The sequence below is a fragment of the Passer montanus genome, unplaced genomic scaffold (genome assembly GCF_014805655.1).
Source record: "Passer montanus isolate IOZ18808 unplaced genomic scaffold, ASM1480565v1 scaffold228, whole genome shotgun sequence".
In the NCBI taxonomy this organism is placed as follows: Eukaryota; Metazoa; Chordata; class Aves; order Passeriformes; family Passeridae; genus Passer; species Passer montanus.
Window position 1 is genome coordinate 7,386 of NW_024366904.1, and position 113,741 is coordinate 121,126.

The 113,741-nt window shown below is 42.5% G+C and overlaps 1 protein-coding gene across 2 annotated transcripts; it reads right to left on the reverse strand.

Annotated features, from left to right (window-relative positions):
• Positions 1-22,680: 22,680 nt before the first annotated feature.
• On the reverse strand, positions 22,681-109,051 carry MEGF10 (multiple EGF like domains 10). Of its 2 annotated transcripts, XM_039710253.1 has the most exons (26): positions 108,961-109,051; positions 90,573-90,704; positions 87,745-87,846; positions 86,951-87,051; positions 81,921-82,013; positions 69,030-69,131; positions 68,703-68,847; positions 68,068-68,188; positions 66,085-66,221; positions 63,533-63,745; positions 58,071-58,245; positions 56,898-57,018; positions 54,334-54,497; positions 51,279-51,381; positions 41,986-42,132; positions 39,794-39,928; positions 39,330-39,458; positions 36,723-36,851; positions 35,449-35,577; positions 33,488-33,616; positions 32,712-32,948; positions 31,715-31,842; positions 31,434-31,557; positions 29,538-29,582; positions 27,342-27,548; positions 22,681-26,442 (listed from the first exon to the last, which is right to left on the reverse strand). In XM_039710253.1, exons 2-26 carry the CDS (start codon positions 90,686-90,688, stop codon positions 26,279-26,281), a joined length of 3,396 nt encoding a protein of 1,131 aa, XP_039566187.1. In that variant the 5' UTR covers positions 90,689-90,704; positions 108,961-109,051; the 3' UTR covers positions 22,681-26,278. The 2 variants fall into 2 exon arrangements, with proteins under 2 accessions (XP_039566187.1, XP_039566186.1); XM_039710252.1 differs by lacking the exon at positions 68,703-68,847 and having other exon boundaries at positions 68,885-69,131.
• Positions 109,052-113,741: the final 4,690 nt, after the last annotated feature.

Sequence of the window (113,741 nt, forward strand, 5' to 3'; positions counted from 1 at the left end):
GAAATTTGGATCTTCTGATAGGCTGAGAGATATTTTAATCACTGGAGATTCTCTCAATGGACTGCACAATTGACACGTACTCCCAGAAGTCCAGACTATAGGAACAAGGGATGAAATTACATTTAAGGTCTTGTGGTTGGAGCTACCTTAGCATGCCACCCTCCCACTCACATGGAAGACCAATGAACCAGTCTGGGTGGTCAGTGGCCCCTTCCAGAAGTGAAGTTAAGGGTGCTTGAGTCCCTTGCACAGGAGTAGTTGTCCAAGGGCCACATTTTACCATCTAATAGCCCATTTTGTGTTTCCAGGGGAAGTCTGTGGTGCAAGGGGGGACTCCTCTCTCCCTGATGGATTTGAGGGTTAATTATTTGAGGGGTGATGATGGAAAAAAGTTGATTATCTGAGAGATGGTGACGTGGTGGAAATCTATGGTGTTATTTCATTCTGTGGAGAAAATGGAGGGGAGGAGGAGGAATGTGTTTGGAGGGTTTTCATTCTTCAGTCTGTGTCCGTTTTTTTCTTTTTAGAGGTTGTTGGCCCTGTGCTGAGAGTCGGCCTAGCTCGGCTGCCCTCAGTACCCTCGGGGCACCAGAGAGTGTCCCCCCTGCTGTCTGCTGACCCGGGGCTGGCCGGCGTTCTCTGGGAGGCACCCAGAGAGACGGAGACAGGGGTTGAATAAAGATACCAGGGTAGAACAAAAGGGAGTGGGAAAATCCGCCTTGTAGTTAGTGAGGAAAGTAGTCCGCTCCCAGCATCCCCTGCACATGTGTGGTAATTACCTCCAGAAAGTTCCTTGTTCTTTCTTAGATTATTGTTTAAAAAATGTTGGAAAGTTTATCCTAATTCCTCTTCTGTACTGGACCCTCACTCTGCTACTTCTCTGCTACCCTATCTTATATAAATTCTACTCACCCTGGTTGCCTTGTAGTTAGAGTGAGGAAAGTAGTCTGCTCCCAGCATCCCCTGCACGTGTGTGGTAATTACCTCCAGAAAGTTCCTTGTTCTTTCTTAGATTATTGTTTAAAAAATGTTGGAAAGTTTATCCTAATTCCTCTTCTGTACTGGACCCTCACTCTGCTACTTCTCTGCTACCCTATCTTATATAAATTCTACTCACCCTGGTTCTTGGCCCTTTTGGTGCACCCCTTTGTGCCGTGTTCACGTTTGATCAGTTTGTTATTTTCATCTACCCACACAGGCATGTCTGATTTCCAAATTAGTTTTAGGGTGTTGTGCTGCTCAATGGCCCCAGTTAAAAATTTGGCTCTAGGTGTACTCCCCACTGAGATTAAACATGTCTTCTCCACAAACCTATCGGGGCTCTTACCACAGAGGGTCTGGTGGTGGCGACACAATGTTTGGATCCTTCAAATTCTATTAGCTCCATGCTCCTGAGACAGGTGCTGCCACCTCCAATCCTTGATAGAGTTCCCAGAGCAAGAGCCCAGTCAAGGGGCTACTCAGACCACGAGATGATTGTCATGCCTACAAGTCTTGAAAGAACAATTATTTTTGTGTTAAAAGCTTTAGTATGAATGTCAGCTGAGGTTGACTGTTGCTGATTATGTGCATCCATTTGACTAAGGAGTCTGGCGTGCTGTCACTGGTTGAATCAGGGAATAAAACCACTTGTGTGATTATAAATCTTTGAGGAATAAAACAAGGTGGATTAGGACACATTGTTAACACTGTAATTTCCTGTTGTGATATTAATGACAGCGCCAGTAGTAAAACCAAAAATCCCTCAGTTTTGAACCTACAATTCTGAAGAATTAACATCTCACGGGGCTGGTCTTTGGGCCCAAGCTGTCCTGTTGATACAGTTATGAGTGAGAAGTCACTCAGTATTACCAGCTTGGCACCTACCAAGTCTAGCCTGGCACCTTGGAGGCAAGGTTGTTGGTAGCTCTGTCGTGAGATGCTGAAGTTCTGGGCCACATGGCCTCGGGTGGGTGCAGTCATGGATGGCTGGGACGTTTGTGTCATTGCATGGGGCTGTCCTGTGCTCCACAGGAAGCTTCCCAACAGCAGCCTGCTACAACCTTCCCATTTTGGGCAAATGTGGTTAGTGTGTTGGTAATCCCTTATGGACCCACAAGTCCTAGGAGCGTGTTTCGCTCCTTGCTGGGGGCAGTTCTGTGTTGCCATTTGTTTTGGTGGGGGGAGACACCCTGGGGAGTCTCCGGAGGGTCCCAAAGGCTGTGAGTTTGCTGGCAGCAGCAGGCAGGCAAGGAGACTCCACATGGCTTTTGGGGGTGCTTGTTGCCATTTGTTTTGGTGGGGGGGGACACCCTGGGGAGTCTCTGGAGGGTCCCCTAGGCTGTGAGTTTGCTGGCAGCAGCAGGCAGGCAAGGAGACTCCACATGGCTTTTGGGGGTGCTGATTAGATGAGGGTTTATTTGGGACCCCACCCCCAGGAACAACATGGTTACTGAGGGAAAAGGGGAAAGGGGGAGGGGGAGAGGGCCTAGGGGAGGAAAGGGCCAAGGGGGGAGGAAGGCTAAGAGAGGGGAAAAGGCTAAGAGAGGACTGGTCTCATTCGCACGGTTTAAGAGGGGGATTGAAGGTGGGTGCAGAATCAGACTTGTGCCAATGGGATTACAGGTACATGATGGTGCAGGGCAGGACCACAGGCTTGGGATGTACCATACATTTTGGAGGGGTGAGACAGAGCATACTATTTAAGTAAAATGCAGTACTGCAGTCGTTTACAAAATGTCTTATATGCCACATTCCTACCATGGTCTCGGACGCTGCTGTTGCCCTCAAGGGATGACTCGCATTGCAGCTAAAGCCTCTGCAATCCCTTGTCCTACTGCCTGTGCTTGTAAAGTAGCTGAGTGTTCCGGTGTTCCAAGGTGATTACAAGCCTCAATCATTTGCATCAATCCTGGCTCAGGCTCTGGTGGAAGAGCACAGAATACCTTTTTGCATTCAGGGTTGGTGTTTGAAATTACGAATGTTCTCAATAAGTTGTCTTCTACCCTTTCATCTTAACTTGATTTTCAAGGGCTTGATTAAGGCAGTCAGTGAATTGCATGTAAGGTTCATTGGGCCCTTGTCTTACACCCACAAAATCAAGTGCCAGTCTGTTGCCATCAAACACCTGCATGAGTGCTTTTCTGGCTGCATTTTTGGTATCATCTAATACAGGTGTTGGGAGGTGTGCAGCCTGATCAACAGGTTGGCTTTGCACCCTCAGGGTGGCTGATTCACCCTCAGGGTGGCAGATTTTTAGTGCTGTATTGCCATCAAACACCTGCATGAGCGCTTTTCTGGCTGCATTTTTGGTATCTAATACAGGTCTTGGGAGGTGTGCAGCCTGATCAACAGGTTGGCTTTGCACCCTCAGGGTGGCTGATTCACCCTCAGGGTGGCAGATTTTTAGTGCTGTCAGTTCTTGATTGCACAGTGTGCACTCAGGGTCCAGCCTGGATGGACAGACCCTTAGGCCACCCAGGAAATTGGTGAGAGATCCCCAAACTCTGCACTGACAAATGAGGAACAGGCACAAATTGGTGACCCAAAAATTGTTTATTAATGAAAAAATAACAAACTGATCAAACGTGAACACGGTACAAAGGGGTGCTCCAAAAGGGCCAAGAGCCAGGGTGAATAGAATTTATATAAGGTAGGGGCAAAAATAACAAACTGATCAAATGTGAACACGGTACAAAGGGGTGCTCCAAAAGGGCCAAGAGCCAGGGTGAATAGAATTTATATAAGGTAGGGTAGCGGGGGAGTAGGAGAGTGAGGGTGCAGTACAGAAGAGGGATTAGGAATATGTAAAATTTACCAGCATTTTTAAACAATAATCTAAGAAAGAACAAGGAACTTTCTGGAGGTAAGGCACCTCAGTGGGAGCCTTGCTCAGAGTAAAACAAAAGGAATCTCAAGGTCACATTTAAAGGGGGGGGGAAGGAAACTGAAGGTAGATACATTTGTTGACCAATAAAGACCCTTCAGGGATGCAACCTTAGGGATGGACATTTGGGGTAGTATATAAAATAATACCTGGGTGGGGGCTGACCCCTAGCCTTGGACTAATGACTCGACGACTTGGACCGAAATTTCTAGATAGAGGGGATGGGATGCTGAGTGACTGACAGAAAGCCAGGGCGGGGATTTGGGGATGATCTCAACCCAGGAGAATGATTACACGGGTAGAGGAAGGGGGTACAATCAGGGGTACACCATTTGGGAAAATAAGGGCATACAAAACCAAAACTATTACAAAGGATTACAGAGTATAAGAGCACACTACAACAATGGAGGATGTAGGCACATTATAACCTGGCCTCCTGTCGCTTGTTAGGATTCCTAGGAAATGGAAATTAATAGTTACTGATTTAAAGGATTGTTTCTTTGACATACCCCTTCATCCTCACTATGCGCCTCAATTTGCTTTCTCAGTCCAGAGCATTAACAGACAAGCACCACTCCAAAGGTATCACTGGGAAGTACTACCCCTATAGTAGGAACAAAACTTTATACATATTGGAATAAAAGAAAAAGAATAGCAATCTCAGTATTGGCACCTTGGGTTGCTGCAGCAAAAGCATTAAAAGAGTTGGATAGTTTTAGAATGTTGGCTGAGTTGGCCTTGGATGATAGGTTCAAACAGCAGAGCCCCTCAAACTCCTCGCACTGATGGTCGTGCAATAAGAGAAGAAATCGATGGCCGCTCTATTTTGGAGTGTCGCCCGCCTTGTTATTTCTTCGTCTGATAGGAGGTTGCTAAGAACAGCTGATGTCAAATTGGCTTGTTTAGCAACCCAACACTCTGGGTGGGCCAATTCACCTAGAGATTTCTCTATGGACACCCAGGGCAAAAATACTGTCCAAGCGACGCCTTCTGGAATAGACCAGTGGGTAATTTTGGGGTCACACTGTGAATCTAATTCTTTTAGGTCTCTTTTCGAGCGGGTCGAATTGTGTGTGATAATCATTGTTTTTCCAGTTAGCAATTTGGGTGTCGTTGGGTGTAAACAGCGTCAGCTTACTGAAAGAACATGGACCTCCTATAAGGCGAGACGGGATGCCTGCCCATGCTCGGTCTCCGCAAATGAAAATGGTCCCTCGGGGGAGGGATCTGGGCTTCTCATCGTAGGTTGGGGTAGTGGTAATATGGGCAACGGAGGAGCATCAATTTCTAGTTGTATATTCTTGATTAGGTTGGATAACAGGGAGGTAGGGTTATTGTCTACGGTCAGGGGAGGATACAAACTCAACACAAATGGGAGCTGAAGCGGAGCCAAGCAACTTAAATTCAACCGGATCGGATTCGGAGATGTTTAGCTTAGAAATAAAGCGTCTCCAAATAATGTTGGGGTTGATTCCTGGGGAGTATAGGATATTTCAACAGGGAAAAGGTCTTAGGGAGGAGTCAAGTGGGGGAAGGAACTCACCTGGGCTGGAAGGGATCCCCACAAGGCAGGTTGACAAGGGGTCTGCTGCTGATGCGGTGGTCAAACAGAGTTGGTCCTGGCCAAGGGCACTGGCGAGCACTTTCCACACTTTATGTTTCAGCTGGGGGATGATCCACCGGCTCGCTGGTGGAAGTGTGGACCACAGGACGACGATAAAGGTGGTGGCAGTGATTGGGATGGTAGTCATCGGGTGCATATCTCTATAACGTAAACAAAGGAAGAACATCAGGACAGATCAAAGGTCTAGGCTCTGCCCCGGAAGGAGGTCCAGATCTCCCGAAAATGGTTTGCGCCTCCTCCTCCAACAGGCTTCTTCCACCTGTGCCACAGCTCCAGCCGTTACGGACTTTCTGGGTGAAAAAGGCCTAACCCATTTGGAGGGGACCCACTTCAGGCCTGAAGGAGTGGACACGCAAGGGTATCCCCTCCCCCAGGTAACTAAATCAAAGGGCCCCTCCGTCTTCCAGGTCTCCAGATCCTTTATAAGGACCGGAGGCCTGTGCAGCGGCAGCTGACCTCAAGCCAAATCCCGGCAGGCTGTGGCCAGCACTGTCTGCAGCACTGGGGCACTCACCTGACCCCAAGTCAGGTTTAGAGAGCGCCTAAGGCCAGCTGAAGACAAGACTAAGGGTCTTACAAGGGTTTTTTAAGGAGGGGTGGGTACATACAAAGACAGTGGTCAACAGCCAATAGAAATACAGGTAGGCATGAGGTGATGGTGAGTGACACAGTAGGTAAACCAATAACGGAGGATCTGGGGAGGAGCCCTGGCCCCTGAACCAATCACTCGGTGCCTTAGGTGGAAGAGTCTAGATGGAAAGGTTGGGCCACCGAGTGACGGACAGGGCACCAGGGAGGGAACAAGGGAAGGATACATGGGTTGTTAGGGGAGATGGGGAGGAGAGATACTAGATAGACGAGGCGATCAAAGGGAGAGAGGGGATCAGGGCAGAACCATAATAACTGTAGGGGTATGTGTAACAAACCAAATATACAGCTCAATAAAACAATGATTAATAAACACAATACAACAGGTCTGCCCTTCAGATGCAGCTTTTCATTGTGCCCGAAGTGTCGTATGATAGGTGGATTTAAGTTGTCAAATGAGCAGTTTAGGAAATTGATGGTGTAAAGTGCTTTTGCGAGTTGGACCTGAGGAGGCTCCATCTTCATTGCCGAACCTTGTTGTTGTAAGACTCTTTTCAGGCTCTGATGGGTCCTCTCCACCACAGCTTGGCCTGTCGGGGAATAGGGGATGCCGGTCTTATGTTCTATTCCCCATTGTTGCAGGAAGCTCCTGAATTCCCTGGACTTGTACGCTGGGCCATTATCTGTTTTGATGACTTTTGGGATGCCCAACACGGAGAAAGCTAAAATAAGATGGTTTTTTGCGTCAACTGCTTTCTCCCCTGTGTGGGCAGAGGCATAAACTGCACCAGAGAAAGTGTCCATGGATACGTGGATATAACTGAGTCTGCCAAATTCAGAATGGTGAGTGACATCCATCTGCCACACGTCACAGTTGCTGAGTCCTCTGGGGTTAGTGCCTGAATTTAGTGATGGCAGTTGATAAGACTGGCACTGGGGACATATGGCCACGATCACCCTGGCCTGTTCACGACTAAGTTGGAATTGGCGAACCAGGCCAGGCGCGTTCTGATGGAAAAGCTGCTGGCTGATCTTAGCTTGTTGGAACACATCTGGGAGCGGGGCCACCTGGATGGGGGCGGCCAGAGCATCAGCTCTCCGGTTCCCCTCCGCGATGAACCCCGACAGGTCAGTGTGAGACCTGACGTGCATCACATAAAAAGGTTGCTCTCGGCGGGAGACTAGAGTAACGAGTTTAGAGAGCAAATTAAACAGCGACATGTTGGACACCTCTTGCAAGATTGCGTTTTCTGCTCTGGATACTACACCGGCAACGTATGATGAATCAGTGACCAGATTAAATGGTTCAGGGAACTTCTCAAAGGCTCTGACAACTGCGTCCGACTCAGCTACTTGAGGTGATCCTTCAACCTCAGTAACTTCAGCCTCCCACCGCTGAGTTTGAGGATCTTTCCAAGTCATCACTGACTTGTGGGATGCTCCAGACGCGTCAGTAAACATGGTCAAAGCCTTCAAAGGAGTCCTGCTCTGAACACTTTTTAGAGGTAAAGAGAATTGAACATCCTGATTAAAAATTTTGTGGGCCGGCCGGTGGATCAAAATTTGGCCGGTGTAACTATCCAATGCAAACTGCAAGGCTTCGTTTTCCTGAAGCAGGTGTTCCAACATCACTTTAGTAATTTGGCCCGAATTCAACTGGATAGGGATGTGAATGCAGTCAAAGTCTTGGCCTGCCAGCTCCCTGATCCGCAGCCTAGACTTTCGGATCAGTTCGGCCACCAGCTCTTGTGGCCGTGTCATTCTTTTGGACCTATGGTGACTAAGGAACACCCACTCTATGATCAAGAGGGGGTCCTTAGTTCCTTGGTCCGTTTTAGCAGAGTTGTCCCACTGAAAGATCACCCCATGGAGGTGTGGCAGTTTCCCTAAGATAATGAATTTGAATGGCAGGCCCGGGTGGTAGCAATGGGCCTGCCTGGCAGAGATGGATTTCTGAATTTTCTCCAGCGCAGCTTGTGCCTCTTGGGTGAGGAACCTAGGAGAACTGAGCTCCTCTCCCCCTTTCAATAAATTGAAAAGGGGGGCTGGGTCGTCGGTGGGAATCCCTAGCCAAGGTCTCACCCAATTTAAAGACCCACACAGTTGTTGGACATCAGATAGGGTCTGAATATTGTTTCTAATAGAAATTTTTTGAGGCACAATAGTGCGTTTTCCAATTTCAAGTCCCAGGTACTTCCAGGGTGGCATCTGCTGAATTTTATCCTCTTGGAGCTCGAACCCTGCAGCAATCAATGAACTGATTGTCAGGTCAAGCGTGTGTGTAAGCACATCATCAGTCGGAGCACAAACCAAGATGTCATCCATGTAGTGATAAATAATAGATTGTCTCGCTCTTGCTCGCACTGGGGACAGCAAGGAAGAGACGTACCATTGGCAGATGATCGAGCTGTTCTTCATCCCTTGCGGGAGAACACGCCAATGGTATCTCTTCCTTGGGGCTTCCCGGTTGATGGTAGGAACCGAGAAGGCAAAACGTGGGGCATTGTCAGGGTGAAGGGGAATTTGAAAGAAACAGTCTTTGATGTCAATGACTGCCAATTGCAAATTTTTTGGAAGCATCGTTGGGGACGGCATCCCCGGTTGGAGAGGACCCGTGTCTTCGATGACATTATTTATTTATCAGAGGTTGTGGAGGAGCCGCCACTTATCTTTACTAGGTTTCTTGATGACAAACACTGGGGAGTTCCACGGAGATGTGGTCTCCACCAGGTTGCCCTTGAGTAGCTGCTCATCCGTGAGCTCCTGGAGCACCTTCAGTTTTTGTTTAGAGAGCGGCCACTGTTCTACCCACACTGGTGTATCAGTCTTCCAATTCAGTTTTGGGGTAGGGCGCTCTTCAGTGACCGCTGCCCGAAAAACGTGGGAGCCGATGGAAGGTCAATTCTGGCTCCCCATTGGGCAAGGAGGTCTCTCCCCCACAGGGGTTCTGTATAGTCTAAAACAAACAGGTGTACTGAAGCCAATTGCCCGTCTGGTCCCTTAATTTGTACGAAGTTCTATGACTCTTTTCCCAATTGGATGCCCCCGACACCCTGGACTCGTCCAGCCACATCTTGCAATTCCCAATATGACGGTCATTCCCTGGAGGGAATGATCGTCACATCTGCCCCAGTATCTAGAAGCCCTTGTAGCAGTTTTTGGTCCTCACCTCTCTGCAAGCTGCAGGTGATACGTGGTTTTTCTCTACTCAGGACCTGGGCCCAGGCTACCGTAGGTAAAGCTGTCTGTTGGCGAGGTTTGGGTAGCTCTGGGTCCCAGGTCAACTCAGGGACCGGAATGGCTTGCGCCACTATTTGTCCCTGAGGCAAAAAGGTGGGAGGGCGGATGCAATACAAGGCAAGAGTGAATTGCCCTGGGTCTGATGTCAAGAGAAGAATGGCTTGCGCCACTATTTGTCACTATTTGGCAAAAAGATGGGAGGGCGGATGCAATACAAGGCGAGAGTGAATTGCCCTGGGTCTGATGTCAAGAGGATGCAATACAAGGCAAGAGTGAATTGCCCTGGGTCTGATGTCAAGAGACGCGGGACAATATTAATGTCAGCAGGTGTGTGTTTGGTGTCTCTGACAACAATGTACTTACGCCTGATCTGACTCGAAGTACTTTCCACTTCAGGGCATACAGAAATGAGGTGAAAATCTGAGTCCTTGATGTAGATCGACTTGGTCAGCTGCAATCTGTAAGGTATCATTTTACAATAAGTAGTTAAAATAGGTCTGGGTACAGCCTGTGTAGGATAAATTGAAAGAACATTAGTCAAGTCCGGTGAGTCTATGGATACAGGCAAGCTCTGTTGCAAATCTCCCCCCCTTTTCGCCCCCCACCACGGGATGTGATTGAGCCTGCCCTACTTGTATCTTGGCACAGGGAGGAATCGTGCTCATCTCCTAGTTTTTTTGCTGTGTGTTCCCCTGAGGCCTTTGTTTCTTTTTAAAATCTATGAATTCTTGCCTCAGGGGACACTCTGGCATCCAGTGGCCAGTTCTCCCACAAAGATGACAAGGAGCAGTGGTCCTGTGCGGCGCCCTCGCAGTGGTTGGTGGATGACTAGGGGTTGAGGGAGTGGAAGCGGCAGCGATTTCTTCGGTGTCCACGATTGCGATCCTCCGAGCTGATGTTCAGTGTTTTGAGTCTAGCTCCTCCGCCAGGATAGAAACTTTCCTAGCGCAGACCTCCAGCATTTGGTGTAAGGTGGGAGGCGGGTCCAGAGGCAAACTGAGGATGGCGGCTTTACAGGCAGATTTGGCGTTTGCCGCCGCCACCTCAGTAAGGATTTCCATCCGGATTGTTTCACTCTGGACTTGTAATTCAATTCCCTGGTGGAGGCGGTCAACGAAAACAACAAATGGCTCGTTAGTGGACTGGGTGATTTTAGAATAAGTTACGAGAGGGATGGAAGGGGACCGCAATCCGAAAAAGGCTCTTTTGGCTGCCTTGGCGCTTTCTTTCAATGCCTCAGTGGGGATATACCATGCCTGGGTATGCCCATCCCCCCAACTCCCCGTTCCACACAGATGGTCATTCAATATTATTTCCCCCTGCGGATCTGCGGCGGTGCGCGGATTTTCTCATAATGTTGGTAAAAGTTTAACAACCTCTTTTTTCCATGCATTCTCCCACATGACATACTCAGTGGGCTTGAGAAGACAAGAAAAAAGTCGCCGCAGATCCGCAGGGGTGACCACCAATGCGGAGAGAGTGGCCCTCAGGATCCCCCAGAAGTACTCTCTCTCCTGGAAGTAATCCTTTTCGGCCTTACACAGCTCCTTGATTTTCTGGTGTGGGAACAGGGTCCATTGGACTTGGGCCCCTCCCTCCCTCTCCGGATGATAAGTGACCGGAGCCGCCGATATAATAGGGATCGGCTCCGGGCTCCGGCCCCCAGCCCCCCTCCCAGCACCCGCCTGAGCATGGGAACCGGAACTGGGAGAGGCAGAGGAGGGGCCTGGGATGGGGGCGGAGACTGCTGGTATTTTCGTCTCCGCCTCCAGGGCGTGGTAGGAGGGTGGGACTGGCACTGGAGGAGGAGGAGTCGCGGGGAGAGGAGAAACAGGAGGAGGCGGGGGTGGAGCAGTAGGAGGGGAAATGGAAGAGAGAGAGGAGGGGTAAGGGGAGGGGTCTGGAAGATTGAAGGGATTGTTTGAAGAGCGAAAGGGATTGTGGGGAGAAGAAAGGGTTTCGGCGGGAAACGCCATGCGGTCCCCGCCATTTTGGGCTCCTCGGGAGCCATCTTGTATAAAGTCAGAGGGTGGGAGATTAAATTTAACTGAACGTTTGGAAACTGGGGACTTACGAACAGAAGGGGTAGGATGGGAAGAACAGGGCAAACTTGGGTTCAAACAGGTCTCGGATGGCTGCCTCCTTAGTTCAATACGACATTTTAAAATTTTTTGAATTTGTATACTCCAAAATGCGACTTTTGAAAGTGAAGAATCCCCTGTTCGGCCTAATTCATCTAATTTGGTGCAAACTTGGGTCCAAAACTGGTAATCGTTAATTTGGTCAGGGGTTACTTCGGGGAACTGGGAAAACAGCCATACCGTAAATTTTTTAATTTCACTTTTCTTAAACTTCTCTACCCCCCCACTAACAAGGATACCCGCAACTTGGAGGAAAAGTCTCTTTTGAGTTGCCGAGAAACGTGCACCCATATTTAAAGTTTTGGAAAGACTGCAACTCAATCCACCCACTGCCCAGAGAAAATGGAAAAGTAAAAGTGAAAAGGGGGACCTCCCACTGAGTCCTGCCGCTGGACTATGCCGGCAAAGGCCTGTGCAGTAAAAAGAGAGGGGACTGAACGAAGCGGTCAGAAGATTTAAAAAGGCAGGGCAAAGAGAAAAGGGAATGGGAAAAAGGACTCACATCCGGCAGAGATCCAACAGAAATCTGGGGTGAGTGGCTCCTGCGGTGGGACCGACTCCGTGGGTACTAGGAGCTGCCGATCCCGGTCCTCTGGGAGCGCCACCCACCAAAAAGGGGTCTGCTCTACCAGAGGTAGCTTGACGGCCAGAGAGGAATGTACCAGAGTCCAGTGGGTAGAGCCCAATGGTTCCGGGATCCTCGTCCGTGGGGTCCAGTGGTGGTCGCGGCTCGCCGCATGTTGGGCGCCAAACTGCAGAGGCGGCTGACCTTAAGGGACGTCCCAGCTAGCTGCGGCCAGCACTGCCAGCAGCATGGGGGCACTCTCCTGATTCCAGGCTCGATCAGTAGAGCGCCTAAGGCTTTAGCCGTGCGAGACGAGGATCCGCGGTAAAGAGAAAGCTGCTACTCCACAGGAGATAAAAGAGATGGACTCCAGCAGTAGTGCAATCTGGGTTTAACGACTCCAGGGGAACTACCATCTGAAGACCATCAACTGGGCTCTGACCTGGGTTTATAAAGATGGGCGGATACAGAGAATGAATGTGGTCTTCAGCAAATGAAAATTAAAGTGGGAGTGGTGGGAGGATAATCCAGAGAGGAATGTACCAGAGTCCAGTGGGTAGAGCCCAATGGTTCCGGGATCCTCGTCCGTGGGGTCCAGTGGTGGTCGCGGCTCGCCGCATGTTGGGCGCCAAACTGCAGAGGCGGCTGACCTTAAGGGACGTCCCAGCTAGCTGCGGCCAGCACTGCCAGCAGCACAGGGGCACTCTCCCGATTCCGGGCTCGATCAGGAGATCACCTAAGGCTTTCGCTGTGTGAGACGAGGATCCGCGGTAAAGAGAAAGCTGCTACTCCACAGGAGATAAAAGAGACGGACTCCAGCAGTAGTGCAATCTGGGTTTAACGACTCCAGGGGAACTACCAGCTGAAGACCATCAACTGGGCTCTGACCTGGGTTTATAAAGATGGGCGGATACAGAGAATGAATGTGGTCTTCAGCAAATGAAAATTAAAGTGGGAGTGGTGGGAGGATAATGGACATACAGGGAAACCAATGAGGGAAGATCAGGGACGGGGTCCTGGCCCCTGATCCAATCACTCAATGCCTAAGATGGAAGATTCTAGACAGAAGGGTTGGGGCACCGAGTGACGGACAGGGAACCAAGGAGGGACTGAGGGATGGATACATTCGTTGCTAGGGGTAACATGGAGGAGAGATTAGATGGACGGGGTGATCAAGGAGAGGGAGAACCAGGGCAGAACCATTACAACTGAAAGGGGTATAAGGAACAAACCAAATCGGCATATGGCATAACAAACACAATACAACACACATGCATAACATAATATGGTTGCTCTCGGTGGGAGACTAGTTTTACTCATTTTGAGAGCAAATTAAACAGAACCATGTTCAGAACTTCCTGTAAAATGGCGCTCTCTGCTCTAGACACAACACCAGCAACATAAGTTGAATCTGCAATTAAATTAAAAGGCTCAGAGAACTGCTCAAAGGCTCTGATGACAGCAGCCAACTCGGCAATCTGGGGTGATCCCTCAACCTTAAATACATCAGCCTCCCACTGCCGAGTTCGAGGATCCCTCCAAGTTACAACTGACTTGTGGGATGCTCTGGATGCGTCTGTAAAAATTGTCATGGCCTTTAAGGGCTGGGAACTCTTTTTAATGAAATTTTGAATTGCACATCTTGATTGAACAGTTTGTGGGCTGGTCTTTGAATTGAAATTTGGCCTGTGAACAAGTCTAATGCAAATTGGAGAGCTTCATTTTCAATGAGTAAAGGTCCCAACATGGCCTTAGTTAGATGGCCCAAGCCTAATTGAAGAGGTAGATGGATGCATGTGAAATCCACCCCAGCCAACTCCTGTTGCCTCCACTGAGGCTGGGCGACCTGGTTCGAGAACGGCACAGCAGCCACCTCAGACTGCTCGGGCCAATCACTCACAGACACTAACGTGGTGGATGGTAAAATGGCGTTTCCAGGTTTTACAGCCTTATATAACTTAGGGTTACATCACTTCCATCTGCTTACGCAATGAACCAGGAGAAAGGGGAGGTCCTATCTTTCAGTACAGCATGTGGTCTTCCGATCACCTGTCCCTATCTTCCCACAAACTCCCTGATCTGAAGGCGAGCCTTTTGGATGAACTCAACTACCAACTCTTGTGGCTGTGTCATCCTTTTGGGCCGGTGGTTACTGAGGAACACCCACTCCGTAATCAAGAGGGGCTTGCTCGAGTCTTGGTCCTTGGCCTTTCTTGCTGCCTGGTCCCACTGGAAGATCAACTCATGGGGATGTGGCAGTTTCCCCAGCACAATGAAACTGGCAATTCCGGATGACATCTGTGTACCTGTCTCTTAGAAATGGTATTCTGTACCTTTTTCAATGCTGTGACAGGCTCTTAGGTAAGGGTCCTGGGAGAACTTGGCTCTTCTCCCCCTTTCAAAAGGATTGAGAAGGGGGGCTAGGTTTTCTATTGGAATACCCAGCGAAGGTCTTACCCAGTTTAAAGACCCACATAGTTGATCGACGTCTGCCAAAGTCTTAATTTTGGTGTTAATTGCCAATTTTTGCAGCACGGTGGTCCTCTTGGTGATTTCCAGGGTGAGGTACTTCCAGGGTGGCATACGTTGAATATTGTCTTCCTGGAGCTCAAACGCTGCAGAAGTCAATACTTCAGTTGTCAGGTCAAGCACATATGTAAGTGTATTGTTGTCTGGAGCACACACTAGAATGTCATCTATGTAATGCAATATGATAGTATCTTTTGCTTGTTCTTGGACAGGAGACAGCAAAGAAGAGACATACCGAGAAGGCGAAACGCGGGTTGTCATCCGGGTGTAGAGGAAATTGGAAGTAACAGTCTTTTATATCTATCACTGCCACATTCCAGTTTTGAGGGAGCATTGTTGGGGATGGTATCCCTGGCTTGAGAGCGCCCATATTTTCAATTATATTGTTAATTTGGCAGAGGTCGTGAAGGAGCCGCCACTTGTCTTTGGTTTCTTGACGACAAAAACAGGAATTCCACAGAGACATGAATTCCACTATATTGCCTTTCATCAAGCTTCTCCTTGATGAGTTCCATGAGCGCCTTTAATTTTTGTGTATTCAGCGGCCACTGCTCTACCCAAATAGGTGAATTTGATTTCCAAGTCAGTTTGCGCTCTTCAGTGGCCGCCATGTGAAAAACCTGAGGAGCTTTCAGTAGGTCAGTTGTGGCTCCCTACTGGGCTAAAACGTCTCTTCCCCACAGAGATTCCATGTAGTCTAAAACGAACAGACATATCAAAGCTAATTATCCATCCGGCCTCGTAATTTGCACAATGCTCGTAGACTGTTTGGCCAATTGGACCCCTCCAATACCTTGGACATGTCCGGCTGCATTTTGCAGCTCCCATTGTGACGGCCATTCCGGAATGGGAGTAATTGCCACATCTGCCCCCGTGTCTAAAAGTCTGTTTACTTTTGTGGTTTAGCCATCCCTGCTCATTTGGCACGTGAGGCTGGTTTTTCTCACCCCAAGATCTGAGACAAATTGACTTGAAGTGCAGGTAAGTGATTGTGTAATGGCAGTGGTCTCTCACACTGCCAAAACTCAGGGCGACGGGGATGGCTTGAGGAATTACTTGGCCCCTTGGAAGAAAAACCAGGGGATGTATGCAGAAAAATCAAATTGCAAAGATGTCTGTTTGAGAAGGCAGTATGCGCAGAATGATTGTGATTTCCAGGGGTGTGAATTTGGTGTCTCCAACGACAACGCACTTACTTGCGATCCGATACCAGGTACCTGGTGCCTGAGGAGCCACCATTGCAAGGCGGCTCTAGGAATCATGAATGTTGAGAGGCTCAACCAGCTGCAACCTGAAAGGCAAATATGATGAAGAGGTGGTTAATAACGGTAAGGTCTCCACATGTGATACAGCAAAGTCAGTGTAGGGTGTAAAGGGTAGGATCCCCTCCCCATTTCCACCTCTTTTGTTATTAAGATGCCTGCCAGACTTCTATCATCAATTGTATCGTTGGTGGTGGGTTCAATGGGAGGCTAAAAATGGCTGCTTTGCATGCAGCACTGGTGTTCGTGGCAGCCATTTCTAGCAGGATTTCTGTGCGGGCACTCTCTGTCTGCACTTGCACTTCAGGCGCCCTGCAGAGTCGCTCTACAAAAACTATAAATGGTTCATCAAGGCCGTGATGGATTTTTGAAAACGGGGCTTGAGCAATTGGGTGCAGGGACAGGAAGGCTCACTCTGCTGCTTTGGCATTTTCCCTGAGCGCTTGGCAGGGTATAACCCTGGCTTGGGTTGCCCTGTCGACGCAATTCCCCTGACCACATAGATGGTCAGTACTGACTACTTCACCACTTGGAGTTGTGCCTGTCCGGGTATTTTCCCACAATTGTGGGAGAATTTCCTAGATCCCCTTTTTCCATGCCGCCTCCCAAACCATAAATTCGGTGGGGTTGAGAAGACATGAAAAAATTGACCGCAAGTTGGCGGGAACGATATTGGTTTCTAACAATGTGGCTTGAAGGAGTCTCTGGAAGTACTCACTCTCCCAGGAAAACTCCTTCTGAGCTTTACACAACTCCTTAATAGTGGAGTGGGGGAATGGGGTCCATTGCACTCATGTGGGTCCCTCCCCCTCTTGATGGTAGGTTACCGGGGCTGCTGTGATGATAGGTGGAGGCCTGGTGTTTTCGTTCTCCATTTGCCCCCTGCTGGACCCAAGAGCATGGGAACTGGAAGGCGGAACGTGGGAACGGGAAGTTGGGGGGGAAGGATTGTGCTTGGGAATCTGGGCGGAGATAAAAGATGAAACAGGCTCCATCTGGGCAGTGTGGTTGGGGGGAGGACCTTGGGAAAGGGGCGGAAGAAGGGGTGGAGCAATGGGAGGGGGATTGGTGTCATGAAGGGAGGGACTTGAGGGAGGGAGAGATGCAGAGAAAGGGTTGACGGGATGCAAGAAGGGGTTATGGGAAGAAAACAAGGCTGTGGCGGGAAAAGCCACGCGGCCACCGCCGTCTTGAGCTCCGTAGGAGCCATTTTTAGTGCTGTTGCAATCTGGAGCACAAAGTTGAACTTTTAGTTGCACAACTTTGGGGTTTTTGGGGAATTGGAAACAGAGGGTCAGGAAGATTCCTCAGAAGTCTTGCCAGGACTCCTGAGGCGGGGGGACAGGGGGTTGTGAGAAGAGCCCGGGAGATGAAGCAATCCCAGTGTTGTGTAGGAACGAGATGCTTCCTTCATGCTCCCTTTTCTCTGAAGGAAAGACGGGGTGGACTGAGGGTCGGGGCCATAGGGACAAGTTTAACAAGAAACCCGGGTGGTTGTTCTGTCACTTTCTTCTTTTGTCTCAAAACTGTCACAATTTGAAAACTCCAATAAGTTAATTTTGTGTTCTGAGATCTCTCTTTTGATCCTAATTGAAATAACTTTGCTCCAACCCGATTCCAAAAATTAATATTGTGAACAGAAACTGGGGTGATCTCAGGAAACTGAGTGAACAACCATAAAACCAAACTTTTTACTTGTTTTTTTAACAACTTTAACTTCCCCAAGGATTCCCACAACTTGGACGTATACTCCTTTTTGCTGAGCAGATAATTTTGCACTCATGTCTGCTCAACTTTCACCTCCTGGATGAAAATTAACGAAAGGCAAACCAAAACCTCCCTGACACTGGCCCTAATCCCACTGGACCCTGGGCGAAACCACAGATCCGACCGGACAGAACTGGGGGATTAGGCGAGAGGGACCACATGAAGATGTGGAGTGGGGGTACTCACCCTCTTTCCGAGCCTTTTGGGAGAAACCTCCAGCAGGTGGTTCTTGCTGGGGATCGACTCCGGGGTGCTGGAGCTGCCAATCCCCTCCCTGTCCAGAGCGTCACCCCTAGAACGGGGTCTGCTCACAGAGAAGGGTAGTTTGATGTCCACGGAGCAACCGATGAAGGGCGAAGAAACACTAAGCTTCTCCACTCCAATGCTGAACTCCAGCCACAGGGTCCAGTGGTCTTCTCAGGCCCCACGTTGGGTGCCAAACTGCCGTGCTGCATCCGAATCTCTAGCAGCAATGGGGTACTTCCCAGATGCACCTGGGGCATCCAGTTAGCGCCTCAGCTGGAGTGATGAGGCGAGGACTGGAGAAGGCAAAGAGGATGCAAAAAAGGGATTCTGTTCCAGGGCAAAGTCCAGAGTTTATTGTTTTCAGGGCGGCCAGTCGGACAAAGACCCAGCACATGGGAAAACAGCAGTATGTAAAGGGGGTGGCTACAAGAGATGGATGCAAGCAAATAGTAAGAGAATACCTGGGAGGAGTAAGAACATTGATTGAGACTCCAGCTAGCAAATCACATGAACTATAAGGAGGGGCCTGGCTCTCTGATCCAATCACTGAACAGAGAAAGGAGAACTTTCTAGAACAAAAGGAAGGTTCTTAGGGTGACGGACAAAGACCTAAGGAGGACTGATGATAATGATACAATAAAAGTTATAGGTACCAGGGAGGAGACAAACAGATTGACAGCACTTTCATATGGAGGGACAAACCAGTCTAGGGGTGAGGGGAAACTAGGACTGAACCATTCTGTAATCAACTTAAGAAATACTGAAAATTCTAACAAGAACATTAAATCTTACTCAACACTAAATCCTACATTACAGCATAGTTGTATTGATGTTATTGCTGTGTTTAACAGGTTGGTTGTTTAGGATTTTAAGGAAAACTTTTAAGTCTGTATTTGTTTAAAACAGAAAGGATGAGGTGTGGGATTTCAACTAGTTGGGATGGGTGGTGAGCTAGCCTTCATTACCAGAGGCTTCAACTTACGACTGTGGGAAACGGGATGTTAAGAGGAAAATTGTGTATCCTAAGTTATGGTGAGAAGAATGGGATCATAGGAGTGGTTATGTTAATATTGTTCCATATAAGGTTATGTTTCTAGTTCCTGTTTTTGATTGGTTCGTAGCATGTTATATCTAAGGCAATGTTCTTAGTCCTCATCAATGATTGGTTCCCTGCCCTCAGATCAGAGTGTTTATATTGCTGTATTTCCCCCATTTTGGGGTCTTTGGAAGAAACCCTATATTGTGCGCGGCTTACTTCCTTTTGTTTGCTCATTATTAAAGTTTACTTTTCTGGGTGACTCCATCGTTCCTGTCCCTGTTTCATTTTGCCACTCTTGGCTGGTCTGGTCTCGGGTCGCACTCACTGATTGTGACACAAGGATTTGTGTGAGGAACTGCCTTGTTCCCAAAGTCGTCTCTTGTGGTGGTGTGTTTTTTCTTTAGAACTTTTTAATGGTTTGTTCCAGTGCCCCTATGCAGGTGGTTTACCCCTGAGTTGTATCCTCCCACCTCCCTTGTCCCATCTTCCCAAAGGTCTGCTCTCTGTTCCAGCTCTTTCCATGTCCATCATTGTCACCCTGCCCTTCTGCATTGTCTGTCAGGATGGCCCCGCCTTGATTTCCAGCACCTTCCCTGTCATTTGTGCCTCCCCTGAGACCTCATTGGTTTGTTTAAACTGTTCTCTCCCCTGTAATTCCTGATTGGTCTGGATATCACCAGGAGACTCCCTGGGCTGGTTCACCTCTGTGTTTTAGTCACTGCTGGTTGTCCCAGCTTGCAGCGATGAAGTTGAAAAGGAGACCACCAGGGTAGTTAAAAAGGTCCTCAAGGCTCTGGGTCACTTGGTTGATGGGGCAGTGTGGGAAATAGATTTGTAGAAAATGTAAAAAAAAAATTTACATAAGGTTCATATAGTATATATCTGTATGTAAATTCTGAGATAAGAAATGCTGATTTAAAAATGCTGTGGAATCAGACAGGCATTGTTGAAAGATAAATAGAAATAGAAACAAGTTTCAAAAGATGGCCTTGTAAAAAAGGCTAGATAATTTAGAGAGACAAACTATGAAAGATGCATTATATAAACACCCACGAGGAGTAATTTTAGATAATTAGCTTGAATCATCTAAGCTAGACTGCTTTTGCAGTCTAGTGTAGCAAAAGCTGATAGGCCAAGAAACAGTATTAGTGTACTGTAAGTAAGAAATAGTTGACTTAAAATTGTAATAGTGTGAATTATAACATCTGTATTGCCTCTCCCTTCACATGAGACTGAAAATAGAATAAAAGTTTTTAAAACGCCTGTCGGTTGCCCCATCTCTAAGTCAGAAAAGAACTTAATCTGACAGGGGAGGAGCTCTGGAAATGTTCTGCTCGGTTCCTTCAGTTTGAGGGAAGAGTGATGAACAGGAGAATCCACATTATTAATAAATGATTTAAGGGCTGGTGCCATCGCTGGAATTTGGGGCAATTTCTACAGCACCAGGCCTGCTAGAGGCAGATGGGCTCCATCTGTGTTACTAGGAGCTTTTGAAGGAACTAAGGGAAAATAAGAGTGTGGATCACCTTTGGAAAGAGAGGTAAGTAACTTAGGAAATGTTTAAGGTGTAAAAAAAAACAAAACAAAAACTGAGAGAGGTAAAAGCCCAATTGGAACGTACTGGTTTCTGTTGTGAAGGATAAGAAGAAATACTTTTATAAACACATTACTGGGAAAAGCATGGGTAAGCACAACATCCATTCTTTATTGGATGTGGCAGGGAATTTGGTAACCGAAGACGGGGAAAAGATGGAGGTACTTCAACACCTTTTTTGCCTTGGTTTTCAACAGGAAGACAGGTTGTGCTCAGTACAAGTGTCCTCCTGGGCTGGCGGGTGGGGACAGGGAGCAGAACAGCCCCCCTGCAATCCAGGAGGAGGCAGTCAGAGACCTGCTGAGTCACTTAGATACTCACAGGTGATGGGATCCATCCTAGGAGGATGAGGGAGCTGGTGGTTGAGCTCCCCAAGCTGCTCTCCATCATTTACCATCAGTCCTGGCTCAGCAGGGAGGTCCCAGAGGACTGGAGGTGACCCCAAGATGGATGGAAGGAGGATCTGGGGAACTCCGGGCCTGTCAGCCTGACCTTGGTGCCTGGAACAGGTTATGGAACAGATCACCTTGAGTGCAACCACAGGGCACCCACAGGATGGCCGAGGGATCAGAGCCAGCCAGCGTGGATTCACATCCTAAATCAGGTCTGACCAGCCTGGTCTCCTTTTTTAATGACCAGGTGACCCTGCTGGTGGGTGCAGGAGAGGCTGTGGGTGTTGTGTGCCTGCACTCCAGCAAGGCTTTGGCCCTGTCTCCCCCAGCTCATTGAGCCTTTCATTAGGAAATCTGCAGGTGACACCGAGCTGTGTCCATCTGCTGGAAGGCAGGAGGGCTCTGCAGGCAGACCTGGAATGGTCTGGAATGGACAGAGTCCAGTAAGGTGAAGTTTAATAAAGTCCAAGTGTCCAGTGCTGCATTTTGGCCACAATAACCCCTGCAATGCCCTGGGCTGGGGACGGTGTGGCTGCACAGGGCCCAGGCACAAAGGGACCTGGGGGGAATGGCTGAACGTGAGCCAGCAGTGTGCCCTGGTGGCCAGGAAGGCCAATGGCTCCTGGCCTGGATCAGGAACGGGTGGCCAGCAGGAGCAGGGAGATCATCCTTCCCCTGTGCTCAGTACTGTCACCATCATATTTTCTGAAAAATCTCTTTGCCCAGGATTCTTCACCTGGGAAGCTGAGAGGCCTCAGAGAAAAATGTAAATAATAATTAGCTGATTTGCTTCTTCTGTTTTGGTGCTTTGGAATGTGGTAAGTGATTGTTTCATTGGTTTGTTGTGAATTGTTTTAACTCAATCACCAATCACTGTCCAGCTGTGTCGGGACTCTGGAAAGAGTCACGGGTTTTCATTATCATTCTTGTTAAGCCTTCTGTCTGTATTCTTTCTGTATAGTTTAGTATACCATTCTTTTAACATTATATAATACCATAATATAATAAATCAGTTTTCTGAGAACATGGAGTCAGATTCATCAATTCCTGCTCTGTCCTGGGGACCCCAGAAACCACCACACAGCCCTGGTGAGGCTGCACCTCAAGTGCTGTGTCCAGTTCCAGGCCCCTCAATTCAGGATAAGGATAATTTAGTTAGTAAGGTGGTGTTAGGTCACAGCTTGGGGCTTGGGGATCTCCACTTTCTTTCCCCACCCTGACTGATCCTGTGATTCTGTGAAATGTCCCAACCCTTTTTTTTCCTTATGCGGAATCATGACTCTATGGAGAATACTAATTTATAACCAATTATCATTTACCCAACATAGTTAATCTGGATCAGTCTTTGTCACTGTGTTATTAATAAGATGGCTATTTGAATGTAAAAACAAGTCAGTTACTTAGGATTAAGCCCCGTATTTCAACAGCACTGAAGGAATAATGAGTTTCTCAGATTTGCACAGAAAAGCCTGGGAAGTAGAACTATACTTTTACATAACTGGATTGTAGCTTTTTAAATCTCAAACATTAGACATCTATGATGAATGTTTCTGTTTTAGTATTAAAATCAGTACTAGTAAATTGACTTTATTTATTTTTAAATGTATTTTATTTCCTTCCAGTTATTAAACTTTTTATTTCAATCCACAGAGTTCAGTTTCCTCTACTTCTCTCTGCAGCAGTGAGTAACTACCCACATGGTACCCAGCTGCCAGCTGGGATTACACCATGAGAGCAGAAATGACATTAAATACATTTCCTGTGCTGTATCAAGATCCCCTGCAGGCAAATGAAAAACATAGTAAAAAAAAAAATAAAATCAAAGCACTTCTCATCTTTCATTAGAAACTTTTATTGTATTAACCTACAGGGATGTGAAGTGAAATATATGATAGTGAAAGGGAAAATGATGAACATCAGTCATCTTTGGAAAATATATATATGTTTTCACAACAAAACACCTTTTGTGTTACAACTAAGGAAAAAAAGAAAAGTCAGGCATACTTGATAGGTTTTCTTTAAAAATATAATACAGTTCAATCATATCAAAGTGAAGTCTTGTGGGCTAAAAAACTGAAAAGCTATGTTCAGTGGTCTAGCACTAGGAAGAGTGTATCAAATGACAAGGTTTTCTCTACAGTAATTGATAAACATACACTCATTTTTTCAGTAATTTCAGATACTGTATATACAATCTTTAATATAAAGCATTTTTTGTCAAAACTAGCTCTGTGATCTTCAGTCTGGACTTTGGAGCTTCGGTGTAAGAATTACTATTTGGACACATATTGGATAAGAAGTTGTTAGTGTATTTGAAAATCCAACATATTTAGAGTAACACATTCCTTGCTTTTGATTTTATCCTAACTTCACTTCAGTATGAACTTGCAGATTGTCTCAGCAGAAATTGTGAGCACAATGAAATCTTCCTTCCTGTAATCTGCATGTGCATCTCCAATTAAAAGTTAATGGAAGTTCTCTGGGTAGATCAAGACAAGGACAGATTTTTTTTGTGTAACAGTGTGTTGTTATTAAAATCTTGGACATAGCAGAAAGCTGTGGGGTTTGTTATGCTTCTAAGTGGCCTGAATTAATAATGCCTACAGTATTTAAAGCCTAAAGTTTATATTCACTGCTTTGAAGTCAGCTATTAACTCGGTGCAGCCTTTTATTAAAATGGTGACACGTTGCTAGGGGAGAGCTACCTCCCTTTACAAAAAAAGTGCTATTTTTTGTCACTATTGTAATGTGAATATAGAGAGGCAAGGCATCCCTTCCCAGTCCTGTCTGTGGTGAAGGGAGGCCAGTTCTCTGAGTGTTTGCTGAAATTTCTCCATCACCTGGCCCGTTCAGCCTCCTCCACCCTACAGGAAGCACCTTCAGAAGTTTCTGAATTGTGTGAAGCCCACGGGGGGATCTGCAGGCAGAGCTGCCTGCAGTCACCAGGACTGAGCTGGGGGTCTCTGAGCCTGACAGCAGAGAGCACTCCAGGAAAATCAGTGTTCTGAGCACCTCACCAGGAATCATTCTCTGAAGTAAACTCACAAGCCACTTGCTTGCCCTGCCTGTGCTGCAGATGCAGCTCAGATGTTGCTGCTGCTGACTGCACAGCTGGGGTTTCAGACACACACAGGCAGGCAGACCTCAGTCATGTGTACATTTAAAACACACACAATAAGCAAAATTACAATATTTCATGAATATTTGACTGAATGTTTCACTTGAGGATATGTGACATACTGGGAATTTTAAAACCCTCCCAACATTTATTCAGCTCTTCCCTTTTCCATGTTTAAAGAATGGTTTATATGATGAAGATAATTTACCTAGTGGTCTTCAAAAAGAGAGAAGCTTTAACGAGCTCCCAGTTGTTAAATGCAGCATTTTCTATTCATGGCTTTAGAGAAGAAAGGTTTTATTTTAAAGTCTGCTTCACACAATACAAAAAAATTGTATATACCAGTAGCTCTACATTTTATCTAGATGCATACAAACCCAGTCAATACTTCATCTTAGACAGGGATTAAATGGCAAGGAGGCTTAGAAATCTCCCAGCTAATATCTGTACTTTCCAAATCCAGAGGTAAGGGAATTCTTTATTCCAAGGATGTACCAGAAATGCCCAGGGAACTGCCAAACAGCCAGGATCCTTCTCCCCATCCATCAGTGACACACCAGCCCTCAGGACCAGGTGCTACAGAGGCACTGCCAGGTCACATCAAACGCTGGCACCTCACTCTTAGCTTCCTAAAATTATCTTTCCAGTGAAAGAGGATATCTAGTCCATAACAACCATGTTATCTTCAGCTTGATGTGTTTGGGGGAAATCTCCTGGTGAATTTAATTTCCACTGCATCGTGCAGCTCATAATAGACTATTTTGGAAGGACTGAAAGCCTCTTTTGGGAAAAAGGGGCTGTTTTGGGAAGATGGTCTGCATCCACATGATCAACAGAATAAGCTAAAGTTTAAGGAGGAACTGTTTTTTACTTTACTTCTGCGTTCTTCTTGTCATTCTCAACAAAAAACCCTTGATTTTCTTCCCCTGAATTAATGAATTAATCTGAACTGTTAGGTATTTTTTAAATCACCCCTGATAGACATCACTGTGAATTCTTACTTTCATCCTCTTGCTCTGCCCAGAGGTCCCTTGAACCTGACAAACAAAAGGCCAGTTGGCAAAAATGCAAAAGAAATGGACACACACACACACACACACACTAGAATATTTTTTTCAGTTACAAGCTAGTTCACTAAAAACACAGACACACAGCGTAAAAATGGAGAGAGAAGTTAATGAAGGTGAGGGGGGGTACATGTGTCACATTATTAGCAATGCAAAAGACCAGCTTAAGCATGTGTTTCCCTACATCAACTATAAAAAAAGAAAAGGTGCCTTTTTAGCAAGTATGCACAGAGTTTGCTTAGTTATTTCAAAGAAAAAAAAGTCAGAACACTTGACTATCTTTATCCTATATTACAGTCATTATTACTACCTTTATATAAAATGTAAACCCTTCCTTGCAGTTAAGATTTACAGAAGTCATCACCTTTGTCCACTCCTTACGTAATCAGTCCGTGGTGACAAAAATAAACTGATTCAATTTACATCTTTTTTGAAGTAATAACTGATATGTTGTGGATTATTAGTTCGTGTGTGGCAGAAATAGTGGTCAGAACTGCAACGTATGAAGCTGAACTGTAGCAAAATACTTGCTGAATTCTGGTGCTGGGTCTACAGTACTAAGAGGTCTTGAAGCATCATGTAAATACTGATGTATGCAATTATTTTATCTCCAGACCTGTTCAAGCCAACTACATCCACCACCTGCAATGGACAGCAAAGCCTGATGGTGGATTTCCCAAACAACTGCAACACTGTGCTTCCTTATCCCCATCAGATCTTGTTTCTTGTAATATGTCTTGACTAAAGATAAGAATGGAAGGTAAAATTTGGCAAGGCAGTTTTCCTTCTACTAGTGAGTAACTGGTGAATCAGATCACCTGTACAAAGTGGTATTTGGTAAATTGCACTGTCCTGGGAGTATTACTACTCTGGAACATGACAGACATGAAGCCTACATTTTGAAGTTGCTAAAATGTGATGTTACCAAGACTAATCTGCAAACTATTACTTTTTAAGCCAGTATATTACAGTATAAATGCGTTGCATACCTGTTTCTATAAAATTTACTGCCATGAAAAAAAAAAAGAAGAAGAATCAGGATCCCCAGAGTGTGGCATTTGTCCATCTGTCACTTGTGTATGCAATACAGACCTCGTGCTGAGATTCTGCTTAAGGTACAGCAAATATCTGCAGGACAGATCAGGAGCCAAGAGAGATGGTAAACGAGAGAGGAGGGAGCACGACTGTGCCACTCTGCCCCTTCAGAGTCCCAGGGCTGCAGGCATCAGCTCCCTGCGGGGTCATTTGCTGCTGACCCCCTCTGTGGAGGGCGTGGGGCTCTCCCTGACGGGAAGCAGGTCGTAGTGGCAGGGAATGTGGCTGTTTTTTGGGAGGTCGTAGGGATCCTGGCCGAGGCGCCCGCCGCCGCTGCCGAACGCGCCCTGGACAACGCTCACCGTGGGCTCTGTGAGGAGAGAGAGCAAGCACTCAGCTCCAGGGAAAACGGGAAAACACTGGTACTTTATTTCAGTTTCTGCTCCAGTAGGAAGATTCCTCATCGTGCTGAGTCCTGAAATGCAGCTGTAGAAACACGGGTTGGTGTTTTTGCTTCACACTTGCAGCAGGGCCCTGCCATGAGTGTCTTCACTGACAAAAACAAGACAGCATCTCTTCTTTATGTGTCTTTAATTTCAGCAAATTAAATCAAACAAAACAACAACCTGAACTGGAGCAGAATGGGTCAGTTGATGGACTTCAGTGACCTCTAATTGCATGCAGAAAAGGGAAAATATATCCTGGGACACTGGACACAATTTATTACAGCCCAGAGATGATCAGGATAGCTACCACTCCACAGGACCCCAAGGTTTTCTGTAACTAAAGAAATATGGTAACTAGGTAGGGCCCATATTAGTGGAATAGTAGGTCTGTGGTTGAAGATGCCATTTTATTCTCCTCAAGAGAAGGAAACAGAACTTCAACCCTCCCATTCATAACTCCAGCTGCATTCAGTCTGACCTAGGGCTGAACATTGCAGTCAATGCTAAACTTATGCTGTTGGTTAAAGGAAGGCTTTCACACCGGGGCAGTTCAGAGGTAGCTGTAGGTGACAGAACAGAGCTGAAGGTACTTCAAACCCTGTTTGTGTGAATTACACCGAATTAGTAAAAACTCTGTTGTTACAGCTTTTGAGCAGAACGCAGAATCCGAACGCGTTTTTTGTTTTGAGTGAAATTTTGTCTGAACGAAATTTTGTTTCCCCAGCGGTTTTCAAGTGTTTTGATGAAACTGAATCAAAGGATAAAAAAGCCCTGTGCCCTTTGTCCCTAACCCCCAGCACCCAGAGGTGGATTTTGCACCTACCAACTTCGTACACGTTCTTGCTGGCTGTGGCAGAGCCGGCGATCTCGGCGTAGGGGGAGTCGCGACGTGCCGGGGACTTCATTTCCACGTAGCCACATTCTGAGCTCTTTGGCACCAGGGCTGGTGGGTCTTTGATAGTAGCATAGGGGTTCTCAGAGCTGCTCAGTGAGCAATTGCTTAAATTGTACTCCGAGTTCTTCACCAGATCTGCAAAAAGAAAAACGTTACTCAAGCATGGTGCCTGCTATGGAGACTGCTACCAAAAAAAAAAAAAAAAAAAAAAAAAAAGGGGTTTTGTTTCATGCTGAGTTCTAAAAAGTCACTCAGAAGTGAATATTTAAAATGGGAACTAGTTGTAGCACTTCAAAATTATTTACAACAATCACTAAAAGCATCTCAGCTGCTATGCTCTTTAATGGAGTTCATCTTGCCACCTGTTTTTTTTTTACTGTTGAAAAATCTAAGCATCATCAATTCTGGTTAAAATGGTGCCTAGCATTATAGAGAGATAAACTGCAGAATCAGTTTTTAACAAGCACTTCAGAACCCTTTCTTCCCCTTCAGGTGTAGAACTCAGGACACTTAAAATAACTGATCTGAGACTGTTCCCAAGAGCAGTGTCTGGGCAAATGGCAGCGTGGTTTATTTCTAGGGATGGCTTGGGTGGTGCAAAGTTCGAGTATCTGAGTACACAAAAAAGAATAATCAGCTTCTTCTAAGTTTCTGTAAGGCACATGCAGGAGAACTGGCAAGGAAACATCAGGTGGCTTGTGATGTCAGGATTTAACTGAAGGATGAATAACTGCTTTCAGAGATGTGTTTGCTTGTGCTGGGAAGTGATTTTGTGGTGTTTGTGTTACTTTGTTCTCTGTGTTGCTTTGTGATATAATGTGTTATTTAACATGAGACTTCTTTAGCTCATTCCTGACTCCATATCCAACATGAGACTGACCTTGGTCAGTGGATGGGTGCTCATGATTTTGTAATTCATTTGAACTGGGCTTTCTGTAACCATAGAAGTGGAGAATTGTTTAGCTTATAAAAGACCTTTCAGGTCATTGAGTGCAACCATTTATGTAACACTGCCAAATCCATCCCTTAACCACATTCCCAAGTGCCAAATCTTCACATCTTTTAAATCTCCCTGGGGATGGTGACTCCACCACTTCCCTGGGAAGCCTGTGCCAATGCCTGACAACCCTTTTAGGAAGGGATTTTTCCTGATATGCAATGTCTCAATGTTTTGTCTTCTTGTGAGAGGCCCAGAGCTGCCCCCAGGATTTGAGGTGTGGCCTCAGCACAGGGACAGGATCTGCCCTGCTTCTTCTGCCACCCCATGGCTGGGACTGGCCACCGGCCTCTTGCCCACCTGGGCACCCCTGGGCTCTGTCCAGCTGCTCTCACAGCACCCCCAGGGCCTTTTCCAGCTTCCCAGCCCCTCTGCCCCAGCCTGGAGCTGCAGGTGTGACCCCAGGGCAGGAAAATCCGGGTGTGATAAATCACTGTGTCAGTTTCCTGTTACAGACAAGGGGACAGACCAGCTGCTGTCTGTCAGTGTGTTCAACTCATCATTCTTACAGACTTTGCTACACCTTTTCCACTGCTTGGATGTCCAGGCACCCTTGGCATGCCCTGATCAGGGACCACAAACACTGACACACAGCAGGGTGGCACAATTGTAGTCTTGTGAGAAAACTGGATAACTCAGAAGATCAAAATGCCCTGATCACTACCTTGAATTTCAGAAGCTTTTCATTCCTGTCTTTGTCTCTGTATTTTGATATCCTTTCCAAGTGCCTGCAGTGGATGTGGTGAAGGTTTGTGGTCATGCAGACCACGCCAGCTGCAGTTGGAATTGCCTTTTAAAGCCTTTCAGCAGAGGCAGCATGTGTTCTGCAGTCTAGAATTGAGCTGTGCTGTGACTCAAGAATGGCAAAAGCCATTTGATTCATGTGACACATACGGGTTTGTGGTTTTGTTGTTTTTTTTAAAAAAAAATCCAACAATCTCCCTTAAAAAAAGATAGAAACCCCACACCAGCAAACAAACCAATCATGCATTGATTCAGTGTCTAGGAAAAATGTAGTTCCAGAATTGTTTTTTTATATTCTCTTCACTTAGAAACTAAAGGTAATTAGGAAGAATAAAAGACATTTTTATGTAGTTTCATCTAAATACATCAGAAAACAACCTCACCTTTCAGGGACTTGCCCACATATCCCCTATCAAGTCCAAAAGCACCTGAGGAGAAAATGACAACATAACAAAAAAAAATAGAGTAGATTTAAAATCAAAGAAAACAAGTGTGATTAGACAACAGCTTGTAAATGTTTAAGAATTGCCTTGGGACTCATTTCTGCACCAGCTGAATAATTCTCTCACAAGGACTGTGGAATTGCCCAGGATGGAGGTACAGAAACACTTGTACTATTTGCTTGCACATTTTCCAACAGGAACAGGGGAGGTGGGTCGTAAGGGACTATGAAATTATCAAGTTTCACCTCACATAATGCCAGTTACTCACTCTTGAATAATCCTAGACTAAAGCTTTGGGTGTTTTTTGGTGGTTTTTTTTGTTTGTTTTGTTTGTTTTGTTTTTTGTTTTTGGGGTTTTTTTGGTCTGGATAAGACAGAAAAGCACCTACCAGAAAGGCATCCCATCCAATTTCAGGGTGTGCAGAGCTTGCTCCAATTCTCATTTCTCTGCTTCCAAATTTAATCACTCCCAAATCAGGGTCACCCTGTTCCAGCCCCAGTGGCCTGAACACCTTGCACCTGAATCTGCAGCTCTGCAATTACCTGTTACTCGCTGATTTCTCTCAATAAAAGCAAACAGCAGAGCACAACAGCTGCCTTCAGAGACCTGGCACGCTCCTGGTTACTGATCTATTCAAATAGCTTTTATTGATATTGTGGAGAGCTCATTTTTAATTAGGCTGTATTGTGCTACTGTGCCAGAAGCATTATAAAAGCCTAAAATGATTTTATCTGTGCATTATCTAAACAAAATGAGTAGTTTTCAAGAGGGAAGTGGTATTATTTTAAGGAGACCTAAACATAATTAATTTTATTCCTACCCCACCTTTATTTATTAGATCTCATGTCAGCTGTGCTGTTGTTTTCATGTTCAATTCTCAGGTCACCAGCCTCGAGTTACCAAAGCAATCCTCTTTTATTTTCTAGCAAACAGACACAATATCAGCATTCATCCAGTCCTCTGGAGCCTCCCTGCTGCTCAAGATCTCCTGCCTGGGGTTAACCACAGCAAGTGTCTCTCAGGAGCATTTAGTGCAAGTTCAAAGAAAATATAAAGCTGAATATTGAGCACTTTGACTGAAATATTTTCCTGAAAAAAAAAAAGACCACCAAAAAAAAAAACAAATCCCAAACCAAACTCAACAGATCTGAGCCTGAATTGTGGTTTGACCAAGGTTGGGGAAGAGCAGGGGAAAAAACAAAACAGTGCTGCATACTGTTGTTCTGAATCCCAGGGTGTGATACATGTAAGTACCAGAAATGAAGGTAATTAAATTTTCTGAATTGCACTGCCACTGAAAGTCCTTTTAAAGACTTTCACTGGGCAGTGCAATCCAGCCTTTTTGGAATGCATGAGAGTGGAAAAGGGAGAAAAGGCAGCATAAAGCAGGACACAGCAACTCTCACCATTTCTTGGGAATTTCTCTTCTTAGAGACAATGCTGTTTTAGCAAACAGGAGGCATAGCTGGGAAGGTCTGCTATTTACATCTGAAGTGGCTCAGGTAATGAAAAAATACTGTTTAAGGCACTGATTGCATTCTGTGGTGATTAAAAAAAAATAATATATGCAACCTTTCATTTACTTGATAAGAATTTGTAATTTTGTCCAAGCAGACCCTTGCTGTAAAAACCCCATTGTTCTATGAAACTGATCAATAAGCAAGTCTTTTAATAAAAATGAGGTATTTTACACATCATGTCTGCACTGGGCATCAGAAACTGTTCCACCATTCCTCACACGGGGTCACTTCTTTATCTCTTCCTGCCTCAAGGGATGCATCCCACATACAGTGAATAACATTCCCATTCTCCTCCTTTCTTTCTTTTTTCCCTACCAAGCTCATTGAGGTAGCCACCGTGTTTCCAGTCTGCTGGCAGTGTTCCTGTGTAGTCCATGACAGCACTTCGTTTCCCAGGCTCCATATTTTTCAGGTTCACAAACAGCTGGCTGGTTTTTGCCTGTTTCAGAAGAAAGGGAGGTAATAAAACTGAAATTGCAGGGAAGGTGCTGAATTTCCAGGTGGTTATCAGGAAAAGCAAAAATAAGCCAAATAGGAGAGATTAGGGAAAAATGTAAAATAAACTAAAGACTGTCAGAGAAGTTTTTCTGTTTTACCTTTGCCAAGGTCAGTCTCTCCATGTTGGTGACATGAGGTGGGCTGGAGCACTGAGTCAGAGTATGGTAACTGGGGTTAGAGAAATAGTGGCTGTTGACATTTCCACCATTGGTATGAGGGATGGTTTCTGGAGAGAAAAAGAAAGGAAAATGAACAATGGAAAGTGACACGGAATTTCTTTCTTAAGATACATTTTTCAGAGTGCTACACTGATTTCCAAACCTTACCCAGAGTTTCCTAAAAAAAAACAACCCAACCAACAAAAAAACTAAGTATCTTTTAATCATTTCAAGAAATGAGAGATACAGGGCAGTAAGTGACAAAGTCATGTGCTTTTTAGAAAAAAGCATTCACAAATGTAACCTGCTACCTTAACTCCCCTCACTGCTGTGGTCACTTGCTCTCTTTTTTAACTTTCTAGTCATCATTGCAGTCACTTACACCATTAAATCTGCACCAACATTTTCTGGTGCTTCAAGAACACCAGAATCTTTGCTGATTTGCTTTTTCTTAACTCTGAGAAGTCTTCCTGGCGCCTTCTTCAGCTGCTGCTTTCCTTGACAAAAACTCTTGTTTGTTTCATTGCTCCTTCCCTTAGTCACTTTCAAACCTTTTGCTGTCTGTTTCTCTGCAGAATCTTGCTACAGATAGCATGAAATCCTCATTTCCTACACTCTTCCTCTATCCAAGATGCTGGTATTGAATTTAAAGCCCCTTGTGGAAACCAGCTTTTGCCACATTCCAACTGGATATAAAAGCAGTCACAGAGGATAGAAATGTCCATTTAATGCAGAAAAAAAGTCGGAGGGTGCAAAATGTTGCACAGGAAAGTGAAGTATGGTCACTTTTCTTTGTATTTAAGACATTTTGCCAGGGCGTGCCACCTTCATGGTATCAAAAAGCAGAAATATGTGAATTCAAGCCCCGTTAGGGGCAGATCTGAGCAAAAAGCAGAGAGATGGAGGGAGAAAAAAAAGTATTCTAATCCTCACATACCTGAAATGGTGTAATCTGCATTGATGACCCTCATAGCAGGGGTGTAGGTCACGGTGGGCATGTGTGTCTCCTTCCCTTTCTGCTTCTGCCTGTAAATGATGAACAGCACCAGCAGGAAGAGCACAACCAGGACAAGAATGATGATGCCAGCTATGGCTCCTATCTGGTAGGAGTCAGCAGGGAGGGCAGTGCTGGTACGGCTCAGGCTGTTCAGGTTTCCCACTATAATTACACCAGCTGGGATAGAAGAAGAAATCAAAATAAGTGGCATAAACCCAGAGGGGTCACGTGTCAGGAGCAGGAGACAAAATTTTACCTCTAAATCTAATTGTATTTAGTAAGGGCAGAATAGAACTCTGCCAGAAACCAGTCCTAAATTTAAGGAAGAACACTTAGAATCTTCACAGAAAGGAAAAACACTCAGAAATTTCACAGAGAAGAGATGTTTTCATGAATTTGAAAAAGTAAGAAGATTATTTGAGTAAAATAATGGAGGCAGGTAAAGCCCATGCTCCATCAGCACCTTTGAGCAGCACTGCCCTGTAATTTAATGCAAATCTACACTCCACTAACTTCGCTCCAGTTAATTATCACTAATCTAATTTAAAGCCTCCAAAACTTACTTGAATTAACATAATGGGCTACTTAAAAAAAAAACCAAAAAACCAAACACCTGTCAGATTCATTTAATGAATGACACAGAGATGGTGTTCAATAGGTGAAGCCAGTTTCCCTGTGAAAAGATGACTTTAAATTTGATTGTGTCTGGGCTTTACCTTGATCACACCTGGCCCCCTTCCAGCCTGGGCTGCAGTAGCAGGTCCCTGTGATGTGGTCACAGGTGGAGTTGTTGAGGCAGTCGCAGATCTGGCGGCATCCATACCCGTAAGTGCCCTGGGGACACTCTGAGGAGGACAAAAAGCAAGAAAAATCTCATTAAAGGTCTGCAGCACCACGGGAGGGCAGCCCCACACGTTCCTGTCCGTGGGCAGCAGGTGGCAATGTCTCATCAGCATCGGATCTCTCCTGGAAATGCTCCTAAGAGGAGCATCCTCCTCGGAGTGCAGGAGAGAGGGAGAAACTGTGCTCAGATGTGTATTCTTCCTTCACCTGCAATGCCACCAAGGCAGTGCAGCAAGGAATCAAACAAAGGTAATTTTTTAGACATTAGAAGGCAGTGAAGAAATGGGAGAGGTGTGAATAAAGAGCCAGAAGACTCAGATCCCAGTGCCTGAAAAATCTCATTACCATACAGGTCTCCACCTGTATGGTGGTGTCCTGTGGTGTGGCAGGTGTGCTGGTGTAAAACAGCAAAAGGAAAGGGTCCTAACAGTGAGTCTAAAATGCACAACACATTTACAGAGAAATAAAACTGCTGCCCATAGCGTGCTCTGATACTGTACTGTGTACACTGAGAAACTACCAGGAGAAAAATGCTAAATTATGGAGAATAAAGTAACTGGGGAAGTTGTACTTTATTATTTGTATTACTTGAATGTAATACTTAATTACTGATCAAAGTGTCTCCTACCTCAGGAATGTATCCTGGTAGGGAATTACCCTATACTGATAAAAATAATTTCTTTTATACTGCCCCCTCTTGTGTGGCCTGACACATTACAGTAGCCCTGATGGTTTTAACAAGTGTAGTGTTTCTTCACTTTTTCTGAAATTTCTTGAGAGTTCTGCAACTGTATTTACTTCCTTTTGTCTTTTTACAATTATCTAACTCATCTTTCCTGCATTCCTAATTTGGAATAATTTAAAAAATAAAGTAACACAATGGGTGCCAGAGAATGGTCTTGACAAAACTCAACTCAAGTGAAAAACTTCATGTTTATGTACCTCCTCCTTCTCTTGATTACACTCAATAAAACAAGATAATAAATACTGAGGTAAATGGGTAGGCAGAACCCATCATGTCATAATATATTTTTGCCTTTCAAGATCTGAATTAGAATGAATACCAAAACATGTAGATTAACGCTGCCAAATCATTATTATCAACTCGTAGGATAAAATACAAAATCCGTAACAGAGTTAGATTTGCCAAATTATTCAAAGTGATGTGTTGACCTAAAGAGATTATCTTAATAAGTTATCTTTTCCTGAACATTAGTGATGTTTTGAGGAAAAACATAGATGTCATTTGAATGCACAAATTTGGGAGCAGAGCCCCGTGAAGTCAGCAAAGGTTGGACAAACAGTCCTGCGCTCACAAGCCTGATTATTCTTTTAATGCTGTACAACATTACACCACCAATGATGTCAGTGGTGTTATCCCTGATCTTCCTGAGGAGAAAACCACACAAGTGTGTGAGAACAGGAACACAAAACGCCACCTATGACGCTTTTACAAACCATCTGTAAAACCGCACTGCGAAGGTTAATTTCATCCACCAGCACTGATGTGTTAGCTCTTATCTCCAGTTTTCCAACTATTAGCTGTCACTGTGCTTTACACTAATGGACACATCTCGTTGCTTTCACAGGATGCCAATGACAATTCCTTGGATTCATTTTGTTGCTTTTACATGATGGAGTAATTGTGTGTTCCTCCAGCGTTACGCCCAAAGCGACTTAAACGCAGTGCAAAGAAACGGAAACCACAATTGTGACAGCTTAATTCTGGTGGGTTCTAAACTGCTGGAAAAGCCTGTGGCCAGCTCTGTGCCCGTCAGAAGGGGCCCTGGAGGCCAGAGGCCGTGTCCCAGGGCAGAGGGAGGGGTGTGCTCACTGTGCTCGCAGTGCCGCCCCATGAAGCCCGTCCGGCACGTGCACTGCCCGCTGATGTGGTCGCAGTCGGCTCCGTTCTGGCACTGGCAGATCAAGGCACAGTCCTTCCCAAAAAACCCCAGGGGACACCCTGCAACACAAGCAGAGGGAGGGGGGAGAGGGGTGAAACAGCTACTCTGGGATTGAAGGGAAACATTCTGGTTTGGTGTGTTACTGAGGGTTGCTCCTGCAGCTCCTGAATAAGCAGAGAGAGGGGGTGAAACAGCTGTTCTGGGAGTGGAAGGGAAACATTCTGGTTCGGTGTGTTACTGAGGGTTGCTCCTGCAGCTCCTGAAATGGAGAGTTCTGTCAGCTCAAGGGACTGAGACTTGCCTCGAGTGGAGTGGGTTTAAAACACAAATCAGGCAAACATGAGTTTGGGAAATGGTGCTGGCAGCAGAGGTTCTGAAAAGACAGCTCCTTGAAGAAATGGGCTTCCAAAGAGATTTGAGGGTTTTTTGGGAGTCTGCCCATCAGTCAGTGACTCTCTGGACGTATTTGCTTCGTGGTTTGTACTGAAGCATTAAAAAAGCCAAAACAACAACATATTGTACCTGAGCTACTCACAAAGAAACCATTTCAGTATGAAGAAGACACACCACTGCAAAGAGATCATTATTCACCAGCAGGAAGCAGAAAACCCCTGATAGCTGACAGCTGAACCAGCATAGTGAATGTCTCCCAGAACTGCATCCATATGGTCCTGTAATGTATCTGTTATTTCCTGCCACTATGACATTACTCATTTGAAACAGCAAAGTTCTGATTTCATGAAAAACATGTATTTGAACACTGAATGCAAAACACAGTCAGAAGTCTTGTTTTTTGTGAGGTCGAATACAGGGGCTGTGGCCAGGATCACAGTCAGTGAGGCAACCTGAAGGTAAACCAAAATGAAATTGTAATACAAAAAAGGTAAGAGGTCAGCTTTACCCATATTTATTTCTAACAAATGCTTATTTCTCAAACTTTGTATGAACTCCTAGCCTGCATGTAATGAATGACACATATCTATACCCAGTCACTGCAGAGCGATTTTACTTTAACAAAAGCTCTTAGGCAAAAAAAAAAAAATCAGTATTCATGCATTATTAGATGAAGAAAATTCGAGAAGGAATTATGATGTTGCAGTCCAAGGTTCTAAATAAACAGAGCTTCTTTATCAGGTTCAGGCTGTTCTGGAGGACAGCTGTGTCACTGGTACTCAGACTAAGGATGAACACAAAATCCACTTACTCTGTGTGCAGTAAAGGCCAGTCCAGCCCGGGGTGCACTTGCACTCCCCATCGTAGGCACTGCAGAAAGCTCCATTGTGGCAGTTGCACGTGTGGATGCAGTTTGGTCCCCAGTGGGAAGGTGGGCAAGCTGCAACAACCCAGAGCAATTAATTAACCTCAGATGACAAAGGTTCCTTGATGCACATGAATAGAGCTGCTCCCATTCACACATGAGCACTGCTTTGTTTGCTGTGCGCTGTTTTCCTCCCGAGTTCATGTTCTGGGCTGCTCTGTTCTGAGCAAACAGCCATAGATTTATTCATTTATTTCAGATAAAGCATCATTTTAGTTCAGGTAAAAATATTAAATGGGTGAAAAATGCGTATTTGATACTCAGTAAATAGGACATTCACAGCAGCTTTCTCACAGAGAAAGCCATTAGGTTTCTTTTATTCACTTATTTTTTACTTTGCAAACAGTCAGGGGGATAGAGCTCTTAAACCTCAAAAAGTGAAGGAAAGCAGAGAAGGTGGAAACTCCTATATAGCCTAGAGCTTTAGATCCAATACTGACCCTGCTTCTTGTGCTTCCACTGCTAAATTTCATGTATTTGCCTAAACGTGGTGAAGATAATCAGGTCTGTACCTTAATCTGGTTAACTTAGTTGCTTCCGTGGGTCCAATAATCAATATAATATTTCTAAACACCAAGTAATTATCCACAGAATGGAGATTATTTTGTGCACAATCACGTCGACTCATTATGAGACAGAATTTACTGCCTGCTTTGGAAATGTCATGATGGATGAATGTGATGCTATGTGCTGCCACTAGAACTGCAAAGTGGTTCCAAAATGCTAATTACTATTCAGAGACAGCAAAAGATGATTTTCTTCATGGTAGAATATCAGTAAATGAAGAGGGTACTCTAAGAATAGACCCTTTCTGTTGAGTAGGATTCTCATCTTGAGGAGTTTTTTCCTTTAGTAAAGAAAGCAGTGCTTTAAGTAGTAGTTAGTATTTTAAAAAATAAATAATTCTTTAGTACTTTAAAAATAGTTTTATGGAAGTGTCCGTGTCTCATAGGAGAGAAACAAGAGGTCAGACACTGAAGCTTTGGTTTTATTCCTGTGTAAATTTAAAAGGGTAACTCTTTATTGTTTTGTACTGATCTGCTTGCCTGAGACCAAAAAACTCTTGAATCCTTTAAACATTTGCATAATGATTCATGCATAAAAGTGGGCTGTACTTTTCCAAAGTATCACCTTTTTCCCCAAATTTCAGTTCATTAAAAATTATATTATGATGAATTAAAAAAAACCCAAAACAGTAAGTTTGGTTTTTTATTACTTTCACTTCAGTTGTGCCTTGTAATTATTTTTTTGTTATTGTTTTGTGTTTGAAATTAGTGGTCAGCTAGGAAGGAATGTAAATCACATACAGGCAAAAGGTTAGAAGTTTAAAATGTCGCTGGTTCTGAAAGAAATTAATGGAATCATTATTTTCCATGTGAACGAAAGGCCTTTATACAAAGCAAATAAACTTCCTCTGTTATGGTCTGTGAGCACAGCCTCAATAAACACTTCCATTCATATTGCTGGCACCATTTTCTTGATATTGATGCAATAAGTCCCTCCTCCTCCTAAATACCCCTATTCTGCTACTCTCCCAACTACCTACTTATTTTACCATAAAAACAGGGACCTTTGTAGCCACTGGCTTGCACAGGAATGGGCCCAAGATTTATTTTGGTATCACAGTGGGCTGTGCATGCTAATCACTTCACAGAATTTAGCCAGGAAAGTTGTTTTTTGGGTTCTCTTCCCAAACTGACCAGATGTTACCCTGCACTTGTGCAGAGCCTGTTCACCTGGGCCAGTGAAACCGTAAATGATGTAAAGCAATGAGCCATGTTATTAAAAAATGCACTTCCCTGGAACCCCAGCACAATGTCTGACATTTCAGGGTATGGTGCAGCTTCTTTTAGTCCCAAAAGTGAAATTTTGGAGTGTGTGTGTTTCAGACTGTGTGGATTTTAGCACTTTATGGGACTGGATATACTTCTTGTGAGAGTTTTCCTTAAAACAATTCTTTCCTCTAATTAGTAAATCACATAGACCCATCCAGGCATATGGACTATTTAATAAAGTAACTTGACAAAAAATAGTAAAATTAGGACCTTCCCTTCTCCTTTTTTAAGGCAGTAATGAAGAGTCCAGTGAGTTCAGCACAGGAAGACAATACTCATTGAGTGAGACAGAATGACACTAAAAATGTCTATCTGTGAAAACACTTACAAAAGGAAGAAAGAGGAAAACCCCCCAGAGAGTTACAAGCACCTAAAAAAAAAGGCATAGTGAAAAATTTCTTAACAAAGTGTTCAAATGTTTAGTGAGAACAAGGATGGTTGTGCAGCCAGAGCACTAACCTATGTCTGAGAATATTTCAGCTTTGTTCTTGGCCTGGCCAGAGAAGTTTAGGATTATTTATCTCTCCATTATTTACCAACAAGTCCTAATTTCTGACTTTAGACAGTGTTTCTTTACCAAAAATAAAAAGGTTTTTTAAGTAGCTGCACCCTGCTTATTTCTTCTAAAATTAAAGGTGAAAAAAACCCTGGTACTTACGCTGAGAGCAGTCACTACCAATCCATCCAGGGTAGCACTGACAGGATCTGTCAATGGGATTACAAGTCCCATTATTGGTGCAGGTGCAAATTCCAGCACAGTTCTTCCCAAATCTGCCACTGGGACATACTGAGAAGACATTGTCAGAGTTAGAACTCCTTAGTGATCAGAACAAGATTTCATTTTCTTCATTTCAGGAGAAAACAACCAACTTAGATTGAGAGATGTACTGCTTAGTATAAGGGTAAAGTGAGGTATTGTAAATCACAGTGAGCACAATATCCATATTCACTACACAAATAATGCAGAGTTGAGAATACAGAAGGTTTCACACTGAAGGATGAAACAACCAAAGACTTCTGATTTATGAACTGAACATTCCGCGACAGAAAGCATCTTTGGTTTTGCAGCCCCCAGGTGCTGGAATGGGAATCATCCCACGGGGACACTGTGGCCAGCTGTACCTTCGTTGCAGAGGGCTCCTGTGAATCCAGGCAGGCAGTCACACAGGCCAGTGATGTGGTGGCAGGGGCCACTGCTGTGCACGCACTGGGGGCAGGTCTGGCTGCAGCGGTGGCCGTAGAACCCCGGCGAGCAGACTGGAACCAGAGGGGACAAAGTGTCACTGCTGCTGTCCTGCCACCAGCCACCCCTGCTCCTGGCTGGGAACTTTCCCTGCTTTCCAGCCCCAGAGGTGGATGCTGGTTTTTTTTTTGTGCAGCTCAGTGATTTGCATGCCCAAAAGGAGATCTGCTCCCTCTCCTCGAGGATTTGGTGTGTTCTGGTTCACCACGACCTTGCTGACATTCCACTACATGTCAAGCCACCCTGAACTTGGATGATGTTTGGAATGCATACGTACTTTTATTTGGCTAAACAAGGACATCTTTTGAAGCACATCTGAAGTAACAGCGAGAATAGTTTTATCTCTAGATGAGTAAGGTCATCTTAGACCTTGATTCCTGATGTGTTTTCTAACTTGGAATTCCAACAGCCACAACTTCACTGGATAAAAAGCACAGATGTTTTCCTATCAACCTTTCTTTTACATGGTACACAGTTACTCTAACTTTCAGAGAACCTGAGACCAGAAATACAGAGTTGTGCAGTTAATTGTGATGCTAAAAGCACAAGTTTCTCAAGAAGAAAAAGAAAAAGAGGGGAGGAAAAAAGGCTGCTTCTCCTTCTTTGTTGATCTAATCCCTTTTGGCATTTATTTCCTGATAAATTAGAATATTAAGTAAGAGATCAAGAGAAATACCTGAACAGCTGCAATTAGCAGTGACTAAACTACCTTGGAATCTTTTCAATATTTCAATTTCATTCAAGATTCAGTCTTTTAATTACACACTTGATACAAGTTATATGGCCAGGATCTCTCCAGAGAGATTAACTTCTCCAAGTGAAACAGTGCCAAAAGGTCTTCCTGTTTACTGAAAAGGCAGTTTCTGACCAGGATCCAAATTATTCCTATGACCTTTGTCTTCCCAGCCTGCAGACCGTGCCTCAGAGGGGCACTGGACTGGGAGCCCCTTGTCCAGGTTATAGGCACAGTTCCAAAACACCAGGGAACATTTTTACATGGCAGTGTTACACTTTGGATGCACTGATTGACTGCAGGGCCCTTAGAGATCAGATAGTGAGAATAATTAGTGCTCACAGTCAGAAATGCTCAAGGAATACTAATGCCACACTGATGTGGGATTTACCACTGCCATCTCACAGCCTTCAGCTGGAAATGTTTCCATTCCTGGACTGACAGAACTTCACCTTCCTCTGGTTCTCCTCCTCCCTGACAGTGACCATTTCAGGTCATCCCGTGCCTTTTAAGCCTCTTTTGGAAGAGCCAGGAGCATCTTTGCTTGTCCCTAACCCACCTGCTCCTGGATCCTGTTTCTGGGAGACCTACTCTGGAAACTGGGCTCCCCTGCAGTTCCAGACAAGTCACATTTCTCTCCCCTGAACACCTTTCCCTCACAGCTTCAGTGATTCGAAGTGAAGACAGCTGGACTGCTGGCAAAATGTGACAAATCTTGGGAGGGCAGACTTATTATTTACCTCCCTGATTCTGGCATGATTTTTCTTAGTTCATCTGTATCTCTCTTCATTCAATTTGTATTTTCCCTTCAGAGAAGTTCTTCAAAAGGAGCCATGGGTACATTTGACATTCTCTGCTTACTGTGGGGCCTGATCCCACTGACTTTTCTTACAAAATAAGTGTTAAAGCCCCAGATATTAACTAAGGTAATGGTCCTTAGCAGACAATGGGAAGGCTTTTAGTTTCTGCAACTCAAGTATGTTTTATTTACCTGTATAAAAAACTTAACACTCATCAATCACGTTTGGAAATGCTTTAGAATGGAATCCCCTGTGACATGTCTTGGAAAGTCATCCTCACAGCAGTGCCACAGGACAGACAGTGAATAAAAGGAAAGCTGTGCCATAACAAGAAGAGCACTACTAGGTGAAAACTTTTGTTCCTTTCAGGTGACACTTTTTTTCCTGAATATTCATGTATTTTGACAAAATGTCCAATCAAGGAGTGTTTCCTAGCCTTTCAGATTACAATTAGCAAAGCATTAGGATGTTGTATGATATGTTTTCCAAGCAACTGAGGAAGGAACAGAGGTTTTTAAAACATTTATGTTATCCTTACTTCTCTGGCAAGTGGTGCCTCTGTATCCTGGTGCACACTCACAGATCCCATCATCTGGAGAGCAGGATGCTCCATTTTTGCAGTAACAAGGCAGGGAGCAATTTGGGCCCCACTGTCCCTCAGCACACACACTGTCACAGTGAATACCTGCAACCACAAAGAAACAAAACATCTGTGAAGAGCTCTTGTGCACAGTTAGGTCAAGCCTTGCTGAACTTTGAAACACAGCTCACACAACCTGTTTATCAAAGCATCACTAACATCAGGAAAGTACAGCAAGATAAACCTGCATCTCTGTTCCTGCCTTCCCCAGAGGAGTGAATGAATTTCCCTCGTATTCCAGTTTTGGTGAGAGGCACATAAATGGCTTTTGCCTCCTCCATAATGGCTGTTTCAAAACACCAGAAGGTTTTTGGTTTCAGATTTTATGTTTGGGAAATGCACGACAGAAGGTATTGCAGGAACCTTTCCCCCTCTGAGCATTCTTTGTGTCTGATATAACTTGTGTATAATAATGGGGTGCAGGACACGGAATGATTTCTAATTAGTGGTGAGCTGATTACTGCTCAGCCTCGTAGTGAACGGAAAAATGTAGTGCACACAAAGGGTTTCCAAACACAGCCATGTGAGCATTCCAAAATGCTTAGCTGCCACAGCGTTAAGGATGCTGGTCAGTCAGTGCTTTGTTTAACCTGTTTCAGTAAAAAATTCATTGTAAAGTGGCCCACAACATGAATCTCTGCATACAGATCCTAATACACACCACCCATTACAATCATCCAGTCACAGTTTGTTTGCTGGGTTCTTTTGTTTGTTTGATTGTCATTTTTCTTCACAACGCAGCAGCATTAAATATAATTTCCCTGCTTTTTTAAGAAGCACTGTGCATGTTAAATGCCAGCAGGCACCACCGTGGAACTCAGACCGTATTGTGTCTGCAGCACTTTGCATTAACAATCAAGTTTTATTGTAATGACTCTACTGAATGAACCCTCCACTAAGGGAAAAGTGGACTGGATCCAACCACAAGCATGTCTTGCTTTGTAAGTATTTCCAGCAAAATATGCCACAGGTTCAATGGCTGCCAGAATCCTAAAAAAAGCAAAACAGTTTTACATGTGACAAGGAAAAAAATAAAATCTTTTAACTTTGAACGCCAGAACCTACTGCTTGTAAAAATCCTGAGAAATAATTACATGGTTTGCTGACAGATCAGACTAAGAGGTGACTCCTCAACACCCCCAGCATGTGCCTTGCAAAGCTGCCCATATCTAAAAACCAACTCTCTAATTAGAGGAAAGGTAGAACTCCAGACTCTTGAACTGTTTTTCTCTGCAGGACAATCAACAGACTGAAGAATCAAATGTTTGTTTCCAACAGATTGCACCAACCTGTGCCAGCACGACAGAAGAACACCTGACTTTAAAAATGCAGATACTGACAGACAGTACACAGGCCACCTCAAAGCCCTAACTGCACAGTGATCATCAGTACTGACCTAAAACAAATGTATTCTCAGAAAGGTTGCTTACATCACTCCTTTTTCACTTTCTGCCTGCCTAGACAGTGTTGTTCTCCTGCCTCCATCCACATGTGAGAGGCAGTGCTGACTTGTTTCTCAGCAGTCTGGTTCAAACTTTTCATTAACCCATTTAAGCAAATTAAAGAGAGAGGTTTGATTTTGAGGGATGCTGGTGCACAAGAGCAGTATGACATCACTGCATTTCAATTATTTTTTCTTTTCCCAGAAACAAGACCACTTCTTCCAGCTGCTGCTTTTCCTGGGTGTTCCCAAACTTGAGAGTTTGGGTCTCTGAGTCTGTGAGAACACAGGCAGAGCACCTCAGAGGGTTATCTGCCACACCACACATAGCTGCACTCGGTGCACCCTGCTGCAGGAAAGACATTTTTCACAGCCTCAGTGGGTGTCAGCGGTGCTCAGTGTATAATGGTCACTATTAACAAGCCAGTGGTTGCCAAGAGCTACCAAAGTGCATTATCTGAGATTATGTAGACCAGTGGCATACAATAACACCAGGCTCAATTATACTGCCTTGATCTGTGCACAGAGGATGCTTTATGACAGCAGAGTGTCCGAGGGTGATGCGGGCACGGCGGGATGGGGAAGACAATGGGTCCCATGCTGCACAGAGCCACGGGGCTCAAAACAGCCAGAAACTACCACTAAAAATGAAAAAAAGGGGGAAAAAAGGCTCCTTTTTTTACCCTCATGTCGGTACACATCAGGGAAAATCATCCCTTAGGGAAACGGGAAAAACCTGCCTTTTATTTCCCACTCTCATCCCTTATGAGGAAGTGAAGAATGGCATAATTCTACTTAGCAAATAAACAGTGTGCACTAAATGTCACTGGGTAACAATGATGACAACATAACACACTGGAAGACTGCTGAACACGACTCTGTTTCACTGTAATTTTATTACAGTCACTCTTGATCATTAGGAAAATCGATTTTACTCCTCTGAGTGTAAAGAACAAATGCAGCAAGGCCAAAATTATTTAGTTATTTACTGCATCTCTACTTAGTAAAATAGTTTTCAGTCTCACTCACTATTTATTTACTTTGGTAAGTTCACAAGGCACTTAAAAATTGAGTTTCCTATCTTATAGTTGTAAAAACAAAATGTGTATTTTTGAGAAAGAACAGCTTAGAAATACTAAAGGGATCAAAGAAATTAAAAAATTTAATTTCCAGAGTGATGCTTTTTATGAAATCTTGGCAAAGAAAGCCATGCTTTGATAGAAAAGCCAGAAATTATTCAGGAAAAAGAAGCATTTTTACTAGAACTTGCAAAGCAAGATTAGACTCAGCTTTTTACAACAGTGTTACCAACTGGTTGATGGTTGCCACAGTTTCGTGCAAGTATTAATCTCTTACACAATAAAATTGTTTTTATTAAGTTTTCATGTTGGTTCTGATACTGATAAGGGTATCTGCAAGAAAATGTTTTTGCCAGAGCTATGGACAAAGAGCTCTTTGATGGCCTTCACAAGTTGCTAGGCAATAGCTGAATGGTCATGATAAACTTCAGCTAAGCTGCTCTGAAGAAATGCTCGTGCATTTAATGCCCAGTGCTTTATGCTGGGGGCCTCACATCCAAATCAGCATTCCCCCAGCATTCGTAATTGCATGAATGAAGTGAAGAATTCTTCAGGGGTACCACTCCTCCTGCCCATGCTAGCAGAGTATTTGCACTCTCCCCATGCTGTATTTTTAAGTTGAGACTCAGTGATCCACCCAAGTCAGATCAACACAAAGCTGAATTGTTTTAGCATTTGAAAAAAATTTACCAATTATTTCTTACTATCTTCCCAGGCAAATTGGAGTAAGTGCTGTTTTACATTTTATTACGTTTCCATTAGTCTGATAAAAGGTTAGGCAAACTTTAAGAAGAATATTTTTTTTTTGTAAAGAACATGTATTTGCTGTGCAATTTATGTTAACACACATGGAACTTTCCAGTATAACCTCTCAGCATTAAAAACTATTTCTATACTGGTACACTTCCCATGTGTCAGTGCAAAACTGGATATGCAGCAGCCCAAACTAAAGAAGGAACAAGACCTTCAAAGGCTGGAGGAATCTTGGTGTCATTAAAACTAATTATGCTTTCTTATTATGGTCCAAGACCTTGCCCTTCATATTTTAGAAAAACCAACATTTCTATTAAAGACAGCTGCAACTTCTGATAGTGAAAATTACATTCCTAATTTCTGTGTCAAACAATGAGCAGCCCGAAGAAAGGGAGGTGGTGAAAAATGTCACAGGCACTATTTTTAAGTACCCTCACTGTCTTTGAGGGAGGGTGGTACCTTACTCCACTGCTGAAGGTAGCCAGAGGAATTAATTTAAATTTCCCAAATTGAGGAGCTAATGAGAGGATCAGAGATTTTTCTGTAGCAGTTCAGATTTCAGCTGCTTCCCTGCAGCAACAGGAGAGACATGGGTGGAAATTTTAGTAGGAAGCTAGCTAGAAAGACTGTCAGCAAAGACATCTGAGTTTGAAGGCAGACATCCTTATCTGCCGATTTTAGTGCTAGAATCCCTTTTGATATACCTGCAGTATCCTTCTGAAGGACTCCTGCTACATACTGCTGTCCACTCCTGAAGTGCCTTTCTTTTTATCTATCAATCCCTAGGTAGCAACCAGCAAATAAGACTTCTCCCTTTTATAACTTCTTCTTTAGGCAGAAAACAGGTACACCTAATCACTGGTTTAAAGCTATTTTTTTTTCTAAAAGAGTGGTATTTCTTCCACATGAAGATCCACCACAGTGCAGAGGGAACAGAGGTATAGACACAGTGAAATCCAGATGTAGGGTGGAGCCAAAACCTCTTATTGGAGAACTCCTCTCCCCAAGTTTGAAAACCAGATTTGTCATTTATCATAAGAGAGTGCTCAGATATAATTTCATTTTGCAGCTTAGTGAGTATTCCTCACAATGGGGCCTCATCCTTCAGCAGGCCAGGCAGAACTGGTGGGAGTAGAGGGTAAACTATGTTTTTACAAGAGAATCTTGGCTTGGGTGCACTGGTGCTACAGCAGCAGCTCATTTTTGCTCCAGAGGTGAGCAAGACCCATGACAGAACCCTTCCAATTGTGGTTTTTTTGCTTTGTAGGATAGGGAAAATTGCATACTCATGGAAAGCTGAGGGTGAAGGCAGAGCTGCAGCCTCCCAGCAGACCTGGGCGTTTCCACCAGCAGGGTGGGTGTCAGATGGCAGACCTCCCCTTTATAATCCAGCAACAAATGTGCCTCTCAGAAATACTGTCAGAGGCACATGGAAGGACACAGAAGCAACACATCTGGTGATGGGTGAGCTGAGTAATGCCAGCAGGTGTCCAGCACAGAAAAAGTCACCGACACCCCTCCTGCTGCAGCCTGTGGGTGAACGCCTCTGCCCGCTGGTGAAATGTGGGCTGGTATTACTGCATCTGTCTTTTCCACAAACCACTGCCATTGTTTTGGTATAGATAGCAGACTGGTGGTATTTCATAATCCCTGGCATCACATAGCCTTCAAATCGATTTTGAGAGTAACAAATGTCGCGCCACCCTGACGCGACATCTCCTCGCAAACGCAAAGGTACAGCAGAGCTGCACCAGGGGAAGCAGAGCAGTGATGTGTGATCAGCAACACCCACATCACTGCAATTACACTGATAAACTGTCTGGAGGGAAAAAGCTTTTGCCATTCTAATTAATTAATTAATCATATTGCTTTACTTAATTTTAATTGATTAATGCTTTAATGCGAAACCTCTGTTTGCAAGAATAGGAGTTCCCTAATCTTTCAGGAAATCTGGGGGAAAATTATTTTGACAGCTGCTTGCAGAACAGATAAGATTAAGGGATGAAACTATCATGGTGCTTGCTTGGTTGCTTGTTGAGAGAACTGCTAGATGTACCTTTATACTATACCAAAGTTTTGGTATAATTTAATAGGAGAATTACCATCAGGAGAGTATCTTTTCTGTGTGTTTCTTCTGTTTTCTATTTTTACAGTTCTTGCTCTTTTCCATTCTCTGGCTACTAAGAAATGAAGAAGAATTTTTCCCTCCAAATGAAAAAGAAGTTATTTATAAGACACAGTGAAAATGTCAAGGGATGAGGGAGTTTGGGGCAGACATCATCCTCTGTGTGGGCGGATGTTTCTCATTTGTGCCATCCTGTCATGTGGCTCCTGGAACGTGACGGAATGGTCAGACTGCCAGGAAAAAAACATCACTCTTAACTCCTCCTTCCCTAAACAGAATTAAGCTGCTGCAGAGGGAAAACATTTTGCAAACTATAAAAGAGCACAGGATTTCTAACAGAGGTCCTGTAAACCTAAGTTGCTTTTGTTTAGCTTGAAACACAACCCAAACTGAAACCAGCAACACCAAATAAAAACAGATCTGATGAAAGTTAATTTTAACTATTTCTTCACTCTTTTAACACAGTAATGAAAACTGAACTTTTACTACTAAGCAGAACCTACTAAGGAAAAAGAGAACACCCTGGGCATGCTCAAAAACAAACTAAAAACTAATTAATAAAACTAAACCTCAGAGCATCTCACTATTGACCCGGTGGGGAGCTGCAGCTCTGTCTGGAGGCTGAGGCCAAGCCCTCGTGCCCACGTCAGCAGCCCAGAGCTCCCTCACACCCCGAGGTCACTGACCCACCCTCCCCACGCAGAGTTTCCTGCTCCCCAGCCTTGTGGGACAACTGTGTCACTCCTTCTCTTGCTTCTGAAAAGTTACATAAACTGTTCCCTCTGATGAAACTCCCTGTTTCAGAGTGCAGATAACTGTTCTGTTCACAGGGCTGAGGGAAATGCTGTGTTTGAAGTACCTTCTTGGAAAGTCTGTGTTATTCTGATGGCATCAAAACATTTGGGAAGTTCACCTTGGCATCATGGATTTGTTTGTGCTTAAAACCAAAAAATACTCACAAGTTCACATTTTTAAGCTTCCTCAAAATGTATATATTTTTAAAACTGGTTTAACACCAATAGTTTTAAACAACTAATTCTTCATTTGGGTTAGATAAGCATTAAACTGATCCAAAATCTGGTTTTCCCTCTCTTTGTTTTTCAACTAGGTAGGGAGCATTACCCACCCAAAACTAGTACGTGTGATGGTTAGTTTCACAAATCCAACACCAAAAAAAAAAAAAGCCAAGCCACATAATTTCTTTCATTTTAGAAGCTCCTGCATTTTCCACACATCCTCCACCTGCTTCTCCACACAACTCTGTGCACAACCTCCCTCCTTAATCCTACAATCTCCTGCTATTCCTGCAATGCACTGTTACAGCACAGCTATTTGAGAGCCCTTTCCTGAAGTACTCCCTGTTTTTTTTTTAATCATTCCAAATATAAGCATCTGCACAAAGCCTGGATTCCTCTCTGGGTATTGCTCTGACATGCGAAGTGTGGGAGGAGGATTTTTCCAGACACTGAGTTATAAAGTGAGCTATGCTGTGGATGTTGTAAAGTGTGTCTAGACTTCACCAACATGTCAAAACTAGTCTGTCACACACATGCTGTGCTGGTGACATCATCCAGGGATGGAGGGTTCCATTTTATCAATAATTAGGCCTCAAGTCTCTTTCTTGTGAAGTATTTTTCCTTTTAAGAACAAAGGCGAAGACTTCACAAAATTACTATATTATGTCTTTATCTTATTATATATTATATAATCTATATTACTGATATATTATCCTTTCCCATACCTGAATCCAAGCACAGTCAAGGCGTGTGCTGCACTTGAAGCTTCTGTCACACCCTGGGTTAGTTATATCACACTGGCTATGTAATTTTTGTAACCTGTTATAAAACATGCTGCTAGATTTTTAATCTGGCCTTTCAAAACTGCCTGTTTTAACCTGGATCCTTCATTAACACATTCTGACCCTGATTGGTCTGTCTCAATTTTGGAAGACTCACAGGATGTATTTCAGGCTGTGCCTTTAGGACTTGTGAACAGCTCTACCTACCTGCACCATTAACATCAGCAACTCTTCACATGCTTTTAGGGGGGTATTCTTTGATTAATACATTTAGTAATTCATAGATCACATTTTGAGAAGATTCAAATGTAAATGTGGAAATGTTTCCAAACACACACACACAATTACCTGAAAACTACCTGAAAGTTGAGGACATTAGCATCATACCAAAATAAACATGAAGTAGTGTCAGGAAAAACAGCAGTAGCTGGTATAAGGCTAATAGTATTTTTTCATAATTCACTCAGGTACCTTCTACTATTTTTTGCACTCTTGAGGCATCTGAGTGGCTGATGGCAAAGTCACACTGCAGTTTGTGGGAAGAGAATTGAACTGAAAAAGTGCTGCCTCAGGTTTAGGTGAGTGCAGGCTCTTAAAGCTCCTCTCACTCACACTGAGAGGAAATGGTGAGACAGGCCTTATCAAAGAGATAATAAACAGAAAAAATGAGTAAACAACAGAGAGGTTTGGTATTCCAGAATAAAGCAGGAACTCTTTGTGCCTCTGTATCTGTGTCCCCTACAGATTTCTTCTTCCTACACCCTATAATCATAAAAGTCATGTTCATCTGAACAGAAAAAAATTAGAAAAAACTGTAAGCTGTAATCAGCTACAGTTAATCAACCTGGATTGTAGACACCAAGTATTATGTACTTCAAACAAGATGCTGGCAATCCATCCACAGAGCTAGGAAGAGAGAGCATACAAAAATAAAGATTTGGGAAAAAAACCAATAGTAAGACTGTACCTATCTGAGGAGATTACAAGCTCACCTCCACCTACTTTCTCTAGAAGCACCATACAAAAAAAAGAAAACAATTCTATCATGAACCTACAAGTCACTCAGGCTAAACATTAGTTTATAGAAGAGTGGAATATGTCTAAAATCACAAAACACAAATCACTGATTTTCAGAGAACAAACATGCTTTGCTCATTTAAGGTATGTTTTTCATGCTGGTTCCTCATTATTAAATGGAAGGAGCCCACACAGACAGGTGATGTGAAACCTGTGTGATCCTTGCAACATTGCAGCATCACAGAGAGGCAGCTGGAATGCTGCAAGAGGAGGCAAACCTACAGTGTTAATTAAACTTTACAGAAGATCAAAGAGCTCTTCCAAATTTAAAGCTTACAAATCCTTGTGAGACCTAAAACTCCCTCCTAGAGATAAAGGGAACATTTCATGATAGCTGTCTTTCTGCACAGTTCCACCAGGTTTTCAAAAAATCTTGCTCTCTACTAGCAAGAGGGTGCAACAACAGTGCCCAACACAAATTGTGGTGAATGACTGAAATGACATAGTCCTTAAAAAAAAACAAACAAAAAGTAGTGAGAGAATTTTTGTACAGGACGAAATATCTGCAGAGAAAGTTAAAAAAGATTGAGACACTGAAATGGCAACAGAGTTGTCTTGGTTTGAGACAAGTTAGGAGGCTGACAAGTTAGGACAATGGTTCATCCTCTTGGCTGCCTGAATGAAGCTTCCTGAGTTCCTGTACATGATGCTTTACCCAAAAACTGCCAGAACAACCTTGGATATTTGCAGCTGATCACCACTTTTGTAAGGAATTGTGCAGTGGAGGTGCCCAAGCTTTAAAATTTCCATTCCCATACTGGGAAGCCTCCCCACCCGTGAGCCGCAGGAGGGACACAGCGGCCACAGAACAGGGGCTCTTTGTCCTTCCAACCCCACCAACTCTTCCTTTGCCCACAACACCAAGTCCCACTGGGGTGGAAGCTCTGTTTTTGTGCTCCCCAAGGGTGTCTCCTGTACCTGACCATCCCGGGAGGCAGCGGCAGTAGCCCGTGGTGGGGTGGCAGCCGTCCGCGTGGCTGCAGTCGCAGCGCTCGGCGCAGTCCAGGCCGTAGGTACCATCCTGTGGCAACAAAAAAACACAACAGCCTGGAGGTGATGGCAGCTGGGACTAAGGGGAGAGACAAGTTAGGGTCAGCCCAGCCTCAGAGAGCAGCCACAGATCTCTCCTGAATCTCCAGGCTATTATTAATGTAAAATGCTTGTGGCGTATGGAACGTGTCAGCATCCCACACTTTCGTTCTTTCGTTAGGAAGGGGAAGATAAAGAATGAATTATGCCCTCTTGAAAAATTCCAGACTAAAGCAATTAAGTCTCCCTTCTGCATCAAACTCTGAGATCTCTGCTTATGGGTCAAAGTGGGTATCACACAGAGGCATAATTTTAAAGAAAATGAGTGAAAACCATTAAATTACAAGATACCTTCAGTGTGAGGTTCACTGCATAAATAAAGCAAACTGTCACTTTCTTTTGATTAGAAACATTTCTCTTGATTAAAAATATTTCTCTCTGCAGTACAAGATATGCTCCATCAACAAGAGATAATCTTTGGCTGTGGAACAGTGCACAAAACAAAACTTTTATTTTTACCTATGCAATATTTTTTGAACCAGCATGAGATTAAAGTCACAAGTCGAATCACCCTGTTGGTGAATTTATTATTTATCTAAACATGTGAATTTGCTTTTCCTGCTGCTTCCATAGAAGCTGGCACACACATTTGTGGATGATTTCACACAAAATCAACCCAAGAAACTGAGAAGAGCAGATTTTTTACAATCTCTAAACAAGGAAAAGTATAACAGTCAAGTGATATTGAATAAAAAGTGGCAGAACCAAATTTAAAAAAAAAAGAGCATGGAAAAAAGGCCAGTATAATTTACAGTAATACTTCAGGGTTACCCAAAGCAGAGGCAAAAAAGGAAAAAAACTATGTCCGGTTTAAACCCCAATAATTTACATTCAAGGCTAAAAATTGGTGTCAGTCACATTAAAAATGTGAATAAAACCTATATGAAAATTAATCTGCTGTTCCTTGATGTTCATGCATACATTCCAACTGAGTGCCACAGGATTTAGCTATTCAAATGCCAGTCTTTCAAGCCTAAAGTAGAACAAAATCTTGCATTACTTCGGTGTAAGGAGCCTTTCACTCATCTCAACAATACATTTTTATATACCGAGAAATAAAAGATTAAGCATTTCCTTTGCATATAATCAGATTTGGAATGAAAGGAAATCCTCAAATATACTGTTGAAAAGCAGTATTTTTAGCCTGCTATGTACTTGGACTGAAGTCCAAACTGCAGTTCAAATCTTGAACAACAATCTGAGCAGTGATAATAATGTTCTGAAGTTACTGAAACAAATTGAAATACACTGATCTAAATAAAGTCTCTGCCCAGACATGAAAAACATTTCAGACAACTGGAAGTATTTGAACTATTTTTAAATAAATTATTATATTTATTATTATTTGAATAAACAATTTCTGTTTATTCCCCTGCTCTGGAATTTTGAAGTAGAATTTGCATTTCAAATAGGTAAATGCTTATGGACATTGTTTTATTCAGATGGAGAGAGGAAGAGGAAGAGCTTGGGCATGCTGAACTACCTGATACAGAAATACTTTTAAGATTATTTTACTAAGTTTGGGATAGTGATGCAATTGCTCTGAAATTATACATATCTTTTTTAAATGCCAGTTTTGGAAGAGCTAATGCAGCTTGGGAGGTCTCATCACCCTTCAGAATCAGGCACTAAGTGATAAACAAAGCTGCCTGAGGAAACAGAAAAATCAGTCTTCTGATGGAGATGCATTGCTGGAAACACTGCACAGGTGGCACTGCCATCAGCTTTCCAGAATATATTCCATTTTCTTTGCTACTTTACTCACTACAGGAGTGCTTCATCTTAAAACCAAAAGCAAAGACCCAAGAAATCACTCCTGAGTGCTCCTAGTGCAGTTCAGCAGAAAGAAATTTCATTGAAATTGAGGTGATTTCCAGTTTTCTGCTGTAGCTCAGCTACTCCCATCATGTCATTGCTCAGTAGAGCTTGTCCAAATTGAAAGAAGCTTAAATGTGATATTTACAGGGTGTGTGTTTACTTTAGGTGATTCCTTTGCAGTTATATCAAACCAACAACCTGCTCTGCAGATATATTGCAAAAGTTAACAACTGACAGGGGAAGGGAAAAGAAGGGCAGAGAGCAGTTTATTGTAATTATTAGTTTTGTTGAACGTTTTCCAGAAAGTTGATGTCCATCACTGAAAACAGTGGACCCTGCAAAAACCCACTTTTCATAAAATATTTATCTTTTTCTTTTCAATGTATAAAATACAACTGAAAGCAAACAGTTACAAAATAAAACAAATCCACCTGGAATTTAAAAACCTCTGAAATTATGTATTTGAATTTACGTATTTTATTTCCCCAAAGCTGCAGCTTACAAGATTGAACAGAACTGATAAGGAGCATGCCACTGTCCTCACAATGATTTCTGATTTTCCAAAGTCTGGGAGAGAGTTGGAGCCAAAGCCCCAGCAGAAAAGCAAAGACCTGTCATGGAACTGGGTGGCAAGAGTAGCTTCTCACTTTTGGTTGAGAAGGAATAAAAATTCTTTATTCATATTGTAACACTGACATAAGGGAAAAAAATGAAAATGTGATTATTTGATTTGGGGTGTATTTTTTGTATTTTTCTCTCATTATTTACACTTAAAAGTAGCTGAACACTAGCAGTTTGATAGCATTTGATGAAGAAATGTTAGAATAATTTTTAGTGCCTGCACCCCACCCTGTGTGCTCCAGAGGGACTCATCCCCATGGAGACAAAAAATGAAAGATGCCCCTCCCTGTTGTTAGAATAATTTTTAGTGCCTGCCCCTAACCCTGCACCCCATCCTGTGTGCTCCACAGGGACTCATCCCCATGGAGACAAAAAATGAAAGATGCCCCTCCCTGACCAATATTCTCCTGCAAAACCACAAAGTTCAGTGGAATTATTGAAGTACCTGGCAAGGGAGCTCACATTTCTCTCCCCTCCATCCTGGGGCACAGGTACAGGTTCCATCCAGAGCATTGCAAGCCCCTCCATTGAGACACTGGCAGGTCAGGTTACAGCCCAGTCCCCACGTGCCACTGGGGCAATTTATGGAGCAATCCACACCGTGCCAACCTGCCGAAAATAAAAGGGATTAAAGTCAGAAATCAACCAGCTTTTCCCCCCATTCCTCTCAGAGGATGTTTAGTGTCTCTGAGATGGGCAATGCCGGGGTAAAATTCACTGCAGGATTTATCAGCTGCTTCAGCTGAGGGCCTGTCCAGGTTGGAACAAAGGTGTTGAAGGGCACCTTGTAACATCTGTGCACAGCACACATCTGCAGATGGGTGCCAAGGAGCAAAAGAGACTGATGGAATATCTGAAATGGAAATAGAGACACCTTGACATTTCACTGAGAAGCTCTAAACTACAGTGAGAGTGTTAAGGTGTATCCTGAAAATAATTAGGAATATTTTCCCTAGGCTCAGGCTGCTGCTTTCTTAATTGTTCCACCAGCATTCAACTCAGACAGTCCTGTAATACGGTTTTAACATGTATCTAACCAAACAAAAAAAGAGAAAAAATAAAAGTATTGCATAAACTGGATCCTCTGAGGAAACACAGAAGACCTTTTAGATGGTTTCTGTACTTCTCTCCAAATACAAAAAGGAATGTAATGGAAAATAGCTCTAAAATTCAGCATTCACCACTGACCATGCCTGACAGCAATGGTTTGCAGGCTGGATAGACTGGGATGTGAATAGATTTTTTAAAATGTGATCATCCATTGGATTCAAGAGGAACAGTGTGAGGCAGTCAGTCACATATTGCCATCACCAGTGACACAGGCCAAGTTTCTAATTTTGTACCTTGTTTACAGTAAGTGGAGGGAAAAATAATTCTGCACTGAGACTGATCAATGGGCTGTGCAAAACACATGCACAGAAATCAGGCTGCCTCGTGCTTCATTGATAACTTCAAATTTAGGGGTCATTTCAGGAAAAAAAAGATTTTCTGTAATTTGACTAGGAAATTGAGACACTGTCCCTCAACTGATTTCCCAGGATTTATCATCTTCCTTTGTTTACGTGACAAGCACCTAGGTTCAGTTTGATTTTACTTTCTGCTGCCCTCTTTCACTGTATTATGATTAAAACTGCATGGGGTACAGGAAGTTAGGATTCTGCAGTGCCCAAGGAATATTTTCATCCTCACAACACAGGTGCTTTGCAGTACCAAGCTGAACAGGGTTAAATTAACCATACTGTCTCTGGAAAAGAGTAGAAGTTCCACATTTGCTGCATAACTGATTTAACAGTGCCAGTCCCTGAAAAATTTAGTGACTATCTGTCTAGCAAACTCTGTTTAGATGGGATCTTGGGAATGGGAATTGTTCCCTGGCAGGGTGGGCAGGGCTGGCACAGGGTGCCCAGAGCAGCTGGGGCTGCCCCTGGATCCCTGGCAGTGCCCAAGGCCAGGCTGGACACTGGGGCTGGAGCAGCTGGCACAGGGGAAAGTGTCCGAAATTATTATGGGGTGGAACAAAATGATCTTTAAGGTTCCTTTCAACCCAAACTGTTACCAAATCCTCCAAAATCCTTGGTATAAATAAAGCCCCCTAACAGTGTCTCTTCTGTGTCAGCAAGTCAGGCATTAGTTTGTTCCTGGTCAGGGTCTCTGTCTGTGTGTGTGGCTGACAAAATTCTGGCCTCCACACAGATGCAGACACAAAACTTTTTCACTTATTTATCCATTTTTAGCAGACAAAGAAATTATTATTCATTCGTTCTAAATGATATAATTATCTTTCATTACGTAGCACTCTATCCTCTATTGGTAATTGATTCCTCACTTCTCAGGCTAATTAGTCTGTATTTTTTACTCTTTTTATTATCTTTTCCATGGGTAGGGAGTTTCCAACATCCATACATGGAGTCTTTGTTATCTTGTTGTATTCCTCATCTTCAGGTTTCTGCAAAATGTCTTTGTAGCCCATAAATTCTGCACTTCTTGTATTCATTTTAAACAACACCTCTCTTTCTATCCCTCCCCCATGCTTTGTTCATTGAAGCATATCAAAATTAGCTAAGGAAAACTTGAAGTTTCAGTAACTTTTCCCAAGTTTTCCCACAACAGCTGCTTATGACAAACTTTGCTAAATTGTGGCTGAAAGTGATTCAAAACTAACACACTGCTTACAGTCAACATATTGGCTATGATTAATTAAAACCAAATTATTAAAAGTTAATGAAAACAATTCATTAAAATAATAATAGAAAAGTTATGTAATTCCAGCAAAACCCTTCTGGGATTCTGCATGATTTTGATGAGGAATGCTGACTGAATCAGATAAAGGGTACACCCCACAGACCTCCTCACAGAGCAGAGAACAAGTTTTCTCTCCTTGTTTTCACCTCCCAGAGCAGCAGAAACATCAAGTGTCTGATTCTCATTAAGTTTCCTCTTCTCTGCTGCAAAAACCCAATTTCACTCTGTGGTTACAGGGAAATGAAATCCATCTGAGGAGCCACTTACCTGCTTTGCAGGCACAAGAGCCATCCACAGGGGAACAGGTGGCCCCGTTTTTGCAGCTGCACACAGAGGAGCAGTTGACTCCATATGTCCCAGGGAGACAAGGGGTACCACAAGATGCACCCTGAATTATAAAAAAATAGAGTCCAAAAACCAGCTGAGGAGGCTCAGACAATACAACTGACTCAAGTGATACAAAAACTAGGAAAACTACAGCCCATGCATATCCTAGGCTGTCACTAAATTAATTTAGGAGAGAGGGACACCTTCATGCTTTTGAACTATTTTTAAATCTTTTTAAGTAAGTATTAGTTTTCTGTGATTTGCTCTGAGAGCTCAGGTCCCATAGCACCTGGTTAGATCAGGTGGATCAGTCAAAAAAATAGAGTGTAAAAACCAACTGAGGAGGCTCAGACAACACAACTGGCTCAAGTGATACAAAAGCCAGAAAAAATACAGCCCACGCATGTCCTAGTCTGTCACTAAATTATTTTTTAATTTAGGAGAGAGGAACACCTTCATGCTTTTGAAATATTTTGAAGTCTTTTTAAGTATTAGTTTTCTTTGATTTGCTCTGAGAGCTCAGGTCCCATAGCACCTGGTTAGATCAGGTGGATCAGTAGACAGTAATAAAGAAGCTCTTTGTGAAGTCAAAGCACAGTAAGAAAGCAGTCTAATGGTAAATTGTGTGGGTATGTAAAATATTTTTAAGAGCTAATTTGGCTGACGTTTTCAGTTATTACTTTCACAAGAACAGTCATACTGTAAAATGTTAGATTAGCATCCAAAGCACATGTAACAGCAAATGTGTGTAAAAGTTGCAGAATAATCTGTCCTGAAGTATAAAAAGAAGTGCTTTTGGCTGGAGTTTCTGTGGATGGAGCACGAGGAGTTGATGACTGAAACCTATCACTCCTGCCTTTACTTACACCTCAACAGCACGCCCTCATCCTTACCAACATCTCATAAAAGCAAGTAACTTCTCCTTCTAAAAATACCTTCATTTTAGCAGTGAGAACCCACCAGAAATGCTGATTTTTCAGGCTCCTGCAGCACAAGCAGTGCTACCCAAACACCCCGCCTCCCCTTCCATCGCGGACGAGGCGGCACCCTGGAGAATCTGTTGCACAACTGGGGCCGAAAACCGTGGAAGTGTGAAAGTGAGACCTCTTCTACCTTAAATCCAGGGGCACAGGTGCACTTCCCAGTGACGCTGTCGCAGTCAGCCCCGTTCTGGCAGCTGCAGATCTGCTGACACGACTCGCCGAAGAAGCCCGGGGAACACGTCTCGTTGCAGTACAGCCCAGACCAGCCTGGCTTGCAGGAGCATTCCCCAGACATGGGGTGACAGCTGCCACGGGTGGGGGAGGAAATGTTGACTCAGTAATTCAGGAATAAATGTGGCATAAAGTGTTATTTTCTTTCCACGGGACCAAAAAAAACCCCCCAAACCCCAAAAAAGCCCCCCACAAAACCCAACCAAAACCCCCCAAACAACCAAAAAAAATGAAGAAAAACCCCCAAAACCCCAAACAAACAAACAAAACAAAAAAAACCCCACCCAAACAACCCCCCTGTTGCAGAGGAGTTGCGTGAAGAGACTTGTATGAGACAACTTTACTTCCCACAATTTGGTGTCTTTATATAAAAATATGTTCCAATTAAGATAGGAGATATAACATTATACAACATACAGACATTTTGGGAGAATATGGAAAGAAATGAAGGGGTGTAATTTTTCTCTATCTGAACAGAAACCTTGCTGAAACACAGTTTTTACCATCAAGACAGACATCCACAGATACAAATACTAGGAGGATGAAACCATTAAATTCCCCAACTTTTCTTGCTGCATTCCCACTCTACCAGGACCATCTTCCTAACCCTGCAGAAGCTCAGCAGCATATTGTCTGAGAAACATGATCAAGACAAAATAGCATGGCAGGAAATAAAATCACAGCACCCCATCAGCAAAGCAAGAACGTTCTCTTCATTAAATTAGTCTGGAAGAGGACAACTGAGAATGGTAAAAAATCACCAGCACTGGGCAGAAGCCAGCTATAGCATGAGAGCAGTGACCTTTTGGGGAGTATCTCCCCTCTGTGCTGGCCATACCTGGTGGCAGAGCAGCTGCCTCTATACCTGGAACAGCAGTTTCATTGAAGGGCCACGCAGGCAGCTGCTGCCTGGTAACAAATGGACATCATCAGCTGTGCAAGGATATATAGGCTGGGAGAGGGGACACAATGGGCTGCTCTGTAGCACTCTGGCAGACAAAGCATTTGCTTAATTCTCACCAAAGGGAAGCCTTAGTATCCAAATCCAGTATATTTACAATGGGAAGACTGTTTGGAGATATTTGCCTCCCTCTGACTGAAGTGAAGCTCCTTTAAGAGTGCTGGAAGGACAGAAAAAGAAAAAAAAAGCCTTCCTCCAGACAAATTAAATGACCCATGACAAGAGCCTGGTTCTGCAAGACTTGCTGACTTTGTGTGGGGGGGTGTATTGGAAACTGAGTATTTTTCTGACCATCTGAAAGTCTGAAAAAGTACCTGCTGCACTTTTAGGCGCTGTAAGATTACAACAGCAATCTTTGAAAGAGCTGCAGTGTAGCACAGGAACACAAAATTAGTTACAACTGCTCTTGGACTTGAGGGCTGCCCTTGTCCAAGTAAAGAGTTTAAAATTGCTGAAAACAAGCACTGCTAATCAGGGAAGGCATGGATTGTAAAAACTGGAACAGCACTATGTATTCTGCTTTCTGCATGTTTAATCTGCATGCTGTGGCACCATAAAAATTTGTGGGTCTTCAGGACTTTGACAGTGTTGATAAAAAGTGAGAGGAAAGGCCTTTTCATGCAGAAATGGTTCAAAACTCATGGTGCTCATACTGAACAGCCCTGGTTATTTGTTAGTTATGTGCATACCAGCCATGAAACAAGATAAAATTGAGCTATTCTCATATAAAACACAGGCAAAATTATGAAGACACACTATGCAGCAAGATAATCAGGTTTGTCTCCTGTCCTAAATTCCTGCAGGACCCCAAGCTCTCATCAACGGAAGAATACAGAGCAGGGAAAATTAAAAAAAAAAAAAAAAAATTAAAAATCAATCCACAACTAGATAGTTGTTAGGATAAGAACCAGAATCTATTCATAACATAAATTCAGTAGCACTGGCACTTTACAACAAAAATCCCAGCGTTCACAGAATCCTGTACATTCCCGACTGGAAGTGTGGTTTGTTGTTGTTGGGCTTTTTTTTTTTTTTTCCCCCTTTTTCCAGGAGAGGAGGAGCCCACAGGCATGAGGAAGCACTGGGTGTGAGGCAGAGGCATTGACATTCTGTGCCCCCCAGTGAGTGTCCTTGCCCACGTATCGATTGATGCTGAAATTAGTATTCCATGATTTGTAATTAGATGTAGGAAGCCAAAGCACTTCTGGAGGTTTCTGATGGGTTCTCACGCAGTTATCTTAATTGGCAATAATGTTTAAATATTAAGGTAGGGATAAAAAGAGATGCTGAGAGATATACTGGCAGTATATCCTCTTTTATTCCTGGTTGTCTGTTCACACCTGCTGGAAATACAACCCTACACTGTATAGAGACACAAAAAATTACTCTGGGTAGTTCATATTATATATTTGAAGGACTTAGGTGAAAATATTGATTTTTATATACTTCATTTACGTGTTTTGCACAAATTGTGTAGCACCCTAAAAATTAAATATAAACATAAATATGAATAAATACAAAATTTCCATTAAAAGCTCTTGCAGCTGTATATACAGGCCTATTAGAAAAAAAATTAAAAAGCCCTAATCTTTACTTTAAAAACAGAGCCAAACTACATGAACCAAACCTAAATTCCACTAATAAAACTGCAATCAATCCTACACAGTTATCTCACAAAGGGCACGAGACAAATAAAAAAAACAAACTCACTAGTGCTCATGTCATGAATAAATCTGAATTGCAGGCAAAAGGTGTTGGTACAAAAAGGTTTTTACCTGTTGCTGTCCTCTGGGCCCCTCAAACAGATTAAAATCTCTCAAGTATAGCTATTTTTATGCTCTACAGAGCATTTAATAAAGGCTGCTGGCAAGAGCAAGGAAGGGCTTTGCCTTTCATCTCCAGGAGCTGCCATCAACCAAGAGCGGCAGCAAAATCCCTACAGCTCAGCCTACCCAAAATGCAAGTAAGGAATTATTGTCAGAGCTGTTGTGATGCAATTTTTGTCAATCATAAAACAGAAATAAAAACCAAAGAATGTGCATTTTTCAACTGTGTACGTGGAGAAGTATGTGAAAAGAACACAGTTGTATTCTGGAACTTGCATACACTTTCTTTAGAGCAGTATTTTTTGGAGTTAAGCATTTTTTCAAATTAACCTTTCTGTTCATTTCTGTATTGATTATTACAAATAACCTAGAGCTCTAAGCCTACCAATAGCTCCTCTTTGAGGATATCTAAACAAGTGATCACACCCAGATGAAAAAAGCTGTCATGGTATCAAGGGCCCCCAAAACAGAACCCCAGACCTACAGACACAAAAAGTTTATTTGCAGAAGGAATTCCAGCCCTTTTTTTTTCTTTTTTTTTGCATGCCCTGAGATTACTTTGCTGCTAAATGAATTAGTGCAGTGCTTGTGGCAGGCAAGAGAGGGTTGAGGGTATTCCCTGACATGATTAAAGAGTTGCCTCGTGGCTGACTGACATCAAGAATTGAGGACAACCAGACACAACTGTCTTCTAAAAAGATTTTCAAAGGATACTCAACAGCCTCAAGTGCCCACAGGGAGTTTTGTCTTCTACACCATTACCTTGATTCCTGTTATTTATGGTCTTGGGCACATCCTGACCCAAGTGGAACCAGCTTACACATATGTAAAACATACTTGGGAAGCAATTAAAATATTTGTTTTTCTCACACATCATGATGCTCTGGCAAATATGCTCTTAAGTGCCTTTGGATTTGTCATTCAGGGGGGGAAATGTCCAAAAAAAAAGACCAGCCAGATGCTGTTGTTTACTTGTGAACATTTGTGATCTGATTTGACCACGAGCTGTCTCTTCCCGTGGTATAAATGAAGGAACAGCTGTGTGGAACATGAATCAGAAGTAATCCCTGTAATATTAGAAATGGTATACAGTGCAATGCATTCCTGTCAAACCAGGCTGCTGCAACAGTCTGCAGACAGATTTTCTGTAGGGAAGGAGCTAACTATAATTCATAACACAGTAGTGTTTGGTGTCCTAGCCTAATCTGAGGACCATGCATTAAAATGCCATTTATTCCTGCACACACTGCCCAAATAATAAATTGCTTGATTTTACATCAAAACAACTCTGTGTGTTTTTCAAGGTATTTCAGGCAAATGGGATGAGCAGAAGCACAAGTACAAACTTTAAAAGTATATGACTGGAAGGGGAAAATTATTCAGTTTGTTGTCACACAGTTTGTCAACAAAAGGTGTGCTGGACAACTCCAACAAAACACTAAATAATTTTTCACAAAGAATTAACAGAGCAGCTATTTCCATGGATGGATTTAACATCACTGCTAAATTCTGACTACAGGTTTTTATTTTGTCTATGAGAAAAAGTGCCTCGTATTAATATAGAGCAGCATTCTGTGTGACACTCAGTAATTCCTGTGAATTCCCCTCATAGCTACTTTCAAGAGCAAAAATTTAGATTGTTGTCACAAACCTTCTCCAAGCTACTGTTATTAGTAATGCAATTAAGTGTAAGTGAATGCATAGTGACCACAGTATCTAATCAGAAGAACTGTTTTGTAACAAGAGAAAGCTGTCCACAATTGTTCTATAAATATGCTGGCTCGCCTCAACTGACATCTGACATCCCTCCCTGACAGGTGAAACTCTGTCTGCAAATAACCAGTTTTTATATTTTCATAACAATACACTCAAATGCTGACAAAATCCACAAAAAATCATAAAACAGGGCTCATCACTTCCTGAATGAGGGGAGATGTGTAAAAGTTAAGCCAATGGGAAAGCTATTGTCATTTGATTTCCAGGGATTGGGTTTTACCTGCTCACTCAAAAAAGCTCTTAAATGACAAAAAATGTACTTTTCCCAGATTTACAATAGGTAAGGCTTTTGAAATTTTGTACTAAAATAAGTCACCCACAGAAATTCTTATATAAAGAGACTGAGAGAAACGTCCAAGCTTCTCATGCCCTGATCAGAAGATTTTAAACATCCATTGATTTCAATTCAGTTACTTCTCATCTACAGCAAACCAGAGTATGTGAGAGGCAGCCCATGTGCACTGACTTTATCCATTCACAAGGAACAATATAATGATTTATTCAGGTGGCAAACACAGATAAAGGTCATGCTTTGTCTTAATATTTATTTCATGGGTCAGAGACCAAACACAGCAGTGAGTATTACGAACAAATGTGCTTGGAAGTGAAAATTCAAAGCATCTTTTGGGTTGGTATATTTTTTCTTGCTGTAGTCAGAGAATACCAAATTCTTACAAGCTGCTTCAGTTTGCATGAAAGTATTAGAAAAATCAGCAAATACCCCTTTTCAGGTTATATTTGGATTTTTGTGTTCTGCTTAGGAAAAAAACAGAGCAGGGTAGAGGGTGCAAAGCCTACCTCCAGGTGTTGGGCATGTGGCAGGGACACTTTTTATCACACTTGAGGCCATAAATCCCCTCGGGGCAGAGCCTGGTTTCACAGTGCTGCCCGGTGTAGCCTGGCTCACAGAGGCAGGCACCACTGATGTGGTAGCACTTCCCACCATTCACACACTTGCAGGTCTCTGCACAAAGCAGCCCGTAGCTCCCCACTGGGCACTCATCCTGGCACCTGTGAGGCAAAAGAAAACCCAAACATACAATAAACAAACAAAAAATTTTTGTTGTATTTACCATAAATGGCAGCTTCTGGAGGTTTAAAGGAAATTGTGTTTATGAGGAATGTCTTCTATTGGTCAAAGCCACCATTTAAATAAGAGCAAAAATCTGTGTAACTTGGAAAAACCTTCAGGAGATAAAAACCCCTTCTTTTCATCTCATTTTTCTAACAGATGAAAATGAAAATCAGTAAAAATGTGAGTTTAAACCACATGGAGAAGTAGCAACGATTTTTGTTGCTGCTTAAGGAAAATATATCTTAAGAAAGAATTATTCACCAAACTTTTCCTCTCTCATTCACAGAGTTTTGAGAAGACAGGCACTTTAGCCAACAGATTAATTTTCTTAATTTTCACAGATGGAACACATTGTTTAACCTAAAGATCAGTCTGTATTTTTAACCTGACTACTAGAAAATAAAATTTCAGTATCCTGCTTCTCAAATTTGCAGCTCATACACTGACGACTTTCTGGATAGCAATTTCATTTGTCTATGTCTTATGAGTTTGATGTTTTCAGCTTTGAATTTCCTCTGTTCTAAAAAAAGGAACTGTTAAATTCTGAATGCCAGTCAAGTTACGGGTTAAAATAGTACTACTTGATAATATAACACATTATTAATGGTTCTATTTCTTTTTATTTCTTCCTCATTTTTTTTTCTTCTTCTGTTTTCCTTATAGATTTGACTTTTTTGTTTTGGTTTGTTTTCAGGTATCATGAGTGGTTTATTACATGAGAATTTCAAAGACGCATGATACAAGGCACTGCAAAATGTAACAGAAATTAGCAAAGCACTCTGACTGAAGTAAAATGGGTAGACATGTTTGTTTCATGCTTCTACAGTATTTTTCTCAATCTGATGTGGATACCCAGAAGTTTCAAGGCATTTGTAACTCTGTCCTAACTTTTTATCAATAACATCGTCTTTCCTGCTGAGGTGTAGCACAATAGTAGAGCTAATAGCATAATAATAGAGCTAATTACCCTGTATCAATGTGTCCTGATGAAGTTATAAAAATAAAGCTGTGCAAGAATTTCTTCAAATGGCAACCAGGAACCTCAGCCAAAGTAGACAAAATTTAACCCAGTTTCTTTTTTTTTTATATATTTAACTTGCAAAAACCAACTATTTGGAGGTGGTGTTTATGGGTTACCTCAGACAGTGCCCACACAGTTCTCTGGCATTAAATAAGGACCAGGTCTACAACCTTGCCACTGACTCCTTCCTGCCCTTGGAACCATCTCAAAAAATGAAAGAATTGAAAATACAGCCTCTTTTGCAGGAAAAGAGGGAGGCTATGATCTGCAAAAGTGATCAAGATGCTTGCTGCAAACTGTAAGGCATTTCAGATGAAAGTCAGATTTAAATTATTACAATACCAAAAATTTAATTACTTTTAGAAACACCAGCGCAGAGCAGTGCGTAGACACTTGTGTGGTTACTCTGATTTTCCCTGGAGACCCTATCTATGTCTGCCTAAATGCATCTACCACCTTCTGCACTGTTTCTTCACAGACACAAATATAACTTTGGCATGCAAATGGCTCTGGGCTAATTGCTTCTCTTCTTCTTGAGGTCTTTTTCCACATTATGTCTGGCAGAGCTCTTCCCACGTCCTGTGAAGGCTGGTGTGGGGAGTGCACATGGTTACAAAACCCACAGCTGCTGGCAGGGATCCCCTGGACTGACCCCAGTGATCAGGCTGCTGCTGAATCCTGAAAATGAGTTGTGTGCTGCTTAAAATACATGCAGGGAAACGTTCTTTCATCGCTTTCCACTGCCTTCAAAAGTGATGTCTCACTCTACTATCTTTCCAATCTGCCAAAGCTGACTTACAGCCATCACAAAACGAAATGTTTCATTTCATCTGAGCATTTTGAGGAGACAACTCTCCAGCCTGCAGCCTTTGAAGAGGGATTGAACGAGCCTCCCTCGCTGCTGCCAGTGCCAGACATCTGCACAAACCCACGAGCCTCCCTCCTCAGCCCTCCACCCCAGCCCAGGCTGCACCATTCTGCAGGACACTCCAAGGAGAGGAAGGCTCACAAGAAGTGCCAGAGCACAGCAGGGAAACAGTGAAACCCAGCAGTTCCTTCACAGCAAGTGCTCTTTCACATGGATTTTCAACACAGCATCAGCTGAGTGACACGGCAAACACTTCATCACCAAAATCAGCACTTTCAATCACATCTCAAGATGCTTCCACTGCTCTTTCTACCAGCTCCTGAAGCTCCCCTGTTGCAGCAGAGCCCTCCAGGCTCAGCAGCCTGGCAGGAATGGGTTTTCCTTACCGTTCCCCCGTGTAGCCTGGGCTGCAGTGGCAGTGGCCCGTCGCCGAGTCGCAGGTGCCTCCGTTGTGGCACTGGCACTCCTGGGAGCAGTTCTTCCCATAGCGACCCTCAGGACAAGGCTGACCACAGACCATGCCCTGGGAGTGCAGAAGAGAAGTCTTAGAGTGGGGACTGCAGCTTGAAAGGACAAGGAAGAAATGAAGGAAGATCAAGGACATGCTGTATTACTCTCCCAGTGCTGATCTGGGAAATGCCAGACCCTTCTCCAGCTTTAAATGTGGGGCATGTTCCAGCACTGGAGGAATAACCTCCCAGGATTTGCAAGCTGGAAGTAAAACACTCATGAAAAACACTCTCTCTAAGCACCTGTGAAAACACACATAAAAGACTAACTGATGTCAATCACTTCCTAATTTATTTACCAGGAATACTATATATCAATATACCCAGGAATCCCCTCCAGTGAATAGAGGTGTAAGAATCAGCAGCTGCTCTAATACCCCAATTATTCTACTATATGGTAAGTTGGGGTTTTCTTTTGATGAATGAAAAAGCTGTTTGCAATTTCACTTAAAGCAGCACATCCTAAAAGCTTAAGTAGCATTATTGCTCCTTTCAATGGGTTTTGAATTTCTGCACTGCCCTTTACATCCTGGGAATTAATTGCACCTGGGTGGTGAGGGAAACATCAGAACCTAAGACTTTTTAAGAAGCCATTTCAAGAAAAAGGTATTTGCAGGTATTTCATCAGACAAAAGACATCCAGGTACTTCATTTAATATATGGCACTGCAGAATTTGCACCTGGCTACCTTAAACCTCCCTTACAAAAAAAAAAAAAATTAAAAAAAGGGTTACACTGACAAAATAGTGGTTCATGAAACGGAAAGTTCTAAAATTAAATCTTATACTTAAATAATTACTTGGAATGGAAAATTATTTGAAGGTCTAAATAGTCATGTATTAACACATATACTAGTAAAAAGTTTTTCTCACTACTTCCTGTGCTGTATCTCGTTTTTAGTAGCTGTGTTTAGGCAGATAAAGGCAGTCAAGAATTTATGCAAACATCTTTATTCCACGACCAATAATTTTGCTCTTCCAGCATGAAATGCAATAGAAAGTAAAAATGGCCATACTCCAAGCTAGGTAGTCAGGTGTGCTGAACAATCTCACAACCAGAGATTATATTTTATAGCATGCTGTCTAGCTGGTGAAAAACTGCCCTTTGCCACAGGTTATTCTTAGTCTAATATAATCACAAGGTAACAAAATGATCCGCTAATGTGAATTTTCACACAAAATGAACATTTAAATGGAAAATATTATCAAATGCTCATGATCCATATGATCAGCAAATGTACTTAAAAAGTTTATTTGGGCCTTGATCACCTTCCAATTGCATTGTTTGCCAACTCAGAGCAGGCAGCCTGATAGCAAGGGAAGGTAATTTGCAGCTCCAAGGTCAAGTCTTAATTCCCTACCCTCTGATACAAGGGAAGGAAGCCTAAAGATAATGTCAAAGATCTGATGTCCCATCTCCTCCCTAACAGTGAACACACCAGGCAAAGGTTTTGGGCTTTTTTCCACACATACTGGACATACAAAAGCGGGCACAAACCCCACTATAAATAAACACAGTGGTGTCATCTCCTATAATATCAACCAACACACAGAAACCAATGACTCCCAGGCAAGACCTAAAGGATATTGCCTTGTCACAGCACAACTCACAGTCTTTTGCTTCCCAGAATCTGATACAGTTAAAAAGGCAGTGCAGAACTGGAGCATGTTCAGTAACAGATGGTTTCGCAAGCATTTTATTTCAGTCCCTTATGCTAAAATATGTTTCTCATTACTCCTGGCTACAAGCAGACCACATTTGCTATCCTCGTTTGCTACCCGGATTTTTTTTCCCCCTGTTGAGATGTACAAATACGGCAGTTTTGGGGGGGTTTTGGGGGTTTCAGAGAGCATTTTTTACCATCCATCCCGGCGGGCAGGAGCACTCCCCGGTGATGTGGTGGCAGACTCCTCCGTTCTGGCACGGGCACCTCTCCTCGCACTGTGGGCCGTGCTTCCCGGGGGGACACAGGTCCTCACAGCTGTGCACAGGGTGGGGACAGCACAGACACCCGTTACCACAGGCCACAGCTCTGTTTCCACTGCTATCACCATCAGCTCTTCCAGCCAAAAGCGTGGAGCACAGAGCAGCGCGGCGCAGAGAGATGCGCCCCGAGCGTTGCGCGGCACCCACACAACGGATCTAAGGAAACAGACCTGGCATTCTAGGAATCACTCCTCCCCAAGGCATCTCTTTACATGCAGTTTGGCACTCATTCCCTGCTGCTCACACAGCTCTGGAATGACCAAGGCCAAACAACTCCATGTTCCAATGCCATTTCCCAAACCTGCGGACAAACGGCCACGGCCGCGAAGAAACTTCTGCTTCTCCTTTTTTTTACCCATCTGGGTCAAGGCTTTTTTCCTCTTGGCCACACATCTCAATGCACCCCACCACCATGGCTTTGCCCAAACCTGCAAGCTCAGAACAGAAGTCCCTCTGAACTCCTCAAAACCCCGCCACACAAAAAACAAAACTAAGACAGCAGTGCTTACAAGGCGCCAGTGTATCCGGGGGGACAGCGGCACTCTCCGGTGACGTGGTCGCAGGTGGCTTTGTTCTGGCACTGGCATTTCTGGTGGCAGTCGTTGCCGTAGGAGCCGGGGTCGCAGCGCTCCTCGCAGCGCCAGCCCTTGAAGCCTGCAGAGCAGTAAAACCTGAGACAGCCAGTGCTTACAAGGCGCCGGTGTATCCGGGGGGACAGCGGCACTCTCCGGTGACGTGGTCGCAGGTGGCTTTGTTCTGGCACTGGCATTTCTGGTGGCAGTCGTTGCCGTAGGAGCCGGGGTCGCAGCGCTCCTCGCAGCGCCAGCCCTTGAAGCCTGCAGAGCAGTGGCAGGCCCCCGTAATGGGGTTGCACAGGGCCCCGTTCTTGCACTGGCAGCGGCTGCTGCAGTGGGGTCCCCAGTGGTCGCTGTCGCAGGCTGGGCGGGCAGAGGGAGAAAAGTTTTAGAGGGATTTTTGTGGCCACAGCACTGGAGGTGATGCGAGTCGGCCGTGCAGCAGCAAGAAAGAAGTTATGGAAGGGGAATATTATTATTTCCTTCTTGGTCCTTAAGGATTGTGGCAGGAAGATCAGACTTCTCTTATGTGATTTATGCAATTGATTCTTCTTGAGAAAAGCCAACATTATAAACATGAGGCTGAAAACTAAACACGACTTCAAACTCTTCTGTGGCATTCATATTTTCTGAAAAATCCCTTTGTGTTGGGGTGCATGAGACATGAGGCTGAAAACTAAACATGACTTCTGTGGCATTCATATTTTCTGAAAAATCCCTTTGTGTTGGGGTGCATGAGACAAAGAGTACTTTGGACCCTATTCACATAAGAGATTTGATAGACAAAATGCCTTGGCAAAAGCAAACAGAACTTTGAAAATTAGATCTAGATAGCAAGAAGATTTAATCAAACAGGTTTACCAGAAAAAGAAAATCCCATTAAACTCTGCAAGCAAGATAATATGCATAAGTTTGTGTATGTGATTTTAACCTAATCATTGTAGTACTCATTACTAGTCTCCCTAAAATAGTATATAAGCATTTTTATCCCACAATAAAATTGGATTCTGATCATCGAGTCAGTCTCGCTGTCTCTCTCCATCGCCGACACCTTTGCCCAGGATTTTTCCCCTGGAAGCCGAGAAGCCTCAGAGAAAAAGGAAAACAATCATTATCTCATTTGCTTCTCCTGTGTTTTGCTCCTTTGGAATGTGTTTGGACATTTTTTACCAACAAGTGGTTGTTTCATTGGGTTTCTGCTGTGAGTTATTTTGACTTATTGGCCAATCAGTGCCAAGCTGTGTCGGACTCTGGAGAGACTCACGAGTTTCATTATTATCTTTTTAGCATTCTGTAAGTATCTTTTTTGTATTCTTTAGTATAATATAGTTCCGTATTCTTTAATATAATATAGTATAATACAATAATAAATTAGCCTTCTGAGAACATGGAGTCAGATTCATCATTCCTTCCTTCATCTGGGCACCCCACAAATACTCTTCATTATAACTCTCCATCATCAAGCCATAAGCTTCCCTTTACAGAGAGAAGTCTTGCTAACTAAAAAAAATGTAGTCTAAATCCATCAACAACTCTCTTAATCCCACCAGGAAGTTGCAAATCTTGCTCAGTGTACACTTACGATTTTGGGCAAATCAAAGAATTCCTACTTGTTCACATAATTGCAAGTATTTCCTTTGCAACCTTGCAATATACTGATAGGGCAAAAGAAAACACAAGAAGCACTTCACCAAGCAATAGGAAATTAACAACTACATGGATAAACTTAATCTGGATGTTACAAATTTGATTATCCAATGCATCTTTACAATCATTCAAATCCATCTTTTCTTGTCTGCCCCAATGCATCCCATTAAAGCCCTATAAGCAAACCATTCAGAGGGTATTTCAGCATCAAAAGAAGAACTCAGTGCTAAGGAAGAAATTTTATCCTAAGAAACACAGGAGTTTTGTAAAGAGCCAGAAGATTAGGGTCACCTGGAGTTCAACAGGAATGTGTTAATCATATGGTCAAATGATCTGATTTTATTTTTATGTTCTGTTGATAACAGCAGCACAATGGCAAAGCTTCAATTGCAGCGACTGTAAGCCCAGGCTCTCCTCTTGGAGACTGACAACCATTGTTCTCCCAGTCTTCTCCTGGGGCAAAAAAGCCAGGCAGAGAACAGGCACACTTTCCTAGACTAATGCAAAGTAATTCAAGAATGCTCCTCCGGGTAGGAATTATTCAGCTGTAAGAGCTGTTCACCCAGGCTACACTAATAAAAAGGAATTAGGGTCTTTTCAAGAATCTACTCCTTAAGGTTGCTGGTTGTTTTGTTTTTTTTTCCCCAGTATAGGTCACTAGAACATGCATCCATAAATGGAGATACTGTGAGCACTTACACACAACAGCACAGAGAGCAACATAAAGTAGTGTTGTGTATTATAAACACCCAGCAGTGCTGCTGGGCTGCTAAGAACAACAGCCCATCTTATTATTGGCCTCTCTCTTTAAAGATGTGTGGGTATTTTTATGGACAAACAACAGGTCTACAAGAGTTTTGTAACGCACTGCTGCCTACAGCACACTGCATCTCTCAAATTGCCTTTTGCCATGATAACTTTCACCGTTTTCAACATGTCTGCACAGAGTAGAATGTGTAATCCTCCTGCTCAACCAGGCAGGAAAGTAGCTATTTTGGGATACAAAAAATACACCTATGGCTGTCAAGATGCCTGAGACAGTCACATGTTCTATCATGACAGAGCAGAAACCCCTAAATTTTTTTTGACACGTTAGATGAAAGTCTTCCCGTTTCAGACAATATTTCAATTTTTGCAGTTCCTCATGGAAATATTAATTAATAAATCAAACAAGTAATAATAATTATAATTAAAAAAAAACCCAAACCAAAACTCAAAAAGCCCTGTCCAGACACGTCTGATAAACAGGAGAATTCAAACTGATTGCCACACCACAACTGTTCCAGTGCAGAGCTCAGGCAAGGATGGAAGCAGCCAGAATGTGCCCTTGCTACAAAGATGGGACTGGCAAGAAATTTATTCTTGTTTGGTAAGTGAGAGGTGGTGTTCTTTTACCAGCTGCTGAGAATGGGGCATTTGGTGCAGGCTGCAATATTCCTGCAGCTTCCTGAAGACCCAGTGCAACGAGTCTGAGAGCCACAGGGCCCAGAAACTGCTCCTACCAAGCATCAGCCACTGCATCCAGCACCCAGCCTCATCTGGGCAGGATCCACTGGCCAGTGCATAACCATTAATTAGATTCCTGGCATGACCTTCTCATTATGTTTGCAGGAAATCGTTAAAATAAAAGCACATCCTATGGCTGGCAAACACCCAGCCTCAGGGCCATTCTCCCAGCAATGATCAGGTGAGTAACAAATACTGACTTTGCAACCTTTCACTACATTCCAGTGGTGGCCCCAGCACGGTGCAGTTTTGCCACAACCCTTCACACAAGGTGTGTCACCAGCCTTCCATCCACTTGTGACTTATGGGCAGAACCGTGGAGAAACGTGCAGGATTAAGGGGAATAAATAATAATACCAACCAAGATGGATAAATCGTGTATTTTACCTCTGTGTCCCCTGACTGATCATCAAGAAAATTCTCCATAGGAAATCAGAGTGATTTGTCAGCAACTGATGCCCAGTTTACTACTAGAAGAGAAGGCAAAGGGTAGAAACATTTCCTGTGGTGAGTTCGGATTACTTTTATACAATTATTACATCAGGCTATTTCTAGGATTCAAACACTGGGCTGGAAGTCACACGCATCTGCTAATTTGGTGGAACGGGATATTCTTGGAGTTAATGACTGCTGCCACGTTACAGAGTGTCAGCAGGAGTTCAATGAGCAGAGCTGTGCTGGCTGCACCCAGGTCACAGGCACACATGCACAGGGCACACACCACAAGCAGGCACCTGCAAAATCCTCACACACCGATTTTCTGCACAGATCCTGAGCTGTGATACCATCTCTCAGAACAGGGGAAAAGGGAGCAATGCACAGGGACAAGAGAATGTTCAGAATGGTTTCAGCACAAGGATGGTGCATCAGCCCCAAAGTCTGAACCACTCAGAGGTGCCAAACCCAGCCAGGGAGCAGTATTAATTTTCTGTGTTGATCCTAGAGAACTGGTTTATTGTTGCTCTGTCTTACACAGAACACCTGCTTTACAAAAGGCCCTCTTTGCCTTTCACACATTATATTCACCCTCAGGTTTTCTTGTGTTTTAAACAAAAGAATTAGTTAGTCTCCCTGTCAGCTGTACTATCAGATTACAGGGTCCTTTCTGCCTTCACCTTATGCTGTAGGGGAAAAAACAAAATACACATAAACAACGCTTTTAACACTGTGCTATTAATGTCACATCTTCTTATAATATTTTCCTTTCATTATTCATCTGGGAATATATTTTTTTGTCACCACAGTGTGCACTGTGCACATCACACGATGCCACAGACACAGGAAGGAGAACTTTGCTCTCTGCTTTGTTGAGCAAAAGCAGGAATTGGAATAAGAGCACTGCATTGCATAAATTCTATTTAACATGAGCACTATGGTAAGAATCTCCAAGACTATGCAGGTATACCATGATAAAAATTCTTGCTGACACTGGGGCCAAGTGATTCAAGAAACAGGGAGAAGCTTAAGGACTCAATGGTAAAAGAACCACCTTTAAGAAGAAACTGAAAACTATGATGGAAACTGCTACCAATTTGGGGCCTTTTGTAGCATCTTTGAAGACGTAAAGTTCTCCAGTACAGCATATGATTTCCTTGTAAAATAACTGTAATGCACATCATTATTGTGCTGGGCTAAATGTGGTTTTGTGCAAATGGTTTTTGTGATCTACAAACTGGGGTGGTGGGAGCCCTGATATTTTAACTTATTTTTAAAAATTATTTTTTCTAACAATCTGAAACACATTTGGCAACTACTTTATTGCTATTTATAAACAAAAACACTTTTAACTAAATATGGTCAAATGCTTGTAATGTTTTTTCCTGGTTTTTAAAAATGTTGATTTTATTAAAGGGCAAAAACAATTCCTAGGCCATTCCTTATAAACCCACCTTGATCACCTAAAACTCTGCATTTCTCTAAAAGCTGACCTATAACAAACAAATAAGGCTACCAGATCAAGCCAAAGAACAGTTCAGAAGAAAGACCCCCTTAGAAACTCTAACTTGCAACTACCTTTTAACTATGCCACAATTTCCCTTATAACTTCATACTGAAGCCAGACAATGTTTATTGCAATGCTATTTTTAAAGATCACTTCTTTTTGTGCCATTGGGGAGGGAGAAGAACTACAGCAAAACCAAGATTTACAGTCCTTGCTGTCAGTTTCTTGCAGGTGTCTCATATGTAGCACCGAGACAACTAAATGAGATTTTAGTCTATCTTACCCATCTTCCTGCAAGACACACTGCAGTGTGTTCCTGGAAATACATACCACTGTTTGAAAACAGAGGAGATTCTTATCACTTCATTAGCCTTATGTATTTTTTATGGTCTTTTGAAAAAACTGAAAACAAAATTCCCTACCACAGACAGCAGGGAGTAAATACTCCCTCCCTTGGAATGCAATATTGTGAAGTATAAATTTAAAACAACCTAACACTGGCAGAATACACATATTGCTATCTCTCTGTCCTCAAAACTCCTAACACAGTTCCTTCAGAAAGTTTCAAGCAATTACAGCCTTTAGTAAGTGAAAGGTGATTTTCCTTGCTTTGGCATGTAAAGAAAATGAAGCTGGCCATAGCTTCAACATCATTCCCTGTTCTTCTCTTCCCTGTTCCTCCCTGTTCTTCCCTTCCCTTCAGCCATAGACAGTGTGAGTAAAAAAAGGACAGTATTGAGAAAACTTTGATTTATCCAAAGGAGTACTCCACTGACAGTCTTGTTGCTACAAACAAGATTGCTAATCCCTGGACATGCCCCAAGGTGTGACTTCCAAGAGTCAACAGAAGGGAAATCCATTGATTTTCTAAGCAAAAAAAAAGACAAAATATGGATTTGTTATCACTAGCCTATATTCACATCTTTCACACCTACTGGAAAGTTTAGAGAGTGTTCTTGAAACTACTCTTTCTGGTACTTCCATCTGCAGATCTAAATGGATTGCACTTGTTTCCCTTAGGATATTTCTGCAGGGTAGGAAACAGATAATAATTCTCCTAACTGGAATTTAGGCCAAGTAATTCCTGCTGATTGTGAAAGTTATAAATACTCAAAGTGTATTTTAAATTTGACAAGATGCATTAAGCCTCCAGTGATATCAGCCTGTCAGCCTGGACAGCAAATGTGGAACATGGCAAACAGAAACTTCAGAGATGAGTCAAAAAGCCAGGAAACAAAGCCAGCTACCCTAAAAACTAGAACAAAAACATCCTGTAGAAAACCTTCAAAGTATTATTACATAAACCATGGATTATTCTCCATATAATTTTTTATTTTGCTCAGTTGTAGTCATCTCAAAATGCTATGTAAATGGCACATGCATATTAATAAAAACCCTTCTTCCTTCAGAGAATCACTCATAATAATTATAAAATACCAACGTTTTTTAGTAAAAGACCTACTTTACCTACATCCCAGACGCAAAAATGCATGGAATTTTCTTTTTTTTCTTCCCAGAATACCGTTTCTATTGGATCTGGAATTTTCTTTCAGTCCTTTGTTTCTCTCTGATTGCATTTGTTATACTGTAGGCCTTTTACCCTGTGGCGTATTTTTCATTGTTACTTTTTGTTTTGTGTGTAAGAAAGGATTTTTTATTCAAAACGCTAAGCTTAAACGTAATTCAGGGTTTTTTCTTGTTTACTTTATAAAAGCCTTTTGATCCGTGAAGTGGAAGAACAATGAAAATGTGTTTTTCAGATCCTATGAAAGACTGGAACTATATGCCTTTCACATGCCATAAATTTCCAAGACTCTTTAAAGTGCTTTGGACAGCAGAACACAAGGATGGATAATTGATAAGGAAAACACACACAGATGGTTGTTGGTGTTCATTTTATCATGTTACTGTGAGATAAAAACCTGTTTAAAATAATTATTATTATAGGAAAAATTTTAAGAACCTGCTTGTACTACATCCTTCCCATGACCCTCATTTTGTACAGCTATCCTTGTAGAACCATAAGTTAGCTTTTTAACTTTTTTTTTTTTCAATGACTGGAAGGTCATCTTAATTGTTTTTAATTAGCCACAAATGGTATCCCTCATATCCTTGAAAACCTACTAAGTCAGCCACTGAAAATATATCAGCCTGCCAATATATAAGGCAGATTGAAATGAAATCAGCACTAAAAATACTTAGGAACTGTTAGTAGGGGGGAAAAAAACTCCAACACAGACCTTAAGTCAAAAAATCAGCTTCAGCAAACAGGACAAATTACAGGGTTTCCAAAACAGTGAAAAGCAGAAATGAAAAGTTTCTCTGGTCCAGAAAAAATTTACAAAGCAATAAAACTATCACAATTTACTGAAATGCCTTCCCTTAAGTAAATCTCAATATAAGTAAATTTAATAACTCTGTTTTGTAGAAAGCAATTTTTTTTTGTTTCTACTTTTGCTTAAAGAGTGATACTGTAATTAAGCAAAATTCTGACACATGGCCATAAAATCTATTAATTTCCCTAGGACTTCCAAACCAAAATGGTGCATAGCACCAAAGATATACCAAACATAAGAATATTGTTATTTCAAATGCATAGTTGTACTGAACCTCCAGACAAGCAAAGGTGCCATGTAGCCCTGGAAATTTTGATGCCACCTACCACAGTGACACTGCAGTCAAAAATGAAGGTGATGGCAACTTCCATTTAATATCTGTTTTTCCTATTTGCACCTCATCTGACTTGCTGGTGGATTAGTTTCTCAACTCAAAGATATTCAGCCTTGTTAGAGGGGAAAATGAAATGTTCAGCTGGAAAAACTGAGGAGAAGTCAGTCAGGGAAGTTACAGCAGCAATAATTACAGAAGAATTATGGGCAGTGAACATAGGGAAGACACATTAAATATGAACAGGTTAAATTTAAGATTGTTTATGACCTGCTGTCACTTTTGTTTGGGAGCTGGGCTGGGGGAAGCTCTGCATTACTTGAATCTCTACATTTTCCATAAAAGTAAAACAGCTGTCTGCCAGGACACTCTGCAGTTTTGCCCGTGTGTTTACCAGCTCCCCAGTTCTGGGAACCAAGCCTTCCTAATGCAAGGATGTGGTTAAAACCAGAACTTATTTCTGCAGCCTGCTGGACAGCCTGGAAAACTCAGGGATGAGCTAACTCCCTAAGCGTATCTTGCGAGCTGCATTAGTCAAAAAAAAAAGAAGAAAAAAAAAAGAAAAAAAAAGAAAAATAAAAATGCTTGCAAGCTGCATTAGTCAAAAAAAAAAGAAGGAAAAAAAAAAAAGAAAAAAAAAAAGAAAAAGAAAAAGAAAAAGAAAAAAGGAAAGTAATGCCCTGGCCCAGAAAAAGCTCAGTTTAGGAGGACTCTGTGCCATCAAAGTGTGCAAGGTGGTTCCAAGCAGGTTCCATGGGGGCTGTCTCACTGGAAAAGTCACACATCCACCCCTGCAGGGTTAAAGGAAATCCAGGGCTGCACTGGGAAGCTGGCACTGCCCCTGGCTCACGTGAGTGTCTCACACACAGCAGTGCCAAGGGATCCAGTTTCTGCCACGGCCTGCATCTGCCAAGTCCCATGAAGAAAACAGCGAGATTTTCACGGAATTTGCGAACTTTAGAAAACACCCACGGCTGCGAAGGAAATCTGATAGGAGCAGAGCTGCTGCAGTTTAAAAGCTACCTTAATAAGCCCATTTAAAGGTAAAGTTTCTCTGAGGTGCAAGCCTTAGACCTGCAGCTTAATGTATTAAGGAAAAATCCAATTTTCTTCTCATGCTTTACAAAACCCTGGAGACAAATTATATCTGCATGCCACTTTTTCTACTCCCATGACTTCAGACTGTAGTCCCAATAAAGCTCTACTAATCACCAAGAGAATCAAATTACAAATTAAAACCCAGTGATTCAAACAAATCTCAAGATTACTTCAGCACAATAAAAATGGAAGATTCCCACTCCCATTTTCACAAACATGCTTTGGTCATAAACCAAAGATATGTCATTCCCTTTTTTACTTTGCCACTCATGCCTTGGAAATCACAAGGCTATAACCATTTCAGAAGAGTCACTGTAATATTGATTTTTGCCTCTGCTCCAGCTTATCCAGAAAGTGTCCTATTGATTTTGAAGGAATTATCTGTGGACTGCTAGGCACGAGGAGAAAAACAAAGTGGATGTCCTGGTTATGAACAGGACACCCACTGAACTGCACACCCACTCAGAATTGACAATCAGGTTTATGTATTATCCATTATAATACAGATAATAATATGAATTATATATATATATATAAAAATATAAGTAAATAAAATTTATAAATAGATATAAAGGAAACCCATCTGAACTGCACAACCACTCACAACCAGGTTCATGTATTATCCATTAAATTACAGATAATAATATAAATATAAATAATATCATATAAATATATAAAAATAATATAAATAAATAACAGTTATAAATAGATGTAAAGCAGTATTGCAGGAGTGTGAGCAAAAAACAGGTAAAAAACATAAATTAGAAATATACAACAGGGTTTGATCATCTCCAAATCTACACAGGCACCTATTAGCACAACTTCTACAGAAGACTATTCTATTCTCAACCTGTACTCAAAAGCATTCTTAAAAACAACCCAATCTGACACATGCCAGTTAAAATTTTGATAAAACAGTAATTTAGTCCAGGAGGGTAAAGTTGCGTCAGTTTGTCTGTTCTTCAATAAAATCTGTTTGTTTAATCTATATTTAGCACTCTTTGTTAATATTTGTTAATATCGCATTTGTCCCTAGCCCTGAACTGTCCAACTTATATTCCTGGAATTCACAAGTATTTCTTCAAGGAAAAAAGAAATATTCTTCAAGTATTTCTTCAGCTTATGGACTGTGCTGATTCACTTGCTTCTTCACTCAACACATCTTCTGTCCACTCCCTTGTCCTGACTATTGTGTTCAGGCAATAAATCTGTATCAGAACAAATTGTTTTGCATGACTATCGTCTCTCCCACCAGAATGCAATGTTCTACAAAGGAATGATCTCTTGATCCAAGTGGTGTTTCCTCTCAGATACATCCACATTATTATTACCTTCTTGATCCACCTCACAGTGACTTTCACTGCAAGCAAACACTGCCTAACACACTCTATTTCCTTTAAATAAAAATAAAATACCTGAAGAAAAATTACACCTTGTGCAGGAAATGTTCCCCAAGGAAACTTTATTAATTAACAAAACTGCTAGGCCACAACTCAGGTTTTCCTTGCTGAAGAACAGATCCAATCCTGTTTCCCACTCAGCTGGGACGTATTTTTCTCAGAAAGGCAGAGGATGTGGTGAGGAGCAGAGTTATAGTCTGGGTTAAAATTGAGCACTGAAAAAAGACAGGCTCAGCACTCTGGTCAAACCTGAGGCCTCCTCTCCCTAAACTGAGAGCAGCCACTAACCTAAACCATTCAGGAATTGGCAAGGAGTCATAGCAATAAGGAGGTAATATTTGCTACAAAAGGAAATAGGAGTCACCCAAAAAATTTATTCCCTCCTGAGAAACAACAGATAAAAATCAGTCTGGGGGGTTGGCAGATGGACAGATGCTGTAACAGGACTAAATCTGTTCTCAGATACTTGCAGATAAAATTCCTTTGTAAGGAGAATAAACAATTCCAATAGAGATAGGGACAGCGATTTGGAAGAAAATGTTTAGTTCTGCAGTTTTACAAAATGTTTTGTCCCTAGGTAGAACAGTTCCTTCCCATATGTGTGAATCCATGAAAATGAACAGACAACTACATCTGGAAGTTGGCCTAATACCTCACCCTTTGAGGATAGTGTCTCCTTTTGAGACAGGGCATTTTATCGGTCATCAGCAGCCATAAAATCCCTGAACCTCTGCCTTACAAAGACAATGGCATGTCTTTCAAATATTCAGGTAAGTAAGGAAAAATGATTATTTGATGGACATTATTACAGTAGGGCAATATGCATATATTCCTACTGAATTAATAACTTGCTATATAAAAAATGCAATTAAAAAAACCACAGATCTTTATTTTGTATCATTTTGCCTTTCTGTGACTAAAGCTAAAACCAAGTTGGGGATCATGCAGAAAACACAACTAAAGGCAGAGCATCAAAATCTTTTATGTAGGGCAAGCAACAAGAAAGCTCAGAAAGCCAAGCCCCTCTCCCTTTCTGTTATTTCCAACACTATCCACTGTTCCTCAATTCAGTTTGACCTGTGCTGTAGCTCTTCAGATAAGCAAATCATGGACAGATAGCAACAAACATCAGCTCTCAAGCTCAGAAAGACAAATGAGTGAAGTCAGCAACTTTCTTAGGTTTCTCCAAGCAGAAGGGGATAAATCCCAGAACAAATGTTCCTGCAGCACAGGCACAGAAATATCCCCTCCCTCAGCCTACCCCCTTTTCTCCTATGGCCACTCCAGTAATCCCAAACAAATTCTGGCAGTTCCAGGTAGCCCTAAGATCACCAGGAGCATTTAGGGGATCACCAGCCTCTCCAGAGGTCACTGTTCAAAGGTACACAAAAGGCAACCAGCTGAGGAAGAAGCAGAGGGAAAGAGCTGCACGTGTACTCAGAGGGAATTATACCAGACAGAAATCCTGTGAGAGGAAGGGTTATTTCCAAAGGCAGATTTAGAGGTTCCTCTCTCATCTAAAGCACACTTTCAGGCTTGAAAATCTCAGTAAATAACAGTATTTTTTGCAATCTGTGCTGTCTAATGATTCACATTTCTTCAGCATGTTTGATTGGTTACAGAAGAGCTAAATGCATAAGGTTTTCAGAAAGAAAGATAGCATGTTTTGACAATTTATTTTGACAATTCAGTACATTAGATTAAGACCAGTCTTACAGCCAGTCTTACAGTGTTCTTTCACTCTCTTGTGAAAGAACAATGGCTCTTTCAGTTTTATGCCTTATGCAAAACCTGGGTGTTTCTTTGGAGCTACATATGACTCCCATGTAAGCATACACGAAAACCACACAACAAATGTAGTAGTTAATTTGAAAATAGTTAAATTCTTCCTCTTGCCAACAAATATGCTGCTGGAACAACAGATCAGTTCCAGATGAACTGAGTTATGACAGCAACATGTTTGAAAATTGAAGAAAATAACATTTTCCTATTTTTAAAGGAAAGATAAAGAGAGTTGTTAATTTTATAGGACTCATGTACTAAGTAAATTAGCAATGTAATTGCAATTTGTTTTTTAGAGATTTACAAGGTCTATGAACTTTAATTTGTAAATACAATTGTTTTTATTGTTGGCTAAAATATATTTCTTTCAACTGGACAATCACTAGCAGAGACCCACCTTGAACCTGATTGTAACAAAATATGTGGTTTTATGTTAGCCTCAAAAATACATTTTTAAATACCTTAAAAAGATACTCACAAGGCTGGAATAAAATAAGAATTATAATTAATTGGAAAATTACTTTGAGAAACTGTATTTCAGCCAAAGGGAAGAAAATATAATGATTTGTGTTCTGCACAATTATGCCCTCCTCATCCTCTGCACATGCTCTTATGGCAAAGGGAAAGGAGAAGGAAATGGGAGAAATTTGACCACAGTGCAATGGAAAGACATTGAGAGTTCAGGGAGTGAAGGGAAAAATGGCTGAGTCAGTGGCAGAGTGAAAAAGGAGGGCAGAGTTGCTAGGAAGGCTTTCCTCATAACTTTCAAATGTGACCTGGCACCATCAAACATTGCACATTAATAAAATAAAAACTGATACTTTCTTACATTTAAAATGAAATTATGTCTTTACTCAGATGCTGTGCTATCTGCATGTTTCTGAGCACAAGAAAACCAAAAAAAAAGGCTCATTAGTGCTACTATGTGTGAACAGTGTTTGCAAGTAAATGAAGAAAAATCAGGTTACACAGAGTAACCTGATAACTCAGAAAAAAAAAGCCCTGATCAGAGAGCAGAAGCTCAAGCACAGAACTGATGATTATCTGCCTAAAAGAGAGGACAACACCATGGAAAGATTACAAGACAGGCAGAAGCAGGTGACAACTCACCACTGGAGCAGTTGGGTCCTCCCCAGCCAGGCTCACACTGACAGGTGTTGGGAGCAATGCAACGGCCATGGACACATTTATCAGCACAGTGAGCTGTCAGAGAAGGGAATTAAAAAAAAACAATTACAGAACTCCTACCACTAGGAAAAATAGTCTTTAAAATACCCTAAAATAGTCCTAACCTAGTTCTTTTATGTCTTGAATACCTCTTAAAAGCAAAATAAATACCAGTGTATTTGGTGGCATCTATCAAAAACACATTTCACTTCAGTCTCTGCGATTTCTCTTAAGTTTGACGACTCCAGCTAAAAATGTGTTAGTATTACTATAATACTTCTGAGGAAATGGTCCAAATCTAATGAAAAAAAGAGTCAAAGTATGATCCAGGTTGGGAGCCCATCTGACCATGGTCCTGGGCAAGAGGCTCTGGTTGGCCCTGCCTGAAATTTGGATGGGATGACTTCCACAGGTCCCTTCCAACCTCAACCATCCTGTGACTCTCTGCAGCAAACCCCCATGCCAAGAAAAAGAGGGGAACTTCAGCAGGCATCCAAAGAAACGCTCTTTTGCAACAGCATGGATAAAATATGATTTGCTACACACCAATATTTTAGTACCAACTTTTCCAAATGATTGCACAGTTCAGTTGAAGAATAAACAAACAGTGACAGTGATTGAAGTAAAGCATGACATATAAACCTTATGAATCACTGCAACATTTATTCTAAGTGCTAAACAGGGCTGACTTAAATTTATTTTTTTTTTATGATTCGCAAACACGTTTCTAAGCTAAGTCTTACTTTGAAACAGACCTTTTGTTGGAAACACCTAACAAAAAATTGAAAATGGCTTGGATATCCAGCATTATGAATGACAGAATATAATACACCCAAGAGGAAAGATCTCTGACCAGAGACTTAATGTGACTCTGACCATCATATATTAATCACAAAATACCCCTAACTTTCCAAAATACATACCATGTAATAATTTCCTTCTACTCTAAACAACAATAAAACTTAGAAATGTGCACAGGATGAAATTTTTCTTTGTACCAACATTTCCAGAGAAACTAAATCTGACTGCTATACAAATGAATATAAAGTTATCAAGGGGAAAAAGAAAAAGTGAATGTTAAAAACAAGTTTAATGGGGCTACATATGAATCACTGCGGTTCTAAATTATTGAAAATGTTCTAGAGTAATTAGGTATTTAGGTAAAATACTTACAACTGTTTTGATTTTTTTTCAATTAAAGATGATGAAGCATATTGGACTCCTTTACATTTAGTGTGTCCAAGAAAAAGAAAAAACACACAAAGAGCAATGAAATAAAAAATTTTGATTATATGGGATCCCAGCCATTAAATGCTTATTTTTACAGCCTTTAGTTTTCATTCTCAACTATTTCTAACAAGCTAGTTTCCAGATGTGCATTAAAATGATCCTCATTAGAAATCAACAGGGAGAATAATAATTTTTAAACACTTGATGAAGCAAGGCATTAACACAGAGCTCTGTTGCCTATTTATGTGTTATGGAAAGCCTGAGTTTAAATAATACATCACAGTTTTCCATTAGTCTTGTTACTTGACGTGAATCACTCGTATCTTTGAAGATTCCTTCCTAGTTAGGGCTGCCTTGGGCACTGAGGCTCTCCACAAACCAAATGTGTGAAAAACCTTGCCAGCAAGGCGTGAGGCAACAGCAGGTCACTGTAAACGTGCAGTGTGAGCACTTGTAGGAATAACCCAGGGAATGCAAACATGCTCAGCCCAAATTTCTGAGCACTGAGCCTTGAATACAACAAGGCAACGCTCCACCACCTCCTCTGTGAGACAAACTGGAGCAGAACAGAAAAATCAAGAAGTTGCAAGGAGCCAGACCTATCTCCTTGCACTGCCCCTCATGCCACGCTCAAACCACGGATCCACATTCTGGATATACACAAAGATCTACTCTCTAACCAAAAGAAATTATGCTCCAGACACCTTCTGGGCTAACTGATTCTTGGCAAGTGAATCCTACATCTGTAAAAGACAGCACATGTTAAAAAAAATAAAATTGCAGTGGACACAGGGATGAGAGAACCAAAATTTACTATACAGAGCTACAAAGAGGTGAGGACAAAACAAAAATCACCTGGAAGAGGCTGAAAAGACATGAATGACACCAGGAGCAGATGAACTACTTTCTCTTGGCTTTCTATGGGATTGTTGGGCATTGTATTTTAAAAAAATACTTATATGCAGGTGAAAAACTTAACATGAATGGTCTTTTTTTTATGAAGAAGCACCAAAAACTCCCTGGCAGGAATTGCCATGTCTTCTTTTTTTTTTGCAAGGGAAACCTCAATTATTGAAAAGTAATTGAAAAAGTAATCTGTGTTTACTCTTGCATATTTGCTTTTACATCTTATTTGCCCTTCTCTTTTGTGCCTTATTGTTTCTTCACGATCTTTTCTACACTCTTGCCTTCATTATCTGATGTTAAAAGAAAACTTGAAAAATGTATTTTTATCTTTGATATAAGCTTATGCATGCACTTTAGGATCTGTTGCTTTTTCACTTCGAAAAGCCAGCCATAAACCAGTTAACATAAAATTGAAATAGTTAGGATGTAATTATGCACATAAATTAAATTACTGCAAGGTTTAACTCCAACTTCCTCCAAATTAATTGAAACAAGCATTTGTCATGGGAAAAAATAAATTATCTATTAAACTACATTATAAACACGTTTTTTTTCAAATAAATCCTTCACTTTTACATTGTATGCTAGAACACAGCCCCTGTTTGATCCTTTTTTCCTGTGCTTGGTGGATATTTGCTAGGTAAGCGAGTGATATCCAGTTATGCCTGGAAATGTAAGGTGCATTTTCTATTTCATGTTTTGAGGAAATTCAACAGGCATGGTTCTCCATTAAGGTTCTTAGAAACATACTACAATGTTAGAAACTAAATGAGGTAAATGTTCAAGCTGCCAGGAAGAATCAACCTTTGCTTGTGTGTCCATCTACAAGAAAGCCACTAGAAAATGTCTTAAAACCTTTGAAATCTTTCTTTTCAGAAACATGCTAAAAAAAAAAACGCAGTTTTAGAAAAAGTTTCCAGTCTGTAGCTAAGCCTAGTATTCACATGCCATATCTCCTAGGGACTGCCACTGATAGTAGCAGACAAGTGGCAGGAAATTCTTTGGAATAAATATGAAATTTATTCAATCACTCAGCCTGGGGTGGAGCTGCTAGGAGTAAGCTCCTTAATAGAACTTCACAGAATTACTGTTCTGCCTTTGTATCTGCATACAAACTGCATTTAGATTATCTCAGAAAGTGCATCAGGTGTAAAATAACTTGAGGTCCAGTTAACCTGCTGTTCTACAGAGGTGCTGGCAATAGGGAAGACAGAGGTGAGAAATTTGTACATTATTTACATCCTCTATAAACAGGAGTTCCATGAGGACAGCACAAACCATGTTTTTTCAGTGAAAGTGAATTAGTACTTACTAACAAGATATCTACACTCACATAAACAGTCCAAGTACTGACCCCATATAATGTTGGATTTAAAATTAAAATACACTGTCTTGTCAACCCACCTAAAGACAAAATGACACAGATTCCTATTATTTCTGAGAAGCAGCAATGAAATTTTAATTCATGCAATGGTGAGTCATACCAAAACCATCTAACATTAGACTTTTCTAATTTACTTTTCTGAACTGAGAAGTCACATAAAGGAAGAAACAACAAAATATCAACAACAACACAAGGATTTTAGCTTTTTAGAGGCATCTTACATCCTTCCATTAGGTAAACAAAATAATCCACACAGCATGGAAATAAAACTGCAGTAATGGAAATGGTCCAGCTGGAGATCATGAAGACTGAAGGTCTCTCTCTTTCATCCAAGGTCAAATCAATGCAAACTCAGCTACACTGAAGGATCTGTATTTTCACATAATTTAAAGTCTAAGGCATTCCACAATCACTTCAGAAGTCAGAGCAGATATGTCCTGAGTATCATTATCAGGCACATTTTTATGTAATAATAGGAAAAATTAGTATATCCAATGGCATTTGAATTTTTCAGGTTCTGAATATGATTGTGTTAACACAATGAATTTACTACATTTGCAACAGCTATGTAAAAGATGTTGCCACATAAGAGAATCACCATCACACCTGTCATCACATCATGAGTCAAACTGTAACACACTTCAAAAAGTATTTTACCTAATAAAAAAATTAAGTATCATTATTCAGACATGCTATAAAACAACCAAATGTAGTCAGAAATTGGTTCTTGTAAGTCTAATATATATATATATTACAAAAATAACTAAAATTATTGCCAATCTGATATCAGATTTATTAGCTTTCTAAAAAATATTTTGACCTTGCTTTTGAACAAGCAGAAAATGTTTTGAATCAAACCTTTTTTTTTGTCGTCAAATTCCAGGATCTAAAACATGTTCTTATCAAATACCATTTTAAGACCTCCCTAGATCTGTACAAGGCCAGATGAGAGAGAAAGAACGGAGCCAAGGTTGCCTCCAGACTTTCCAGACACAAATTTTCCCAATTTTGAGTTAGGTCAGGAGATAGGGGTGTGTGCCACCCAGAAAAGGTGCTGAGACCTCCAAAGAGTTGTTACAGACCTCTGCATTCCAAGAGAGGTCCAGCATGATCTGCTGGGGTCTAGTGCAAGGAGAAAAGACTTCCATCTCCCTCGTGGTTTTAAACCTTGTGTTTATTTCTGTGTTAGAGAACTCACTGATGCTGTGAAAACACACAGTGCTTTTTCCACATGAGCTAGAACCACATGAAGGCACTTAAGGCATCTGAAATCTAGCTATTCTCTCACCTGCATCTGCTCAGCCCCAGCTGGCTCCAGCAAGAGCTGCCCAAGCATCGCTGGTGAGCAACTGAGCTCCTGCAACCTGGCCTCCACAAGCCACCCACCAGCACAGTGAGGGGTGTATGGAGCTTCAAAGCCGAAGAAATAATAAATAAAAAAGGCTGAACTTACGGACACACATTTCCCTGCTTTCATAGAACCCAGGGCAGCACTGGGATTTGCGCCTGTACATCGTTTTCTCACCGTGTCTGTAGGCAGTGCGGTAGCTGATCCTGAGGAGAGGAATGAGTGTTTGTCACATACCTCGGTTCACAAGCAAGACAGGATGCACTCATACACGTTTTAAAAAACATTCAGGTGTCATAAGAAAAGAAAAAAATGCTCTAAGCTGACTTGATTTGTCTGTTGCCAATTTTAAGAGTCCAAGGGGTTTCCTGACATGCCTTAGGTTCATGGGTGGTCAGAAGGCAAGGAAAGAATGGGGACTTTTTAACTTGTGATGTTTCATACTTATGGGCATATCCCTCTGAGGAAAATGCTCTTTACAGATGCCATCAGTTTTTAATCATTCAACCCTTGCCTGCCTTCTGCTTGCACAGGAAGTTTCCTTTAACAAATCCTTTTACTTTTCTTTCAAGAAGCATACACTTGCTTCCCTCAGAACACAACACTGCAAGCAACAAGGGTTCCCTGTGATATTTCTGAACAAGTACACCTTGTGGGGTCTGGAGAATTTAGTTTTTCCCAAGGTCCTTGCTTTCTCTTTTCATCATGGGATGGTACACCCCAACCTGCTAATAAAATTTATGTGAAATTGCTTGGACTGGCATTTTCCAGCTGACACAGATCACAGCAATAAGACAGTCTGGGCACTACAGCTAAAAAATCCTACATATCATGCTTGATTTTGAGTCAATATTCTTAACAATATCAGCAAATTGACAATATTAGGATTTATACATCACCTGTGTCGTGTGCACTTGAACCAGTTTAGGATGTCAGTACAGCTGGTGTAGTAAATCTGATCAAAAGGATGTGGATATGACTCTTGCACTGTAACTGAGTAACTGGGGAGAGACAGAGAAAAAAAGGGATATCATCAAGCAAGTCCTTTTAGTACAGTCACATTTAATTAGGTCTTTTACAGAATCCAGTTACAGAATGGAATAAATATAACAAAATACTCATGTCTAAAAAAAATGAGACAGAAAGCTTGCATAGAAAAATAAGAATGCAGAGAGTCATCATGTTTATACTGTGTAACACATATGATGAAATTCCATTTGACATTTAAAGAAATGTAATGTCAGCCTAACTTTTTTTAAAACCAGAACACCTGTATCTCAGATAGGCAGCAAACGGAAGTAGTGCAGGTGTTCTCCTGTGGAAACTTTTATTAATGCAACTGGATAACTGAACAGCTAGCTAAGGAGACAGAAAATTAGGTTTCTTCTATTATCACTCCAAATAGAAAAAATAGGACTTTCTGAGAATTTGTAAAAATTTGATCTGAGCGTATAGGAAGACATGAAGTGCATTTAGATACAAAGTGAATGTTAACACAGAAATACACCTGAGTAGTAATTACTGAAAAATTACACCACAGGCATACCACCAAACAGTCTATTCAGCAATCAGAAATTAATGAACACCAAACACCATACTTTCTTTTGCTTACAGGGTAATTTTTAACAGAGAACCACCCATACCACACCACACCCCCAGAAATACTATACAAAATCCCACTATTATTTTTTGCCAAATTACACAGTTATACAGTGTCCTAGAAACAAACCCACGCTGAGAGACTCCAAAGCTGTCAGTAGGACAAGAGGAGCAGAGCCCCGCCGCAAAAGGGGAAAATATTGAATCATCCTAGAAAACTCTCTGAGAGGCTGTTTGTGCTGGCAGCCAGTCCTGGATTGCACAAGGGAGCTTGAAAATACAGGAATGCGTGGCAAGCTCCTGCAGCAGGATGATTCCCAGGGCCAGCCAAAACACCAAACAGCCTGACCAGCTCTCCCTCCCCTTCCACTCACACCCTCTCTGAGCCCTGAGCCCCCACTGCAGGGTGACAGCCACAGTCTCCTCATCCTGCTGTCACCATCTGTGCCAAGGGGGAAACACATCCAGAGCCACTCACCCCTAAATGCACACACCCTACTCCGTGTTTTCCTGCATGAGGGCAAGCAGCCCTAATCCACCCAGCTGTCCCGAATTTCAGCGGGATGCTGGCGCTTGCCTGAGGCTCTGTGCTCTTACCCTGAGGCAGGGCACTCTCTGCTCCTTCTCACAGCTCGTTTGTAAAAACCATTTTAGTACTGACTGAGGTATATTTTTTATTTAAAGCATAAAACAGTGACAGTGGCAGTCAAGAGCTTCTATCTGGGGCTTTGCCCTTTCATGTTTCTGTCCCTTTGTCACCTGCTTTGGGCAGCAGTGTGAACACTAAGTTTATTTATTTGGAGTTCTGCCCTATTTCTGAGACAGCTAAAGGAGTTAAAAAAAGTCCATGCAACAAAGTGGGCATGCTTGATAAATGCATTTTTCAGTATGTTTTTCCTTCTGCAGACTCTGATTAGCTTGTTTTAAATTATATCATGCAGTGTAAATAGTTATATTCAGGCTTTCTTTCCCATTTTGCTTTAATTATGTTGTAGCTTTCCCCAAAACCACTTCTACCTACAAAAACTGTAAACAAAGCACACAATATATAGGACAGTGCCCAGTAACACTGTAGGCAAATGCCTGACTACTATGAACAGGTATTTAATATGGTGACTACTTCATATACACATTGCTGCATGAACTGTACACAGCAGCAGAGGTGACAAATCCTTTACATGAAGCTGAGATAAATTCCCAAGGAATGTTCTTAGGTTTTGGGTTTGTTGTTTTTTGTTTGTTTTTTTTTGGTTTGGTGTTTGTTTTTCTTTTTTTTTTTTTTAATAGAGAGTAAACTTAAAAAAGTAAATACAAGTTTCATTTTTCTTTGTAAAGATTCACCCATAACAATCACAAATAAATGTACAGTGGCTCAGCAGCACTCCCCATGACTAAGCACACAACACAGTTTACATTAAGTGCAGGAAATACTGATGTCCTCAAGTGAACTGTGAAAATTCAGACTTTCTCATGGACCAGCTGATCAATTACAGGCACAACAGTTATAATGAGACCAGAAGTCTTGTTTTCACTATCATAACCTTTACACAAGGAAAGAAGTTCAGCAGATGCTGGAGGCTCAACCTCTCCAACTCATTGTGGCTTTTTGCAATTCACATGAAACTGGATGAACAAACAGACCAACTGCATTGATGATGAATTTCGTTTTGCATGTTATAAATTTTTGAACCTCATCAAAATAATTAAACAACAAATCTTAATTCAGATCCTGTGAGCACTGAATAGGAAGGAATCAGCATAATCAAATTTGGCCAAATTCCAATATGGTTAATTATATTTTGCATATGTAAAACTCCTTTTCACCTAAATTGGAAAGAGCTATTTTTACACACTTCTAGTACCCAGATGGTTGTGTAACATTGCTAGAACCACTGTAGTGGTTTTTTGCATCCTAACCCCTAATGCAAAAATGCATTTCAGCCCACTGTTAAACAGCCTTTACTTATCAATGAACTCACCTGCCCATGCAGTAAAGTGAATTTTTTTCCCTTTTTTTTTTTTAAACTCAGCTAAAAGTCTTCAATATTTTGAAGCATGCCAAGCAAAGCAAAGCAAAACTATTACATCACAATTTACGTCACTTATTTTTCCAAAAGGAAAGTATTACCTTTCCCAGTGGCTACACACGTTGGGATCTTCCAGATTCAAAGACACAGCTGAACCCATCCAGTGGTACAGAAGTATGATGGGGAAGCCAAAAAGGGAGCTGAAATGGAGAACCATCTTTCCAAAGAGATGACTACGAGGAAAAAAAAAAAAAGATGCAGTACATTAGTGATGCCACACAGAATATGAAGCAGCTAATAATGTAGTAGTAACATGAAGGTCTGAAAAGATTATCCTAACACTTTTACTAAGCAAATTATTTTAATCCAACTGGTCATTAATCCACAAATGCCAGAATGAATGCTATTAACATGCAATTTATTTGTAATGACTTAAGCTGCATTCCTGTTTCAGTGAACATTTGACCTTATTAACCTCACTTACACACTGATTCTAACATTATGGGCTACAGAGATAAAAAATGAGATTCTTGAGTCTAATCTGTAGTATAATGAGAAAATAACTTCTAATAAATATGTTTGATTTAGTAAAAATATTTTTAACACAGTAAATTAATCCAGAAATAGCAATTTCTTACTTTAAATATTATGGAACAGAACAAAGCAAGTTATATCAATCACTTTGTTATATCAGAAAGAAGACCACAGGACCATGGGAAAAAAAAAGAGAAAAAACTGTCTTAACTCATACTTCAGAAGCCAACATAAAAAAGGTCACAACACGAAACTATTATATTTAAGATATCTTAGGATACAGAAATGATCCTATTTTGCTGAATTGTTCTTGAAAAATCAGGCTGCTGAAATATTTTTCATGGTCTGTAAGTATTTCTCTGCATGCAGCAAAGCAGTCAATGTGCAGTTATTCCAATAGTAGCTGTATTTTCACCTAATAATTGCACTGAAGTTGTGATTTCATTGAAAATATTCACTCTGATTAAGCAGACTGTAAATGGTATTTCCCTTTTTTCTTTTATTCTCAACTTCAGCAACATTCCTTTTGCAGGATACATTTAAAAAATTTTAAAATTAAAAAAAAAAAAAATTTGCATGAACCCCCTAGAGTAAAACTTGATTGCATTCCAGATCTTTTGCTTAATTATTAAGGAAAATCAAAACAGAAAATCAGTACAGCTGATTAGCATTGCTGAAGTGTTGATATCAGCAATAAAAGATGTAGATGACTCATTTAACTCTTGCTGCCTATGGTTTGCACCAAGAACAACTGTTCAGAGATTCGCTTTTTGTACCATATATTGCTCAAATTATCCCACCCAATAACACATGAGTATTTCAATTATCTACATGTACACAGAACCTGTAGTTTAAGTACTGAAAATGCTCATTTTGAGGAATGTCTTCCCTGTGCAAATTAGTACACACATGAGGCAGAAAAAAACCCCAACAAATTTAAGATAATCCTTGGTGTTTCACCACCAGGACTTCCTTCCACAACGGAACACTAAAATCTTGTTGCCTGTTAGTTTTTTTCTGAAGTATTTGAGGCAAAATCTCTCATTGACAAAGCTGTATCTTCATTCCTATTTCAGGCAGGAACTTCAAGGCAGTTACCAGTGTCTGTTCAGGTCAGACTTCTCTGTTTTCCTCAAATTTAATCCATGCCCATGATTTAAAAATTTTAACAGGAAAGCAATGCAGCTGCATGAAACAACTGTAGAGTACTATCTTAATCTCTGTAAGCTAATTAAGGAAATTAAAGTAATTACATATTTATTTTATAAAAATCAGATAATCAATAACAGTAATTTTAAAAAATACACCCAATCACCCCAAGGTCTATTGTAATTAACAACCTTATTTTGAAATGGTGTAAAAAGTGTACAAAATATACTCCCATAAATTACAGGTACTCCCCTAAAATACATTTAAACTTGACCAACTACACAAACTGCATTTATCTCACTAGTAAGCTGATGAAAAATCCTGTATATGCACTATGTAAACACAGACAGCTAACCATTAACACTCAATATCTGAGATTTTTAGGCACTTTCTCTGCCACTAGTAACTGTGTTGACAGTTTTTATTTGGTTTGGGTTTCTTTTTTGATCATGGAGAGCTCAGGATCAAAACCAGAGAAAGCACAGATAACTAAAGAAAAGAGGCAAAAAAAAGCTTTTCCTTTATGAGGTGAAAATTACAACATGCTTACAAATTAATCTCTCCACCCAGCCAGAGCAGAGCCACAGGCAAAGATGAGGGTGCACAGCTCTCCCTCAGATTTATTGTAATAAAAGGCAAATAAATACAGGTGGAGCTGGGTGCAGGGCAGGGGAAGGTATGACGGACACTGTAAAAGAAGTGAAGGTTGCTCAAGGCTGCAAACAAACATTTTTTGGTCAGCAAAATCAAGTGCTGCCAGAGAATTAACCAGGATTAGAAGTGCATGAGCAACAGAGAATAGAACGACACAGTTGCTAACATGACATAATGGACCCAAGACCAAGGGAAATGCTGATGCAGCTTTCCCATTACTGTTGCAAAAGCATTTTTACCATTGAAACATGAAAAATGCAGCAGGAACAGGCCATTTAGTTAGAAGACAAACTCCAGAGCAGTGAGAACCTTTTGTACTCTGTAGTGGCATCTCAAAGGTTTTACAGCACCCCGTCCTGCCTTTCTGCAGTGATAGGGCACAGGGACATCAAAATGTTTTCTGAGCTGCAAACCCATAACTGCACTGACATGGCATCAATCTGCATGTACAGAAAGTGCTAATTCAAAAATAATCTTCTCTATGTCCGTCAGAGTTTTCTTCAAATTTCAGACTGAATTGTAAACCACAGAGTCATCTGTGCAGAGCCCCTTGCAGGTGTCCTTGCCCTCACCCTCTCCAGAGCACCCCACACAGACTTGGTGACTGCAACTGGAAACTACAGCTCCACATGAGATAAAAGAGCTTTTCTAACCCTTTTTGGGTGAAGAATTGTTTGGTCTTTCACTTCCTACAGAGTATTTCTCATAACACTCTTCACTCCTGAGGCTCAGTTCCTCTACCAGGGACACAATTTGTTATAAAAACATCTCTCTCACAACTGATGTCAGGCAGAGCAAAATTTGAATCTGACCTAATCTTGTCAATGATGATTAATCCCATGTTAGCTTCCGTGAAAAAAAATAAATCCACAACTGATTGCTTTTATCGATTACATTAGAGAATTAATGGATGAAGAGCAGAAGGCATTTTCCCTTTGGAAATCAGTAAATCAGCTTGACACCTTGTCACATGAAATCTCACTCATAAAGCAAATACAAAATTACCTGAATTAGGAGCATTATCACACAGACCCCGGGCTGGCTGAAGATGTACAGTCACAGCAAATGGAAACTGACTGGTGTTTTCCCAAATTCTCAAAACGTATCACTCCAAAGGCAGCACTGATTGTCAGCCAGCACAAGAGCTTGCTAAAGGATAACCCAATAGTGCCCTAAACTGAAGGGCCCTAAACTTTCACACCCTTCATGGTCAGAGATGACAAGAGCCCTTCCTGATGCAGCTTAATCAGATCTGACCCTTTTCACCTGGGCTGCTGTACTTTCAAACCTCACTGTGAAACAGACTGATGCATTTGGAGAGTCCAAACGTGTTGAAGATGGGCTAAGCATGGATGTGGGAAAAACAACTCATTTAGACTGGTGTCTGAAGAATAACCAAATCAAAGGCTGAGTGAGCTGGAACAAATCTCCTTGATGGAGACAGATATGCTGTTACTTTTTTCAAGTTACATTGCTAAGAAAAATAAATCAGTAATCAATGACCATTTTTCTTTGGTTAGTAGATGAGATCATTTTTATTTTTCAGTCTCTCTTTAATTATCAGAGGCTTCTAAGAAAATGAGGTTTTTGTAATACCAGCGTTTGTCTGTGTGTTCTGGCCTCATGCCCAATAACTTGTAAATTTATTGGTCACTTAAACTGGAAGCAAGAGAGGGAAAGAAGTCCTGAATTGCAGAGTTCCAGAGAATCCAGTGATAAAGTCTGGCAGAGACCAGGCTTTATTTGTCCCTAAGTGATGGAATTACCAGTTTTGAAAGCTACAGCATCACTGTCCTTTATTTCATGATAATGCTATAATTTCACAGAATGTATCTCTCTACCATTCCTACTAAATATATATGCAATAATACATGAGCTGATCTTAAATGACAGAGAGCAGTCTTCAAACTATATTAAAACAGTAAACTGGAGCAGATTTTGGAGTTAAACTTATTTTTTTTTTTCCTACTTAAATCTTTTCTGGTGGAAACCTGGAGAGGTTGGGAGCTGTCACACTGCACATTGTTTTGTAAGCATCAAACAACCTCTTGTATCGTAATTACAAACACGGAATGAAATAAGGTAACTGCAAACATGGGAGGAAACAGGAAACTTCACCACCCAGCAAATATGTGGATTTGCACTAGTAATGCCACACGTTTCCAGATGCAGCGGGTGGCTGGATAGCATGGATCATGCTGCAGCACCGACCCAAAAGCACGGGAATACTGCAACCAGGTCCTCAAGGACTCTGTCCTTCCCTGCAGAACACTCAGCTGTATCTTTCACAAGACCCGTTCTTACTGCAAAAGATCGTGAGAGTTTCCTCTAGGAACTGTCCTCTTGAAAAGCAAGATTGTCTTTGGCCCGCTGACTTCACTCACTGCCATTCACTGAGAGTTTCTGAAGCTGCTAAGCTGGCAGGGACCATATATCCACTTATCAGTCCTCTTCTCCCTCAAATTAGCATTAAAAGGGCAGGAAAAGACAGTTCAGTGCAAGTCAAGTCTGCACAAGGCAAGGAGGCATGGTAAAGACAAATGCCAGCGTGCCAGATACTCTGCAGATGGACTCATTATTATTCCTCAGAGGAAGGCTGCCAAACATCACAACCATGGGGTCACTTCACTGTAGCTGTCATTGTCTGATAAATTAGGGGCCTTTCACTTGAAAGTATTTCCTTTTTTTTCAGGCAGATAACAAGTATAGGTGTTGAACCGTTAATGTTACCTATAGCCCACGGTATTGAATGTTTAAAGATTATTTCCATGGGGACCCAGCAGGATGAGCTGTTAACAAAAATCTTTTGACTAAATATGCTGCCTTTTTTTTGCCCACCCAAAAGAAAATTTTCCAAATAAAGACAGTTAAAACTGTGTAGAATCCAAACCAAAGTTTCTGAAAAACACACTTTGAGAAGATGAAACAGCACCTTGAACATAAATCCTGGTTTGCTTGTTTGCCACAAGACATTTCAGGTGAAATAAAAAACTATGTCAGGTCCATACACAGAGGGCACCTCTCTAGGCATCTTTCCTAGGGTGGATGGTGGAAGACAACAGTTAGTTCTTAGCAGAAAAGGCAGATAACATAATTTAAATAGAGTCTATACAGTATAGGCTTGAGACAAAAATCACATCCCCCTCCGTCCCCCCCCTTTCTTTTTTTTTAATTAATATATTTAAAAATATTTTTTCAAATAATGTATTCCATACTGAAACATCTCTTTATTTTAACCCCAAGTCTATTTTAATAGTACAGGGCTAGAAGACTATAGGATTAAGTAAAAATGTCTAAATGCATGTGTTTAAGGAGGATTATTTCTGAAATTAGCATGTATAAAAGCCTTATTACAAGAGTTACATGACAAAGACATCTGTATCAAACTTTTGTCATAGTCCCTGAGCCATACAGATAGATTTCTGACTTTTTTTTTTTTTTCCCTAATGCAAATCATAAAAAAAGGACATTGGACTCGTGGATGTAACTGTGAAAACTTTGTGGTTGCTGACAAGTTGCCTGGGACAATCCTGTGGTTGCCTAAATAGACCAATGCCCTGGTTCCACCGCTGTGGAAATTATCATTCATGGTTTTACCCTCTCTTGAACAAAGTTTCTGTGACCCCTCTTTTCCTATTACCACCCTCCCAGACACCGTGTCACTTCCAGTTTACTGCCAGGATATAAAAGAGCACAGTCAAAGGACTCAGATAATTACTTTAGCTTCCTATACAATTTAGGATCAATTTCAAATGGGCTCACCTTCTTTAAAAGTCTTCTGCTTTTCAGCCCTCTTCAAAGACAGCCTCTGTTTCCTTCCCTCCCCCACCACATGCATGTTCTCTTTTTCCACACACATTTTCACCATGCATTAGATTCTTCCCTTTCCTAGACACAGCCTCTGTTATCACTGGCGAAATTCTTCAGTCTGCAGCCCCCTGCACTTGTCACAGCCTTTCACTGGACCCTTTCATTATGGAAATCAGACATATGAACTCCTGCGTTTGTTTACAACTTCTAGCTGCTAACAAGATGGTATAGTTCGTGAAAAAAATTTGCTGGCAACTCTGCTTCAGTACCTTTGTCCTTGTAAATCATCTAGTGAAATGCCATTTCGCATGTAACACCCAGCAGAAAATAAAGTTGTCTTTCCAGCTAGCTCCTGTTTTCATGATTTACACCAAGCATTACACTTCTGTAAATCTTTATCACAGCTTAAAAACTTCACGTTTCAAATGATCTGTTTAAAAACCCAAAACTAATTAATCCTGATGCCACTTTCCCTTAACAGCTTCTAAAACATTTCAATGCATTACAGATCAGTTTTTCCACCTCCAGCAATCAAAGCATCTGTGATTCACTGCACAAAACCTCACACACCACCACCACTCTACAAAGAAAATTCAAAACATTTTAGCTGAAGATGGGGGAATGCAAAAGTATTTCCTCTGACAGTTCACTCACTCAGTTACATCTTTTATTTTGGTGATTTGCAGAGGTTGGAGTGGATGTAGTACTCCTGCACTTGAAGGGGAAAATGGAAGAACGTAATTCAAAACCAAAAGTGACTGGTTAATTCTAGTTTTTTAACAAATCCACAATTAAAGGGATAAATCCTATCTTAAGTCTTGAAGAACTTCTGCCTTGAAGAACTTCCACAGGGATTACAACACAACCTCAAGAGGCCTATAGAGTGAGCAGCATGCAAAATATGTGGTTTTCATGGTAAACTGTCTTAAACACATTACATCCTCCTGTAAACATTAATACAAATTTAAAACCAGGTTTGCAGTTGTGTAATTCTAATACTCAGTACTAGTACTAAGTACCCTAATACTCCCTATCTGCCAGCAGAAGAAAAAATAATTCCTGGGGAGAAATTCAGCTTTGCCAGGTGCCAGTGGTGTCTACAAGTTTTCCGCACACTGAGGATGTACAAACATGCAGGTGAATGTGCACAGGCACAAACTGCTTCAATACACCCCTAGAGTACCAGTGTAGGACAAGATGCTGTGCTTCAGTGAATAAATAAAACCTCCAAGAAATAAAACTGCTAACAACACCTGTGGCAGGCAGTAAAAAAAGCAGATTCTTTCTAAGAACGATCACGTAAAGAACTTTGTAATTTTATGCCTTTTATACTAGAAGAGTAATTTCATATCAAAGCTTCCTGTTCTGATTTATATCCATATCAGTCTTCTCTAAACATATATTTTAGAGCACCTCAATTCATTAAATTCTTTAATTAACTTTGTCTAGTGATGAATCAGAGGCCTTTTTAAAAAAAGTGCCCAATACATCAGCAGAAGAAACTAATGATGGCAAATGCCTTAGAAGCTCCAACAATCAGAAGACAACTTTTTTAGGTTGCAATTAATACTGTTCATCAAGAAAATTTCTCTTACTTTAATATGTTAATTTACCTGTTGTACAGATTATCTGAAATCCTTTTAAGTGCCTGCTGCTGATTTCAGTTGAGGGCAGTGTAATTTGAACCCAGAAAAATCAAGACCTATTTTTTACAAACTTGAACACAAGGCCCTAAATCCCACAAAATATTATCCTTCAGGACACATGTTGACTTCTTAAGGCTGTACCTCTGCAGTGTGCAAAAGGACAGCAGTAGCACAACCACATAATTGTCATACAAAAATGTTCATATCATTGTCTGACAAAGCACCTTTCATAAAAAGGCACCCTATTCAGAGATCTAATTTTTGCAGACATTTGTATGCCAAATTAAAAAAAACCCCAACTCTATGATGCTGGGTTTAATGAGGTACTCTGTTATTCTCTGTAATAAAAATTAAACGAGAGAGACAGAATTCTTCAGCTTAATTGCCACATCTGTTATTAGGCACTTTACTTTGATTGACTGGAGTGTATGTGTCAGAGACTGTGCCAGAAAACAGGCAAACTTTGTAAAGTAGACTTACAACTTATAGCCCAACTGGCACTAGCAGCATCTCTGTTACAGCTTCTGCTGCCTCTCAGTTAAAACTACAGGAACGTTGGATTTGGTTCAGTCATTCATTAAAAGTTAAAGTAAGGATTGCAAATTGTGCCTCCTTTTTTCTTTTTTTTTCCCTTTCTTAAAGATAAATTAAAAGCAATCCCTATATTCAGAAGGAAGAGCAGTGATTACCTGAATGTGTGAATGTGTTATCTCTCATTAATGGATGGGAACAACCCAAAATTTGGAAATTGCACCACATGAAATTTCACATTCAGTGGTGCATCTTCTGCCTTATTTTGCCAGCAGATGAGTACAGGGCTGAGAGGACAGTGACAAACAGCACAGCATTTGCAGAGGGACTGGACAATCAGTGAGGGAGCTCCAAGGAAGAGCAAACACAGAATGGACACTCTCCTCTGATCTGCATGGAAACAGGATGAAACCTGAGCTCAGGAACTGCCTTTCTCTGAAATCCAAAGATCATGACACCTGGTGAAAATCCCAGCTATCCTGAGCTGGCCAATAACTGATTTGATGACCAGCTGATTTTCTTTTGGCTCTAGAACCCAAACTCTTATCATCTATTGTCCTGACATAGCAAAATGGCACTTTCTTCCTCAGCTAACTTCTTTTTTCCAATTTCACACAGGCTTTCTACCAAGAGCACAGAAATGCATGTTGCTATTGTAAGCATGAAGACAGACAGGCCAGCTGCAGTATTGCTGAAAACAACTCTTCACCCACTTCATCCAGTAAGGAGCAAGGGATTATTTGACCTTCCTTACCAATTTTCTCTGCCGCTCCAGAGAGTGCAAAGAAAGGTAAAAGTAGGTGTGGAAGAGCAACAAAAACTACACCAATACCCATTGCACCCACTGCTGAAAGGCAGAAGGATGCAGCTGCAGCAAAGCTGCCCACCATGGGCTGGGCAAGCGATGGGCACTCGGCCTGACCCAATCTGTCAGCTGCCCACTGAACTAATCCATGTATAAATCTCTTTTCTCTCTGGAGGGCAGATTGGGACACTCTGATTTTCCCCCTCCAGGAGAGCAGGTGACTGTTTTTTGGAAGGAGTCTGCCCCAATGGGTGAGACAAGCCAGGGCAGATGCTCTTTGTCACTGCTTGAAGGTTTTTGTTGCGCTGTCAGGAGTTCAAGGCTGCTCCAGGCTACATGAGGGTCCAGAAAGTCTCCACATACCACTTCACTTTGAGATCTCTTTTCTTTAGCAAATATCTATTTTCCCTCAACCTAGTGAATACAGCAAAAGATATCACTCACTTAAGCACATTTATTTTAGATACACATTATTATATAATCTCGCATACAGTATTTTAATTGACATAATTCCCTACAAGATCCACAACGCTTCTTCTAACACTGCAAGGCCTTTCATTCTTGAGGCTACTCTTAATAACCACACTGTACATGGAAAGTATTTGGCTCCAGTCTGTCTAAGTGTTTAATCCTGTTTCACAAAACAAGTCAACAGCAGAATTCTGAAAACAGAATTTAGGTCTGCTAGTCTCCATTTCCAACCCACGCCCGGGATCCATGCCTCCAGTTTGATATCCTGCCATGATGGCAATGACATGAGCATCGTGCTTATGGTACTAACTGGGTGTAGCAAATCATAAAATACAGACTTCTGGGTCCCGAACATTTACAAAGGAACCACCACACTTAATGTCATGACTGAGAGAGTTTTTTTTTTTTTTTTTTACAGGTTTGGGTCACCTCTGAAGAGGCCAATAATGCCCTCTTGTCAGTATGGTTATTTGCTTGTTTTTCCCACTGGTGTTCTTGTTGGAAACAGCCATGAAGAAAAAAACACACACATATGCCTAAGAGAAAACATCAGTGTACTAAAGCTTTGCTATTTCCCTGAAGATAGGCAGGGTACAAGAGAAAGCAGGGTAACTTTCAAAAGTCTATTGAGAGACTCCCACAAGAGAAGAAGATAAAAGTTTAAAGTGTGTATCTAGAAGGCAGGCTCCATAAGCATTACTCACTGGCACAAGACATCTTTGGAGTGACTGCAATGGATTTCTACTTAATTAAAAAAATAAAACCCTTGTGCAGACCAAGAGGCAGCAGCAGCTACCTCAGGCTTTCTTCACAACTTGTCTCACTGCTAGATGAGAAAGGGCATTTCCTCTCTGCATCCCTACTGCACTACTTCAGCAAATGAGCCACACAAAAATATTTTTTCTGAAGTTGATACACTGTCAAAATATACACAGAAAGTCTGGCAATCTGCAAAAGCACAAAAAAAATCTCCTGCATATTAGTGGTGCAGACCAGAACCCCAAACCACTGCATCCTTTGAGGTTCACTTACCATGAATGCATATCCTGGCTGTCATTATTCATACATAATGCAAATTGGCATGAACTAGTGTTCAGCAAGAAAGAATGGAGCATTTCTAAAAAGTGCATTAAAGTTGCAGAAGAACAATATTGTTCCAGAGATGAGATTAAGTCTCACAGGTCTCTGAAATGGGTTATGGAGATGGAAAAATCTACTGACAAGCAGTGGAGATACTTAGAACAAGGAAGCTTCTCTCTTGTTGTGTTTTTGTTTTACTCTTTCAACAACTACTTACCCCATCTTTTTATTCAGTAATTAAAAACTCAGTCTTTTGTGGGCTCAGAATTTAAACAAGTTCCCTGGAAGTATTGATTTTTTTTTTTTCCCCAGGACCATCTTCTCTTTTAAAGTGATGGAGGCCTGTGACATACTTGCATAGCAGAATCTGAAAAGTGTAGTGCCTTTAATCCAAACCAACCCCAAAGCACAAAGAGCACCGTATACACTCTCAGCAGAGTCCATCGCAGTGCTGGCAGTTCCGCTTTTTTCTAAAAGAAAATTTAATTATCTATTAAAAGAGGCCAGTTGTTCCGGCTTTGGTGGAGGCAGCTTCTGTATATTTGGATGACACAGATGTGTGTGTCTCCCCAGATCCTAAAATCCATAAACAGGGGGTCTGGCTTCATGAACTTCACCTCAGTAACTCTGATCTCACTTGAGCCACTCCTGGTTTACTCAATGCAAGTAAGAAAACTGAACTCTCAGCCTCTGTACAGCTACGCCTTTTATTTTAAAAGAAATTAAACTAGCTAAAATTAATTTATTTAAAAAAACCCAAACAAACAGAAATTACATTCTTTGCAGACTGATAAAATCTTCATGAACCCTACCCCTCAATTTAAAACACACATTTCAATCTCACTGGCAGGTACCCTTCAGAAACAGTTGTTATCTGCAGTATCAGTCTGGGGAGAGGGGGGGAAAAAAAGAAGACGAAGGAAAAAAAAAGAAAAGATTAAAAGATCAAGTTACTCTTCACTTCCAAACAAGCCCAGCCACAGCTGTACATCAGCTTCTGAGCAACTGCTCTACAAACACACAACAGGGCTTCTGTCTTCCCACAGGGTTTGCTGGGGTCAGCCGCATGTGGCGCGGATTAAAAAGGCAGGAAAGCTCCATCACGGAGTGAGCAGAGCCACGAGTGAAACGGGGGAGCTGCTGGTAAATATCCTGTCCAGTGCCCCGTCCCGAGGGGGCTCCCCCAGATCCGGAAGAGCCCACACACAGCTCTGGAAAAAGGGGCCCAAATCGTCATTCTGCTTTCATACTTTCACTGCCTAAGCAGGAGGAAGTTGGGAGGGAAGGAGACCAGAGAGTTAAGCGGGGTTTTCACAGGCAAGAAGAGGATATGAAAGAGACAGCCTCTGATTTTTGGTGGTGACAGTGATGGATTCAGGCAGCCTGTGCAGATTGTGAAATTTTTCGTTTGGTAGGAAAACACTAAAAAGTGACATACAGCAGTAGTCAGGGAATAAGGCCAAATCTCTTTGCAGGGTGTGATCACCAGTAACTCTGGCCATCATCAGATGCCACCTCCCATGTGCTGGAGAAATCAATCCAGCCCTCAAGGTTACAAAGGCAAACCAGTTGTTTTTAAACAAATACCCTTCTAATTGAAGAGCCCGCCACTCCAGCTGCTGTATCCTATTTACTCAGTAGATTTCCAGCCCTGCTGCCTTTGGGACCAAGACTGCCACAGCTCACAACTCATCAGGGTCATTTCTTTATGTATCAAGTGCTCTTGAACCCTTTGAAGAGGGTTTATAAGACACCAAACAGATGCTTCCCACAAACACACATAGCCATTATTTGTGCTTAAGTTCCAGTGGTCGTGAGATGTGTGCATTGACAGACCAAAGTGGTCCAACATTTTGTAAACACTTCAGAGGAAACGAAAACTCAACCACACATGCTCAAAAGCACACAGAAGGAAGCAATGGAGGAAAGAACCAAAGGAAGTGGAAGATCCACTTGGCCTGTTGGCATACTCCATCTTCTTCCCACTATGTCTGCTCTCAATGCCATGCTACATGTTTTTTGCTGATTACTGACAGCAGCTTCCAAAAAAAAACAAATAAACCAATTATGCCATTTTGTACTTAAAACTCAACCAGGCCTTGGCGTGCACACACACAAACACACATGTCTTTTTATTTTATTTTTTTTTAACACGCAAGTGTTTCCCGTGTGTTCACATTCTCAGGGTGATCAAGCTTGGTCTGACTATTGGCTTTTGGAGGATCTGATGCCATCCAGCCGTGCATAATGGCCTCTTTGTCTCACTGTCACATGAGCAGCATTGTGTTACAATCATTGTCACTCTGGGCTCAAACTGCAAGGCATGCTTTCACACAAAACACTCACTTTGGGGGCTCCTTTTGGCAGAGCCCTGCGATCGAAACTCTTTTGCTGCTCTTTAGTTCATCAGCCCAGCAACGCTGAAACTTTAAAAGTCAGGATTCAAAAGCTCTCATCCAAATCAACCGATTATGAAGTTTCTCTATGGGCCACATGAAGAGTGGGGGCAAGTAATGAAACATAGCCATCATTTATTTACATCACTTTGAATCACTTTTCCTAAGCCCTATGACAGCAGAGAATTGTGCTCCAAATAAAAGTGGGGTATGGGGAAAAAAACCCCACAAGTCTAAGCTATCTCCACCTTGAATATTTGTCTGCAAGATAAAATCAAAACATTTCCACAGGACAAAGACACATAACTTGCCAGGTGACAGTGTTATTTTACTACTTGTGCTGTAAATCTTTTAAATTCACCAAGAACACCCAACCCTTCCCCCTGCCAAAAAAAATCTGAAAAATAGATAGAGAAGACTTCTGTATAGGAGAGACTTCAAAAGTTGCTTTAAACATGCTGAACTCATTGAAACCCTGTACGGATGTCTGTTTTCACTAATGAAAAGTAGTCTCACAGGGCTGAGACCAAACCATATTAAGAAAAACATCCTCCTGCCCATACTGTCTCTTGAATAATTTTGTACTGGAAACTTTTGTCTTGTACTACTCTTGAAATACAGCACTACTCACTCTGAAGAGGACTTACAGGACCTACTCCTGAAAAAACAGGCACTGCCTGGGAAGAATTCATGACATAATGCCTGTGATGTGCAGAAAACTTTGGGGAGCAGTGGCTTCTTTCCAAAAATAAATGGAGTTGTGCATGGAACAGCAAACTACCAGCTCATGTACTATCTTCCATCCAGTTCATTCTTCTTTCCTTTGCAGCCCATCAAAGCAATGTAACTTCTGAGCCCTGGTTTGGTGTTCCACCCTGGTACTGCTTAAAAACGTGCCAGGTGTCCTGAACACGTATTACCCTCCTCTGGATCATTTTTCTTTATTGAGCAGCCTGAGCCAGCCTTTCTCCTTCTCTATACCCTCCACTGCTGCTTTTAGCAGACCCTTGCAGATGAGCACTGCCCCAGAGGATCAGGGCCACCCTCACTCTTGCCTGGACAATTCTACCCAGACCACAAACGACTTTGGGAAGTAGTGGCTTCTTTCCAAAAACAAATGGAGTTGTGCATGGAACAGCAAACTACCAGCTCATGTACTATCTTCCATCCAGTTCATTCTTCTTTCCTTTGCAGCCCATCAAAGCAATGTAACTTCTGAGCCCTGGTTTGGTGTTCCACCCTGGTACTGCTTAAAAACGTGCCAGGTGTCCTGAACACGTATTACCCTCCTCTGGATCATTTTTCTTTATTAAGCAGCCTGAGCCAGCCTTCCTCCTTCTCTACACCCTCCACTGCTGCTTTGAGCAGACCCTTGCAGATGAGCACTGTCCCAGAGGATCAGGGCCACCCTCACTCTTGCCTGGACAATTCTACCCAGACCACAAACTCCTGATGGTCTCCTCTTGTCCAGAGACAAATTCACCCTCTGCATCATCCTAAGGTCATGACTTCTCTGAGATGCCCCTTGCCTTTCATGCTCTCTTCCCACACCCAGCATTCCCAGTACTTTAGAAGATGTTGGCCCTTTGTTTGGTGAGGTCTTGGTTCCAGCCATCATTGGCAATATACTGGCATTACAGAGAAATAGTTCTTCACTGTCTCCTATTTGAAGACTCTTATCTAAAAAGGGCTATGTTTAATTTCTTTAAATGCATGAATTTCCACTGACTTTTGGTGAAAAACAACATGACTTTAGCTTGACACCTGTCTTCATTATTTCATTGTCTCTCCTTACCTCCTCTTGCCTGTCTTGGGGTGTATATTATAAAAGGCAAGACAATTTTTTGCTATTGTTCTTGTGCTGTTGTACATCTCCTGTGGCTGCAATGGTGGACACTGGAGCCATACAAGCTGCAGCTCTTTGTGCCAGTGATCCTAAGTCTAAAATGACACACTAATATGAAGTCTTTGCATTTCTTTGAAAAAAAATATTTTGCACACACTTGCACCTCTATGTGCTGAACAGAAAAAGATCTGGTAGGTTGAGAAGGGTGTTCTTTTACAGCAACAGAAAAATAATGGAATTTCTTTCCTGAAGTCACACAGCAAGTCAAAGTTAAAATTATGTTTTCTGCTATATGTTTTCATTGTCTTGCACATCAAAAGAGCTCAGAATCAGTATCTCACTGCTGACTATAGGCTAATTTGTCTGACAATCAGATACAAAACACTGATAAAACTGGAAGAGATGGCTGTCCACATTTTAATATAAACTTAATGTGTACATCCAAAGGCATGAACCACAAATCCTTACACAGGCAAAACATCAATTATAGACCAGACAGTTTGAATGGGTTAATTAACATGAATGCTGACACAATCAATAAAGCTATTCCAGTAAAGCAAATCCCACCCCAGAATATTTCTCCTAGTTTTCTGACAGATGGCTTTAGATGATACATACTCTTTTCACAAGTAAAAAAAAACAACTAACATTTGGAATATAAAGACACAGATTTTTCTCACAGATGAAAAAATACTGCACTTGTATCTACGTTTATGCTATGCTGACTGGAGCATATGAAGTCAGTACTAATTACTGACAAACTAATCTGTTAGTATTAAAAATCAAGGATCAAATTCCTGGCAGTGAGTCAGTAACATAACTGCTACATACTGAAATCTGATTCTACTGGCATCATTCATCAAGGAAGACACCACTTAACAAGAGTAAGGATGTAAGAACTTTGTCACTTTTTCACTACACCATTTCTGTCCATACCTAAAGAAATACTACTCATCTACACTGTGTTCCATTAAAATAAATTTTAAAAAATAGAATCACATCCATCTTTCAGTACTATCTACATAACTTCAGGTTTTTTAAACTAACACACCTTTGGTTAGACTAAAACTGTGGCACGTATACAAAGAATCTGGTTTTTACCTTCCTCAAAAGCCACTTACTTTCCCTAACAAGAAATGAAAATGCCTAGATAAGAAAAAGCAACACACGGAAACCATGCAAAACTCCTGCCAAGTAATCTGAATATAAATTCAAGGGATCCTTACCAGCTGCAGTCAAAAGCCCACTCCAAACTCTGCTAGATGTTAATCAAACTTAAGTATGGTAATGCACAGTTCCTGTGCTCTTTGCATAGATGAATTAATTGCTTTTGTTAACTGCACTTGCTTCCTTAGGGGGGGGTGGGTGTACCCGTACAGCTGAACAGCTGATTGTGGAAAACATGGTTATGCAAGTCACCAAAAGAGTGTTCACTTGGTCAAATCCTTCTGCTCACCTCAGAACAGTTCATTTAACACTGTAACCCCTGGACAGGGCCTCCAGGCGCCCCCTCCCACCCTACCAGTCATATTCAAAATTATGGCATTATTTAAGTAGACATCTATATGGTGAAATTAATATACAAAGGGCTAAGTCATCTTTGCCTAATGCAAGGGTAGCAGAGTTTCCATCTGTGGGGACTGAAACCTGTCATGCCCAGCTGTGAGGCATGGAGAGCTGTGCCACCTCTGGACTGCTTTACCACCTGATACACCAGAAAAGGGGAACTCTATTTCCAGGGAAATTAAGTAGACACAGCCAGCTGACTTCACACAGGTCATTGAGCTGCCTGCAATTTAGATTTTTTTTTTTTTCCCGTTATGGACTATAATCAGTGAGCAAGAACACAAATTTAATAGCCTGTCCTGTGAACTGCTCTGTCAGAGACTTGTAACGCTCCAGACTTTAAACCACACACCAAGGAACCATGCACAAAGCCATGGCACCTCCACAGCATACTGTCAATACCAATACGATGCCACTGATTCACCCACTGTGGGAGCAACACACGTTTAAATTCCATTGTATGACAAGGCCACGTGGTTGGCTGTGTAAAAAAATTTAAATAAAGTTTATTACATAAGGTGCCATATATTGATGCTGCACATGTGCATGAGTTACACAGGCAAACAAGTAAAAACTTGGTCCTAAATTACAGTTTGTCCAGCTTATTAAAAACCTGGAGCATACCTGCCCAGAGGAGCTGGATTTTCCGATTTGAGATGGGAAATAAAACCAGATATGCCAATACTATTTCATTTGCAGGATCAGTAACTAACAAGCAATAATTATTTGGCCTAAATAGTTATTTGGCTAAATTCTGTCTCCGGCTCAGATACTTGCACCCCCACTCCTTCCACTTCAAGAAGAACAGACATAGCTAATTACATATGCTTTCCTCCAAGTATTGTACTGTTGGGCACAAATACCATTTAGGGATGTTGACAAGGCAACTGAAGCCAGCTTTCAGTTTCAGTCTCACATCAGACATGCTGCTCAATCAAAGAATCTAAGACTTTTCAGCAAAGGTCTGCAGCTTATCTGCTGGAAAACAAATGCTGCTCTCCAGACTTGTCTTTTTAGGTTTTTTTTCCTTTGTTCTTCCAAGATGCTGGATAAAAACATTTTTCCTATACAGAGTCATTATGTTAATCAGCTTTCTAAAACACTGCTGCCAAAGCTCAGCTACCAACTTGATAAAATAAGCTATGAAGCATCTTCTATACCAATGACACGTTCCAAGTGAGGTTTTAAACTCACTCTACAGTGAGAAGCTGGTACTTTGGAAAAACTTCAGAGCTGTTCGCGATTCTAGGAAATGCATGTTCACTTTGACTACATTTCAGTTCTCAATGACTGGCAGCAACGTTTAAGTAATTAATAAGATTACTAAAAGCTGTCCATTCACAGCTTATTCGAGGAAAAGCAGCTGCGTATTTTTCCTAATTGATTTGTGCCTACATTTCCAGATTGAACCTACTCCTTGGCTGAAAGACAAAATAGGAAATGTTTACGCTACTGCTACTGTCGCCAAAAGAAAATCTGTGCAGGATACCACACAACTGAGAATTTCTCTAGGCAGTTTCTGCCGAGGGACATATGCTGGAACGAAATCAAGGTATTAAACAGATGTGCATTTTCACGTGCGGGTCACGCTAATTTACATCTATACACAAGCATCCCTCTATTCCAGCGCGTACACTTGATTTAGGAGTGCCAAAAGCATTCCATGAAAACGAAGGATAACCTTTAAAAACAGACACTTCGCGGGAGAAAAATTAAATAAATAAAAGCCTCTGAGGAGACCCTGAACGGACTCGTCCAGGCTCGGGACCGCAGGAGCGCTCCCGCATCCCGCCCCACCATCCCGGCCACCCCCTCACGGCCGCGGGGACAAACACGCCTGGACGCTGCGCAAAGGCACCGCGGGCAGCCCCGCATCCCATCCGCTCCCCGGAGGATGCTTCTGCCGAGGGCAAACCCCGCTCCGGGAGCGATGCCGCCTCTCCCCCGCTTCTTCCCCGAGGCTGCCGAACCCGGGACGGGACGGGACGGGTCAGTGCCTACCTGTCCCGCGGGCGCCCTCCCCGTCCCGCCGGCCGCCGGGAGCCGCCGCCGATGGGAGCCACCGCCGCCGCCGGGAGTTGAGCGAGGGGCGGTGTGAGCGGCGGGACCGGCGGGGATCAGCCCCTCCTCCGCCTGTCCCGGACCGCCCCCGGGCAGACCCACAGACATTTTTAACCAGTTGTCGGCGTTCCCGACGGCAGTCTCGCTCGGGGCGGCGTGCCGAGCGGACCGTGCTTTCCCTCAGAAGCGGGTGCGCCGCCCTTCACTCGCGGCCCAAGTACGAGCTACATAGGGACCTCAGAGGTCACTTTATTCGGCCTAACGAAAGATAGGGACCTACCCAGCAGATGATCGAGGAGAAAAACCGTCTTTTGAAGTGACTGAATGCTTAGGTCCCGCAGTGAGGGGGTTGATCCTCAGCCCCGTCAGGAGGCGCAATTTTACAGGGTCGAAACCGCCATGTGCTCCTCTCCAGAACTCCTACGGAGAGGAAAGGCACGGTGACTTTTGTACTTAAATATATTTAAGTGTATTACAGATTTTTGCTCTGCAAGAAGCATTTTTTTAATTTTTTTTTTTCCATATTTGAGCATAGCGTTGCAGAGGCGTTAATAAAGTCGCCACTTAAATATATTTAAGTGTATTACAGCTTTTTACTCTGCAAGAAGCATTTTTTAAATTTTTTTTTCCATATTTGAGCATAGCGTTGCAGAGGCGTTAATAAAGTCGCTGCTTAGCTGCCTTTTGGCCAGCGGCCGGCCCGTCCTGGAGCCGGCGCCATTGGCTCTGCGGGGCAGGGAGGAACATTCCAGCACCTTCCCAGACAAGCTATATTCTTAGTCCCTCACGCTGTTAAGCCCGACCATGCCGCCCCATACAGCCTATCCCCCATGCCCATGAGGCTTGGGGGTGCTGAGGGTGGTGTGGCGAGGCGTTGTGGGGTTCCTGGGTGCCGGGCTTGCCCCAGCCCGGGCTGTAAGGGTGCCGAGTGCCCGCACCTGCGGGTGCTGCCTCAGGGCTGTGTGTCCTCCGTGTGGGTACACGGGGGGTCAGGGGGAGAAGCAGCGGCGCCTGAGGAGGCACAGGCGGGGATCGGAGGTGGCCCTTGAGCTCCAGGCGGGGCTGCACAAGGGGCACTCCGGTATGGGAGTCGGTCACCCTGGCGGGAGCTCGCAGGGTGCAGGGGTGCCTGACAGGAGCTGGGCTATCCGTGGCTGGTGCTGGGGATGAGGTGCTGGATGCTCCTTTCTGGTGCCATCTACGGGCAGAGCCTGCAGCAGCTCTCAGGAGTTTATCTGAGGCAGAGTAAGCTGGTGCGGTGTCAGGGGAGATCATGGCACGTACACCGTAGAGATGTGGGGACACCAAGTGGCCACAGGGACTGCGTGGGCTTGGGATGGCGGTGCGGTTCAGTTGGCACTGAAGTGCTGCATTTGAGGGGATTGCAGGGACACAGGGATATTGAGGAAGGTGTGAAGCAGGTTGTATAGGTCCCATCTGGGTGTAAAGGGGCTGTGGATCCCTTAGACTTTTTGCAAGTTAGGGGAGGTTTTCTGAGGCAACATGGTGGTGGGGATTGTGAGTCCCACTACAGCCTGATAAGCCCAATGGCCATGAGATGTAGATCTGACGACCGAGTCCCCATTTGTAGATCAACTGGTGACTGCTTCATCCCCAGACTCCATTTCTGATTGTTTTTTGTCCCGAGATAACTGACTTTTCTCTGGCATTACTGTACCAAATGACTCAGACACCAAGTGAGAATAAGTTACAAAGGTTTTATTGAGAGCTAATAAAAAACGGGCAAAACAAAAGGGGCAGTGCTGGGGGTGTGACTGACCACCCAAGGCTCATCCAGAAAATGGCTGTTCCACGTTTCATTAGCATGGTTTTGCATCAGCTTTCAAGGATTTAATGAAATTAGAGCAGTTAGTGTGGCAGTCAGAGTTGGTGTGGCTCCCCCACCATTTGAAGAATCCTGCCTCTGCTTTTACGTTCTCCACCTCCATTTGCTGTGTCCACAGCCCCACGGTAATTGGCAGCTCTTCTGTATTTGAGTGTCCCTTTTCTGTGTGCTCACCAGGCCCATTTTGGGTTCAGCGTCAGAGCAGTGTGCGAGACCAGGCAGGAGCAAAGCGCCGAGCAGCTTTTTACTGATTCAGAGCTGGCTTGGGGATATATATTCCTGCTTTGAGCATCTACATGGTGGTTCTATGAGGCCCTGGGGCTCTGTGGGATGTCAAGAGATGGGTTTGTGGGTCTTCACGGGTTAGGAGGTGGCTGAAAAGTTGCTGGTCTGTTGGCTGCTGCTACAGTTCAAGGAGATGTAAGGGTTTATGGGTGTTCCTGTGTGCATTGGGGAAAAGTGAGTAAGAGAGGTCTGTGTGCCTCCTCCATGGGGTCAGACTGGGGTGTGGGAACTTACTGAAACGTCTCTGGCTGTCTTGCTGTGCCCTTGAGCCAGCTTGGCAGGGACAGAGCATGGTCTGGGGGTGATCTTGCATGGACTCTTGGGGCCCTGCACGGGAGCTCATAGGTGTGGCACTGGGCTGGGTTATTTTCTGTGTGCCCCCAGTGTGTGGGATGTGTCAGAGCAGAGAGATGGATGTGGATATTTGTGAGTGCAGAGCCCTGAGGAAGGAGCTCTGTGTCCACACCTTGTGCCTGGTGAGTTGTGTTGTGGCTGGGTGCAGCTGTGTGTTGCGAGGGAGGCAGAGGCAGCAGGCGGGTTTGGGGCTGTGGTGTGTCAGTGGGCCATGGGTGGCCCATTGTGGAGCGGTGGGGTGGGCAGGCAGGCGCGAGGGTTCTGCTGAGGGGCTGCTGTGGTGTGTGCAGCGCTGCTTCATTTGCTGCAAGATGAGTTTGCCTTCAGCTGTGTGTAGATAAGGGAGATTGAAGGGAAGTAGATTTAGTGCAACAGTAGTATGAGTGTAGGTGTACAAGGGAAGGGAATACCAGTTTTTTTACATAGCTGTTAAAAGTATTAGCAATGACAGGGAAAGCGATACGAGCTCCTGTGGAGAAGCAGTGGTTCATGGCCGCTCTGTATGTGCTCTTGTCCATGGCAGGAGTGAAGTGGCAAAGAGCATGGGACTAGTTCTTCCTTGCTTTGTGAGTCCCTGCAGGTTCTTGTGTCTGGTGCAGCAGCCAGACCATTGGCTGCAGGCCTGCCCAGATCAGAAGAGGACCTGCAGCATATATCTGGAGGTAGTGGGTAATAAACCATGTTGTGCCCAGGGGGATTGTGATGGCTGGTTGCATGGGAGCTGCAGTCAGAGACAGCCCCATCCTAGGAGAGAGCAGTGGTTGGGCACTGGGATGTCAGAGGCATTGCTGTGGCTATGTTGTCATGTGGCTGTGCCAGGGAAGAATGAGAGCAGTGTTGTTCAGAGATTGGCCACTCCTCGTACGTTGCCGTGAGCTGGTGGGGAGATTCCGGCACCACATCAGCTGATGGCCAACATGTGCCCCCTTGGGCCCTGAAGGGAGAGGCTGTTGCCAGGATTTGTGGCCCTTGTTGGTACATTTGTGTGAGCTGGTGGGGAGATTCCAGCAGCACATCAGCTGATGGCCAACATGTGCCCCCTTGGGCCCTGAAGGGAGAGGCTGTTGCCAGGATTTTTTGGGAATTGAACCTTTTGGAACATGTGTGTCCCCTGTGTGAGCAGAGCACTTCTTGGTTGGTGGTGCTCGTAGGGCCAAAGTGGCAATACTCTGATGACCAGCAGGATGACTTGTGGAGAGAGGAGCTCTCGTGCAGCTTTTAGTTGCAGGGAGTGAGGGTGGTGAATGTTTTGGAGTGGGTGCAGGTTCACTGCTCGCAGGGACAGGAAGCATGAAACACCAGGCTGCGTAGTTGGCTGCCCGTTGCACCTTGACAGAGCAGAGTGGTCCCTGGGCCATTTTGTTTAGTGTTTGTATTTTTCACTCCTCGTACGTTGCTGTGAGCTGGTTGGCAGATTCTGGCACCACATCAGCTGATGGCCAAGATGTGCCCCCTTGGGCCCTGAAGGGAGAGGCTGTTGCCAGGATTTCTTGAGAATTTGTGTCCAAGTTGTGGGTTCCCTGATGGGCGGTGGGAAGATGTTTTCAAGGCATTTGTTAAAAGTGTTTTATTCTGTGTTCTTGGCGCTTCAAGACATCACCTTGAGATAGTGCTGTAGAGAGATCAAGCAGGGACAGAGCATGGTCTTGTGGTGATCCTGCATGGATACTTGCCCAGCCCGCTGCATTGGGAGCTCATAGGTGTGGCACTTGTCTGGGTTATCTTCTGTGTGTCCCCATGTGCAGCTTTTAGTTGCTGGGAGCGAGGGTGGTGAAGGTTTTTGAGTGGGCACGTACGCTGCAGCCAGGGACAGGAAGCATGAAACACCAGGCTGTGTAGTGAGCTGGCCATTGCATCCTGACGGAGCAGAGTGGTCCCTGGGCCATTTTCTTTTTTGTTTGGATTTTAGTGCAGGGGAGTGTGGATTGGTGCAGTGCTGATGGGATGGGTGTGTGAGTGTGGGTAGAGCAGAGAGAGGTTTGTGTCCAAGTTGTGGGTTCCCATGTGGGAGGTAGGAAGAAGTTTTCAAGTCATTTGTAAAAATGCTTTATGCTGTGTACTTGGCGCTTCAAGACATCAGTGTGCTGTAGAGAGAAGAAGCAGGGACAGAGCATGGTCTTGTGGTGATCCTGCATGGATACTTGCCCAGCCCGCTGCATTGGGAGCTCATAGGTGTGGCACTTGTCTGGGTTATCTTCTGTGTGTCCCCAGTGTGTGTGTTGTGTTGGGGCAAAGA

What these genes read in the sequence shown, in the direction of transcription:
- MEGF10 (XM_039710253.1), bottom strand. Translation starts at nt 90,688, where the DNA reads ATGGTTCTCCATTTCAGCTCCCTTTTTGGCTTCCCCATCATACTTCTG. An exon ending in TGGCTACCTCAATGAGCTTG is followed by an intron (nt 29,583 to 31,433) that starts GTAGGGAAAAAA and finishes TTTTCTCCTCAG; the next exon opens with GTGCTTTTGGACTTGATAGG. An exon ending in TGTGGGCAAGTCCCTGAAAG is followed by an intron (nt 27,549 to 29,537) that starts GTGAGGTTGTTT and finishes TTCTTTTTGCAG; the next exon opens with ATCTGGTGAAGAACTCGGAG.